Raw genomic sequence first — 144027 nt, forward strand, 5'->3', positions numbered from 1 at the left:
AGAAGATGACATCATAATGTCTTCGGACGACTGAGAATTTGAACCTGTTGTGGACTTGTTCTTACCTTTCAAAGGAGATTGTTTTTCCCAGACTGATAGCAGGACAAAGAAATGGGAACTTATTGGAGGGGCTTGTTTGATCATAGCTGGAAAAAATGATTAATAATTATTCTGCCTCTTATTCTGGCTGTGTCTGAGACCATTTTCTTTTTTTTAAATATATAAAATATGAATGAAGAGGAAAGTTTTAGTTTTCAAAGAAATAAGAAAGTGAAGTAAATGTTCAGATGTGATCAAACGACACACAGATTTGTAAGATACATAAAAGTGTCAAATTTCACCAATGAACTGTCTGCAGATACCCATACTATTAAAATAATGTTTTATTATGCTGTAAATGATAATTCACTGCATTCATTTTATGAGCTGTAAAAAATCTAGTTAGTACCACAATGTCCTCTAAAAAATCCTGGGTTGACCCTTGTTTCTCCTTTCGACCCATGAAGGGAACTAGTTTGCGCTGCAGAATTATTTTTGAGTGGTTATAAGAAAATCAATACCAATTTAGCAGGGAAAATGTTTTAATTGATGAAGTGGAGGTATTTTCTATCCTTCTTACTTTGTGGAATATTTAGTGTAATGAAGACCTCTGAATGCTGCCGCTACTTGATGAACAATTATATTGCCCATGGCTGGAGGAGCTAATTAGAATCTATTTATAATCATAGGGGAATGTATCCAAAGAGCCGGAAGGGTAGAGGATGAAAAAGTGAGGAGGAGGAAGGGGTTGAAGGAGGTCGGCTGTTGTAAAATCGGTCAGCATGCCATGTGATATCTGAAACCAAGGAGCCAGACAAAACCACATTAACAGGTCTGCACACGCAAGGCAGATTATCCTTCTTTTCTCAAAAGTGAAGAAGAAGAAGAGGAGCAGTTTCTGATGCAGGTTTCAGAAACTTCTGAGAAGAGCTTTAAATGAGAAGCTCTCAGGCATCTAAACATAGAGGTGTCACATCGGGAAAATCAGATGGCAGAGGAAGTGAAGCAGCAAAAAGTGTCGACCCTGTAATCAAACCAGCACATACAATCTGTATCAAGATTGAAATCGTATTCTCTGGCAAATCTTTGACTGACATCAATGGTCCCATCGTCAGTGATTCCAGCAGCTGGCTCTTCGTCACTATACTTTGTGGCAAAAACACAACAATTTTTGTTAGCTGTGTACAGAAAGCCACTCATGTTTCTAAAAGGATGCGACCCAGAGGAGAGGCAACACTGTCAGTTCAACGTGGACACCCCCCCCCCCTCGCCCCCATCATCCTCTCAAAGGGAAGCATTATTGATCTGTCTGACTCTGCCTGCCTGGACCTGTGCTTCAGTAGAGCACTCAGTCACATGTACGCTGACGAAAGACTGAGCAGGCCGGTCGATGACCTTAGTTTCTGTTGGTTCGATATGAGTGTTCCATGTCTCATTATCTCAGATTAAAAAAAACAACCAAAAAACCACAGCGATCCTTTTGTTTTACAGGAAATTAATACAAACTGAAATAGACTCTATTCTGTTTGGAGAAAAAAACATCTTATCTTTTCCATAAGCAATCTTTTTGATGCGATAGGATGAAAACATCAAACCGGCATTCGTCACATACGCACCCGTCACTATCATCTCCGCCTTATCATCTTTTTCCTCCCGGACACAATCCCTCCTTTTCTCCCATCATTATGCTCTGCCTAGGCAAGGCTCAGCCCTTCCTCACCTTCTGTAAAAAAAAAAGAAGCAAATAGGTGCCCAACAGTGGGCTCCCTTACAGGCACACCCAAGAGGCCTTATTAAAGCCAAGGTTAAATCCTACTCTGCTCCGTCTTGCGCTTCATGCTGGTATCCACACTGAGAGTTCTCTAATATCCTGGATTCTGTGCTGCACTCAAACTCCTCGGAGACAGCCAGAGGACTGTACAGAATGGTACAGTAATCCTGACAGCGTTACAGCAAGTCAAGGCGAGATGGTTCTCTGTTTCTGCTCTGAATACTCGATGGGAAGAAGAGAACAATAGGCCATCTAAGGCTTGTCTGGCTCGGGCCAGAGATGATTTCTACTCATTATATTATTTGAAGCAGTTATTTTTATTTTATTTTACACATTCTACACAAGCGTATCTGTTATAAGGGGGCAAGTAATTCCATTTGCAACCTCAACATTGCCGTATTCCCTGCAGTGCTCCTGCTCATTCTTGAAAAGCTGCAATGAAAACCTGACAGGCTTTTGTTGTGGCGTTATCTCCTGGACGTCAAAAATTGAATTTGGTTATACGGCACCATAAAGCAGCCTCTTTGCTCCGTAAATCAGCTGTCTGACTTAGACAATGTCTTACGGTATATCCCAAGCTCGGTGCAGCAATAGAGGAGATGAATTCATGAGCTCAAGATCCCATATAAACCCGGGAGAAAGGGTAGTGGGCTGTGACACACCAGAACTGATGCTCTGTCCTTAAGCCATCAGGGAATGAAGTGAACGTGACAGAGGAGATTAAGGTGGGCTTTTGTCACAGATCCCAGGCCTGTTGGCATTCGGGGCCTTCAGTCACTGTTGTTAGGTGAGGGTAGGTAGGGGGTAAAGCACAGGCAACAAGGGGCGCAAGAGCATATTATTCACCAAGAATTTGCTTTAAAGTCCAACTTAGGCTGGAGATTTGTGAATCAGCCTCTGATGTGATGTGTCATAAATACATTAACATCCTTTATGGAGTGGCGTTGGTGGCGGCTGATGACTCTGCTGAGACTGATGATGCTCAGAAGAATGGGGAAGACTGGGTTCCAGTAGGTGAGATTGAGGGCAACGTAAGAGAAGTATGAATTTATTTGAGGCACATAGAGATATATTTCCTTCATCATTTAACCTTTATGTGATATTAATTTTATTTTTGCACTTTCCATAATATCAACAGCAGCAGCCACGTTCAAAACTGCAGCTGGACTTGATAAACGTTGTCATCTGTCAACTAAAAGCCTCCCTGCCTCTGGGAATTAGAAATGGTTCCACCCAATATATCACATTACAGGATGACTGCCACCTGAGAAATTTTACGAACACGACTGACAAGGCATCAAATGAAAATAGGGCATATTTGTGTTTACAGTGTCTGTTTCATTACGGTGACAGCCCTTTGCATTTTCACCATAGGGATGATTGCCACAGCTGGTGGAATAAGGCTACCGCATTACAGCAGAGGTCACATTTACTCTGATATCAGTGGGGGGGGGGGGGGGGGGGGCACAATAACAGAATTATGTCTGTTATCGTGTGCTATTTTTACTTTCTTGCCACAAAAACACAAATCTTGGTAACAAGGGAGAAATCTATGACAGGTTGATGTAAGTGTGATAATGAATGCAAGACAGGAAACACAGCCACTCGTGTTTTGTGATATCGAGCTGTCATGCTGCTCCTGCCGTGTTTCTTGTTGTTGCCTCTCGACACTGGACATGTTGTCAGGAATATCCAAACAAATACAAACCGTATTTAAAATAAATGAGCTACCACTGACACCTAATTCAGTAAAGATCATTTTTCATGCTGTTCGGATGCAACTACCAAATCAACAAGGTTTTGATGGAAGAACTTTCCTTTTAGTAGAGCTGCGTAAAAATGTAAGGTAAAACCTTTTCTGTTTTGTAATTTAGATAACGTGTGGAGAATATGGAAACGCTGGTGGTTGGCGTTCCGTCCAAACAGGGCGATCTCATTCATCTGCGTGTGCAAGCTATCCCAGCACACACTGGGCAGGCGATTGGATGCATCCCGGGCAGGTTGCCAGTCCACAGGGCTTGCACAGACCTCAGTAGAGCTAATTAGATTCTGTGTGTTTCAGTGGCTTACCAAGCCTCTGCTGAGAGCTGTAGCTTCAGAAGATAGCCTTTTTTTTTTTTGCATTTGAATAATCAGCTAGAATCCACCCAGCTTTGATTTCATTTGGTTATTTGATGAAGTGGTTTTCATTTTGTGGCTGCAAGAGAACATTTAGATTTAAGATTGTAATGAAACTCTGAGAACATTGCAAGTAATAAAATGTCAGATATGCCCCTCAGCCAGATAAATAAAGCCATTAATAAGACTGTTATAAATGCAACATCATGTACGTTACTGTTGATGTTCACTAGTAGCAACACCAAAGGGGTTGAGCTTCGGGAGCAGTATCCTGTGGCAAATAGGGGCATCTTGGATTGATGTTTTTTCTAGAAATTGTCCGCATGGCTTATGGGATGGCAGCGTCTGTCTCTATGTCTGACTGTGTTTCTGCCAGTTACATGTTAGCTTCAAACCAAAATAGCATCAAAACTATTGGAGGGATTACTTTTAAATATAGGTATTGTCCTCAGAGGATGATCAGTGCTGTATTTTCTGATCTCTGAATTTGCACCAGGGTGTTTTTGGTTTCAAATGACCACTCTGTGATGATGTGGGTCATTGCGCTCGCGTCCCTTCCCACCGCTGCCACCTGTCCCGTGGCAGAGGCTTCATATTCGTTGTTGCGGACGTGCCAAGGCCAAGCGCCACGGTTCAAGGCCTGGCCACCAGACGCTTGACGGAGAGGTTTTCTCCATCGTCTGGCAGCAGATGGGGTTCTGGTTTCCCTATTCATTCCAATGCTTATCTCAAATCACCACTGCAACCTTAGTTAAAGTATTGCAGAGTCAGCAGATGCATCTTTCCGAATTTTTTAGTGGGCCAAGATAGAAGTCCATCTGTCAATAATTTAGGGTATCCTCATAGGAAATTAAATTTGCAAGCAACAATTAGTTTATTTGCGTGAATAGTCCATTCTATGTTTGTGTAATCTAAAGTCGCATCTCATTAAATTTATACTTGGTGGGAAAAAAATGCATTTGCTGGTTGAACGCATTTCCTGCCAACTCTCCTGCAACCTTCATGTGTCACTCTTGCTTTAGTGTTGTTTGTGCTGCACAAATATACTTTTCAAAGTTAGTCAGAGTGAGGTTGCTGAGGTCAGAAGTCTTCGTGAAAAGGAAGAGGTTGTAGGTTGACCATAAATCAGTTTCTGTATATTTGCTTAGAATAAAGAGCTAGACACGTCCTCGAAGGAAACTGGAGTCATCATAGAATTATAGGGGTAATTTTTAGGCAGTCCCAATAAGGACATTGTAGGTATTTGGACAATTCTTCAACAACAACAACAAAAAAAAAAACATGAGCACATAGCAGACCTTCATTCTGTATTTTACAACAGGATATCTGACAGTCCAGGGAAAGATGCAGTGATCCAACATCAAAATGGGTGAAAACTATCCAGAATTCAGGTGCTGTGCTGAATTTGAGGCTGCTGAATAAATCATGATGTCCAAGTCCATTAGGGAATTGAGAGAATTCTCTTTGCTGGCAACAAAGGGATCACTTCAAATTTTGATGAGGCAGGGGATGAGACTGCATGCTTCACACACCTGACGAAGGTTTTTCTGTGTCTTGAACTACATTAACTTGGAATGTGAGTGAAAAAGCAGAATTAGACAGATGTTTTTCTGTGCTGTTAACCTACGGTACTATTTTTTTTATTTTTTTTAACCTTTTTATGCTGAATGATTCAGTTATCACAGATATTGTCAACAGTTCGGATAGTCATTATACAGAAGAAACAGATTATTCTCCTTCTAAGGTTTACTGTGGTATTTTAAGGTAGCCAGGTAAGAAGAAAAATAAAATATGTGGGCTCCTTGAAAATAATACCAAGCGATGAAGGCGTTATCCTGTAATCCTCTGTCAAACATCAGGCCCAAAGAAAAGACAAGAAAACAGTGCATGGAGCTGTGTGGGTTGTAAACAGTCTCTCGCTCAGGCATAAACAAACCCCCAGTCATTTGATTCAAGAAAACCATCTTTAATCACCCTGCCAAGTTTTAACATCAGGACAGGGGTTCTGCACCTTTTCGATCCTGGAAATTGAATTTTCAAATCGTTATTTGAACCCTAGGAAGGTCTTTTTTTTTGGAAGATCGGGAGCAGAATATATAACTTCAATAAGAGCAGTTTAATATAGCAATAGTATCAACAGCAATATTAATTCCTAAAAATGTCATTTCAAACATCACGGGGCTGCTGATATATGATATGAATACAATCGGTCTTGTTACGCACCAACATTTCAATGTGAAATATGTACACATGAAGGACAGATATTTATTTTCCCCCCAACCCCAAACAAACATTAATCATAAAGCACAAATAACAACAATCTGAAAGCCAAAGATCCGGCAGTGCTGACTGTGAATGCTGAATATGCTGAAATACAGAGCAGTGGAAATTCACTGTGTATCCTTCCATTCATGGTGATAAATGAAGCCTCTCTGTTTGTCAAAACAACAAAGCACGCCAAGACAAAAGGCCATGATGATGAGTAATTGTTTCTGAGCTGGAAGGTGTGGACCTCTGCATGTGCAGAGTCCTTCCATCAACATGAGACATTTGGCTTTATAATCCATCTTCATAAAGAACGTGTACAGTTTAATGTGCTGCCAGTCTGATGCATGGAGTCAGTCCTCGGAATAACGCGATGAAGTAACAGAGATCGCTTCCTTTCTGCCTCAATCTTATTTGAGTCTGGAGAGAACAATTTGACCCCTTGTTTTCTATAATTGAGAGGCTCTCTGAGGTATTTTCGTGTGGGAAAATTACTATGAATGCGTCTCAGAGTAGAAAACAGATTTATTTGTGCTGCGTGTTCCTCACACGACTGCCGTGTATTCAGAGCCGACGCTCATAATATTGTTTGCGGAGCTCTTCGGAACAAAAGACAACGTGAGGCTACATAAACATGTCCTTGCCAAGTCTCTTGCAGACTTACTTTTTGTGTTGCCTTCTATCATCGTTTTGAGGCTAATTTTGTAAAAAAAATAAAAATACAAATAAATAAATGACAGTTTACATAGATTTGTAGAGGTTTGATGGCTCATTTTGAAAATTAATCCATAGGCCGACATTTTCCTTCTAGCATTTGCTAATATAAGATCTATTAAGTGTAAAAATATTGAATATGAACAGCCTCATCATTTATAGTAATTGTTTTATGTGCATGGTGTAGTGGTTTGGACAGTTTCAAACCCACGTGAGGGACTTTTCTGTGTGTAGTTTTGCATGTTCTCCCCACATCTGTGTGGGTTCCATCCGGGATTCCCTACTTCTTCCCACCAACAAAAAACATGCAGTGTAGGTGAATTGGGAACTCAAATTGCTTGCGAGTGTGAACGGTTGTTTTTCTTTCTGTGTGGTCCTGTGATGAGCTGAGGACCTAGCGGGACAGAGTCCATCTCGATAGCCCCTACATGGCTACAGAGATGGATGAATGATGCATATCCTCTTCTTTCTAATCTAGTGAGTAAAGCAGATTAAACTTTAACAGTTCTAAAAGATCATTTGGTTTTGTTCGTTGATAAAAGATTTTTGGAAAGTGATTTATTTAAGGGCATCATATCCCACAGGCTACTGTGTCAAGTAATTATGGGCAAACGGTTGGAAATGAACCTCAAGGGATGGGTTTCTGCTGCCTCTGTCTGTGTGCGGTCTCACGTCAAGCCTGTCTCACGTCAGTCCTTCAGAAGCCCACACATCATTAAGTGCAGCTGCTTCCTTTGGTCATTCGGCTCATTATTCCATTATCGCAGCAGGGCTTTGATTTCCACATCCAAACTCGACATCCGAGTTTCCACAAACACTCACTTCTGACTCCTGCCATCCTCAGGGCCATTAAATCAACGGCGTTCCGATCAGAGAGTTGTTTAGCGCCCCCACAGCTCATTTGGACAGCTTTGTGGTATTCTAACGGGGAAAGGGGAAGGCCAACTGGGGGGGGGGAATTAGGATTTCCAGCGAGAAGTATATGATTTATTCTGTATCGAGGTGGCTGTTTCAGATCTGGCAATGGAATAAATAAGTCATAGGCAAATCTTTGATGCCCATTGTAAAGGAAAAGTCCCTTTAGCAGACAACTGTAGGAACTCTCTTCTCCAAAAGCAGAAATCGCAGCATTTTGTTCTTTTAAGCAGACAAATAAAAAATTCCTGAATATTACAAGAAAGAACAGAACACTGACCTCTGTCCTGCCTTGTATGTCTGTTTTTTTTTACTGCAAGTTCCATATTTACTCCGTTACACAAGCATATTTAGCTTGATCTAAATAAAGTGCCTATAGACCGCAGTGACTGAAACATGATCTGAAAATGCAGAGCGGCGTTCACAGCCTTCTCATGTGCCATCTGACAGGAAATGATACCGGAATCTCTGGAACACTGATGCTTTGTATAGGTCAGCTAATTTCTTGCTATGGAGGTGTAATTCAGCACAGACAATCATTCCGATAACACGATGGGCCGGGAACAGAGGGCACAGTTATATCTTTACTAGTATTGTTACCACGGTTAATTGTTTTACCATTTGTTCTTGGAAAAACAAGCACAGAAATTAATGAACAATGAAATAATATAGAAAGGTTTAATTGTTAAGAATTGTAACAATTTCACTGTTAATTGAAAAGAAGAGGCAGAAGCATTCAGAATTTGATTAACTATTTTAAACTTTGAATATACGTCTCGTTTTTGCACATTTTATGTTAGCAAATCAGAAGGACAGCCATTAGACATCCACCCATCCCTTTCTAAAATATTACTTTTTTTCAGATCTATTCCAAAACTCCCCCCCCCCCCCCACAGTCATAGTAATCCATTCTGATTTTATACATAAATAACAAAAACAGTTCAAAAGTCCCTTCCTTGGAAATAAGTGCCGAAGAATTCTTAAATCTGAAAATGTTGTCTAAATCCAATCCAATGAATAATCATTCCCCCTTTCTACCAAATTTCATCTAAATATGTTGTTGTTTTTGTGTGGTCCTTCTAAAAGTCAGATAAAAATGTTACATTCTTGGTGGAGATCATTCTACATGTGGCTCAAGTGAAACTTCAGATTTTTTTTAGGCTCCTTTAAGGCACACTCGTTCCTTCATATTGTCACGGTGAATTTACAAATACTGTCAGGGAACATGAGACAAAAACAGAGAGGGGAAGACAGTGGCGCTTCAAGGTTGCTTGATAGGAAGCTTCCCTTCACTCATCCTGAATCACTATTTCATCTAGCCAAATTCCAATTTATTTGGGCTCCATACCTCTGCTCCACTTGAACATTTGTGGAGTAACAACTGTAATTGGTCTCCTGTGGCTGCAGAGTCCCTTGTCGGTTCTTCAATTATCTGGCTGTCTGGCTGCTGTCCATGGTGCTGATCAGCAAATGATGGCAGGCCCTCGCACACACACACGCACACACACACGCACACACACATGCACACACACGCACGCACTCCACAGGACCAAGTTACATAAAAACCTTTATGAAATGATTTTTTTGGAAGCTCTAAAGAGTGATGTCAATGTACAGAATTCAACTTTGGAATGCATGTATTACATTAATGAAATTTTGAAACTTACTACATTCTGCACATAAATACATAAATTGGCAACAACAAGTACGAATTGTACCTGACGTTATTGTTTCTGCTTCATTATCAGCCTCAAAGGGAAGGAGATATGAGTGCGTTTTGTGTAACTATTATTCCGCCAACGCAGCCCAATGGGGAATTGCTATATCTTAACTGCGTTTCTTTGTATGCTACGTTCCTACTGTTCAATTATTTATGGTCCCAAACCAGTGCAATGCGGCAAAAAAAAAAAAAAAGATAAAAAGAAAAAAAAAACAAACAAGGAAAAAGTTAGGGTTACGGCAGAGACTTTGTTTTTCTCTCAATACCTCCGCAGAGAATAGCAGAGTGTCAAGGTTGTTCTTAAAGTGTGTTTTATGTGTACTGTATGTGCATCAGTGTCATTTGTAGTAACATCATCGCAACATCACACAAGTCTGCAGCAGAAAAAAGGATCGGGTAGAGATGAAAACACAGTCCTTCTGTTAGGACTTACTCAAATACCCCAACTAAATGTTCATAATATACTTTGTTCCCACTAATTAGCCGTAGCTGAGGTATTCGTCTTATAGAGCCTGTCGCCTCTTTGCCCCTTGTGGTTTCATTAAATTCAGGCTTTTCTATAATGAACGTTTTTGCGGCCCTACCTCATTAGACCGAATGAAAACTATTAACGCTGAGGGGCCAGCGTCAGACCAAGGGGGTGACATAGATTCATCCACCGGTGGCATCTAATTGCTGGTGGTTCGATATGGAAGTGCCATGCAGGAAATGACAAAGTGCTTATATGTCCTGTTCACACTGGAATCTACTACTACTACTATACTTTCATCTTGTCCCTGTGAGGGGTCGCCACAGTAAATCAACCTTCTCCACTTCACCCTGTCCTTTGCGTTGGTCTTCACTCCCTTTCCACATTCTCTCCATCACTCTGCGCTGTTGACCCAAGGTACTTGAAGTCCTCTACCATCTTTACATCTCTTCCTTGTAACCAAGCTGCCCCCCCCCCCTCCCCCCCCCCGGGACCTTCCACACATATTTTACTCCTGCTCACCTTCCTTTCTCTCTTTTCTAGCTGGGGCGTGCACACGTCGAAAGGGGCGCGGATGAAGCAGCCGGTGGACCTTAAGACTTTTTCTAAGTGGATTTAAACGGCACAGGACACTTGAAGGATTGCAGCGTCTCCCCCACATGCCCGGGAGAGGAGACGCGCACGCTGATAAAGCGGCAGCTTGGCTTCTCGTTCTTCCACCCTTCACTCTTTTTTAAAGACGCACATTCTAGTACCAAACTGTCTCGCTGACGGGAGATCGCTTTGATCAGAAACTTTCCCTTCTATCATCGGTGGCCATCGGTGCGCATTCGCGGAGCGCGCACTGCGCTGTCCGCTGACTGCGCCTTTCGGCTCCCGGCTTTTCCCTGGGGTTGCACGTTGAAGCAGCATTTCTACAGGTGTGTTACTTCGCTCTTCGCTTGTATGGATGGAGATGAAGTTAACAGCGCGCTTTATTTGGGCTTTTAAAGTCTCGGGTGTCGAGACAGGAAGCGCGCACGTTCTCGTGGTTATTTTTATTTGTTTGCGTCGTGAGAGCGTGCTTACGTGCACGCGCGAATGTTTGCGTATGTACGTGTGAGAGCGATCAAAGTTGATTGTTCTATCGGCAGGTGATCTTTTTTTTTCAGGACCTTTTCTGAGACCATGAACTCATCTGCAGGTGCTGGAAACTACCGCAGGGGATCCTGTAAGGGAGATCAGGTAATGTTTTAACTTTCACCTTCTTGCTCACAGTCGGTGTTCACCAAGTTTCAAAGTCCATCTTCTCCAACATCTTTGTGGGAGCATGGGCTACCTCTGGAGGGCGAGGATGGTGATGGCGCATCCTGAAAAGGAAGACGAGTTAATGTTGTTCAGATGTTCAGATGATGCAGTCTTCCTTTGGCTTGATGCCAAACTATGGATATTTCTTAATCTCCGTTTCGTACAGTGCACAAGTGTTTTTACGTAACGTGACCTCACATCACATATATCAGACAGATTTTTTTGCTTGTTGCAGATATGCAACTATTTTGGAGAATTGCTTTGCTCTTGTCGAGGCAAAGAGAATATGAAATATTTTCTAGCTGGCAGTTTTCCCACACGCTTTTTTGTGAGTTTTTAGGTCTCCTTGGATCAACCGCTCCATCGAATTGTTTGCAAAGTTCATCATCTACCGTAGGCAGTGTTAGGACCAGACCGTTTCTCTTATTCTGATACATAAAACATTACTCATTTCATCAAAGTCTTCATTTGGGCAGCACTGTATCAGTTACAGAAAGCTAGAACCAATCGTACCAGCGAGTATAATTAAATAGACAAGGGAAAGAGCACAGGCAGATGGATGAAATGAACTGTTGGTGTGTTGAATGGAACGAGGCTGGAAGTAGACACAGATAAAGCAACACAATATGACAGAAACACTTAATAAATCTGCTGACATTGGGGTTGGCTCAATCCTATCTAATGCAATTTATATTAAACATATTTATTATATTGTAGGATATTCTGTTCTCTTGTTTTAATTAACTAAGGTTCTAAAGTATTTCCCCCTATTAGGCCTAGTAAGTTTGTCTACTATCTCTTTTATTTTGGAGGGCTTAAGCAGTCATCAAAGGTACTGCAGTAATGCACCATTATCATTACTAAATGTACACAGATTGGTGTACAAACAGACCGGTGCAGGTGGGCCACTTGGATTGACCTGATTAAATTGTTATTCTTTTCTCTTACAGCTGTGTTTTTACAAACTTGCACTCTTGCACACACAAATTAAACCCATAAAAGTAAAGTAACACCTTGTTTCCAAAGTAATGGGCTCACAATTGCACTCCTCTGATACCGTTTCCAGGCAACACTCACATAAAGCTCCAGAAGTTAACCTGGGTTATTCAGGCAGATGCATCGATTGTGGTTTCAAAGCATAAGGGACAAAAATATGTTGATGCATGAATCGACAAATCTGCCTCTAGATGGCATGTCATCCTTAAAAATCTTTCTTGGATCACGGTGCGTTGAAGGCAATGAGGTGTTTGTGTGATAATTACAGTCGCATGCAGGGTTCACTTTTCAAAGATATGTGTGTAATTTTTGTTTTAGATCGAAAACAAATGTCACTAAGAACACATTAATGGGATGCGGAAAGCTCAGCGTTGCTCCACTACTGATTTAAATCTCACAGTTCTGCGATGGCGCTTCCTTTGTAGTGCATTCATTTGTGGGAGCAGCCAAATTGTCACACATAAAACTTTGACTGACTCTTGTTCGTTCCATGCTGGAGTTAGTTTGCCCTCTGCTGGAGGCACTGACTTAAGATCAAACCTCCCCTGCAAGCTTTTCCTGTTCTGTCGACATCTTGACAGATTTTCTTTTGATTACTCAGGCTTTATGAGCCTCCAGTCTGATTCTTTCAAACAAATTTCACGCCTGCACAAGAAGCTAAACCTCTGTAGGTTTCACATTTCTGCTGATGCCACTTGCAGCTTGATGCGATGAAAGCCCTAAACTCCTCAAGACTAATGTTCTTTTGATCAAACTTTCACTCATTAAGGACTCACAGGCACCGTCTATTAAATTCTGCCATGATATGTGGACAATTTGAATAGAAATGATATCATTAAGTCTGGCTGTGAAGTTTTTTTTCCCAGAATGGAGGTTATTTGAATGAAATGCAGACTAAGAAGGTTATGCTTTTAATGCGAAAACCTCAGACATCTGTCTGTTATCAGGATAATCTAAAACTGCTTAATGGATCTTGATGAAAAGAAATCTGAAAATGGGTCTTTGTCTAATTTAGATCCATTTAAGTTTTGAGAGTGATCCAGATATCCATCTGGATCCCAGAAAAATCTGGATTTTCCCCATTTACTTATAATGGAAATGTTTCAAAAACTCATATCTTGTAAAATATGCATTCAATTCACTCACAAAGAATTACAGTAATAAAGTGGCCCGATATGCACTATCACGCAAAAAGCTAAAGAGCTGGTGGACATGATGATGAGGAGAAAGGTCGATGTGTTGTGTGTCCAGGAGACCAGGTGGAAAGGAAGCAAGGCCAGACGCTTAGGAGCAGGATCCAAGGTGTTTTATAATGGAGGGGTTATCTTGTGCAGAGTGTTCTAGAGGTGAATCGAGTGTCGGATAAGTTTGAAGCTGGAGACTGAGGGTGTCATGTTGAATATTATTAGTGGATGTGAGTTAGAGGAGAAGGAGAAGTTCTGGAGTGACTTAAAGAAAGTGGTTCAGAGCATCCCTAGCAGTAGCAGACCTACATGGGCATGTTGGTGAAGGAAACAGACGAGATGAAGAAGCAATGGGCAAGTTTGTTATTCAGGATAGGAATGTTGAAGTAAGTGCTTCAAAATGGTACAGCTTATTCGTATGAGGAAAAACCCTAAGCCTCTTTAGTGGAGGAACACATTGAAACGTCAAGGCGAGCACCAGAGTAGTTCTCCCTCTCCCAGGACATAGAGAACAGATAGAGATTGTAAATTTACATGATGGACAGTCAGTCAGACAAAATACTAAAATATACGAGTGAGTAGGATCTGGAAGGACTTCAAGCAGTTTCAGGTGTTGCCGACCAGATAATCGCTCAGCCATATGGTCGCCTCTCTGCGCTGGGACCCGGGGAGAGAACAGACTGCACAAACATGCAGGGGATTAGACAGCAACTAAAGAAGTAATTCACACAGTGAGAGACAGACGCAAAGACAACACACACTCAAAGAGAGAGAAAGATAAACGTCCGAATCTCCTTGAGAATGGAGATTCTGATCCAAACATCTGGAATAAAAAGCGCAGACAGCTGGGAGAGAGAGAGAGAGCGAGAGACAGAATGATATCCCATGGTGACTGATGGAGTCCTGCGTGGGACTAGAGAGACAGATTTCAACTTTACAACCCATCAAACACACAATTGCAGTGTTCCAAGCTCAATATTGAATTCAGCCACCACCCATTACTTATAATCACACCTTTCAAAGCGCTCTTCTTTGGCGTTTTTACCGGTTTATAATAAGCAGGATGAGGCAGCTTTTGTTGGGAGCTGCACTACAATCGCACAAACACAATCACTGTGGCTCAGTTGCTGCCGTCACACAATAATAACACGCACATTGCACCGCGAAATGTATGTTGCACATTCAAAACACCAAGTCTCCACATCAAGCTATGCGGACTGTTGGCCAGTGTTATAAAGCATTGGGATGTTTGCAGCGCTGCCCGGTTGCACGCCGCTGTGTTGTTGAGTTTGTGAACGAATGTGACATTTATGACTGTTTTCATGAAGGAAGGTCACCCAAGAGGCTATCCAAAAAGCCACACATCCAAAAAGCTGCTACACAGACTTGTATGTTTGCTATTCTTTTTGTTATTTTACAATATTGTTGCGCTCACAGTCCCATTAGGAAAATGTCTTTCATCACTGTCATTTAGAAATCAAAGTCTTCCATTCAGAACTTGAAGTGCATTTAATTCACAATGCACAGCCTAATTATCTCATATTCTGAAATTATTGCTCAGATTGAACATCTGCTCACCGTACGTCCCGTTCACACCACAGATCAGAGAACTCACTCCATATTCACTTCATCTGATGTGACGGCTGCCTCAGGTGTTGCCTGTTGCCTGACATTTTCCAGACCAGTTTCCTTCTGAGGCTCGACTTCATTCATCATGTGCATTTACTGGGAGACAGGGAGGCAGCTGACAACGCTCTCTGCTTCTGAAATTGTGCTACTCTGTCAGTCTTTGCAAAAACATTCATGTTGCAGTTGCTGTCTGAGATGTTCAGGCACGCCGCTGCTGGAACGTTTCCACGGATGTGTCTGAGGCCTTTTGCATGTGCTGTGTGGCGTTCAAGTGCATCCCGTCTTATCCGGTATGATATTGTTTGACCATATTAATTAGGAGTGAATCTTTGCCAGGATTTCAGAGCATATGAGCTGAATGTTAAGGTTCCCTGGAGCACAATGATACAGATAGAAACAATTTGTGTGCAGCAGGAATATGTATGGATGAAATGCTTTTCCGTATTCATCTTGCGCTTTCAGCATTGAACCATTGCACTTTAAATCCTCTGCTTAAAATATTTGCACTGCTGCCCACAACTGCTATCAGCTGTTGGAAAATGACTTTCATTTTCCTGATGTGCGTGCACACACACCCACACACACACACACACACGCTCACACACAGACAAGTCACGCCGCCATCTCGATACCATCTTTTATTTCGTCCAATGGCCGTATTGAGAGTGATAATGCGGTGGCAAACAATAGCACTTTGTTCAATGAAATGAAATTCTGAGACAGGAACCAGCCGGGGACGTGCAGCAACAAGGGACAACATTGAGCAGCAGACATTTTTCACTTCTAACCGCCGTGCTGTGCATTTGGCTCTCTGGGAGAGGTTTGCTGTGGTATGAGGACCACGTTTATGAGAGCTTTCCGGGTTTTTTGGCAGCTTTCGGCCACCCTGGAGCACCTCGGGTTCTTCATCCTGGACAACGATCATGCTCTTGCATTGCTCACTGAGGAGCAGGCCTCGCATGCGACTGTCACCTTGAACCGATGGCCTGATAGAGCTTTGTGTGGAGTCAAGCAGCTTGCATCATGCTGATAAAGACACACATTCCCATTCTGACAAACAGCATTGTCTTCTCTATTTATATGTGCACCGCTGCCCTTCCCTAAGCTCGAGGAGGGGCCGGTCTGAGAGGCATACCAAGTATAACAGTGTGACGTTTGGGACCCAGAGGGAGGAGCCTTGGTAGACATTGCTTGGGGCCTTTGAGTTGATTAGCTTGGGATAGGCGCTGTGATCGAGCTGAAGGTCAAAGACAGAGCTCGGAAATCACTGCATTCAGGAATCTAAAGTTGTGAACAGAATTTGACTATACTCTTGTGCTGCGCTGTAGCACACAGAAACAACAACAACACATTTTTACACATAAATCATTTAAATGAAAGCACTTAAATTCGCCTAATCTTTACAGCAGTTTTAAAAACATTGTTGCTCATAGAAAAAGGCAATATAGGAGCAAGATATCAGGGATAATGTGCTTCTTGCAATCCAAAGTGTTTGCTATTTGCCGGCTTTATTTATTGATCAGTTTATGATTTAACAATTTAATTCAGCTTTTTGCAGACACCGGTTAGGCAGACACTCTTAAATAAGCCAAACCTAAACAGATGATTTCATTACTCCGGTGGCATCTGGTAATAAATCTAATGTTCTCTTTGCATCCCAAGAGCCATATCTGCTTTAGGCATTTCCATTATACATGTGGGTGTGGGTGTGAGTTACAGTAAAAGAGCAAAAAGCACAGTGATGTTGGAATAAACTCATGAACTAGTACATCTATCAAGCTATTTGAATATATAAATGTCAGTTTGTCGAGCCCTTGATCACACTCTTCTTTTTTTCCCCATCAGCTCTTAAGATGATTTAATGACAGCTTACATTCTGCAGAATCAGCACAAAGTGACAGATGGGAGAAATTAGTAACAGAGCGTACGCGCCGCCATGCAATATAAGTAAGCAAATAAAGAAATTCCAACCGTGTATTGTTAATCCACTGTCAGCATGATAAAACACCACATCATCCCGGCAATAACAGCACTGACCTTTTGCATAAATTGCAATTATAGTGATTTACAGTGAGCTAGCAATGTTCTTAATCATAAGATTGTATGTCATGGCTGTGAATGTGACAAAAATAAAAGTGGAAGCTGACCAATCAGGGACTTGTTTGAAGGGCTGTGAGAAAATGCCATGGCACAAAAAGTCAGCTTGTTAACAGCCATCGCCTTTAACTACAACCACCATGTCTTGCATCAACTCAAAGGGCTTCATTAATTCCTGGTACAGTCACCAGATGAATTGCTGTCTCCTGTGGTGTGCATGGAAATATGAACTTTAGCTCGTCTTTGTTCTTTGTGCAGAGTCTGGCTTTGACACGTTGGCCTGACGAACACGGAATGAGCTCTAAATGTGCAGCTTTTGTTCTCCCGGTTTTTAATTTGAATTTATACTGCCTTGTGTCGTGTTATTATATCGCCTAATTTTGACTAAGCACGGCTCTTAATCAAACGACACTGTCATCACAAATCAGTCGTGTAAAATATAAGCAGAAGCCTGGTAGTCATTAGTGATAAACCTCTGCCACTGCAGGGAGAGGACTCTTCCTCTAAACGGGTCCGTGAGTCACAGTCGACAAGAAATTGTGCCGACTTTAAATATAAGTATGTATGAGGCGAATCCTCAAAACAGCCCCTGCCACAGGCTATGAAATGCTGTCTGTGAAATAAGACAGCTTTGGTTTATATATAATTCTGAGGAATAATTGGTAAGGTCATACAAAGATTTTGCCTGTGAATCTTAAATTAAATCCAACCATGGAAAGTGTCAGACTTTGAGCCCTGTGATTGTTCTTTAATTACCTTTGCTCCACAAACGCCTTTAGTGTTCACACTACTCTTCACACACACGCAAAATGCTGGTAAGCAGCCAAGATTCAACCGGAGTCCACATCTGCACAGGGATTTAATGTCTGTAGCCATTGAGTTATGAAGGCTTTTCTGTGCTCGTCTTCTCAAGGTTCTGGTGTAGCTCGCCCCCGGCTTTCATTCTATTCACTCCAGCAGATGAAATTTAGAAAAGACAGGATGGCACGAATCTTCATTTGGAAACATGATTTTTTTCTAATTTTACTAAATGCATTTTATTCCCTTTTTTCCTGTGACTCATGCCGTAGTTTGTTGTGTTAACAGGTTCTTCAGTTGCATCTCTGGGATTGAAAACACAGCAGTACATAAATAAAGCAGCGGTGTGACACTTGTCAAGGTGTGTGTGTGTGTGTGTGTGTGTTACAGTGGTGGGGGGTTGTAGTTTATGATCTGGAGTACAAGTAGCATAAATATTATGTGCACTTAATTACAACCAAGCTGCAAATATGACTGGATTAATCACACACACACAAACACACACACATGCACACACAGTGTCAGTATTGTAACTTTTGTGTTTATGAATTGGATGTACTGCAGTACTGCATGTAGATGGCTGCGTAATATTCGTATACACGATTGAACGCTCCACCTCAGCTGAGGCAAGTCTTTTTGAAAGATTTTAGGTGTGGGTGAGAGAGGCAGCGAGCGAGTGAGGAGAGCGATCCGGGGAGGGAAGAATTCCGGACAGGGGAGAGATAAGTTCCATTTGAACCGCCTGAGCGGAGGAGATGCGCCCCTCCCTCCCCATGGCGGAGACGCTAAGCGTCCGGGTGATTGATTCCCCTCGCATGGAGAGAGGGAGGCTCTCCGATCAGGCTCCTGGACCCCCGGGTCATCCCGTCCCTCTCCCTTAGCTGCAGGGGAGGGAGGGAGAGGAGGAGGAGGAGGAGGAGGAGTGTGTGTTTATGTGTGTGCAGTGTTGGTGAGGGGACTTCTCAGACACCTCCAGCAGATCCAACTTCCCAGCACAAAGGTGTACTTTCCACCATGTCTGTTCTCATAGCCACCCAGCTGAAGATAGACACCGGCACTGACTCTAGGAGGGTAAGAGGCCTTTTTAGCATGCGTGGCGCGCTGTGGAGGAATGTCTGTGTTTATGGGTGAGTCCGCCGCTCCTGACAGAAAGGCTGCTAGTTGTTTCTGATATCAATTAGACTGGCAGGAAGGGAACGGTGGGTCCTGATGACCAACATTTCCCATAATAATTGTAATGCTTTGTTACATGCGCTGCACAGAACGCTTAGTGTCTCGTTTCTTTTTTTCTCGGTGCGGTGAGATGCAAGGGGAAAGTTAGATTGAAGTACGTGTGTGCCGTTGTGTGAGACGTTTTGGATTTTCGGATGATCGGTTTGTAGTCCCTGTTGATCCGTACAGAAAGTAAACACCTTATTTTTACCCGACTTTGAGGTCAGCTCACGCATACAGACTCACGCTGTTCTCTTATACATGCATGAAAATGTGCAGCGTGGTGAATTGATGAGGAGTTAGACCTCTCGGATGACTTTTGTTGTTCATGAGCATTTAACGTGTCGTAAAAATACATTATAAACATGTGTAATATAGAACATTGAGTGACCAAAGGGATGTGTTTTGTAGCACCATGAAATGAACCAATAGCTATAGATGAGTAGTCGGGTGCGTTTAGATGATGTGTCACACTTCTGCTTAATTTCTTCCACCACAAGCCATTTAAATCCTGTTTTGCTTCACACAATGTCTGTCCACACACAGACACACATGAGCAGGCACTCTGTCCTCTTCCTCCTTCGCCGTCTCACCATCTGCTGCCACAATCCACATCTGTACTCTGCTGCTCCCCCCTCAAGCGTTGCCGCAGTTTATTCTATCATATCAGCCGACATTAGCCTCCATTTCCACTTAATTCTACCATTTCAGTTTGGGTTCAGTACATAGATCCCCCTCATCCATTATGCACGGGACAATTCAGATGGTACTATATGCAGGAGGGGGGGGGGGGGCAATCATGGGCCAGATCCAACAGGCAACAAGCTCAGCAGCTGTTCACAATGTTGAATTCCACACACGATTCAGTGGAGAATTGAGTTTACAGCAAGCTCGAAAAGAGTACTTGTGGAATATTTACCGTAATGTGAAAGTATGGTGTGGTTTTCATCCAAATTATGCATGAGATGAGATGTATAATTTACTCATACTCGGACTCAGTATGTGTTTATGCTGGATGTGTAAACTTATTACCATCTAAATCATCTCAATTAACGACCGCCTCGGTGACTTCTGGAACCGCTCTGGGTTTGTGCAATTGAATGAAAGTGTAATGAAGTGCCTTGACTTGCAAAACATAGTCAATTTAAATCTCTCTCTCTCTGTCTGTCTGTCTGACTGTCTATTTATCTATCATCAAGTTCTAATGTCATTCTGTTATGGGTCTATAAGGACAGAGGCTTCAGCGATCAGACATTGAGGGTTTCCATTTCCACCGGTGTCACGGCTGCTGCTTCTGTTAGCACCGTGACAGAAAGTGGGCCGCATTGAATTCGTTGACTTCCACACCTAATGCCGTATCTTTTACCTTACTCCTCCGCTCTCCATTCAGAGTTACTCATACGCCCCGCTTGGAGTCTGGCTCTGATCATTTGAAAAACGTGATGCATACAATTGGGAGTGAATTTATAATGATTTCTATACTCAGTGTGTGAGCATCCCATTTACAGCCTGATGATGAAGTCGTGAAATGTGTATGTGTGCTTATCAGAGACGAGGCACGTAATCTGACACCAGCAGCAGGGAGAGAGGAAACAAACAACTTGTTGCCACAGTCCAACTTAGCTTCTACAAAAAAAACAGTAGCAATGGCGATTATGGTGGATGGTGGCCTCTAGCCAAATCCATTCTGTCGCATGCATATAGAAAGCGTGGTAATTTCCGTTTGCAGCTCAGTGATGTTCACAGGAAATTAGATATTGCTGCACTTCCAGCAGACATTGATTGATTGATTGTTTGCTCTTCCATCCAGTTAATTTGTGCGCTGTTTTGTTGTGGTGTGCAGCACACTGATGGAATTAATTTAGCCTGTGGTGACATTCCAGTTAATTCAAAGCATTAATATATGCATCAGAATGTGTATTCAATTATAGATTCTGGATTATAACTCGCATCACACTGAGTTATAATCACACCCACTTTACATATTTCTAGATGAACATTTACCCTCACTTCCTTCATGTAATTTTCCTACTTTGCGTCTTTAAGCCAAAAGAGGAAATAAAAATACATTATAAAGGCATTATTTACCACCACTTTTGTTTCTCACACTTCCACTTTGATCTTTCTTGCTGGCTAAGCCTATAAGTGACTGTATCATCCACACAGAGGTTGGATTTGACCTGAAGTCTGCCTTAGAGAAATCTAGCATGTGAGCACCCGTATTTTAGGAACATTCCTATTCAGCAATGAAAGGGGAAAAATAAATTGCTTCCCTGAGGCCAGTGAAACACCTGTCCATTTCCAGTTAGATTCTTTGAAAACAGTTGCGTATGAACCTCTCACTAAAGTCATCCAGACTAGCTCACTGCAGCCATCGGTTATGGGACCATGCGACCTAAAATGCATCTGCTCCAAGCTTGAAATCTAATTAGAATGTCACATATTAAATGTTTCAGTTTCTACAGGCTTCAACTGCACCATTATAACAACACCATTACCTACCCGTAAAAGTGACACCTATGCCGCAGCTACAATATCATTTTTATAGCTGTTATTACATGTCATTCCAATTATTTGCATTTTATAAGACATTGCCTGACTGCTGTGATGTTTGTGGGAGGGGAGATGCGTAGCTTTAGTCAGCTTCTGTATCTGTGAGGAGGTGATAGTGGAGCCAGGCTGAGCCAAGGCTCCCTGGCATCAGTCCTGAGGGGAGTGTTAAAGCAGCCAGGCGGTTGACAATAGCTCCCCAACAAGGTGAGGGAGATTGGAAGACATCCATCAGAGAGGCTGGGATGGATGTCAAGTGACTTGGACCTATTTCCCTGGGGGGGGGGGGGGGGGGGTGAGGCGGTGCACAGACCCAGGAGAGGCATTTAAGAACCGGAGAAACAAATGATGACAAAGACCGAGGCGACTGACTGTGTAAGTGGAGGCCGCTGAACGCCAAGGTGCTTAGCCCACATTAAAAAGCATGCAAAAGCACTAAGCAACATTGTAGCTGAATTGATTAGTGAACCGCAAAATTGAAAGTCAGAGGAAAATGGATTCAAACTGAAGCGAGAGGGATGGATTGGGACTAACTTGAATTAGGCAATGGCAGTAATGTCCTTTTTATGAATGAAAGTTAAAACGTTGTAATCCATAGAATGCATTCCTGATACATATGCTGATGTGGAGGTTACCTTCACAATTCAAGCCTTGAATCAATGAGCCTCCTTCAAAGCTAAAGATTATTCAACCTCTGTGAAAGAAATTAAATGAACCGCACTCTTTCTGTTCAAGTTTGAATATAGAATTTCTCTGTTCTGCCATTGCAGCCAGTCAACCTTGAGTCCTTTTTGCAAATGATGACAAAATAGACTCAATTTGACTCAGATGCCAAACAGAATTCCACAGAATTTGTGCAGGGCGGCCGCTTCGGTGTTGCTTTTGAAGTTGTAACCCCATGAAGATGACCCATTTCCCAGAATTACAGCTGGACCCCAGCGGAGTGATAGTTCATGCTGTCAGAACGAGAGTCACAAGAGGCGTTTGCTTGTGGCCTCATGCCACAGGGCGTGGCAGAGATAGTAACGCTTTAACCTAAGCGTCTCCTCCCTCCCCTCTGCCATGCAAATTCTACATTTACCAGAGAGCTGCACTGCTTTGGTTTCCATAAGTATTTCAAGCATGAAATCACTTGCAAATGAGAGAGAGCTAATACTTGTGAAGTGGACTGAATGAAAAGGCATGAAAGAAGGAGGGGAAAGTGAATACATGGCAGGATGAAGAAACACTTTGATGGTTTGAGTTATTGCTGTAAAATGAGATATTCTGGACATAAACAGATGTATGAGACTCAAAGATATTGCAGGTCAAATGTTTATAAATAATGTTTGCTTTTTTTAATCTATATGCGCGTGATTGTGATTTTGCCACGTGACTGCACGTGTTTCTTAAAAGTATTTAAAATGTATATATATATATATATATTTACATTTCATAATCTTTAGTTTTAGGCTTTGTGGGATTCACAGATTTCTTTTCAAGCAGCGTAAGCTCTTTGAGCTGCGTCTTCAGCCTGTCCTAATCCCGTGCGCCACAGAGAGGCACCCGCGCTCCGTCCTGAGACCGCATGCGTGACCCCGTTCGTAAAATCGTAAATGAATGCGACCTATCCCCCCCCCCCCCCCCCCCCCCCCGTGGATTAACATTTGAGATGGACACAGCTGCCTGGTGAAGGTGCAAAGCTTGTGCGTAAAAGCAAGATCCAGAAAAGTGCCGAGACAATCGTCGCTTCCTCCGCTCAGGTCACTTCTCATGCAGAGCGCGTCTCCGGAGCGCGCCGTCGCGCCCGCTGCGTCCTTCACACTGATCGTGCGCGAGGACAGTCCGCCAAAAAAAAAAAAAAAAAAAAACCCCACACACATCCGAAAGTGTCGAAACAATATCTTTCGCCGGTTTATTTTTTTTTATGGACAATCGCCCGGAGTGTGGTGAGAGACGAGTATCAGAACAGCAACTCGGCATGTGTGCGTGTTATCGTGCAGGAGGCGCCGGAGCATTTGGAGAGGGGAAGGCGGCGTGTTGTGAATACAGATGAGAACAACTATTGACACCTTCAGCCCAGCAGTCCGCTCCGCTTTGCGCCTGGACAAAGCTAGAAGGACGCCGCTGCTCCGGACTCGGTTTTACGTCGGGCTACCAGTGAGTCATCCACTATCCCTATAGATGCTCATTTACCGGGCTCAGCCGCCTCAGTTTGTCTTTTGTGCTCCATTCCGGAGCTGAAACCTGGCTGTCTGCCATCCTCGAAGCGCAAAGGAAACCACTAGACCCCCCCCCCCCCCCCAAAAAAAAACCCCAAATCAGGCGAGACCGGCGTGCGCCTCTCTGACATGCTGTAAGTTGTTTTGTTCCGGACCGGACCTGTATTATGGCTTCACTGTATCAGAGATTCGCCGGGAAGATCAATACGACCAATTCCTTCCCGCACCCGCCCGAGGCCAGCCGCCTTCTCGGCGGGCACGTTGCAGACGAGGAGAACGCGGCGAAGAACCCGCAACAGCTGGACGGCAGACTCCACGGCCAGCACCGCCAAAAACGCACGCAGGAGGATGAGGATGTAAGAACTTTGCGCTTTATTTATACCAACGCTGTTCATGGAAAATGCGCACGTGTTTAGCTGCGATCATTCCCATCTGTTAGTCATACAAATGTACACGGTTGTGTATAATAATGAACGACGGGCCTCCCGGAGGCTCCTATTGGTTCACTTTAACACGAGAAAGTTTTAAGGCGCTGCGTTTCACACGCACTGTTCTGCTGCTGCCCTCTGTCGCTGTCTGTGGTGCTGAAATTACAAAACTGGTCCCGAAAGGTTCCAGGCCAGAACTCGGAAGTCTTTTTCAGTGCTATTACATTTAATCCACAGAGAGGGGGGGGGGGGGGGTCATGGGAATGCAAGGCCTCCTGGATGAGGATCCTTTACCCCACAGCTGCTGGTTAGGCTTAGGGTTAGGGTTAGTTGTTGTTTGTTTGTTTTTTGAAAGATAATAATTTAGCTCATCGAGCGACAATGAGACGTGTCTGGCTTCACATAAGGTTTTCACCCCTCAGATTTTCAGTTGTGAAACAGCATTGGTTTAGGTGCCCTGCCAGACTTATGGTCAAATGCATCCTCACAGCGATTAAAAGCACGTCTAGAGGAAGTGTTTGTAGAACCGTGAATATCATGGACTGTTCCTGATCTCTTCCTGGAGTTGTTTTTTCCAGCCAAACGCCCGAGAAGCAGATAATCGCTAATTGGCCCTGCATTAGTTTACCTATCAACATGTGGTTTCCTCTACGAATGACCGGTGATGGTACTTCTTAGTTCTGTGCTGCGTGTCTGCAATTGAACCTGCACCCGATAGGTAAGGTAACCCTGACTTGGCGTTTTGTCTTTCAAAAGCTGATAATGCTGTGATGCTCCTCTGAATTATTGATGCCTGTCACATCAACAATCAAGTGGTAATCTTGGCAACAGGCTGAACTCCGACACCGCCGGCGCTGTCAACAAAAAAATAAAAAACTGTGGCCTAACTCAGCGATCGCCATATTTGAGAATCTCTTTGCTCAATTTCAAATTGTTATTCTCCAACGAGATGACTCTTTCGTCGTGTAACCACGGGGTCCTGCTTCTACTGCCGGATTTCAAACATATTTATTAGATTTGCACTGTTAACCTTGAGGTCACCTTTAGCCTTGATGTCCCTTCGCATCGTGCTGGAGCATGAAATTGCCTTTAGCCTCGGGAGATGGGGACAGCATTTCCAGGAGTGCAATTTCCAACCCCTCCTGCCCTCGGTAAAAGTTTGAATGCTCTTGTTTCCACATTTTGCAGAGGGAAACAGAAAATGATTTGGAAATTGGTCATTTCATTCAGTTTTTGTCAGTGAAGTGACTTTTTAACCATTCCCCGTGAAGTAATTAGCGTATTTGTGCAAAACTCGTTCATGTGTTTCCCGCACGGTTCTTCGTTGCTCTTGAACTCCCAACGTGCTGCACCTCTGTTCAATGGGGAGGTTTGTGTGTGCTGTGAGACTGGTTAGTTGTGCTATCTGTGCAAGGGTCAGCATGTTCTGGTTGAGTCTGAGTCACCATGGGAGACGTCAGCACCGTTTACTGCAATCAGAAACTGATGAGTGTCCTGATTGCTGTTGGGTGAGGAGAAACGGCTGCGGTTTCACCTCCAGACTGGAGCACAGTGACATTAAGGTCCGACCTGGTTTGTGTGACTTTTACTTCATGCACAGCAGAGAAAACGAGCTCCAATGTGTGAAAATAAAAGTCTACAAATATTTACACTTAACAATTAAGTAACTGTTCATGCAGGTTTTTGCAGAAATCTACATCACTTAATTTACGATTCACTTAATATCTTAATTCCTCAAATATTCTTTGCACTGCTGAAATATCCCTCAATAAGTTTGCACTCATGTTACTATTAAACTACCAGACATGTGGAACTTGTATCGGTTTAATGCAATAATGCATGACATTCCAGCCAGCTGCATTCATCCATCATCCATGAAATGCTAGCTAACACTTGCTGTGGAATCCTTTGATCAAAGCATGTACAATAATCACCAACATTATCAAACGGGAAACAATAGAGTCTATGACAAAGCAATTCATCCAACAGTTCATAAAAACAATTAAGGAAGGGAGGAATTTAATTTGCTTTCACCGAAATTGTTGCCTAAATTACTGTTCTGTAAAAGACAATTGTACAAAAAGCAAGCAATAGATCCTTATATCTGCACAAAAGTAGCTAATATCAACAAAAACAGAGCCATTAACATTAAAAACAGCAATTATAAAGGCAAAATAGTGAAGAAAAAAACAAGATATGGGATGTTTTCCCTAAAAGTAACGATAATGATTTGATTTGTCTTTGTTTCTTTTTTATATAATCGAAATTAGAACATTATTAGCTTTAAAATCTCTGGATCAATGCAAAGAAATAATGTACTTATGACGGGAGCAAAAAGATGTGCCAGTAAAACTGGCTGTTAGAGTTTCACTGCTCAGCGTTATGACATATAAGCGGTCCGTGCCTTCTGCTAAATCTTACAGCTTTTAACATTATTCACTTTTTTCTGTTTTACTTTAATCACTGATTCCAGCTTTTGTTTTGTGTCATAACTACTCTGATACGTTTATGTACAATCACATTTTTATTGGGGTTTGAACTGTTAATCATCACAATAATGTTATATGTAGGAGCAAAATGGCAATTTGTACGAAAATTCCACATCTCTCATCTTGCTTTTTGTGATTTTGTAACAAAAACCTTGATTTAGTTTTTATCTTTATACTATTTTTTTTTGCACCATATAGTAAAAAATCATTTCCCTCGAAGGTGCCTTCATCTGAGGATTGTTTTGCAGCTCTATGATGAATCAGTGTTTTATTCCTCTATAGATTTTGTGCATAAACTAGACTGGAAACGTGATTTGTTATACTCCCACTGGGTTACTTCTTTTTAATCTTACCTACCCTACAATGGGATTTCTCTATAGATATTACACAAGCATCAGGCTTTATTTTAGGCTGGATGGTGGATGCCTTTATTCTGTAGGGCATTGTTACATCTGCATCAACATCGTCTTTAAATTAAGTTTCCTGTTGGTACCATTGTTATTTATCAAAGATAAATTCCCGCTCCACATAATTGTGTTATCTTATATTGGATTTTGAAGTTCAAAATCATTCATAAATCTGAGACTGGATGATTGAATTAATGCTGGATGCTACCAAAACACAGGCACACACATCCAGCCTGTCCTCACATGCACTTCACTGTGCCTTCTACTTACAGATACTCCAGATTTGACTAAGACAGACTGGCCCAGTTCCCAAGTCTAAGCTTAGCTCTGTGCCTCCATTGAGGTCCAGAGCTCAAGAGGAGCCAGAGAAATGAAAGAGAGCGAGCGAGCAGTGAGATGTGATTTGCTGTCCTCATTATCTCTACCGCCGGGTTAACTGTCTACCTCAGGTGATGACTAATTATCGACTGCCGCCTTGGGCTTCATTAAGGGGCTGTAGTCGCCCACAATGATGGTGTGTCCTGTGATGACCCTTTTCTTGCAGCATAGTTCAGTGCAAAAGGTCAGATTTGCAGCCAATCCACTTCTTTGTCACTGTGTTGTGGTTTTATCAGTCAAACAGCGAGCAGATGGCAGGAAATTAGGCTGGAGGTGGGGTGCAGCTTGATTATTAGATATTTCACACAAATGTACAAATGTAGATGTTAAAATAACAAAAAGAAACCATGATTAAAACCACACTAATTTAATTTTTACTGGCTTCCATCCCTTATGGAGAAACACGAGCGTTCATTAGGAGACGTATTTGTGTCCCTCTGCAAAATATAGTCCAATATTAACAGTCACATGAATCTGTTTTCCTCTGGAGGCAACTCGAAAGGGAAATATCTGCTTCTCCAGCTGCTCCTTTTCCACCGGCAGACTAACTGAATGAAATGAAAATTCATTCAGCAAGACAAAATGAAAGCCAAAAAAACCAAAAGCAAAGGCCGATCGAACCTGCATATAGGAAGAGGATGCTGTCGCCCAGCCCAGCTCCTCCCCTCAGGACAGCGCAGCATCCCCAGCAGGACCTTGTGCCGGCGTTGCCATGGCTGCAGAGGTGGAAAGGGTGAGGCTGTAGCAACACACGCGCATGCTGCTGATCATTGGTGGTTCTAACTGCCACCTGGAGATGACGGAGCTCTCATATTACATGCTGAGCCTTCTGTGCTCACCCCATGACGATGATGATGATGATGATGACATGTTTTCCTCTCCATTTTGACTGCAGTCTTTCCTCCTCGCCTGCTAATGAATATTTTCCTCTTCACTTTTGCTGAAGAACTTAGCCGCTATCGACCGGCTCCTCTTCTCGCTAACGGCATCTCAACAGGTCATTCACCCCCCCCCCCACCCCACCCATGCCATCGATCGCGCTGACCCTCTCCCCCATTCCCCACCACCCCCGTGGACTGTCCCTCTTTGCTGCACTGTTATACAAGCTGACAGTTTGGCATTAGTCAGTGTTTAAACACAAAGAAGTCGTCTTGCTCCCCGGCGGGATGAGGATCCGGTAGAGCGGCTGATTCCGAGCAGGCTGTCGCTGAAGGCGGTGTCAAATAACATACAGCGGCTGCGGTGAAGACCCCACGCGGGCGTTTTCATTTAAGTTTAATTCATATCCCATTTTAAGTCCCCTGCATTTCACACTGATATTTCTATTTTGACGGTAACTGTGCAGTTGGAATTTAACTGAATCATATTAAATATTCATACATTAAAAAAACTAAAACAAAACCCTGCTTTTGTCAGCTTTCACTTTTTTGATCTTCAGATTTTGACGGCAGTCGTATCCCCCTCTTTGCTTTTCACAGGAGATTAGCTCCCTGCACAGATGCGACTTCACTGCAGCTTTCTTGAACTCGGTTTCGAACACGCAGCTAAATATATCTGTCTTTTAAACTGTCTCGTCCCAATTTCCCATTCTCCATGTGTTTGTGTCACTGTTTTTTTTAATTAATATTATTTATTTTTCAGCTATTGAAACTCTTCCAGGCATCTCTTAACCTTGTCTTTTGAAGTTTAGCTTCATTAGCTCCATGGTTGATAATCATCAGGCAGCAGAGGGGAGGAAAGAACAGGCGTTGTATGTAGATCAACCATTTATCCCTTTGTGTACAATTTGTCATGGTAATGGTTGTAATCTGATAAACATCCATTGAATGACAGGCAGGGGAAACATTTTGTTAACTTGTGCTGTGTCTGTTTAGCCACTAGAGAGAGTCTGTCTTGTTCCTATCCACCCTACATGTTGAACACACTGACATACAATACAGGGAGCTCAAGCTCTGCTCCTGATCAACACAGACAGAGTATTTGTCCCTGCCGCACCATCGGCACCAATTAAAAGCCTGTGAAAATCCTACCTACAATATTCAGGCTGCTGTTATTTCACCCGCAGCTTCTCAAACCAAACAGCAGCTGCCGCAGATAAAAGTGGAGGAGCGTCAAGTCGCCTCCAATTAGGACTGGAAAGGTTAGCCAGGTGGTGGCATCATCATCATCATCATCATCATCACTAGAAAATGTCTCTTCGCTATACAAAACACTGGGATTATCATTATTTTATATGAAACGGTTAATTAATAAAGAAAAGCCAACGCAGGACATTTCTCTCTGCTTGAATTTGAGCAGTGGAGCAGAAATGAGCTGAGATCAGGCACACGGGCAGATTCCTTTATCGACCACGCCTTGATACAGCAGCGACATGCCCCTGGGACACACACACAATGTGCAATGGCAGCATGGCAGGAAGAGGGAGATATTATAGTTACCGGGCAGTAAAACCTTCAGATGGACAACCAGAGAAGCATCATGTAGCTGCAGCTTGTGTCGGCGTCCAGATCACCGCCCTGACATTTACATACCAAATCATTTTGGAAGCTCAGAATGAGCTTGTTTGCTCCCTGATGGTTGTTTGCGTGTGTGTGTGTGTGATTTGGTGACATCACTGGGCCCACGGGCTCGGATAGATGCTGCAGAAGGAAGAGAGCTTTTTATTGCTGTGTGTATGTGTTGAGAAACAGGATTGTTTGTGTGTCTATCCATCAGAAATTAAACCACAACTTAGCTTGGTCCATAGATTGGAAATGCCCGTCCAAGTTTAAGCAAATCTAATCACTAGATCTCACCCGCTAACGTGAAATGGCACATTTCAGATTGTGTTTTGCATGGCTTAAACTACATTACTGGGCTTAATAGCAGCCGAGAGGCTCTTTTATTTACCTTTGAGAGTGAATCCGCCTATTTCCTGTCTTTATTCCTGGAAGCCAAACTCATTATCGAGTTGTCAGCTACCAGTTGTGGTTCATCTTCTTATCCAACGCTTGGCGAGAAAGGATACGTGAATTTCTCAAATCAGACTTTTTCCTTCACGCATAGATCTCTGAATGCTAAATCCCGTCTGCGGCTCTGTATATCAACGATCATACCCGGTTGGAAAATTGTGTCGACACCCCCCAGAAGATACTGGCAGAGGTGGAGGAAGTGTTCAGAGCCTTTACAGAAGAGAAAATGCTCACACTTAGCACTCATGCTGAGGAAAACGCTCCTTTGTTATCGCCTTTACAAATTGCTGGGTGATTAAATCTACATCGATGCATCATTTTCTGCAGCTTCACAGTCCTGTGAGAATCTTTATGAGGAAAAACAGCCCTAATTCCAGCTTTGTGTTGATGGATTTTACAGCTGCTGGAGCATTTACAAAATAGTTTAAACAATTAGATCTCACAGAGGAATGTTTATTCCTTCCATTTACCAGAAAAATAAAATAAAATAAAAACAACATTTTGAAACAAATGGATTTCACTTTGCAGAATGCAAATTGTAACCCGAGCAGTAACTTGTGACTAAAACTGTTGGAACTATGGCTGAGTTAAAAAAAAAAAAAAAAAAGTACATCCTGTTTCTCTGAGATGTACTGGAATAGAGATATAAAGTTGTATAAAATGGAAATTCACTGTTTTATTCATTCAAAACGCGAGTACCGTGAATAAATGTTCTGTTTTTATTACGTTGCACCAATGTCGTTTGGTGACATCTTTGTATATGTTGTGTTTTTTTTCCACCAAAGGAAAGGCACAGGAGTATCTGTTCACCTACTACCTGGAATCAAAGCAGACAGGATGGACCTACTGGTAGTTAGTTGCCATGTTTGACAGGTCAGAATGACACCTTTTGACGCGAGGCTGCTGGTGTGGGTTCAGTCAGAAACGACGCCACTGCCGACCCCGTCCGGCCTCCGGGCTCTTGGTTTAGTCTTCTGTTGAATAGCGCACGATGGGTTTTCAAGTTCCATCCGCTCCACACCTTTCTGTTCATTTCTGCTCTACCTCGGAGCAACAGGAGAGAAAAGTTTTATTGCTTCCAGCCATAAATGTGAGTTTTATTTCTTACTTCTGTCAGAAAGCGCAGCATGAAGGGAGCTAGTCAGCGCCGGCACGGAGTAGCACGTTGCTTCGCAGCGTCTTAGCTGTCAGTCGGAAGTGTGTTGTGTGTATATCTGCTAACTCATCTCTTGTGTGCCGGCACAAGACGCTGTCATTATGGAGCACTCGTTTCTGCATTGTGGCGTTTTTTTTTATCCAGTATGTGCATGTATTTTTATAGTACCTCTTTTAACGCTGGTTACGATAAATATAAGAAAAAGAAGCACACCATTATACACGGAGAACAGACACCAAAGTAAAAGCCATAAATCTACATAAAGTGCACAGTGCTGTGCATCAATTCAGGGTCTAAAGACTGTATAGAATACAGAATAATATTTTGACTCATATTTGTATTTATTATTCGTGTTTAAGTAAACTAATGCACTGTGAGAAAAGTCTGCAGTGCAAACAACATTAAAATATAAACTTTTACACGGCTTCTAGGACGTCTGTCTGTCTGTCTGTCTGTCTAGTCACGGATGGATCAACATCAGCTTCATATCACCCTCTCCGGTTTAGCTCTTTGCCGGTGGTGCAAACATCGGGTTCTAATCCCTTCACTATGTTCCCTTTGCAATAGAACTGATATCGCCGTCACTTGGCGCTGAGCGGATCGCTCCGGTGGCTTTCAGAGGGTGATGATGCTGCAACCATTAAACGTGTGGTCTGGGGAAGCACGTTAACAAGCTTAAAGAAGTGGAAGTGCTTCTTGGAGCTGATGGGAAGTTGGGGAAACTTCTTTCGTAGTACAAATCATACTTTTCTTGTTTTTGTTTGCCATAAAAATATTAATTAGCTCTGCTATAAAATTTAGGAATGTCTGTGTTCCAAGTTTCTGGTACCGTAATATTGTTATTTTCCAAGACACCAGCATTTTTCAAATATTTATGAGCAAAATAACCTCAACAGGGAGCGAATACCGCGGCCGTCATATTTAACACTGGGTTTGTGCGAAGCCCCGAGGGAAAAGACAGCATGTGCACTTTAGTGTCACCTCTCAAGTATTGGCTTCACAAGGTCTCGGTGTCTGTGACCTCTCACGACTTCGTGAAATTGTAGCCCGCATCGGCCTGCAGCAGTATGAGCAGCACTTTTATCAATTCTGAGAGGCGCTGTGTTGTGAGTAAATTGCTCCTGGGAAAAAGTGGAGGGAGAGACAGGATAAACAACCCTGGGTAAAAAGCACCATAAAGTGGTCCGGCCCTGCATGTGGTGTGTAATGCTGATCTGTGCTGAATGGCAAGATGCCGCTAATGGCTCAGGTAAGTGGTTCAGTGCTGATTGTTGTGAAGGGGCACAGTGCTTTGGCTTCATCCTCCTCTTCGCTCTCCTGTAGGATGGCATTTAAAAGATTAGCGTGTCCATCAGCGGCGGCTGGAGACCCCGTGTTTTGACGGATTCTCCCTCCGGACTGTGGTGTGACCTGCTCCAAGCGTGGCGGCAGCGGTGTCGAGTTCCCGCCGGTGCGTCTTTCATGATGTAGTCTTCACTTGAGCGAGCAGGGAAGCCACACAAGCACCCATGTGGGCTTCGAGTTGATGTGTGGAACTTAGTGCTGTGGTGCTGACTAAGGGATTATCCTCAGTGAGAGCTGATGTGCCTCCCGTTTATGACCAGGCCATTATTCACCTTCCCTTCCTGCTTCCACATAGCTTCACACTCACCCTTTCCTCCTGCTGATATTCCAGATACAACCCCTCCGTCACAATGAAAACACGCAAGCTGTCCCGGGTGGAGAGACTGTGGAAGGTGAGTGTGTTCAATCTTTTCAGGGACACACGCAACCCGTGTTCACAAGAAGCTTCTCTGTGTCTTTCGTTGTTCCAATCATGCTTTTGATAATTTAATTATTGAGAACCTGAAAGACATTTTCAAAAGAAAATGCAAGCTGTTTCCACGCTTGAGGAAGTGTCGGGGCTGTTTACTTATTTATATGGCTTTCAAACGGATGATATAATGAGCTCTTCAGATGACAGTCCGCAATTTGAGCTGCTGCTGTCGAAATTATTGTCATTATTTTTTGTCAGCTGTGATTTTTAACACCAGGCTGTCTCGATTTATCAAATGTCACCGCAGAGCAGTTTATCTAAATGATTATAGTGTTCAATATATCATCAGTCAATTCAAAACCTCTGTTATTAAACCCCTACTTGTTATTAAAAATGACATTTATTTCTGAATATGCATCGGTGAGATGTAAAGACTGAATCAGTCATGCAGGATACAGCTAAAAATCACCTCAATGTAGTTTTCCTATAGGCATTAATTGTGGTTAAGCAAATGCTGCGCTGCAGAGTGCTTTCCCAGCACCATCGTGCATTATCGGCTTTTTTGTGAAAGAAACAACAGTTGAAGTGATGAGGTTACGGAAGTGACAATTTAACGTTTGCTTAAACTGCTGTAATTGAAAATATTCTGCATCTAGTTTCTTAATGCTGTTTACCATCAGGAAGAAAAGTTCAATCGTTTCTCCTGGTTTTGATTGGTTGACACACGTCAGGCTGTTCTGGTTGGGTTTCAAGAGCAAACTCATCTCTATATTCTGTTTTGTCTCTAATAGTGGAGAATTTTGTGTTACAATAAATACTTCCAGACATTCAAATGAAAAATGTTTCCATTTTCCATTCAGTGTCTGTGTTAGTGTCTCATTCATTTCTTGCTGCATTTTAAATGTGTTGAAACACTTTCTTATTTATATTTTTAACAATATTTTCATGCATTTTTAATCTAACTTAAAGATAATGCCTTTTTTTTTACATTTCAGGTAAGATCAGGGAGAATGTCTCTGCTCACATTCGCATATCATATTGGCTCATTGTCTTTTTTTTATTGACATAAATTTGTCTCCCCCGCCTCCTTCCGTGCCGATAGGTGATGCAGGTCTAAGCAGAGGTGGATCAATCTGTCACAGAAGACAAAGATGCTCTAGACTAGCTATTATAAATCATGTAAAATATCATTACACTTAATCGAAGGTCTTTGTAGACACCTTGGTGCAGCAGAGGCAGAGATGACAGTTTTTCTCGCTCTCCTGTGAGACAGCTCCTGGCTGCATCTTAGCAGCTGATATGAGCCTGACTTTGCATCATGGGGTTTCGCCCTTGTCCTTTGACGCCTGATGCATTTTGTTCTGACATGACACAAGTCTGTTTCAAAACTGCATTAAAATCCCCCGAGAGGCCGAGATCTGTCGGCGAGAACATGTAGGAGCTGTCGCAATATTTTCAGGTCTCCTGCTACGATGACTCATATTCTCGTTTTACTGGTACTAAAACAACGACTGCTGCGGCTAAGAAAGGGAGGTGTGTGTGATTTAGGCCTGTGGGATAATGCCCAAACATTATCTCAGGTTGTTCTGGGATTCTGTCGATGACGATAGACAATATTTTGCATGTTGGTGGCATCTTTGTTTAGTTTTTTCCCCTGGTAGTCCTTATTCACTCGTTTTCCTGTCACACAGTATAGTTTTCTAACATGAAGCCCAGCTATTGTGAAACCCCGTGGCTTTCTGCTTGCACCTTACTGCATCTCCATTTTTTTTTTTTTGCTCTTTTTGTTTGCTTCTGATTTATTTGGTTGGATTCCTCTGAGGCACGGAGCAGCATGACGATGAAAACCTTTTCAAACCAGTAGTGAAGTTCTAATGTAGTAATGACGAAGCACATCTCATTCAGATGCCTCTAATTTGCTTTTAATCTCTCCCCTCGGTATCTCTACCACTCCATTCGCAAGACGTATTGAACAACACTGATATATTAATCACCATATCCTGTTTGCGATTCATTATCAATTTCTTTTAACTTTCTAAATATATATTTTTTTTACTCTGATCTTTGTTTATTTAAGGGCTTTCAACACGCGGGTGTGAATATAACGCTCAAGGCTTCTGCTAATTCCTCGTTTGTCTCCTTTAGCTCCTGTGCTTTTGCTCCGGACTAATTTCATTACTACTGGTCAAATTGCGGTTTTATCTTGCGTTATTCATTTTACTGTCCTCTTGTAAGCTGTCGATGAGCGCACATGAATTTCATGAGCCTCATAAGTCTGTTTTACAAGAACTACACCAGCAGATGCGTTGATGCTCTATGAATGCGTGCCGACCCACTCTGCTCTCCTCTTTTTAGAATTATCCCAGCTGCCCACGAACAATACTTGATGAGCAACTGAATGCTTTATTGTTTATGTCTGATCAGCTGCTTAATTTCTTTTTGACTGCAAAGTTTCCTTCTGGTGCTTTTTTTATTATTATTATTACTGCTGTCTTTAAAAGATGCTTTGCTGAGATGAATATATCCGAGATACTGCGATGCTGTATCAGGATTGCTTTCAGAGAATTACTCGTGGCGATCATTCTTCCTGCTTGCTGGGATGAATTCGGTTCTTGCATGTTCGACAATTGACCATGAGGTTCTTGACTGATGAAGCTAATCTTGACACAGCATGCATGTGTTTATACATGTGTGTTTTGGACACATGAGACATCTTCATGTTAATATTTGCATCTTCTACAGCAGGAGAAGTAGAGTAGAGTAGATGACATTTTAAGAGTAATTAACAAGCTTATTTACATTTTGGTTCAAATTAGAACACGTTAGAGTATGTGATTCAAATAAATGTTTGTTTGTTTTATACATGTTTTAATGGGGAATTCGGAATAAGTTGCTGTAGGATGTTTATCTCACCACCGGCATTTTCAAAAAATGATATCTTGTAAAATATGCATTCAATTCACTCATCAAAAACCCCATTTATTGATTCAAAAATCAGTAAAAAATTCACATCATCTCTGATTCACTTTTACTTTTCATGGCACCAGTTACCAGTGTTATTATCAATTTCACTCTGCCCACAGTATGAATGGTTGTGGAACTGTCTGGAGAGAGAGGCGGAGGCGTAGACCTCCACCTCTGAAGACGGATGGATGAGATGTGAAACGTTTTCAAAGCCTCAGCAGAAGTCCGGTTGATTCAGATTCACCCTTAGAGTATTATCATGACCTGGATGAGTGATATCCCGACACCAACCCGGTTAATAACCTACAATAGATTCATCTTTGTCTGTAGGAAACAGGCTGGCATCATCAACATACAGAATGAAGCACATTGATATATATTTACATGGAACACAACTTTGGAACGTGATTGCTTCATCGCTAATCACATGGAAATGATTCATTCAAATTACCAAAGCATTTATTTCAATAATAATATTGTCAGTGACTTACAATGCAAAGCTCTGAGCATAGAGACTCACACATATCTAATTTGAACTGATTGCATCTTGGAAAACGTCTCATCTGCAATGCATCAGTGTTTGGGCGTTGTCTCATTTGAGTCCTAAATTTAAATTAATTTTAGTCACAGAAGCCTTGAGGTGATAATATTGATGAAGGGTTTGGGCGTCCTGTAAATGGGCTATTGAGATGAACTGCAGAGGTATAGTACTGTTTGCCTCCATTATTGCCAACCTGTTATACTGTTTCCCGCACGGTTATTTTCTCCAGCCGTGCAGTTTCCCTTGTGAGAGTTCCCTTTTGGCCCCCCGAAGGCATCACATATCTTCTGTGTGGCTCCTTTTATTGCTGGGGAAGTTTGGAGCTGGTGGGATGTCGTCTTTTCGGGACGACAGAAGAGAACATTTTGGGTTTCCGCACATAAAATGACTTTTATGGGGTGCACAGCAACAAAGCTTCTATCTGTAGAAATGCTCAGATCTTTAGAAGAATCTAGACTTTTATCTCTTTTATATCATATTAGATTTAGAGTACATTTTAGAAGCGAATAGGAGAAAAAGAACATGGATATAGAAAAGAAGGCACTTTAATAGTTGGAGGCATTAAAAATAAATATTAATGCAACCACTACACTTTATAAAAGGAATATATCATATCAGCCTCAAATGCTCTGCAACAAGTTATAAAGTAAGAATATAAAACAGCACAGCTGTGATGCTTGCCAACTGAAAAAATTAAAATGTGCAGAAAGTAATTCAAAAAGCCTTAGAGGCATGGAGTCATTGAAGTATGTTCGCCGACTGTTTCTGTTGTTAAGTTGTCCTGCAGAGCAGCTTCTGCCTGCAAAAACAGTTTAATATTAATAAGGACCAAGATGTGAGGCTAAAGCCAGAAAATAATATAAGGTTAATAAAACTTTGTGTGTGCGTGTTTGCACACGTGAACCCAACCAACTCCAGACAGCACAATTAATTGTTTTCCTCTAAAAGTCCTCTCAAGGTAGAAAACCAATAATGAATCTGATTAAATTCCAGCAAACCTGTTAATTACTCCTCTCTAACATCCAGACAGTGAAAAACGGCCTCTGCCTGTCGTCTGAAAACCTCCCCGCCTTTCATCCCACCACAGCTTACATCAGCGTTTCTTTCAAAGAGGGATTGGCGACCTAAAAGTGCAGCAATGATCAGTGTGACGGCTCCAACTTCTACTTGTGATTTGAGACCTGCGGTGCAGTGAGCGGGAGTGGAAAAGCAAACATCGGTATTTACACTCGGTGAATCAAGTGTGCTGATAAACCGGACAGCTGAAGGAGGGATGGCAAGCCGGAGGGTGAAGGGAGGGGGGGGGCAAATGATGACTGAGGTGGCCAGGCTGGCAGATGGCAATGCAGCTGCATGGAAAACCTTAAATCAGCTGCTATTGCTAACTGTGTGAGGTCAGGTTTTAACCGCTATTTGACTGCCTGAGAGTCTGCAGAATGACCGAAAATGTTCTGATCAGATTTTCATGGCATTTTTTTGAGGGGGAGTTTGCAATGCTATTAATTCATTTAAGAGACTCTTTGTCACTTTGGGATAGAGAACATTTGCAAAGCTTATAAAATAAAAATAAAAATGCTATTACGTCCCATGTCTATGTCCACATCGAATCTAGATCCAAGAATTCCAGATTATTTAAAGCGGACAAATAATGGAAACGTTAATCTGAAACTCTGCAAATTCATTCATTCATTCATTCATCTTCCTACCCGTGCACCATGTTGGCAGGGTGAGTAGCGCTTGATTCAAACCTGTGGCCTTCTTGCTGCGAGGCAACAGCGCTTACCACTGCGCCACCATGCCACCCAACTTAGCTAATTAGCTCTTTAAAAGTTGCTGATCTAGATCCTGAAAAAACATTCAATATGGAAATTTTCTTTTCTAATCAAAACGCCTGTTTATCTGATTGATAGCATTTTCCTGCATTGCTTTAATTGTGTGTCTTTCCTGGATTATTTGGCAGCACTCAGTGCCACAGACAAAGCAATTAAATGCCACAGCGAGCACACTGTGTTCACTGCTTTGTGTTCTATCACTCAAAAAGAAAGAAATAATCTCATAAACTGAGGCTTCTCCGCATCACCAGTAATAACATTCTGAGGGGAGCACACTCAGTCCTTCATTTATTTATGATTTTATGTGAAATTAGTCAAAATGCTTTGTTGAACATACTGAGATTAGTCTATAATATACTGGAACATGTTTAAAAAAAATAAAAATAAAACATTCCCCGAATAATTACTGAAGTTACAGCTTAATTGGCATCACTGATACCTAAATCTCTGCCGTGAGGTCTTTACGGCTGAATATATATGCATGGGAAATTTTGGATTTTAAACTGTTTACAGAAATTAAATCTAAAAGCATGGTTCCCTGATTAAAAATGGATGAAACATTAACAACCCCAATTGAAAAGCAAAAAACAACACGCACACTCAATCCATCTGCATACAGTGATGGTAATATTGTGTGTGTTCCGCGCCCTACAATAAACTGTTGACTTATCCAGGGGGTACCCCGGACAGCGCCCGTAGTCAGCTGGGATAAGCTCCAATTTAAACCTGCCAACCGGATCCGGATAAGCGGCGTAAGACGGAATACAGTTACTGATTGTGCGTCCTTCCTCTGTTGTGACATTTATTTATTGTGCTGCTGTCTCTGGATGCTGGAGGAAGCCATCAGGAAAGCATTAAGACGTGAACCCGGCAGATGATGGTGTGTCTCCCGTCGTTGGTGGCTGTTGATGTGTGAGGCTTTCTGAAAGAGAGCGACTCATAATGATTAGTTATCAAACGACTCCGGCCCGGGCCCTTCTCAGACATCCTCTCTCTTTATTCCCTTTAAGACTGAGGACCTTAACTGGTGGAAGAGCGATAGAGACTTTTATATTCTCTACACAAAAGTGTCCGCCAACATTTATTGACTTGAAAAAACATAAGAGTTTAATTATTTTTGTTAGACAACCAGTGGTCACCAGGGGGAGCTATCTTTCAGTCCAAGACTTTTAACCGAATGACAGTTAAATTAATTAAGAGAGAGAGAGAGACAGAGAGGAAGCACTTCAACCTCTAAGTGAAGAAAGAGAATATGAATCACCATAATGTCAATTAGCCGATAGAAAAGTGTTGTGAACCACTCATGGCTGTGTTTTCTTTTGCCCGTCTCTCCTGTGTCAGAGAGGAGCTGTCCAGAGAGGTGGTGCTGACATGAATCTTGGCAGTGAGCTGGTGGTGCAGCTCCCTCAGGCCATGCGTGGAGCTGCACGGTGCCAAATGCTGAGCTCGGTGCAGCGTGTGGAAATTTAGAGTTGACTCATTTCATGCAATATTATAAACTGTTTTCATCTGGCACAACTCCTTCTGTCATAATACAGTATTTTAAAATGTGCTAAAAAATTTTTTTATGGCTTTTATTATTCTTTCATTTTCTTTCTTCCATTTCCTGTTCCCATGCTGCTTAAAAGCAGCAATAATGGCAGGCTCATTATTTTACACGTTTTTGATTCTCTTCATCATGAAGGTTGTGCTTTTACTGGTGTCTGTTTGTCTCTCTGTTTATTTGTTTGTCTGTTGGCAGGATCACAGAAAAAGCTACTTGACAGATTTTTAGTGAAATTGGAACTGGTTGAAACGGGCTGTTCCAGGACAGCGTATTCCCCCCCCCCCCCCCCCCCCACAGTCCTTCCTATTACACTTTAACTACTTGATGGATTTGACCAAAGAGGAATCTAGAGATTTTTGGACTGGATCCAGATAAAGATGCTGATTCAGCTTGGAACATTTACAGACCGGTTTCTTTTTGGCCATTATAAATAATGCTCGAGGGTTCATCATAACATTTGGTGCAAGACTGACGAGTGTTCCACGCAGGAAATAATGACATTTTAGAGTAGAAAAGGTCATGGATCAATGTCTTTTATACTTAGTCCTTTTGATGGTGCACATCTTTTGTTGGAATTTTGATTGGATTATATTCAAAATAAATGTGTGAAAATGTAACGTATATGGCAGAGGATTTTTTGTGAGGATGTAGTGACTTTTTCTCCCTTGTGCCATTTTTGTATTTCTTTGTTTATTTCTAAATTTGTATATTCACTACAAGGGAGATATTAATAAGTTATCCCTAGAGGAATTGTTCTTCAGAAGTATCATTGTAGGTAAGAAAATGATAAATATAGATTACGGTACACAATCCCAGATATTTATAATCTGAGGGTGCACTGCTCCAGACTGGGATTAGATTGTAACAGTAACTGATAATGGGAATGCTTGGTGTTTAATGGCATTTAATGCACATTAATTATTTGCATTAAATGCCATTAAACATCAAACATTACCATTATCAGTTACTGTTGCAATAGTGATGCAAGGTTTGCTAAATAAGGTCTGGCATTGTTGCTGAACACTGAGGTCGAAGTCTCTGTATGCCACCATCTTTTAAGCAGACTTTAAAATATTCCTTACATATACGAATCTCAAAGCCTTAAGGGACCCAGCAACAGACTGTTCGTGTAATTTCATTGTTAATGCTAAACAAATAGACCCTTGAAGATTTGGCCTCAATAACCCAGGGGAATAACTTCCCATAATGGACCTTCTTTATGCCTCTTTTATCTGATGCTGCTCACTTCCTTTCTCTCCAACAGATGACTGGTTCAATAGGCCATCATCTCTGCAGAGATTGCATGATGCCGTCTCCAGAGTCGTGCGTGTGTGTGCAAATAGGCAGACAAGCTGTGCTAACAAGAGTGTGTGCACAGAGATGTGACACATGGTGTGAGAGTACCGCGCAAATAGTGTTTTGCTGGGAATTGGAACTATTTCTGCTCTGTGTGGGAGGACAGTAGCGCTGCTCCTCCAGCGCCATGCCAGCAGCTACCCTTTGTTTTATTGGTAGGCAAAACACAGCAGCACCAACATATACAATATGGTGGAGTAAATATGGATTTTATGGGTAGACCCACTGTGAAAATCCTTTCTCCACTCTTCCCTAACTATACGGAGCACTGTTCAACCTGAATGCCCTCTTACTTAAGATATGCCTGAAAATCCCCCCCCCCGAAAAAGCACCCCACTGACACCTGAAAGTATTTTGTTCTCCTTGCATTGATTCCTCTTTCCATTTCCTGTGTAATGGGCTTGCCAGTAATGACTGGCCCCAGTGATCTGATCCAAACTGACAGGCCTCCGGACTATACCATTTGCTGCAAGCTCCAGCTGAGCTGTGAGAAGAGGAGCCTGGTACTAAATATAGGTCCAGGTGGATGGACTAAACCATGGCTTCTCCATTGGGGTATTCGTGTTATGACGTTAACTTGACGTTTTTAGTCAAGTTAGTCTGTTTGTCAGCAGTTTATTGTTAAAGTAATGACTTATTTTAATAATACTCTGTAATACGGTAGAGAGAGAGAGAGAGAGAGAGCGAGAGAGAGAAAGTCAAAGGAATGAAAGGCTATTTTCAATATAAATCTTTGAATTCAGTCCAGCTGGCTGCAGATTTATCGAGTGAACGCTGGTGCGTGAAGCTGGTGCGTAAAAACGTTCCCAACACGGCAAATTAACACGATAACAAAACGAAGCTGCAGCTCGAGGCAGGTTATCTGCAGAGGCTTTAGCTCTAGAGGTCCATAATGAAGGACAAACTATATTCTAAATAGAAAAGTGGACATTTGTCCTTTGGGGAGGTTTGCGCGCTCAGAAAGCCTTCTCGGTTCGTGCGCTTTTTTTGGGGAGGGCTGCTTCCCGCTGTGCTGTTTGACCATTTCACGGTAAAAGTGCGCGCGTCATGATTCTCAATCTCTCCATCGGAGCGATCGGAGCGGTGCGTGATGACACTGACACTCTGATCCTCCCACATCAGCGGAACCGCTGTCTGCTGCCCACGGACGCATCGACATGCAGCGAATCAGCGGGTATCCTTGAGCGTCTCGTCCGCCTCCCTCTCCTCTCTCTCTCTCCCGGGTCTCTCTCCGCGCGTCATTAGTCAGCTCCGGTCAGCAGCGCACGCCGGCGCTCCTCTCTATTCCCCGTCATGACTTCTGCTAAGGACGGGAACGGTCCGGCGAAGGCGGCGCAGCAGCAGGATCAGGTAGGACTTCAGACCAGCAGCCTCGTATCCCTGAAACAAACCCAAACAAAGGCGCAGACGGGAAATGAAGGAATTTCAAGAACATATCGGTTTCCTGCTCAACTTTTCATGTCTTATCTTCTGCTGCGACAATCTAAATGTGTGTGGCAACAACTTCCAAACTTCTTCCTGAATATTTAAAGAGTTCCGATGCGTAATGCGTAACCTTAGCCCACATAGGAGGGGTGTCCTATTATAGTGAGCTACTCTGTGAAAGCAGCTTCTCTCCTGATACACGCGTGAATCAGGATCCAAATCTCTAAACCGAATATAAAAGGTTGACAAAAAGGCAGAAAGTTATTTATTTATTTATTATTATTATTATTATTCTGTATTAATTTAAAACTAAACTCAATGAGGCCACCGGGACAGTGTGAAGCAATGCAATCCGAGCTCCCGGAGGTAATATCATTAGTTTAGTTTAAATAATGCGTCACAGAAATAAACTCCTTTCGTTCAAATGAGGTGAAAACGTCTTCACAATGAGCCCAGTCGTGCAGGAACTCGATTGTAGAGTGTGTGCCATGTTTTTACATTTCTGAATATTTGACATTTAAAGCTCTCTGCCATTAGTTGGGCTGAGGGCTCTTTCATTTTACATGTTTGTTTGCATGCAGGCAGGATGAAATGAAATTTGTCACTTTTAGAATCCCACCTTGTTTTCTTCACTTCTCAAATGCCAGGCAATCTCTCTCTCTCTCTCTCTCTTTCTTGCCTCAAATGCATTTCGGCGCTTTTGAATATTTTAAGTGTAAAGTGTTTATTTTTTTGGCACTCTGTTCATAAATTTATGAAAGGGAGAGTTGACAGCAGTGCAGCAGCTCCTTCACCATGTTCAAACCAGGAAAGAAATGTGGGGCGAGCTCGAGGGGGAATTATCTTTTTCTTGAAGATTTCAAGGAAATCAGATGTGAGACATAAAAACAGAAGCTCTGGGAGAGCGAAGCGCTCATATCATCTGCTCACGGTGGTGCAACACGACATAACGCTCGGTTTACCATGCATAGATGCAGAACAAGTCTCACCCGCATCAGGGAAAAGCAAGATAGCATCTTTCATTCTGGTGATTTTCATCCATTCTGAACTTCTTTTGCTTTATACCTAATTTGTATACAAACACCATTTGCTGTAGGAGGGGCAGCATGGGACATACACACCCCCCTCAGCATTGACCTTGCTCATTGGTTCGGTTTCAAATGAGAATGCCAGCCGGTGTGTCTCCTTTAACGACGTTGAGACAGAGAGACACCGATATTATAGCACAGGAAGCATCATGACAGAGGAGGACTGAACACAGTCGGGCAATGTGTTGCCCTCTGCTCCCTTTCCAAGCTTTGCTCTGAGCAGTTCAGAGGATCGAAACTCACCCTCTTCTTCATCAGAACAGCCACTGCAGACTGAGGAAATGCACCAAATTCTGTGCCTGATCCCTCGTCACAGTCAATCCATCCTGCTGATTGCAAACAGTGCTCACATTGTTGTAGAGTGGGACACTTTGAAAGCGTTCAGAATCCGCCATCACACCGTATAAGCCATGGACACATCTCAGATCTCCTCTATAACTGGACTTGTCAACTTTAGGTCATCGTATTGCTCAAGCTGGCAGCAATGTAAGAGGAGAGGAGAGGCATCTTCATTTAAAACCGAAATACCAGCTCAAAACAGGAATCCAATGCGGTTCATGTTGGATTAAAATCCCAGGATGAATATTCTCGATGAATATGCTGCTATTTAAACTATAGAAAAGCACTCAGAGAGCGCAGACCGCCGCCAAGCAGCCCACTCCAGTCGTAACTGGATTTACACCATCCACATGTTGATCTGGATCATCATCAAAATGTTTGAAATAGTTTTTCGTATTTTATACACACTAGCCAAGAAGAGTAAATCCGAGTTTATGTGTATGTTTAACTGATCTTAGAATCCATAGATGGGATTTCCAATGTTAAAATTGAAACATTTCTCCTGACCTCATTCTGGATCAGATCCAGATGTAATTCGGTGGTGAAATAGCGGTCCACACCTTACACGACTGTGTCAAATTCAATAAACATCGGTCACAAATCAACCAAGATATTTAGGTACAAACTCTGACGCTCCATTAACTGCAATGTTAACACAAATATCAAAGTGATCCAGAATCCAGGATCTCTTCTGGATCATCACCAAAATGTAATTATCTGTTCCTGGTAACATTCCCAACATTTCCTTAAGATCTCATCAAGATCCATCTGTAATCCAGAGAGAACATGCAACATCCTCATAGAAAAGCTCAGAAATCTGTATTGTTTGTGGATTTCATTTTAATTTAGGAAAATAAATAAAAAACATTGAGTTACTTCTGATAATCCATCCCTGAGTGATTCGAGCTTTGAGTCACGTTGTCGGGCCCTGCAGTCGTCTGATGATTAATAAATAGCATTCGGTCCTGAAGAAGGCAGGAGTTCGTTTCCTCTGAGAAAACAATTGGTCGAACCGCACAAAGCCCAGATAAAGCTCCCGTTGAGTCTTTTTTTTTTTGCAGGAATACTCAAGCGGCCCACTTTATATGGATCTCTTCCCGACGATTTTCAGTCCCGACCTCTGTGGCAATGTTCAAAAACACATTTATTCCTGGAATGACTGGGATAGATTTCTTCCCACATCTGTTTTGTGGATTATTTTGATTTTCGGAACGGATAACAATCTGACTGAAACACTTTGATAGCAAAACACAACAAAGCCACTCAATGGTCTTCAATGCTGGTATAACATGAAGCTCTAGTGCTGCTGAGTCATATGCTTATAAATATACACCGGTATGTGTGTGTGTGTGTGTGTGTGTGTGAAAGTGTAAAGACAGGCCCAAAATATACAAAATGAAGTTTTATTAAATGATTTGTGATGATTTATTTGATCCTAATGGATTAAATAGAAGATGTCAAGACTTCTTTCTTTAGTTTGACCTGTATGAAGGAGAATCTGCACAGATTTATCACCCAACTAGTTGTTTTCACTCTCCCTACCCTCTAATTGCTAAGTTCTTCTTATCTAGTCTGAAAAAAGTGAATACTTCCGAGTTTTATTTCCACGAAAGAGGTAATATTTATTTTGCCGCCGTTGGCTTGTTTGTTTGTTTGTTACCATGACTACTCCAAAAGGGTGAAAGCCATTTTGCTGAATAATTTTCAAGAGGTTAAGTGAGCAGTCCATTACATTTTGGTTGCGATCCATTCGCTCGTGATGAACGGCCGTGAGAAATGTTGCGTGCATTCGCCGTTTAAGTTGGAATTATAATTTTTTCCGTATCACATGACTCATTTATTAAAATGCTTATCTTCACAGCTGCAGAATGTCTCTTGAGTTTGACGTCTATGCTACGACCTCGCCGCTCCACACAGACATGTGTGAGGAGACGACGTGGTTGAACCCTGCAGGTGCATGCTGGGAGTGACGGTGGAGCATGTGAAGATAGAGGCGCCGTTGGCCGAGGAGAGCTGGCGAGTTCTTGCAGTTTAAATCAGATGAACACAGCACTTATAGTATTTTAGGCTTTAGTTAGGTTTCAGGCGGCTGCAGCCGACTGCAGTAATTTACGGAAAAGAACAATTTATTGACATGTGAATTCACTTAATGTCATAAAAGCATTTCCTCTAAATCATTTAATATTTTGGAGGATTTCTTGTCTACAATGGGTGTCTTCTTACTTTGAAATCAATAAATCAGTTCTTTATCCAAAGAAGTGTATCCGTGCAGCGGATGTTTAAAGCTCTAGCAGCTATATATACATATATATATTATTTTTTTCTAGCATTTAGAAGATTCCAAACCAGCCTTGGGCGTTGAAGACAGAAACAGAGTCGATGTTTGACTAGAATTTATGACTCAGGTTGATATTTTTCTCGTGACAGTTGAGTTGAAGCGCATGTCCAGAAACTCAAATCAATGCAATGAATTAAAATCTGACAGGAGCAACGCTGTCATTTAGAATTAGGACGGGTTATTGCGTGATGCCTCTCTGTAACGCAGGGCGTACACCCAATCAGATGTCTGTCGAGCGCCGCCAGCTTGCTGCTGAGAGATTAATTGATTAATGATTATTGTTGTAAGACTTCATTCTTTGTGGCATTTCATGAAGATAATCACATTAATAATGAACGACGATGGAGCCCAGACTCCACTGGAGTCCGACGTGAGCTTTAACATTCTTAATGTGACGGTATTCTCAACTTACTCATCGCATGGGCAGCAGCAGCAGCTACACCCGCCATGTCTCCTCCTGCTCCTGGTACAGAACATACATCCTTTAGTATGACGTCCAATTCACCGTCGCGCCGCAAGCCAGGCGTGTTTGGTTTGTTGATCATAGCCGTCACATTTCACGGACCCCAAAGCAGATATAGCCTGAATAAGACCAGGCTCATGCACTGCTGTCCATCAAGCACAAGCCACCGGGCAGCAATGTTTCATCTCGCTCATGTATGGCCATAATTTATGTATGTTTTTCCAAAGAAAAAGTCCCCCCCCCATTGTCCAAAGGCTGCAGCTTGTCTAGTTTGACTGGCTGTTACCATTCAGCGACATATCGCGTGTCGAGTGTCCGATGACTTTAGACGGCTGATGCCGGCTTTCCTTTCAGACGTCTGTATTCTCTCACGTCATATTTGAGAGCGCCTCGCATTTTGACACCTGAGTTCATTTCTAGACCCCCCCCCCACACCCCCTGGGTGCATTTACAACATGACACTCGGCAGAAATGCATCAGTCCACGCTGCACTCTGCAGCAGCCAGTAATATGTTCGCTGCAAAGCTGACTCAAATGACTCACTTGGTTCCCTTGGAAACCAGGTGCTCGGAGATCGGGAAAGATCCATTTCACACTTCAGCAGTGAGACAAAGAGATGGGTAGACAAAGGGAAAGTGGGAGGGAGTGAGGATTTAAAAAGAGAGAGTAGGGGATGAAGGAATCTTGACCTTTTAAAAAACATTTCATTCGCATTGCCCGGTTGTTTTGAAGTAGAATGAAAATAGACGCAGATGGATTGAAAAACGTGCGTCGGTTCGTCTCGTGGGATTTTCTACCCTTTATATTTACCAATACCAACATGCACAGGGTTGGTTTGGAGAAGAGGGTGGAAATGGCTCCAGTCAATTACTGATGGGGGGGGTTCCTATTGTTGTCCGCCATGCACGGCTTCACGCAGACATGCGGCTCGGTTTATCCATGTCTGAATATGCTGCTAAAGGTCACAAGATATCCCTCATTAAGAGGCTCTTCAGAAAAGTAAGCATCCGGGGAAAGGCTTAAGTTTGCAGCTGCAACAGTTGCTATAAAAATTAAAGATGCTGAACATCAGGGAAATCAAATGGTCCGTCTGATGCCGTCTTCACGTCTCTTTAGGTGTTTAATTTGCTGGAAACAATGCTGCTGTTGATGATTTTCATATAATGTGATGTGAGTGAATTCAGCCCCGGTTTGGAGCTCCGCATTCATTTGTGTTTGAGTAGGTGGGTGAAATGTTCCACAAGCATTCTGCAGGGATGAAGCAAAAAACAAAAAACAAAAAAGAGCCGTGACACCAATAACAGCAGAATGCCAGCGCTATTTTGAAATGTGTGTTGCTACTTTGGAGTGTAGGTGTTTAAAAAAAAGAAAAGTGGATTGGGGAGAGAAGCACGATCACTTAATTTATTTAAAAAGAAAAAAAAAAACCTCCTTGGAGCTCGTACAAGAGGCATTAGAATGTTTAAATGGTGGAGCCTCATAAAGAATTCACTGACGGGAAGAAATGCCAGCTACATTTTCAAACTCAATATTTCATGCTTTTGCAGAGAATTAGACACGATAGCTGCTTCAATGGATGTTATTTTTAGATAACACGATCCTTACTACTTTTAATTTAGACATGGCTGCACAGTACAGATCTGTACAGATTAGATCTGACCTGAAACTGACTCTCAGGCATTTCCCTCTGTGCTCAAGGCAAGAAAGCCGTAAAGGAGAATGTGCAGCCTCTAAACTGGTGTGACGTCTTTGCCCCATTAATGTGGTTTGTTGTGATCGCTCTGATCACTCATTAATTCATCACTTGGTCAATGTTGAGCACATTTGTCAGTGGAATGTTTCTGGTAATATTGACAGCAAAAGTTAATAGTTGCATCCAATTCAACTGCATAATGTTTTCTCAAGCGTTTGAAAGGGAGAAGGTATAAATAGCTAAATGATAAGGCTTGAAAAAGTCCTTGACAAATGAATAATAATGAAATTAATTAGATGTCAATCACCGGAGTAAAGTGAGGGTCATCTGCAGCTGCATTTTCATGATGTGTTTAAGATTTTAAAATGATCCGACCCACCTTCTTCCTCTCGTCCAATACGCAAGATGAATTTGTCAAGGATGGGAAAAAATGATTCAAACCAAATATTTAATTGCATGCCTCCCAGGCTGGTATCAAAGTGTCTGGAAATGTTCTCGTGGGAGATGTTTCCTCTGTCTTATGACTGCTGCATGTTATAGATCTGTCAGGTACAAGCTGCAATGAACTGGGCACCAGACCACGGTGCATTTAAATCCCCAGCCGCCTCAAGCCATTCGGCATTTTCACTGCAGATATACAGAAAAAAAACGGTAAGCAGATGCAGAAACATGGCTGCCATCCTCACGCCTATTGAAGCGACTCATTGTTTTATCTCTGCTTGGGTCAGAGGTCGGCAGTGATTCCTGATATTAACGGCGACTTGAACAAGCGCGTCTGTCCTATTAGAATCCGATAACACAGGGACATTAATGTGTTATGAAGCCAGTATACAAGTCCATACGACTTATCATGAAAATCCTCTGCAGCAATAAATCTCCTTATTGATGTGCGTGCTCTTTTTCTCTGTATACTCGCTGCCTTCGGTATTGATCTCACTATGCTGTGAGGCAATCTGTGGAGAGACAGTATGCAGGCAGTGGAAACGCATACACAGGTACAGACAAACACTCAAAGCGCACTTAAACATGTATGGGTAAAGAAATTTGCTGCATAAAGATAAATATCATGTCTGCCCAAAAGAGTTTAGGGGCCTAAATGTGGTCATTCAGAGTCCTAAATCTTATCAATCCATCCATCCAATCATTTTCTTGGATCACGGGAGTTGCTGGAGCCTATCCCAGCTTGCTATGGGCGAGAGGCGGGGCACACCTGGGACGCGTCACCGGCGCATCGCAGGGCCACACAGAGACAGACCACCATTCGTGCACACACTCGCACACTACGGACTATTTGGGAGTAATTAATTCACCTATAAGCTGCTTGTTTTTGGAGGTGGGAGGAAACCAGAGAACCCGGAGAAAACCTACGCAGACACGGGGGGAACATACAAACTCCACACAGACAGGATTCTGTACCTTCCTGCATGCTGTCGCCTCACAGCTTCCACCACTAAAACATGCAAATTAGGTGAATTGGTGACACTAAATTGTCCTTAGGTATGACTGTGAGAGTGAATGTTTGTGAATGAATGAATATATTTATTAGATAGAATGTTAGAGTACAAGTACAGTCACACAGTAGCATGTATTACAGTACAAATAAAGTCAAACATCCTGTCTAAGAGGAGCTTTTCAAAAAAGCCCTTGCGGTCTTGTTTCCGTTGAAAGTCCTTCGTACATAAATCATCCACAATTAACAATACAAATTTAACGGTCTGTTGTCTGTCTATGTCGCCCTGTGACGAGTGCAGCGTGTACCTCGTCTCCCGCTAGAGGTCAGCTGGGACAGGCTGCAGCATAAACCCAGTCCCGGATAAGTGGCTGAAGACGATGCGAGTTCTGATCGTTCTGTCTTCAAGACGATGAAGGAATGCAACCTAATTGCTCCTTCCTGCCCATCTGCACTATTACAAGTTGTGCATTTTGTACGTTTTGTAATGTTTTTTTAGAGCACCCACCAAAGCCAAGGACAACTTGTCACCGAGACACAAATGAAGGCAAGATAAAATAATTCAATAGAGAGTTGTCTGTCGTGCATGAGCACACGCACGTTAACTCGGGGAAGGTTCACTGAGGTGCTGCATCCTGTAAAACACCTCGCCGTTGGCTGACAGACCCGGACTAATTGGTTACAAGGATGTCAGCAGATGGAGGGATACGGGTGGGTGGAGCTGTTCACTGGCCTCCCTCGCTGACCCAAGAAATGAATGTGTACATGTACAGAATGCATACCTGCACGCAGATATAGCAAAGAGGTTAGACCAGACAGAAACCCTGATTTCAAACCTCTGGATGCTAATTCCGTTTCTTAGTTCATGGGCGAATCGCAGGGGGTGGGGTCAGAGAGGCAGTGAAATCCGATTGGCCCCTGAAGTACCTGTGGTCTGTCACTTTTTTTTGTGGCTTGTAGCCACAGTGATTCTGCATATGACTGTTTCTACGGCTTGGATGTTAACGAGATATTTACGAGTGGCAGAAACATTTTGTTTACTTCCATCCGATTTGGAACTTGGGTTGGCTGTGTCACTCTTCATCTAAAGTCTTCCTCAGGGTACAATATCCGACCTCAGAGGTCATGTGTAGATCAAGTGAAATCTATCCAATTTGCTCTTTCTCTGCAGCACGTCCTCATTTTTGTAGCTTCCTATTGGATATTGTATCTTCTGCTGCTTATTTTATTGGCTGGCGACCAATCAATATTTAATTCAACAACTTCAAATGTCAAATGTATCAGTTTTAGACCTTTTTACTTTTGCCATCTATACTGTTGCCAATAGTGTGCATCACCTGTTTTAAAGTTTTCATATTACACATCTGATTTTCTTTTAAATTGTTGTGTTATTTATTAATATCTTAATTAATAGCACCAGCGTTTAAAATTCAGTAAATTTGAGAAACAAGAATTCTTATTTGCCACAGATTTTGACATTTACAATGTTTGAAAAAGGCATAAATTACCAAATATTTTTTTAAAGCACAAAGCCACACAGCCAGTGGTAAACGCATGCATAGTTTAGTGAGTATTGAATTTGCATGAATGCCGGTCCCTTTAATTATTATGGCCCCTGATTTATAAAAACAAACGGCCACTGTGAATTAAAACTTTTGGCATTCCAGGGCAGATTCAAGTGGCCTGCAAACAAGGACATATGAGAAGTTTAGCAGAGATGTAAAAAAAAAAAAGAGGCTATTCAGGCTGAGAATTAAAGGGAGTGGAGACATCCTGGGGTTCAAGAGGTTAACCTGCAGCTACAATTCTTCCCAGAAACTGCCTGCTCCTGTTCCTTTGTAACAAAGACAGCCTGTCAAGGACTCTGGATAATAGCCTGTGCTGGCCCACCAGTTTAACCACACAGTAACAACCAACCACCCGCCCCCACACCCCACAGAGAGCATGTATGTACATCAAAAAAGTTTTAATCTATGTGTCGGAGTCTCCTGGGGCAACCTGACTGCTGCCTCTTGCACTTCTGTTGTTATAATGTTTGGGAATTTCTGCATTATGTGTTTGGAATAGTGCTGATGAGCTATCTCCCATCTGCCCGGCCGAGTGTGGAGAGCAGCTCATTATTCTGCGGTTGTGCGTCTGTTGCGAGGCCGCAGCTCCACTTCAGCTATCGGGCGGAGCTGCATGGGGCTCTTCAAACTGCGTGCGAGCAGCTGCAGGATGCAGCGTTACTGCACACAAGTGGCTGAGTTTTCAGCAGAGAATGAGATTTCCTCTGGCCCATATCCAGCTGGAGTAGACAGGGCAAAATACTCCTGTCTATGCATGATGGGAGCAAATGCCTTACTACGTGAAGGTCATCGTTTTTCGATAGCATCTTGAGATTCTGCCTGTCGAGTCAGAAATAAATAAAATAAAATATAAATATATATACTGTATACATCTATGTGTGTGCATTCATGTGGTGTGTAATGTTGTTTTTCAGGACCTGGTGGGCAGTGCTCCACCACAGAGGAACTGGAAGGGAATAGCCATTGCTCTGCTGGTCATCCTCATCATCTGTTCGCTGATCGTCACCTCCGTCGTCCTGCTGACCCCCCGTATGTGCATTACACACACAAGCACACACCATAAATATTATCATTCAGATGCTAGATGTGCATTCTGCAAGGATGCACATTCCTTTTAAAGGATTTAGAGCGCGGTATCCTAGACGTTCTGTTCCACCAGATGATTTTGCACCCTGTCAAATGTGCAGCCAGTGTCTGCGCATTTTGACAAAGCATGGCCAGGAAGTAATGTTTGCGTGAGACATGCGGGCATGGCGCATCATTCCCAGACCCGGGTTGAACATTTTGTCGTTTTATTTTCCCCTAATCTGAACCAAACATTTTCCAAATCATAATTTTCTTAAACCCGAGTATAGTTTCCACAAGCATAATTTTTTCTTCATGAATTACATTTGAAAAAATATTAGCCTGCAATATAAACATTGTTCCATAGAACTAAATGTGGCGTTGGGAATATGGGGCCAAACGATCCGACCTTTGCCAACAACGCCACTGTAGGACTTCCAACCTAAAGATCTATTTTTTTGCTCCTTTGGTCCCCAGCTCGTTTTAGCAGGTTTCCCACCCACATGGCCGCTCACAGTGACGACCAGCGCGGCATTTAATAATTCAAAATATTTATTCAACACTCTAAAAAAACTTCTTCCTTAAAAACGAATTAATCAAACAAAACTAACAAAAGAAAAGGAGCAACAAGGCAGTGACAGTCTACGGCCAACCTGCCTTCGAGACAGGGAAACCACAAATGAGGACGAGTGAACGAGGGAGGGGAAGCACCTATATACCCCCCCCCAATCAGTGGCAAATGGGCCACAGGTGCTCCCTCCCACACCTGCCTGCCCAATTAACGCCAATCATCCGGTTACATTAAGATGATTTTTTGTGAAATCATCTCAGGGGACTGAGCTGCTTGGGGGAGGTCTGCACTCTGAGTGCTTTTCTAGTTCTCCAGGTAATAGGTTTGCACAATACACACAGATTAATACACTTCAGAATTTAAATACCGGTACATGGAAAATTGTGAAAATACGCCTCGTCCTGTTTTTTGCAGTCTTTCAAAGAAAATAGATCAACAAACAAGAACAAAATGCTAAACAGTTCAAAGACATGATATTTGTGACGCTGAATATCAAGAGAAGGAATTCTCCAGAATCTCTCATTTAACACTTGATAAATTCTTGTCTATTTTCCCCCAAACATTTGTTAATTGTTTGAGAACACGACGGCAAGCAGCATCCAATCCGGGCATTTTTGAACCATGAGATTCTGATTGTTAGATTTTCATTGGCATTTTGCATATTGTCCCAAATTGTTTCGCTGCCTCCGTTTATCAGCCCTCTCAACCGTTTCTTTCTTTCTTTTCTTTTCTAAGCCTGTCTGGCTTGTGATGTGCATCCAAACACCCTGTTCTGTGAAATCATTGGCTGCTGCAGATATTTTGCTCGAGACTATTTATTTACAACACTCTCCTTTTATACAAATCCTTGCAGAGAAACACTTGAACTACACAACGATTGTGTCCCTCATTCACCAACATACCTGCCGCAGTTGCATTCAAATGCATCTCTCAGTGTATGTTGAGAGGGTCAATGTTTTGCATGCCGTGTTTTTTTTTCCCATTTGCTGATTGAGTTCAGGTTTTACACGGAGGCGGGTCATTGCCTCCCTTGGTAATGGGGTTTTTTATGCTTAAATGCCATTCAGGCCTGTATAATGGGGCTGATTATGCAATAATAACTCCAGCTATTTGTCAGACTGGCCCAGCATCAGAGAAGCCATTTGCCTCACACGGAAATCCTCTTCTCCCCTTAACTCCACATATTTTTAACTGGATGAGATCTAGCTGATGCGAATAAACACTAATTCGCAACACCGTGTTTCCATGCCCAGATCTCGCCGCTCAGTCACATTGTGCATCCTGCTGCAGAATCTGTCAATGCGCTACTTTCTCCAGTAACGGCAGGCTGTCAGCCACCCTGGCAGCCTGTGTCTAACACTTGCTTCCAGAGTAAATGTGCAGTAGAAGTTGCCCCTGTTGTCTGCTCCACCTGCAGTTCAGCTGTCAGCTTCAGATGTCGTTTGTTTTGTTTTTTGGGGGGGGCGTGGGATGAAAGACATTGTCCCCCTTTCCACACCCAACCCTACCCCTCAGCTGCTGCAGACAAGGCAGACAGATGTGAACTGATGCTCTCAGATCAATAGTGCACACCAGCAGCCTCTTTCTTGCTCTAAATTGCTATACCTGCAATGGTGAATAATAGTTAGAGGTGCTATATCCAGAGGGAATCGAAGACTGAGTTGGAGGCACCGTCTGTTATGAGGCTGCAGCCCACAGAGGAAGTAACATGAGTGAAGAAGTCAAAATATTTCTTTCAGTTTTTTGTTCTGAAACTGGCAAAGCTTCGCTTGGATTGACTTTGCCCTCTGACAACACTGAGGAACAACCTCTTCGGGTTTTCTTCAAGCATCACCTGCAGATACGCGTGAACTGCTGTGCTCGTATTTAATCCGTGCATGTCTGGCGTGTTCATCTTCCGCTGATGCATCTGACAGGTGAAGATGACAGCCTTGCCCTGAAGAAGAAAGTGACCATAGAGGATGTTTTCGGTCCAGATCTTCAAATCCATGACCCCGATGCCAAATGGCTCAGTGGTGAGTGAACGGTGTGACACTTTGCTGCTCACATAAAGACACAGACCAATCCAATCACACACAGCCTATTCAGTATATACCACCAGCATTAGAATCTGACCCACTGTTGTTGCTGTTATTACCTCCGCCAAGGAGGTAATGAGTTGATGGCGTTTGTCTGTCTTTTTGTCTGTTAGCAGGATTAAAACTGCTGGAGGGATCTTGATGAAAAGAAATCTGAAGATGGGTCTTTGTCTAAATTATAGTCCATTAAATTTTGAGATACCGTCTGGACATTTAAAAAAAAAGAAAATCTGGAGTTTCCCATTTACTTATAATGGAGGATTTAAAAAAAGAAAAATAATAATATCTTGTAAAATATGCATTCAATTGCCTCAGTGCGGTTGTCTGACCACATTGCAGCTGTGCTTCTGTCGCACTTTTGCACCAAGTTCTTGTAATTTCTGAAGCTTATTAACACATAATTAGCGAAGCCGTGATGTTTTGGTGCCCTTCATTCACAACCCCGACGAGAACGTCCTCGGCACCTGACGAAACCCCCGGCGATCGATCGCGTGACATTGCGTCATGTCAGTTAAGTTAATGCAATCAACTCCCATTTGGTGCTAATGACCTTCTGGTAAGAAGCCCAATGGGACAACCTCACACTTCACTAGTCCTCATCAATATTGTATGGGCTTCATTCACGGCAGTGCGTAATTGATCCCAGTTGCTCTTTGATCACCGCTTGCCTCAGTAGTCTTTGCATTCATGTGTCTCACATCCATAGGCAAACGATTCATCCTTCAGACTCCGAAACAAAGATTCGCTGCTAAATGTCCGACACATTCAGAGTTTTGAGTTTCAAATCAGGCACAAACAAGAAGCAGGCTATCTTCACTTCTATTCATGATTCCCAACAAACACACAAGGGAAGGATTTTGGAATTAGGGAATTATATTTGATCCTTAAGAGCGTTTCTGTAATGCCTTAGCAAAATAAAACCAAGGAGCCACATGCTGGCCAAAGCCAAAGACACGGGAAATGTAGTTCAGTGGATTTAATGACAAAACTCATCAAACTCACAGCGGTGAACTAACGTGATGAGAATCCCAAACGACTACCAACGAGTCCAAATAAATAGACAATCCAACAACTGCGAAAGGTAATCGAAGCCAAAAAACTCCAGGGGCAAGACAAAACTTCAAATAACAGACAAGGTGGTAAACAAAGGACAGACAAGCTTATTATGTCCCTTTTAAGACAAGCTTACAAGGGATATAATAGAATCACAAGCGAGACGGCTGGAAACCGTGTGGAGAAACATCCATAAGAGACAAGACGAGCTGACGACAAAGAGGAAAACAATCGCTTTAAATCTAGAGGAGGGAAGAAAGACAGGAAATGTGTTGTATAAAATCCATCCAAAGTTCTAAATGATGATCAAACACAACAACAGTGCCAAATCTGTTATTGGTTTTTGTTTGTTTGGTTTTTTTTGCTAAGGAAACTGGAAAAAAGCAGTTTCATTTCATGCGAGCTCATCAAAAGATGCGACTGTCTCATAGTCCACGCAGCAGGATTCCAAGCAAGGACAGAGGTGGTGTCGCAGTCCAAATGGGAGACGCCGTGTTCCCAGTGCTCTGGTCCAAAGTGACCATAGATTGGGCGATGCTATTTCTACCATCTTCTCCTCATGGTTGTTTTTTTTATTTATCACAGATCACGAGTTGCTCTTTCGCACGAGAGATGGAGGCGTTGTCAGGCGCAACGTCGACACTCGGGAGACGACGTTTATTGTCCCGAGCCAGCTGTTTGTGAGTATCCTCCCCCCCCAGCACTCTGTGGGCATTGTGTGGTTATGCGTGTAGGCAGAAGTCATCGTGGTTCTGTGACGGCGCCGCTATTCAGCTGAAACGCCATTAAAATCCACAAAAGGAAAGAGCCATTGTTCCCTCTATTGAACAAAAAAAAAAGAAATTCTAAAAAAGATTGGGACATGATTTGAAAAATCAATTGATACAGAAAACAAAGAAAATATTCATACCAAAAAGAAAATATCCCCCCCCCCCCCCTGAATGTACACTTGATCTAAATTAGACGACTGATACTCAGACTCCTGTACTCTGATCAGATTTGTCGTGAAGCTCACTGAAGGTTAAACCAACATCTTCAGCTTCATTACGCTGTCCTAATGGTGTAGGGTGTGGCAATGATGTGTGTCATTGCTCCCCACTATTGCAATCACATACTATATATGTTAATGTCCGTGGAATGGACCACTGGCTCTCTGGTAAGTTAGGCCCGACTGTCGAGTCCAACTGGCTTTAATTTAAAAAAGATAATAGCTTCTTCTAACCCCCGGGTTTGTGCCTTCCCCTCCTAATGATGGCCGTGTTGCAGGATGCTTTGAATCCACACCCTCTAAATTGTCTACACCCCGCTGCGCTGATTGTGTTGCGACTGCACAATCCCAACCTGGACGCTGTGTTTGATTCCCTCCAGGACAGATCCAGAGCCGCCAAGTACCAAGTGTCTCCGGACATGCAGCATGTATTGTTTGCATTTGAAGTGAAACCGGTGAGTGCCATGTCTGACACCAAATAAGAATTTAGAAGTTGTCCCTTTCTAAATTCTGATGCTTTTTTTTTTGTCCCTGCAGATCTACCAACACTCTTATGTGGCCAAGTACATTATCTACAGCCTGGTGACACAGTAAGGCCCCTCCTCTGCAGTGTGTTATTTTCTATGTCTGTCTGTTGTACACCTCTCAGAGAGCTGTCACCGGACGCCGCGCCCTCTGCATGAGATCACGAAGACGATGTGCTTTCTCTGCCACTTTCAAGTTGGTTTTGTATGCTGCGTTCAGCCTGCTCTGTGTTTCACCTTCCATCCATCTGCATCTCCTTATTTTCCCCAAGCAAAGTCAGCTTGTGCTAAAAAAATAAAAAAAAAGGCAAGTGGATGAGTTATGACAGTGATGCAACAAGCTCAAACACGCATGGCTTCTCTGCCCCGACTTTGCGTTTATATTCAGCTTGCACGTTGCGTACATGCAACCAAATACGCCGTTGATGCTTTCACGCGGCGTCTCTCTCTGCAGGGAAACGTGGTCTCTGAATCCTCCTGAAGTGCACGAGGCCGTCCTGCAGTTTGCCGGATGGGGCCCTCGAGGCCAGCAGCTGGTAAGCAGCCTGTGCTCTCGAGATTACGCTCACCGAATCTGTCAGGATCAACCGTGGCGTCAAAGACGAAGCCAGGACAGGCAGATGAATGTGACGATGTTTGTCTGACCGCTTTAAGGATTCCGGAGGGGCAAGCTCTCCTTTGATTTGACCTCCAGCTGGGCCTTAAAGATTTTATGAAACTTTATGACAACACATGAGCTGGTGAGAGACACAACGGGGCAGATGGCATCTCAGTGGCACGACTCGGGGCATGGACAGTATGGGAGAGAAAGCACATGGCACGGACTCAGCTGTGTGTGTGGGAGTGTGTGTTTGTGTGTATCTGCAGCGTATGAGGGGTGACGCGGCGGTTTTCTGAAGACAATTCTCCCGGTTTGACAGTTTTGGTTTTGATGTAATCCTGTTTTGGATAATCACTAAAAAAAAAGGCAATGAAAAATATTAGTCTTAGAACAAATTAAAACATTTTTTTAATCTGTGGCTTTAGACAAGGGCCATTATAAACACATGGTTGTATTTGTGTAACCGAAATCCTCGTGACATTCATCATGGAGCAAAGGAGTGTGTTAACCTGGTTTAAGAGTCACTGCTGTTCATGGTGAGACAAATAGGTGGTTCTGAACTCCCACCAAGTTTGTGCCAAGATTTAATAAAACTATAATCAACAACAGGCTTCGTTTTAGTTTCTGTAACACTTTTGGAAGGCTTACATTTTCTGCTCATTTGATGCACGCTGATGGGCGCATAAGGAAAAGCATGACCCGCGTCTGATCCAAAATCTTAATTGCTTGGTGTTCATTATTACTAATAAAGGCTTTCAATTTTCTTGTCACCCCAAACAAATAGCGATCAAAATGTTCTCTGTAATCAAAGGTTGGCGTTGGCTTATTCTTCTGGTGCCGACAAAATTAAAAACACATCAGAGCAAGCTTGCACTGCCTCCATAATTGCTCTCATCGTGTCGTTTTCTTAAATTACAGATGCAGTGCTGTGAGGAAATATTAACATTTCAAGTGTGCAATGAGACGGCGCCTGCCGGGGGAAGCAGGCAGATTAGTTTTCATATGGTACCTGATCATTTAGCAACATTGCTGCAGTAGCTCCATGTCTGATTTAATGAACAGCGGCACTCATGCTTGAAAAAAAAAAGCTCCTGCATTTTGTCTCCGTCTGACTCAGAGCTGTCAGACTTTTTTTTTCCCCTTCAAATATTGCAAATATTATTTTGCAAGTTGATCAGAATTAGAGTAAATTATCATGAAGTGCTTCATCGGCACGTAAAGATGAGAGGTGTGTGTGTGTGTGTGTGTTTGCGGCTGCGTGCGGTGAAGCATCAGATGCATGGTGGAGGAGCAGGGTGATGAATCCTGCACTGCTCCCCTCATTGAACTGCAGGTAATTACTCTTGCATGACAAAGCAATCAGTAAGGCCGGGTCAACACACACACACACTCACACACACACACACACAGGAAGAAAAAAATAAAAATAAAATGGAAAAATAGTTTGCCAAAATAAAGCAATATTTCACACACACACACAAGCATGATGTTGCATTCACAAAACACAATCTGACCGATGAGGACCGATAACACGTCTAGGTCCGCTGAGGAGACGTTTCCACTCCAGTGAAAACCTATTCCCTCGGCACGACCTGCCAGGAGAACAGCTGGGTATTTAACTACAGTCGGTTCTGAGATCATCTGAGTGTAGAGAATGTCTTTGGCATACGAAGCTGTGTCGCACGGCTGCAGACGTCCACGTGCAGCTATCACAACCGTGTCCTCCAGTTCTGCCTCAGGTCAGAACCCTTGTGAGACAATATCATGCAAATGTCTTCCCAACTGTGCAATATTTGTTCTTGAAATTCAGTTTGCAAATGATGCGAATATCTACTTGCACCTTTGCATTGACTTTATACATCATCGCATCTTACAATAAATTGGTTTTGCAATAAAATCAGACAAAAAAAGTGACTCATCCTCCTCGTTTTTGGCCCTGGGGGCGTGAATTTATCCACGGAGGCTTCAGCTGACACGCTAGTCACACCAACAAAGCCTTTAGCTTCAGTTACCGATCAATCACTGGTTTGTGTCCCACATACTGGCATCGGGCGAAAACACTGCAGTGGATTGAAAGAAGGTTCTAAGTGTCACACACCCATCTGAGATCTGTGTGTCTTTAAGCCATGAGCCGACACCATCTGAGGCCCCCAGCGCCTCAGATGGTGCAACCTGTCGTTCGGCTCAGCCGGCGCACATCCCAGGACAGACGGCGTAATGTCTCTGCAAATAAAAGAGGTGTGCTTGTGCACGACCTTAAGGATACGTGTGTTTGTATGTGTCTGCTGGGCCTCCATCAGCAGCAGGGAGGGCTCCACGCTGCTTTGAAAGAGTGGAGCTTGAGCCGAATATGCATTAATGCAGGTGCTGACTTTAAACTGAAGGCTGGGATCGCTTCTGTTTAAATGCCACTGAGCCGTTTCACCAGCTGGATTAAGAGGAAGTGATACCGTGATGAGAAGCCAGGAGGTCAGTTTGGAGGCATTCTAGGAATAAAGAGACCGTTGTCCTTCTCTGTCCAGATCTTCGTATTTGAAAACAACATCTACTACAGAGCGACAGTAGAGAGCCGAGCGATCCGTCTGGTGTCCACCGGGAAAGAGGGCGTCGTCTTCAACGGCCTCGCCGACTGGCTCTACGAAGGTAAGGCATTGACGACCACCAACTGTAGCTGTAGAGAGAATAGAATGCATATTTTACTAGATATGATTTTTTTTTTTAAAGCCGCCATTATTATAAAAGCCTCTAAGCCTCTGAATGGGAAAGTCTGGATTTTTTTTGTATCCAGACAGGTATCCGGATCTCTTTCAAAATTTGGTGAGATCTCAGTTCGACAAAAAAACCCATCTTCATATTTTTTCCCCCCCCCATCAAGATCCACCCAGCAGTTTTTCCATAGACAGACAGACTGAAAAATAATGTCAATAACATAACCTCCTTGGTGGAGGCAACAAATCCGTTGACATGATCCAGTGTGGAATCGACTCAGCTATAAGACAACGCTTGTTAGAAATCTCTATCTCTAATATTAAATGCATTAAAAAAAAAGATTGATAATATCCGCAATCCGGATCCAATCCAGATTAAATCCGGTGGTAAGATAGAGGCCCCCACCCTACATGACTGTGTCAAATGATCCATAATCCAGGATCTCTTCTGGATCATCACCAGTTATCTTGACAGACAGACAGATAAACGCCGGAATAAACAGGACCTCCTTGGCGGAGATAACAGATCACAGTTATAACTGTTGTATCTGTTTAATGTCGGGCACCAACCCCCAAAAAAAGCAAACAACCTGAAAGATGCTAAAATGCTCAGAAGGTCTGATGCTGAAATGACACGGGCAATAATTCTCCACGATCTGTGTGAGAAACTTACATGCAAGAAGTCATGTTGGTAAAATTAGACTCCTGATTTCATCCGCTTTAACTGGGTCTGGGTACAAAGTCTCAGACATCAGAGTCAGTCGGCCCTTGATTCAGGTTCTACCTGCGCCCGCCTGGAGCCACATTTGTTTGTTCTCTATTTCAAAGGGCTCCACAGGTTCTGGTTCTTCTCCTCCCTCAGATTCCTCTAAACTCGTCTTGGTGTTGAGTCAATCCTAGTCACACTGCAGACATTCAGAAGTTGGCATACTTGTAATTGAATTTGAGACAGTCCCTCATTACTGCTCTTGTGAGGAATACGTTCCAATTACACGCCACTTTGATATGGCTTCGTCTGCCTCGTTCAAGACTCGCATCTCCGCCGTGCGTTTGTTCCGAACACATTCGGTTTATTTGTGCAACATCAAGATTGTCAAAGGTGCTCTTTGTGCCTTTTTTTGTGCCTCGGTTTGAGAAAACTCTTTCCATTTTTAAACCGGTTCTACTCGAAAGGTGGGTTTTTAAAACGTGAAAATAACCTTCTGACACTTTTTGTGCAACAAGTTTCCTGAAGGCTGCAGCTCTGTAAAAGAAACATTGTACAGTCCACATTTTTAAACTCCTGTTCCTGTTTGATGTATTATATTGTCAGGATGTTCTGGATGGTGTTTCACCTCGCTTATTCGGGATCTTTGTCCTGGTTTATAATTTTTTACAATAGAGAAGCTGTTTGATGCTTGTGTGCTGCATTAAAGCTCCTCACTCTCTCTCCTCTCTCTCTTTTCATGTTTTTGCTAATAGTTGTTATGTGATCATCTAATGGAACTGTGTGAGAATAATGCTGCTAAAACGCATGAATTGCTTCAGTGTCAGCTCTAATTGTTTTTTTGTTAGTTTTTTTCATAATGCAATTAATATTTTTGGTCTCGTCTCAGAACATGAAGGAAGAAAGATTTGCCTTGCTGTGCTTTTCGGCAGAGTCTCATGGATTTATCTGTGAATAAATCAGAAAATGCACAAAAACAAAGATCATCAATTATAAATTATACTAAACATGCATTTTTTTTACAGTTGAAAAATTTGTATCTAATAAAAAGCAATTCTCGATGATAAAGTGAAAACTCTCTCTTAATAAACTGAAATGGGAAATACAATCCTGTAGGTTTCGACAGTATTTATAACTACTTGTGGAATTCTGTCAGTTGTTTGATCTTCCTGGCTACAATGCAACAAGACAGGAACTCGATCACATGTTGAATCCAGCTCTGCACTGTGTCAGCGTCTTCTCTATAATGCGAATGTAATAATTAAAGCTGGACAAATTACAAAGACCACGTCAAGGTTGAGCTGCTGACTTCCATCAGGACGTGGATGTTTACATCGACAATGTGTTTTTTTATTTTATAGATCTCTTCTGGCCCCTGCTGGAGAGAAAAAGTCACTTTTTTTTCAAAAAGAAATCTTTCAGAAGGGGAATTTATTGATTGATTTTTGGTGACATTGCACACGGAGCATTTTGGAATTCTAACATTTTTCCCATGAAGACATATTTCTGCAGTTTTATTTAAAATTTCGAACAAAATGTCAGCCCATGCCGGCTAGCAATGCATTTCAAGGCTGTTGTATTTCATCAACAACAGCTCAAGCAAGTGGAAGTGTGCAGGGAATCTGTGAATACAGCTCCAAACGCAACATAATTCAGGAGCAAAGAAACCAAATGGAAGACAAAAGTCTTACCCGAACTCACCCGTGCGTGAGCAATGAGGATGACAATGGTGCTGAATTTAATAATGGCCCGATAATAATTCATATTATTTGTTCTGTGATTCATCAAAACATTGAAACTGCGTCAACATGCTGAATCTACTGCAATGCAAAACAGCTTGTTTGACTTTTTTAAAAACTTTATTTAAATGGTCTAAATTGAAGGTGAATAATACATTATTCCCCCAGTGAAAGCACAGGGAATGGACCCCATAAATAATACATTCCATCTTTAAATGGCGACACCTAAATCAACTCCAGAATGTTAAGTATGTAAACACTAAGAGGAAAGCTGCAGATATACTTTCCTATATAAATGCTTATACTTTGATACAAAGCATTTTAGAGAAGCCAGGTTCTTTAAATGTTATTGGTCAAACATTCTGTTTTATTATCCAGCTTCTGTTTTCTTCTCTTCAATTTCATGCATGTTTTCCTCCATCTGGCTGCTTTGTTTCTCAGAGGAGATCCTGCAGACCCACGTGGCCCACTGGTGGTCTCCAGATGGGCTGCGCCTCGCCTACATGACAATCAATGACACCCTGGTGCCAAAGATGGAGGTTCCCTTTTTCACTGGAGCACCATACCCCGCCAGCCTGGAGTATCACTACCCAAAGGTGGGTAGTGATCCACGGCCTCATTTCCATCCACCCGTAGGCTAAGATTAACAAAAGACATTAAATCCTACTGTGTCGTTTTTGCTTCGAGTGTCGTTACAAGCATAAAGAGTCGCCATTTTTCTGAAATATAACTACATGGTGATGTTTGAACCCCCCCCCCCGAAGGATTTTCAAAAATGTTGGTCTTATGATAGTTCCAGAATTCCTGAAGAAAACATTTTTCTACTCGCTCCAAAAATATATATATATAATTCTTACCGGGGGAGCTGGCCGCTGTCATCTTTCATTTTATTCACAAACAGACTTACAACTTGGTGAACAACTTAGAAATCTGTTTGTTATTATACAGCAGACAGATGTATTTTTTTTTATCTGTACGGTTCCAGCAGCCCTTGAGGATTTTGAAAACACCATCAGAACAGGGTTCCCCCCCCCCCCCCCCCCCCCCCCCCCACCAAGTGGCTGCATTCTTCAAATGTTCCCTGTTAATTAACTTTTATAGAGAAACTGTTTGCTTTATTTTTTTTATTTATCTGAATATACGATTGCAAGAGAACCGCAGATGGATGTGTGGTTCAGAAATCCATCTGCCGTTTCCTGATGAAGATCCATCTTCCCGGGCAGATGCCGGCATTTTTTTGGTGGGGGGGGCTTATGGGACAGCAGCTAGTCGATGTTTGGATAACAGATGACAGATAAACCAGCCGGGACTTCCCCTTCCATGTACCGGTATCTGATATTGTTATCAATCCAATGAGCAGCTTTATGTGCAGGAAAACCAGGGTCCTGATCTGATGTTCCCATCAGTGGTATCGCTGGGAATGCACTGGAAGTGTCAGTACCGCTGGTTACGCCATGATCGCATCCATTTCCTTATTTCATCTGAACACAACATCCTACAGAATAGTTCTAGATTTGCTGAGGCTAAAATCAAATGTTACTTTAAACGCTGAAACAGATGATCTTGCATTTTGATTCTCTTCTTTTCGTGTTCGGCTGCATCTGTGAAGCGAGCTGAATGAGTTATCTGATAAGCCTTAGTAGATCGTTCAGACGCTGCAGAACAAAATGACTTTCTCTACAGGTCGGCATTAACATAAACTCTGTGCGGTGTGTCGAATAAGGAGAAACCTTTGTGACGTGTCGTTTCCGTCGGGGTCGCTGCATGAGCTGACCAAAAAAAAACAATGCAACGAGTCACCTCAGTCGTCGTCATGACGACTGCCTCGCGGGAGGTTTGGGAGCAGCGGTCACTGTCCGATCCGACTAACTCCAGAGACGTCGGAATGACAATCGCTCCGTGTCTCATACTGGATTCCGGTCCCATCTCTCTGACTACCTGTTGCAGGCTGGGGAGGAGAACCCGGTGGCGCACCTGTCAGTGGTGAGCCTCAACGGTCCCCTGCACACCGTGGTGATGAAGAAGCCTGACGACCCCCGGATCGGGTGAGTGACAGCCCAGCGGTGGCCCTTTGTAGGCTGATGCTCTCTGACCGGCTGCTCTTTCAGGCGGGAGTATTACATCACGATGGTGAAATGGGCCACCAGCACCAAACTGGCTGTCAACTGGCTGAACAGAGCCCAGAACAACTCCATCCTGACTCTGTGTGAAGCCACGACCGGCGTCTGTATAAAGGTGAAACACTTGTTGCTGCTTGTTTACATTTTTTATTATAATTTTCTTTACAGTCCTGTGAAAATAGCAAAAATCAACAACAGCTTTCAACTTGCTAACAAGCATCGCCCTTGTGGCTAAAGCCTGAAATAGTTTATTGATTCCCGTCTCAGACATGAATTTACAATCGATTAAAAGAGCATCGTTGAGCAACATTGTTGCGCCGAGTTGATCCCTTGCGCGACGTTACATTTCTCTAAATATTAAGAATCCGCAGCTGAAAATAGTCCCTTGAAATCGCTGTTTGATTCCTCCTGCTTTAAACCACGGAACCCGGCTGTTTTTAGGAAATATATTGCTTTAATTTAAATCAAAGTATGTTTTTCTCGTTGTTCCCAGAAACACGAGGATGAGAGTGAGAGCTGGCTGCACAGACAGGTACAGGATGAAAACGCTGCCCTTTTTGTTTCTTGTGTCTTAGCTTAAACCAGTGAATGAAAAGAATGTTAAAATTCCTGCCGGCACAGTTTGGGCCATCTGGCATCCAGATGTTTTTTTTTTCTTCCTCTCCTCTCTGTAGAACGAAGCTCCACTCTTCTCCAAGGATGGACACAAGTTCTTCTTCACCAGAGCGATCCCCCAGGGTGGGAGAGGAAAGTTTTTCCACATCTCAATGTCTACCTCTATGGTACGGAATGATCCAGAGAGAATCTGCGGGGAAGCTTTTGCTGCAGCATTTCTAAGCTCCGATTCTTTTCCAGCCCAACACGAGTACGGACATCCTCCAGTCCCTGACCTCTGGAGACTGGGATGTCACCAGGATTCTGGCCTACAACCACGAGAGGAACCTCATGTGAGACGTCCTGTCGCTTTTTCATCCATCGTTTTATCTTTGCTGTTTGATGCTAACGATGGATCATTCTCAGATACTTCCTGAGCACAGAGGACGACCCCAAACGGCGGCACTTATACAGGTAGGATCTTGTCCAGTCGTGTGTGCTTCTACGTGTTTAGCATAAAGCCGACGGTGATGCTTAACCCTAACCCCCTCTCACAGCGCTGACACCATCCCTCCGTTCAACCGCTGCTGCCTGTCCTGCGAGTTCAACTGCGGCTACGTGGACGTTTCGTTCAGCCACAGCATGCGCTACTTCCTGCTCTCCTGTAAAGGTGAGCATCCACCTTTGCTCTCTCACGGCAATGTGGTTTTTTGCCCCCAAAACAAAGCTGCCTTCCGCTGGATATTCTTTTTTGCTCCTTTTTTCATCTTTCTCTTCACCTTGCGGTTTCACCACAAAGACATGGCATGGCACTTTGAGTGGAGGTCGTTCAATTGGCTCCGGAAATTACCAGCAGCTTTTCTTTGCAGAGTTTCTAGAACGTGTCATTTCAGCCATTTCTTCAGGACTGTTTTAAGTTTAAATTGCTTGTTTTTTTTCCAACGTGCACTCTGATGTGTTAGGTCCACATGTCCCCAGTGTGGCCGTCTACAGCACCGAGGACAAGCAGAGTGAGTGTCATAAATAGAGCTTGTCGCGTAGAGCTCGCGGCCCGGCACGCGCTTTATGTTTGCTCTGCTTGCCTGCAGAGATGTTCGATGTGGAGACGAATGAAAGGGTGAACGACATGTACAACAACATGCAGATGCCCAAAGTGGAGAACAAGACCCTCATTATAGACGACTACAGTACGTGTTCAGGCTCGCGTTGCAGATAACGAACAAGGTGTTATAAGAGTCGCCTGACCTCTTCTGCTCCGTTTCAGCTCTGACGATGCAAATCCTGAAGCCGGCTGCCTTCGTAGAAACGTCCCACTACCCCCTGCTGCTGCTGGTGTGAGTGCCACTGCATCAAGTGCGAAGGTCCACCTGCCCGGACCTTTAGTCCCCACCCAGTTTGGGTCAAAATGAGCCCTTGCTGCGTCTCTGCTCTCCACAGGGACGGTACCCCCGGTGGACAGATGGTGTCAGAACAGTTCCGAGTGGACTGGGCCACAGTTCTGGTCAGCAGCTTCAGCACCATCGTCATCCGCTTCGACGGCCACGGCAGCGGCTTCCAGGGCACCAACTTCCTCCACAAAGTCCGGAGGAAACTGGGAAAACTGGAGGAGCGGGACCAGCTGGAGGCGCTCCGGTGAGCCTCCTGCTTTCGCCGTGAGTCTCAAAGTAGCCAAGACCCCCAAAAAAACGCTGCAAATTTGATTTGTTTTCTCCCATTTTCAGGTTCATATCTAAAGAGCCTTACATCGACAGGACTCGAATGGGAGTTTACGGGAAGGTGAGAACAGCGGATGCTCCAGCAGCCTGCTGAGATGAGCTGTACCCTTTGACGTCTCCTTGTCTCTCCCAACTCTACCAGGGCTATGGAGGATATTTAGCCACGATGCTCCTGAGCTCTGAGTTCACCCAGCTTAAATGTGGGACAGCCGTCTCCCCCATCACAGATTTTGAGCTATATGGTACAACTCACCAGATAGTATTCATATGCATGTTTTAAACATGTTTTTTTTTTCTAACTTTTGTCTTTCTTGTTTTCCGTTGCAGCGTCTGCATTTTCAGAGCGATACCTCGGCTCAAAGACAGACTCCCGGGCGTACACAGTAAGGTTTCATTCCTGTTGTTAAGCCACAGTGGAGAGGAAGGGAGCTGATAGTCATTATTAAGAGCTTTTCCCTTTCTGGTTTTCCTTCAGATGGCAAATTTAGCCCACAGAGCGGGTCAACTCCTGCAGAAGCAGTACTTGATCATTCACCCCACCGCTGACGGTGTGTTTTATTTTTCAACGCTGCAGTGAATGAAACGCTACTTTGTCGCCAGACTCTAATGTGTCTCTTCAATCCGTCACAGAAAAGGTTCACTTCCAGCACACAGCCAAATTCATCAATCATTTAATCAGCGAGAAGGCGAATTATACTCTACAGGTGAGTTAAGGCTTCTGACACGTCTCTGTTTTTAGGGCAAAGGAATCAATTATATTCTGAATGGCAATTTCCTTAATCACATTCATGTTTTGACATTTGGTTTTTTTTGGTCTGTCTTAGGACAGCACTCCTCCATGTGAATGTTGAAACAGGTTGCTGTAATCATTCTTTCTCTTCTGGAGCTTTTTGATCGCATTTCACGATGTTCCTCCGTGGATTCTGATTTTTCATTCGTTACAGAACTATAGCTCTTAATTTTTTTTTTTTTTTTGTGGAGACCCTTGAAGGATTTCTTTGGCTGCTGCAGAGGAAAATCGTGATTCAGTCAACAGCTCCGGCGCAACTACTCAGAGACTTTGTTGCAGGGTTGTCAATTTTAATTATGGCTAACAAATATTTTCATTAAAGATGGATCTAATGTATTTTTAAAGTTAAAGTTAAATGTCCATTCCAGGATGCCATAGTCCTAGTTCAAATATTTGGTCTAACAGTCCCCCCTACCCACTATGTTGTAAAATAAATCGTTAATGTGTGGCTCCACATAATCCCAATCTGGGGTATTTATCCGCAGATCTACCCGGATGAAGGACATTTCCTGCACAGCGAAGGGACCCAGCAGCACCTGAGCCAATCCCTCATCAACTTCTTTGAGGAGTGTTTCCGAGTGCCGGAGATGCTGACGGACGACCAGCAGGAGGAGGATGAGGATGACAGCTAAAGCCCCCCCCCCCCCCCCTACAGCACAATATGCAACGGATATTTCTAACCCAATCAATCCACAACTCCCCGCCTGGTCAGACTGAAGCTCCACTCTGAAGTGATGCATCCGCATGTACAAAGCCCCCCCCACCACCCCCGGCCCGGCCTGCATCCCATCTCATCACCTCATGCTGGCTGCTGTCGAGGAAACCAGCCTGAAAGACAAAAGTAATTCCGATGTGAACAGCCCATAATCTCCCTCTACTGTTGGAATACATGGACTTGCACTTCCTCTAGTGGACAAATAGGATCCATCAAGCAATGCGTCTCTGTCCCAAACATGGCACATTAATGGAGCGCTTTGCAGCACAAAACAAGTTACTCTAGTTCATTACCCTGACATCAACATTTTCCAGTTTATGATAATCTTGCCTACCAAGTTACAGATTCCTGTGTTCATGATTATTACTGCTACTCGTTTCTCAGACTCGCTCTGTTTCGTGTTGTCTATGGTCTACTCTATGACGCCCGGCTGCACCAGTCCCTTAGTTGTTTTACAAAAAGACGGCACAACTGTTTATCTTGTTTACTTCAAATAGCAAATGTTTTCCTTTCATATATCCGAGTTAAACATTTGTTCTTTTGGTCACTGTGCCTTACTGCGAGTGAAATGCTCAAACGTGGATAAGGCCTTGTCTGAACTGTGTTCACTGATCACTCCATGACCGGATCATTTTCCTCCAATAGCAGGATGTCAGTGGGACAAGTTTAAATCAAAAAGGTATGGCACATAATTTTACCTAAAACATTTAAGAACTGAAATACAAAATACCTAAACATCTGCTTGAAAGATTGTATTACAACAACAAATGTAAAGTATTTCATTTGAAAATATATTTCTGGATATTACCTTTGAAACCGGAGTTAACTATTCTGAATTGTCATTATTTTGTGAATTACTTTGCGTGTTGAACGGGTTCGAGTCTCTTGCCTGTCACTTCTGTTAATTTTGTCAGTGGTTTCCAGTCAGCAGATGTATAAAGTGTATAAATCTTATATTGTTTAAGTCTTTATGTTGTATGTGCAACTTGTATATAAAGGATTTTGAAATGTAGTTGCCTTTCACTTTGACAGCATGTGACCGCCCTCTAGTGTGCAGGACTAGTATTTGCAGCTCCACTAAGTATGAGATGCGACTGAGAACCAAGAAGAACATGCTGCCTGTGTTCTATTCAGGTGTGATTAGCCAGTGCAAAAAATGAGAAATATATTTTTCTACACAGTTGATTTAAAGGGATGCTGAAATGCAAGTAAGTTTGTCCAGCATGGCAACACAGTGGGTAGTGAGAAGCCCCTGGGTTCAAATGAATATGTTCTGCTGAAATATCAGGCTGCCATTGTAAAACCCAGATATCAAAGGTCAAGATGAAAAATTCAACCTATTAAAGGTCATTATGTTCACCACAATCACAAAACACAGCAATCGACTGTTCAATAGTGATTCAATTTAGTTCCAACTGTAATCATGGCCCTCGTAGTCCTATAATACTTTAAGAAATCCATAAAAACAACAAACCATATTTTACCATTGACAAAAATTTATTTCCAGTGTTTCAGGAGTCTGTTTCCATTCCTCTCAGAATCAGAGGAACACAGCATCGGTACAGACGGTCCAGCTCGATCAAAGTGTTTCCTCATACAGGAACATCTCTCCCAGGGAGACGTACCAAACTGCCCACAAACCACCAACACAGGCCACATGAGCATCAACAGCATCTCACAACACTGTAGTGAATCCTGCTAATCTGATGGAAATGACAAGTAAAGCAGCTAAAACATGGCATTGGTATGTACATTTAAGTTGCTTATTTTTTTACAAGGAATATTTAAAATTCAAGTTCTGTGAAAAAAAAAAAAAAAGGGATAAAAGATGTATAAAACATGTTAAGACCAGAGTGGAATGCCTCAGGGAATGGAAGCTCGGCATTGTGTTACATAACCTGTAGAACGACAGCGCAGACGTAAAAATGTCATTCACAGTAACATCTCTGTCTCAACGAAGACAATATGGCACCCTTAACATTTCATTGTGAGGCACTTCCTATTATGACGAAACACGTCCCCCCCCCCCCCCCCTTCTAAACCACTTGACTGGGATGAATGAGGACCATTTCCATGTTGCATAAGTCCAGTGTCTCCTCTTCACCTTCGTACCTTAGTGAAGTAAAGCGCCCCTGTGACGGCAGAGAGCTTTAAAGGCAGTCCCGCAAACAGCTTGTACAATATTCACAATTCAAGTACACAGAAAAATAGGGATGTACACACTTCAGAATGAAACACGAGCAATCTAAAACTTTTAGTAAGTATTACAGCAAGCTATGTCTGTACATTCTTCATTTGGTTATTGAGACGCACCGACTTAGAACATCCGTCGCTTCCTTTAAACAAAATAATTTCTCTGCGATACTAAAAATCAGATTTAATTTTTTTACAACTACATCCTATTCATTCTAAAAGTCAGTTCATCCTTAAAGCCACTTTGCTAAGCCTTTAAATTCACACTTCCCTTCACAGGCTCATTAATTCAGGTCCTCGGTCTTCAGCATAACAGGGATCATGTGTTTTTTTTTTCTATTAGGAAGGAGGTTAAATCCTCCCGTTCAGCCATTCCAAAGTCATCTGTCATTTAAAAAATAAAAAAAAGATATACTGTACCTGACAATTTGTTTCATGCCTCCTATACGAGCGAGATCAAAGATCCACGTGTGCAGTAATTCCCACAGACACACACTCCAGACAATATTTGCACAACATGCTCATTCACAAACATTGACCACACAACACTCATCAGTACAAATACGCCTCATAGATGGGGGGGGGGGGGGGGCAATACACAGTCGCGCACATCCAGAACGTCTCACAGGTACTGATAGAAGCGCGAATGGACCACCTGGGAACTTGTGAGTTTATGCGGGTGGGCGGTGGCCGACAGGCTCAGATCTTTAATCTGGGGCACGTCCCCATTCAACACCTCAGCCGGGCGAAATGGGAGCTCAGAGGAGGACGAGGCTCCGAGGTTCGTGCTGCACAGCGCCCCCTGCTGTTCAGAGAAGTCCAGGCTGACCTCGGGGTTGCTGGTGCGGTGACGCTCGCGGGCAATCCAGTCCCCGATGGAGAAGTCTTGAGAGCTGCACTTGGGCTTCAGCTGATCCACAGCCGACAGCTCGGAGCGGGAGCCTGAACCCATGCTGGCCTGCCAGTCTCCCAAAACCGACAGCTCGGGAAAGTCCCTCTGACCGCCCATGGTGTGTCGCCGTCTGATGTTCTTCTTCTTGCTGCGGCCCTCCGGAGACCGGCTCCGCTGGCTGCCCACGCCAAACATGTCGTCCACGGACGTTCTCAGGCGCACTTTTAGCCTGTCGGTAATCTTCAGCTTCCACGTGGGCTCCGCCTTGTCCAGTTCGGTGCGAGACGAGGAGCTCAGGCTCCCCGTGGAGCGGCCTTTGACCGACCCAAACACACGCGACAGCCTATTGGAATCTTTATCGCCCGCAGCGCCATCAAGTGAAGACTCGCTGTTGGTTTTGTGTTGGGTCGCTTTCTTCCTGGAAAGTGTGTCACACTCGATGAGCCTGTGGGTCGGGAGAGGCCGAGGAGCGTCCGGCTGCGCCGGCGGATCGGTTTTTGTAACCGTGAACACGGACAGATCGCTCTCGCTGTCCGTCTCCATCGGCCGTCCCTCGCTGATGAGCTCACTCCTCTCGTCGTCGGCGTCGTCGCCGCCTCTGCTCTCTGCCACAGACTGCACTTCAGGATTGAGGGTGCCGACCTCAGCCCCCGTCAGGAATGTCATGGAGGAGGTGGTGGAGTAGTCGGAAGTGATGGAGCAAACCTCCGCTCCCAGTCCGCTGGGGCCAGCCTCTGGACCTTGTGTCGCCGCCGTCCTGCCTCGCCTCATTCTGGGCGCCGACGCCTGAGAACTCGTGCTGTTCATCGTACCGAGGTCAGACACCGTGTCCTCGTAGATGGAGGGCGGGTCTGACAGGGAGGACTGGTGAGTCACTGGCATACGGTAGCTGAGGTTTGGGGAATGGGCGGGTGAGGCATCGGGGGAGCCAGATGGAAGGGTGGAGGGCATGTGCTCTGGAGGAAGGGGCGGAGTCGGCTGTGATATCAGGCTGCCAGAGAGAGACTCTTTCCTGTTGGGTTTCTCAAGCTGTTCCTCCGAGCTGCTCCTGCGCTTCTCTTTCTCACTCGTTTCACCAGCCTCCACCTCCTCCTCACCCCGGCTACCTGGAGACCACAGAGGCCGCTGCTGCTGGCTCTCCTCTGGGGGCTCCATCTGGGGGTACGCAGAGTCCAAGTCGTCATCTGAACTGCTGGGATGAACTTTGTCCTTGGGCTTCTTGCGCTTACGGCTGACGAAAAAGGAGGAGCGCAACATCTCTTTGCTACACTGATCCTTCCCCGATCCCCACAAACCCTACGGAACCAAAACATCCATGACTTAGTGCAACAGGGACAACAGAAAAACAAAGTAAAAGGAACGAAGGATTTATGTGGAACAGGAGGAAGTGAGAACCGGGACATTACCTTTGTTTTGGAGGAGTCACTACCGGCTGAATCTGCATTAAAGAGATGCAAGGGATTAGTAAAATGTCTGCTGACTGGGCGCCTCACTAAAAACAGCCAGCGATGAGGATAGTTCAGGGTGAAACTGGCACGTGGGATGAGCATAATGAGGAGCGGCTGAATAAAAGCAGATAAGACGATTTCAGCTCAGAGAGAGAGGAAGAAGACGATATATGGGCGCAAAGTGTCAGAGGAAGCCTGAGATGAAGGATGAGAGGAAAGATGGCGACAACCCAGCAGCAAAACCGAGACACAAAAAAGCAGCTCATGCATCGATGGGACTACGGCACGCCACGGACAGTTCAGTCACAGGGAGGGCACCGCATGTAGCCGCCGAGCAGCTGAAGGCATTCCTTTCCAACGCAAAGACATCACAGAGGAGACTGACACGAAAGCGGACTGAGCTGAACAGATCAGGGACTGTGTGTCGCGGCTGATGCAGCTGGCGCAGGCAAGCCTTAGCATAAAAAGAGCGCCCTTACTCTGGACTAGATTAACTCCTGCAGGGCCTTTTAATGTGCGGCCTGTTCTTCTGAACAACATAAAAAGCAAAACAAAAGAGTCCACAAAACTGTCTCACACTGCGAAAGGAGAAAACACGCAGATAACGTAAGGAGAACAGCCCGTTTCAACCAAGCAGCTGCTAACGGAACCTCAAGAGTTAAACTCAGGAAGTGACTGTATCTGCAATGCATTTCCATCTTATTGGGAAAAACGCCCAAAATTCTCTCAATTATTGGATAAAAAAAGAAAAAAAGATTTGCTGTTTATATTTCCTATGACTGGTGAGAAAAGGAAATGCAGACCTAACCCTGCAGGTCAATGGAGAGACTGCAGAGCACCAAGCACTTGTTCTGAACGCTGCTAACAGTTTAATACGTTACAACATAACAGCTAAATTTAGACTAGTCAGGAAGATGCCACAAGATGCCTTTGGTTGCTTTAATCAAGAAATGTTCAAGCCTGATGCTAATATTATCGGTGGTGGGATCCGGTGCTTCTTTATGGTTTGAATGACGCTGTAAGGAAGGAAAGAGATGCAACGATGACAACCCCGTTACATTCTGTGCTGCTAACGACCCGCTAATTCCAGAGCTATCAGAGAGTGCTAGTCCAGGAGCAGCAATCTGTGAAATACAGCAAAGACGTTGAATTTAGCCACCGGATCCTCTGGTCAAATCACAGGTGCATTTCCTGAGTTCTTGAAATGGTTCCCGGGGGCGGCCCCCAGTGGTGGAAACGGGCTATTCATGATATAATCTCCGTCCCACGCTGCAAGGTTGTGTAGGGTTATGATGTGAGAGACAATTTATGGACCAATGCGATCAAGGTTTTATACATTATATTTAGGTGTGGAATCATGTTGGGATGTTCTCAAAGATTTTTTTAAATAATGCAATCACAGACGACAAAAAAAAAAGACTAGAAGAGGTAGCAAAAACAAAACAACTACTTGTTATTCAAATAACGCTGCATCTTTGCAAACGCATGGGGTTCCATCCGCTGCTATTTGACCCTACGTATAGGCCTCTGCACCCAGTCCTTTAATGGTCTGCAATGCAGTCGTGTGTGTGTTTTGTGTATTCACGCATGTGCGCTGGACGACCATCCAGCTCAGTGCCACCACTCTGTCCCCACCCCTCAGACATCATGACAGATTTATGCCACATGACCGGGAGAGAACCTGCGGTTGACCGTACCATGCTACTTGTCCTTGCGATCAGCTTTAGGGACAACAAGAGACAGCAGAAGGGCTTTCAGAGAAAGAAAGACAGCATCTCCCTGTATCCTCTCAGTTCAGGGTATTGGTTTAAATATGAGACGTGCACACCACAGGAAAAATGACAAACATCGACTTCTCTTTCTTTCTTTTTTATCTTTTTCCTCCTTTTCCCCCAATTTTAAGAGAGCTGCGGGTTTCTGCAGACTAGGCAGCTACACTGGGCACAACACTCGTCCTTCTTCCTACAGTCCCAGCTGTCCATCACTGACAAAACAGAGTCCATCAGTGACATCATCGAGTGATGGACGCCACCCACTTGGCCTGTGTCAAGATTGGGTGATGTGAATGCTGAACAGGGATAAGGGAGAAAAACAACACACTACACACAGAAGGGCAGAGGTCAAAAGAGTTACAACTTCAAGTTTCTTTTTGCCTTTTGGATTTTCTTGAGGAAAGAACATGCCGGGATTGTGCAAGAGAAAAGGAGGAGGGGAAGAAAAGAACTGAAAGAAAAGGAGTCGTCATCTCAACACAGGTAAAGCACGGGGAGTAAAAAAATAACTCGAGCAAGAGGAATTAAAGAGTAACGCAAACAAATGAAGAAAATGAATATGAAAACTCCGGGCAAGGAAAAAGTCAACAGAACAAAACACTGTGGTGCAAAAACAAAATAACAACAAAGGATAAATATACTGCAAGCTGTTCAAAAATTCTTCAATGGTTAAATCTCAAAATGCACACATTCAAGAATTACTGTAAAAGCTTGCTGTAACAGAAAGAAATAAAATTTGATAAATTGGCTTAAACTATATTAAATTATCAACAAAATAAAAACAGGCATGACGTTCGTTGTCATTAAAAATGGACAAAATGCTTTGACATTGTTAAACCCTAAAATAAATCTACATCTCACATATTTATCACAATAAATCTATGCTACTAATATTAATATGACATCATTGCTGTCCTAACTGAAAAATCCCAACATTTACCTGAGACCTCGCCCGGCGACGCTGCGGTCCAGCCAATGTTTGAGAGCAGGTGGTCGATGTTGGGCACAGGTTGAGACTGCACGGTGCTTTCCTGCCCACTAGTGGTCTGGAGCGGCACATGGAGGGACAAGCGAAAGAGATGAGTAACTGAACATGACAAAAAAATGTGAGGGGGGGGGGATAATCAATAATAACTTAGGAATTGTTATTGTTTCTTATTGTTTAAACCTGCAGTAACTGGTTAACTGAAGTGATTGACGTAGTTCCTTTCTGGTTTTCATCAACTCCTCCTCCAACATGACATTTTTACATGTTTGAACCATTCCATATACAAAAATACAGATTTGTTCAACACAAAAAAAGAATCGCCACGTACAAGAGGGTCCTCATCGCTGTCATCTGTGAAGAACCAGTCGTACTGCTGGATAAGATTCTCGACTATCTTGCACTGGTCTGGCATGTGGTTGACCATGTCGGCCATGTTGTCCTCAGACGTTCTGACAAGCGTAGGGCCAAACATGAGGGCCAGGTTGCGAGGCTTCATCTAAACAGATTGGTTGGAAGAAATCGGGTTAATTGAATCGATCCTCAAAGAGAGGCTGGAATCACAGAGGATTGTTTTTTTTTTTTTATCTCATGGCATTAGCACAAACGCATCCAGCTTAACAGTCCTACCTTGTTGTTCTCACAGTTGTCAGAAACTTTCTTAAGGTGAGCACAAAGGAACTTCAGAGTTTCAAAATGATGGTCAGGCAGTTCAGAGATCTGCCAGGATTGACAAATTGGGACAGAGGCTCAGGATTAATGGCATTCCGGAATGTAAGGCTAGCCGATTAAACACTGTTCATATTCGGGGGGGGTTCCACTCACCAGCCTCTTGAGCTCCTTCAGTCGCTCCACGGAGTCTTCTATTCTGCTGGCTTCGATGAAATCACCGTACTTTTCTGCGAACAGAGCATTGGAGTCTATGCTTGAAAAGTCAAAGGGAAAAGGAATATCCAATATTACTTTGGCCTTTTAATCTTAGCCGTCTCTGCGTTAACAGAATCTCCTTCACCATTCGTGAAGAGCGGTTCTGGAAGTTTTCGGAAAAATAACTTCAGCAGACTACTGATGACGTTAAGGTCTTGCCATTTCTGCAAAGCATTGAAACATGAAGACAACATTAAGTTAAAGCTATCCTCACAGCACCAACGGTCTCTGCTAAACATCATCAGCAAAGTGAGGCAAAGCACGGAGCAAGCAAACTGTGAGTCACTCACATCTTCTTGGATGTCGATGTCGCCCATTCCTTTGCTGTTGAGCTCCTCCTGCATGTTGGAGATGGCAGCGTTTTTACCGGGGACCCTGTAGATTCCTGTGGACTCCAGACCTCTTTCTTCCACCACTTTGCAGCACAGCTCCACGATGAGAGGAACAAACTACACAACCGAAATAGTGCCAATTATGCAAAATATTAACAACCTGATTTGATGAGAAAATGAGACGTAGAATTTTCACTTCAAAACCTTAAGGGGGGACGGAGACTCACTCTGTTAGTCTGCGCTGGTGGACAGTCATCAAGCCGCACCCCGAAGGTGACGCCAGCCGGGGTCTTTTTTTCAAATGGCTTCCTCATGATCCCCGCAATGCCGAGTTTCCAAGCCGCTCTGTCGCGTGGCGGACTAGAATCATCTGAGAGTAAACACGCGTGAGCAGGCCGTCTGAATTTAGAAAGGTCACCTGTTCCCATTAAATGGAGCTGCAGCATTACCTTTCACTGCCCTCTGCTCCTCTCCCGTTTTCCCATCGCCTTTACCTCCCAGGAAGGTTTGTTTGATGCTGAGGGACTGCCGGGAGGTTTTAGGAGAGGGTTCGGACCTGGTGCTGGGCGAACTGATCCAAACACATGAACACAATTGTTAACATTAAGCTGGCAAAGCGTCAACATGCCGAGATATTTGGCGGGGCACTATAGGTGAACTCTGGGGGGGGGGGCAATGGGACGCATCTCATACCTGATCATGTTGTATTCTTTGATCTTTCGACTGATCAGGTCTTCACTTGTTACGGCAACATTCTGTGATGACAGCGGGACGTCAAGGATAGTCATTACATACACACCATGTTATTAAACAACATGCAGTCTTCTCTGAAACAATTTGTTTTCTGAAGAAATATTGAGCAACAACAGGAAGAATAAATGTGTCCTGAAATCAAAAGCATTAAAAACATGGCAAATAGATCCTCAGACGCCCTGAGAACAGCACTCGAGGTGGCAACGCGCACAGATGCAGTGTCTTCCCCCAGCTTGTGATAAAGTGCTAGTTTCTGATTTATATTGTTACTGTTCTGTGACCCATCAAGCGTCAGAATCATTCCCATCTAGCAGCAGCACTGATGAGTGAGGGTTTCCTCGCCACGGATTATTCTGTGGTCCGACAACTAGGAATGTTCTGATCGTAGACAGCAGGTGCCAGTTTCTGTTCCCTGGGAAACAAAAATGGCTCATCTAGGACTCCAGCTGCCCCCCCCAGTCTGTCACAAGGGGGGTGCTGCTTGTGTGTTTACACAGAAATGTGTCTGCATGACACAACAGTCCAGCTACATGGGCTAACACCAAACCTCAGGTTACACACGTCAGTCTTAAAACTCATACACTGGCTCAGCCGATTTAAGATTCTTTCGTGACCTCATGTGATCCACAGAATACACTTTTCCCTGATGGCCTTCCACCGTGTGGAACAATGGTCAAAATGTCTCCAGTCGTTTAGTATTGCAGCTGGAGACGAGGCGTCAACAGATCAGCACATGTACTAATTGGAACACTTGGCTTGACCCACCTCTTCATTTGGGTTACTGTTATCCTGAATGACTCGAATCCATGTCAGCATTTCGTCCCTCCCTTCAGCTTGAAACAAATACTCGCAGGCGGAGGTGGTGAGACGCAGCACGTTCTTGCGTCTTGTGTCGCTGTAGGAAATGTCAATCAGACAGGCCTTGATGCCGATTCTTATCGGGTCCTCGTCAGACTGAATGGAAGCATGCGACTGCGCTTCTTTCTTGTCTTTGTAGAGAGTGAGGGTGTGACCTTGTAAAACAGCATACATCTGCTTCCAGGACTTCATTCCTGCACCAACACGCTATAAAGAGGGCGATGAGAGAAATACATCAACATCGAATAACAGATACAGGGAAATGACTGCATGTGTGGCACAACCATACCTTGTTTTTTTCTGTATTATGCTGCCTAAAATTCAGTAGCCCTTCCTTGGAAGAATCGGCAAATACGTCTGAAGAAGAATCCCTCCGAGACTGAGCATCTCCAGGTTTATGCCCATCCAGAGCCTACAAGGTGTAAAACGTGACATTTCAATCTGTCGCTGTAAGAGGAAGATGACATGCAACAAAGCTGGCTGAATATAATCAAACCATGAATCTCACACACCCTACAATGAAGCAGTCTTATATACAAGAATAAGTGGAAAAACAACTGTGAAAAGATACACCACCAATGTGTACTCTGAATAGTAACACGGATTGTGTATTATAGTTTAAGTTCATCTGGTCATTCCAGGTTTGTTCATTGCGGTCTGAAATACGACCACTGTCAGAAAAGGGAGTGCAGCAACAAAGGAAAATAGTAAATGACAGCGGGTTAATGATAATGTGCATAATGTCTCCCAGGATGCGAGTGTTTGTAGTTCCTCACCTTTCTCAGGCCCCACAGGCCGTGCATGTGTCTACTGGAAGATCGACTGAAAAAGTGGGAGAAACACGGCGAAAATCAGAGACAAGGTTCCACAAATCCACAACTAGAGTGATGACCTAAAGGACCCGGCAGATTTAAACTCACCCTCTAGCCTCCTCCTGGTAGTTATCCAGACCCTCGTCGTAGGATTTGGATCGCTCCGTTTTGCTGGTCGATTCAGATTCAAGCAAAGCACTTCTAAGGGACTCTGTGAAGTGATTTAAAAAAAATACTCAATGTTATACCGTGAAAAACAAAACCATTTCCCGGGATATGATGATTGCATTTACAATGCATGTGATGGAAGGAATGGCTAAAACTATTACTTTATCAGTCACCAGAAAGAAAAACGACCAATAAATGAAGTTCTATTGAAAAATAAAAAAAAAACAACCAAACATAAAATATTCGTTCGTTGATGTTTTCCTTAAGGAACGACCCGGCCTGACCATATGATCAAACCAGTAGTAATTACCTTGGTCATGTGACAGCTGACGACGAATGGGAGGGCATGGTGAACCTGGGCTGGAGGGACCCGTAGTTATGGACTGTCCAACGGACACCACAGCCGATGGTGGGATAGGAGCAGCCGTCCGGTCGACACTGGGGCTGATTGGCTCATCTGTGGCAACAATACAACACTCTATTAGAATAATGAATATTGAACTCGGACCAAGCAAATCCCCTCAAACAGTTCAGAGAACAATGTTGCTTTCTGCAGCCACTGGGCATTTGGAGCTAAATTTAAAAGAAACTGTCCTACTTCCTTCCTGCACTCACCTTAGAAGTGGGGCAAAAGAAACAGGTCATTAGTGTTACATTTCTTTTTGCCTACCCCAGATAAAAAAAAGATTTCAACTTTTTAAACTCAAAATTCTTTGTCCAAAATAGAAAAGTCTAACGTGCTGAACGTCTGCATATGATGCCAAAAAGGATCAAAAACAACTTTTACTTCGGTCTTACTATCCCAACAGGTCACATTTACCCTGTGCCCTGGGTATTTCAATGCCCATGGAGGTTTGCCCAAGGCATGCTCCCTATGAAAATCAGCTGTGATTAGTCTCAATATAAACAATATAAAGGTTTAATAAATAAACAACAGCCAAATTCAAAGAGACAAAGCCAGAAAAAGATACAAGATAAAATATCGGTGGTCTGCCTGTAAATTAGCTGAATTAAATGATGGCTTCAACTCAAGCACGGAGCAGTGGAGCTTTCAAACAGGCCACTGATGGAGGGTAAGCAGCTAGCACAATGAGGGCACTGTTCTCCTGGACCGGGGCACCAGTCCCAGAACGGTGGTGTTGCGGCATCATCAGTGCCACTGCCTACTTTGTCTGCACCTGGTCTGTCAGGCTTCCTGAATGACCAAAATTACACCAATCACTGAAGGAACAACATAAACACTGTGTAAAGAGTGACCTCAGTCATGACCTGTACACCAAACTAGAAATGACCACGTTCCTTAAATTTAGCACCGCCTCGAGATGTGAAATCATAAAAGATTATTGAAAAGTTCAAAAAGTTCTCCAAAAACTATCTACACTGGTTTAACTGATTTATCAACATTAATGTAACAAAAAGCACCCTGATTCAAGAGCTGGGAATTCAGAGATGTTATAAGTGGGCCTATTAATTGGTTGTCTTTTTATATACATACTTGTGCCATGGCACATGCTACTGTTTGACTGTACTTGTACTCCAACATTCTATCTAATAAATATATTCATCATCATCATCACGGATTTGCAAATACAGATGGTGATTTGCATTTGTGGACACTGTATCCTGCTCTTCATCGTACATACAACTAGTTAGCTTTAGCACTTTATGGACATGGCTGGTGGATATCTGAATTACAGCATCTGAATTTTCCCTCCATTTGATTTAATAATTTTTACCTTCTTCCAACCTCCATTATTGAATCTTCCCGGAAGAAGTACTTGTATATAATAAATACTATCTACTAAATTCAGGTTGCCTGCAAAGTACATCATGTTACCTTTATAAAAAAAATGGTTTGGAGGAAGGAAAACAATTACAGAAAATTAAAACTACCAACATTATTCTGTCTTGGAGATTTCAATATAATGAAGAAGATAAAAAATAATATAACAAAGTTTTCACTCAAGGATATTAAGAGGATTTTATTTTGGATTGATTCCACGTTTAAGCCATTTTTCAATCCGCCCTAGTTTAGCCGAACACTCTGCAAAACCACAGAATTGCACAGAACCTGATTAATAGCCTCTCCTCCTCAGAAGATTAATTTATTTCTGAACATCACCCCAGTACTGTTTGCACACGAGTGACATAAGAAGTCAGATTAACAAAGGATCCACAGTGTCAGCACTGCCTGGTTGCGTTACTGGTCGGCTTTTGTTCCCATGCGATGCGGGGTGGGGAGGCTAAGAACTAAATATTCCCTTACCGATGAACGGAATGGCGTCCAGGGACTCGTCCAGGTTGCTTGAGCAAGAGGTGTGACACTGTTCCCCAAGGCGGCGCATGTGCATCTCTCGACGTGCGTCATTGGGAAGCCAGCACGCCGCCACGTCTGCTGCGGAATCGCCTCGGTCATCTGTTACAGCCAGAATGTAGGAAGGGTGCCGCAGAGGGCTGGGGTTCTTTCCAGATAGGGGCTTCTCCCTTAGGACCACCCCAGTCTCTGTCGAACTGCACCCATTGACCTGATTCTGCGTGGGTGGATGAGCTGCTTTGAGGATGCTAGGCCTCTGATGGATCTGTTTGGGAGTTGAATATGAGGATGACCTGCGTCCTACCAATACCGACTCTTTACCCGTCTCAACAGGTTGTATGGTTTCAGCCCGGATCTTGCTTAGGCCTTGTTGAGTAGCATGGTTTCCTTTCATCGCAACTCTATTTTCAGGAAGAGAATATTCGGTACTTGTACTCCTTCCGAAATGTGAAGGTCTGTCTGAGAGCATGGGCGACGATCGGGCCTGAAGCGAATCTGGTCCTTTTGAGCGTAGAGCGGTGTTAGGCGTCCCTCTGATGCCGCCGGCGTATCCAACAGGAGGCCTGTAAAGCATGGCCTGTCGAGGGGCGGACTGTCTGCCGATTCTCGTACCTTGATCTGCCCGTCCGTAGCCTCCTCTCCTCTCACTGGGCCGAACCAGCTCTGTAGGGTCAACGTAGTCGACAGAGCGAGCACGGGCTTTATGCATCAGGCCATCCTGTGACGTGCTTCGAGGAGGCCAGTTCCTGGTTTGGCTTATTCTCTCTGCACCACCCACGCGGTCCTGTGATGCACTGCGCAGGGCAACCTGAAAGCGGGGTGGAGGTCCTTGATATGCCCGTTCATGAGAAGTACTCCTCCGTCGTATCCCCTGAGGGGGCCAGTCTCCTCGTGGAATGTGATGAGTGTGTCCAAAGCCTGTCTGATTAGTACCTCGAAAACTATCCAACCTCTCCTGGATGGTTCGACTACCATGGGAATGGATTCCTTTGTTGTCAATATACTCCCTGTATGTTTGGTATGTGCGCCAATCAATGTTCTGATGGTTCGCTGGGTATTGAGGTGCCTGAACTCCATATGGAATTATTCCAGGGCCGCAAGGATAGCCATCAGACTTGCGAGGGTGAGGATACTGGGCCAGTGACCCAGGCCTTCCCCGGACAAAGACTGGGTCCATATACTCCATCCTATGCACTGGGCCCTTGTGCCCCATATGTATCATATCAGGAGGAACCACCACAGTCCTCACACTTTCGTTGCGCATGCATACTGCCATCTGGCTTTTTGGATACGATTTCAGCGGAGGAGATGGCGGCACGGTGATTTCCTTGCGGTACCCATGGTCAGGGGGTGCAGTTGGCGCTCGGCAGACCTGATCCGCTGAGTCTGTTGCCTGGGCCATGCCCGAAGGCTTACAGTCTACTCTGGGGTAGCATACTGGGGGAGGGTCAGGAATGTGACGGGCATTTCCACTGTAGCTGCTGCGGCCACGGATGTAGGCATCTTGCGAGTAGGCCTAGACACAGAGCAACAGAGTGGTGTTACAATAGATATCGGGCAAGCTGCATTTCCAAGTGCGTGCAATATTCAACAATGTGCTGCGAGACGCCTGCAGAGAAGCCAAGCATGACATTACAAATGCTATCAGGTGCATGTGGGTAGGCAGTGAATGATGCAGCATGAGTGAGTGGAGGCGGTGGACGTTTAGGGTATCAGTCATTTTCTGTTCTTAATACTTAGCATGGTCATGTTCACTGTTCCACGACTGGTGATCGTTATCTACACTGCCACAACCGAAAAGCTTTTTCACCAACAGATCATTATGATAGCAATGCAGGTTATTCCTGCCTGTGCTATTCGTAACTTGTTATTCAATACTTGTTCCATGATTGATTATCAATATGAAGGAAAGTAAATGTTTATGTCTGCAGGGAGGGGGGAAAAAATATGATAATTTAAACCAATGGCCAAACACCTTAAAATAGATGTGGAATGACATTTAATGATATTAAATTCAATATATAAATTGTGTTCTGACACTCCCTGCAAATATATTGTAAATATGATCAGACATGTAGCAGATCCAAATCATCATTAAAATGTTATACATTGTTTTTATACACCAACCGTGTTTAGTTTAATATTTGTTTCTGGCCTCACTGCATCAGATCCAGAAGACGTTTTGCATGATGGTGCGTATCGGACCCCTTTATGACTGATTTTTGATGAGTGAATTGAATGCATATTTTACAAGCTGTAATGGAGGCTTTCTTTAAAAAAAAAAAAGTAAATGGGAAAATCAAGATTTGTTTTGTCGGGTACAGACAGGCAGACGCAGTCATAAACATAACCTCCTCAGTGGAGGTAATAACTGTGGCAAAAAAATACATAAAAGTTGATACGGATGATTGGAGAGGAATCAGCATCTTGATTTTTCTCACCTGGGACTGACAGACTAATCTCAGGCAGACAGGAGATTGCCCATCCCTCATAGAAGCGCTATATTTAGCCTGCTTGATCATCGTTCACAGTTTGACAGCCTTAACTGTTTCACTGCAGAAGCTCGTAAAATCATTTTACAACAAACGAAAGCTAGCGGTCGTTACAGAATGATAAGCCTTCCTGGATTCATCTGCCTCACTTCGGTCATGCTGTACATACAACGAGCAAAATGATTTGTAGTGCTATGAGGACTTTGACTTGGCTTCCCTGTGTCAAATTAAGATCATACATAAAGCTGCATGTGTCCCACAGTAATTAGCGCCGGCCTATGTTTCTCTTTTTGTAAGCACGAGTGTACTGGGAGTTCAGGGGTCACTGGTCTTTGTCACACTAATGACATCTGGCACTGATGATAAAGAAGGGGCGAGGCTGTGCCGAGATGCCAGCTGGACGCCACTTCGAGTTCTCAATCTAACAGGTACTGCAGGCATAAGTCCATCGGCCATTTCTACAGTCTACACATTTGAATCACCAGCACAGAGTTGAATGCCGAACAGACGCAACGTCTAAATGCCAACGCTGACAAGCAATTTTCTATATTGGCAATGCTACCATGCATGACACATCAATGGCGATGAAAAACACAGCACGTCAACAGCAAGTGGCTATCCAGTCTGATTCCTGCTTACCAGATTAGCAGCATCCAGGGAAAGAGGCCGTCATTACGGCATTTCAAAATGATAAAACAATAGAGAGAATGAAAAGATGCCAGCAGAGCACGAGCCACACATTTTGAGAAAAAGAGAAGAGAAAAAAAGCAGCCACAGCTTGATATGCTAAAAATATAGTAGAGCTGCAGCAACCGTACACAGGCTGAAGAAGCAAAGATGTAGCAGCGCTTGCCACATCACAACCTGCGGGTGACAATCAGTTCTGGGGGGAGACGGCAGGAGCAGACGCTTGCCTCTTTTGCTGCTGCTATGTTTCCATGGTTCTATCCATCTTCAACCAGTATATTACGCTGACTGAACAAGGTGCCGCCAACCTCCCTCTCTCTCTCTCTCTCTCTCTCTCTCCCTCCCTCTGCTATTGCTCACATGACAGAGGCAGCAGCAGCTGATTATACATTCAGTTCTGTTGGTAAGAACCACCCTTCCCACTCCTTCCTATTCTTTTTTCTGAACCTGGTCAAAACACAGAGCAGTCAGCTGATGCTTTTATCTTCTGGCTTCAGCTCATCATTCGGGCAGTTCCCGCTTTTTTTTTTCTCTCCCCCCCCCCCCCCCCCCCTGCTCCGTATTTCCCCTGCTTCCCTGGTGTACAGACCCTCCCCTTTTCACAGTACACTCTCAACATCTCTTTGCTAAGCAACTGCAGCCCGTCTCCTAGCAGTCGGTGTGCACCGCCTCTTACAGTCCGACGTTTATCCTGCTAACATTTTTGAAAATTTGTCTCGTTCTCACGGACAAGCCTTCATCACTTCTCCTGCCCACGCTGATGGATATTTCTGTGTAGCAGGTGGCTGTTTGTGGCACAATTCCGACGCCAGTGCAACACAAGTGTAATTGTGTGTGTGACTGAGAAGAGAGAGAAAATTGCAAGACAAGGGGAGGACCTAACTGGAAGGCGGGCGGAACACATTATGAGAAAGGAGAAAATTAAATGTAGGGTTATGTGAAAGAGAACAAAATATAATCCACAGTGAAAAGCTAAACTGACTCATAATAGAATGGCGTAAGAATTAATAAACTGTAATGTCGATAAAGTTTTCGAGATGTTGTCGGGAGGATCATGGCGCTCAAAGAGACATTACTTACTACTAATGAATACTACTACAATATGTATTGATATATCGCAATGCCAGAAGGTACACTCAAACATTATTTATTGCTCGTCTTTCAAATTAATTGTAACGATTGACTCTGGACATAAAAAATGCACCAGGGAATGTTTCAGGTAAAGCAAAGAGCCAAACTGACATTACACTATTCATAAACACACTGCCATGTAAAAAATAAGCTCATGAGTGCCTCCCAACAAAGCACTTAATGTTACTTGATATAGATATGGAACAAATATGAACACACTTGCTTTGTCCTGCTTATGCAGAATGCATTGCAGTTGCAAACAGCCGTCAGCAGAATTCATAAAAGGTTAATGAGATCTCAACGGTCGCAGATAAAAGGCGGCTTATTATTGCAATGGAAATAGCACTTGGAGACAAGCCGACATCATTTGAAATGACCATTATTCATAATATTTTGGCAGATAAAGGTTAGGATGAAAAAAAAGCATTATATGATGCTTAATTGGATTATAGATGGAATAAAACATTTCAATATTCATTGTCAAGGGTGAATATTCTCCTTTTATTAGGAGAATTAATTAAAATGCTATGAAATCCCTATTTTTTTTAAATCCAAAAATTGAAATTATTGTGGGATTGGAGAAATGGCCAGGAATGTTTCTCTTCCAAACAGAAGATCACGGTTTACTATCATGTGACCTTCATTTATAAAACGTAGTTAAAATACTTACCAGTTGCAATATATCCTCATCTTTTGGCATAACACACAGTTCAAGAAAGTCGCCACTGTTGGGTGAAAAAAGAAGTTTGAAACAGGAAAGATAGAGCAAGTTATCAAATCCACAGGTTTATATTAAACCCCACCTGTCTTGGATCAAGGATATAACCTCACAATAGGCTTTCCCGATGATGCTTGCTCCGTTCACCTTCACTAGTCGGTCGCCTAATAGGTAAAAAAAAAAATAATACAGTAGTAATGATGTCAGCAAGGGTCAATGTCAATTAAGGACAAACACATTAAAACACACAAACAAATGTAACCATTTCCCCATAGCCACAATCGATTGCTCGTACATTTGGTTATGGAAGGAGATTGGTTGTTTAAACTGATTGATATTACCAGTGCAAAGTCCAGCTCCGTGAGCAGGGCCGCCTTCCTTCACTTGCTTCACAAAAATGGTGTCCATCGGTTCTAGCTTATTCCGTGGTTTCCCTGAGACAAAGGAGCGTAGCATCATTCAAAACGTGAACATGAAAGCAGGTACAGTGTAAAATAAAAGTACTGGATTTATTCGCTTTTGAAAAGTGATCATGACCCACCAAAGACTAGATTTTTCTTTTAGGAAGCAAGGAATTTAACAAGTTATCCTCGAGTACAAGAAACACTCGGCTATACCTTCTGTTCATTTATAAAAATAAAAATAGAAAGTCTTTATGGGTAATGATGTTTTTGGAGAGTTGGGTGAAAAGAGAGTGAAACCTAAAAAAGCGTGAAAACCTGTTTGTCCATGCTGCTCCTGTTTCTTAGCAGCCGCATGGTTGCAGAAAAAAAGGACAAAAAGGAAATAAAAAGTGAGGGGGGTGAAAGAAAAGAGAGAAGGTAGAGTCAGTGTGCTCAGCCACACAACTCCTACTCTTTATAAACTGAGAAATAGCTCTGGGCACACACAAAGATTGGCTAAAATCCTTCCCCACTAGTTAAGATTCCGGCAGTGAGTCGGTGCACGATGGCTCACAAGGCACAGTGGGTGCAATGCCAAGACTCACTCAGGCAAAAAGTGTGAAAGAAATATCAAAAAGTCACAAGACATTTCCAAAAATGATCACTAAAACAGTTCAAATACTTTGAGCTTCAGCTTAGAAATACATTAATGAGAAACACGTCTTCTGACCAGATGGACTCACCGTTTTATCCTTTAAAAAAAAAAACTGACACACAAAAAAGCAGGTTGTTTGACATTAGCCTACATAATGGTTGAATAATTAATAATGAGGAATCTGTGAGTCTAGGACAAACTCAGAAATGCACAGAATTGTGCCACACTGTTTCCACGCATAAATTGTTCATGCAGGATTACATCCTGGGATCTTATTATGTAATAACTGCAACAGGACACCCATCCAACCACATGCTCCCTCTGGTGGTAGATTCTAGAACCACACTACTATATCCGTGTTCATAAATCTATGTATTTCTTATATTGAATATTTAAATGTAAAGTGGAAGCAACGCACTGCTTTTGACTTTATCACCTTGACATTAAAGATATGGAAACCAAAACACTGGTGCATTGATGTTGTTAAACACGAGAACTTATTCAGAGAGTTCTCTAAATCAGACCGGCTAGATTAATCCTTGATCTCCAAAGACCGGTATGGGCAATTAAAATGCCTTCATTATCAGTCGAATCCAACCCCAACCACAGACATACTAGAGCTGTCCGCACCTATAATTTTAAAGGAACACTTCCATAGCCCCCCAAAACAATTGTTTGATGCTCTAGGTTAAAAAAAAGTTCCGAAACCACAAATCTGAAAGGAAAGAAAAGCTCCTTTCAAACAAACTCTTCACAAGCAAATTTAAACACAGCCAGGTTTGCACGATCTTAATCACCCTGTGATTACAGGGAGCTTAAACTCGGAGAACTAAAAAACATGCCTCGGGTTGCCTGCAGCCATGCTCTTTCACTGAAGATAATGAACACTATTCAAAGAAGAAGTGAAAAAAATCTAGTTCGACCCGAGAGATGTGACAAAAGCGCTTTGTCTTAGGAAGCGGCAGAGTAATATAATAAGACGATTGATGGTGGTGTTCTACCGTGGCGTGATAAGAAAGCGAGACAATAACAAGTCAAGATTAATGTTCCACCAATGTTAGGCTCAAATACAGACATCGTGTCAGAACGACAAACTAAAGAATAAACAAGATGAGCAGAGAAAATAAATAAGAGCAAGTAGATTGAGATAAATTTGGGAAGAGGAAAAATAGCTCACGGAATGACGTCTGGTCTTTAATAATGGCACAAAGGAGTCGAGGAGCCGGCATGTCAACGGTCAGTGCAGATCGCAATATGTGTCATCTTTATGTTTTTAATGTCTGAAAGGAATGTTCATGTGAAGAGAGGGAATAATCAGTCAGTGCTGGCAGTGAAAAACTCTTAAATCTTGTTCTTACAGCTCGAAGCGGGTACTTAAATCTAAATAAAGCCGTTTGGTGAGCGCTAACATTTTCTTCAGACAAAAGGAAAACAAATTCCTACAGATTCTTGTTTTCCACACTACGAGTTACCTGTCACGCAAGTAGAATAAAAATACAATCAACAAAGCTAAGTTCACATTCAAAGTCAATGCCAGAGGAATGATTGAGCAGGAAATCGCTCAAGCTGCAAACCTCTTGGGCACTGAGCGACAGCAACAAAGCTGCGGAGGGAAATTTGACTCATCAAACGAGACGGAAAGCCCTAAACATGCAATAGTCTGCCGGCTGCGTTCGTGTGCTCCTCAGGGCTGACTGGCTGCTCCAACCTCAGAAGTGGCTGCTGTTGTGGGTGGGGAAGCTGGAATGAAAGACAAGTAGCCACGCTCTCCATAAGGATGCCTGTACTTGATCCGCAACTGGGAGATCCTGCCTTCGGTCCTGGCCAACAGCTCATTAAACTGGGCCCTCGACCACCGCGCATACCAATGCAAGCAGTTGCCAGCCCAAAGCGGCTCCTGGAACAGCTGGTGATATTCACTGATGCTGTGTACAAAAAAAGAAAACTATAATACCTGGCCATATGGCACCTGAGAGATTTACACAAGTACAACAGGAACAGTTAAAAAGTCGACCACAGTGGCATTATCAGACACGATGGAACAATACTAGCTGAAGAACTAGATTCTTTCCTGAATAACACCAACCCCCCCCCCCCCCATGGAGAAAACGGTTTTCAAGGATACCGATATTTCGCACAAAGTTTGATCCAACGTCATTGGTTTTCAATTTAAAGAAGGGAATAAACCGTACAGCGCCTTCCAGTCAATCGGGGTGCCGGTCGATGGCGTTACAAAAGCCGTGACTACAACATTTCACCATGTCATTTGTATGACACGCTAATCAAAGCGGCAACAGGTCCGTTTGTCTGTCAGTGTTTTCCCACAAAATGTACAAGCGCGTGTGTCGACCAGACATGACGTGCAGCACCACGATTTGTCTACCAAGTCATGCGGGTGTGTTGCAGCGAAAAACAACAAGCCGGGGTATGAACGCAGCTTAAATCAATCCATTAATAAACTGCAGAAGAGATACAGTAATAGATTTGTGGCTTCCTCCGCCCGATCCATTCTGGATTTATTTCATTCATTCTGCAGCTCTGGCTTGCCGCCTGTGGGCAAGCGGCCAGGATTCTTTAATATTCTCAAGCCCACTCAAATTGATGAAGGCCTGCTCTCAAACACAAGTTTAGGAGCAGCTGGCTCTCCTGTACTATTGCATGACGTTTGAATGCTGTATCGAGTCTTTCTTTCTAGAATCTAGAACAACTCAATTACCATTTAGAGCAGTCTATCAAGAAGTAAAGCTATACAGTCTGGTGTGCCTCACTGAACGCGTCTGTGGAAATCAGTACAATTCCACGAGCACATACAGTTCATACATTCCACTCAGGATTTAAATTAGATGAGGGCAACAACTATCATTTGCACCAGAATGAATATGAGCCGATTAGCTGTTAAGTCTGACATCTGCTTTCTGGTGAGCAGCGTCTCCGCGTCACTCTGCACAAGCTCTGTTGCAACATGTAGCTAATGACCCACAATCTACATCTGCAGCGTTCTGACATCATCACTGCAATGACACAGATTCTTTATCCATTCTGGTTTCCATCCTACTGCTTATTATTCGACTTTAAGGGCTGCCTCACAGTCATGAGACACAAACGTCTGACCTTTGCTGCCTGCTGTGCATCATTACTTATCAATGTCTAAACCTGTTAGTCACCATATTACATGACAGATTACCCCTACTGTACATTCGGCTTGACCCGGGAGGGGTCGCCACAGCAAATCAACTTTCTCCACTTCACCCTGTCCTTTGTATCGGCCCTCAACACCAGAATCCAATTTCCAGCAGCGTCCCTTGGGTTAACAACGCTGCTGGCGGTCGTTGTTAACCCGGACCTCGAACCGAATGTTTACGCCGGATGCCTTTCCCAACGCAACTCTCTGCATTTATCCAGGCTTGAGACCGGCACAAGGGAGAAACTGGCAATACTACGTTAGCTCCTGCTAACCGCACTACCCATGAGGCTGCATTCACCATATTACATGACAGACATTTCCATTTATTAATGTAAAAAAGGACTCAAACGCATCGATAATCAGACATTACAATTATGTACAACACTCTGTTTCAGCTTTTGAAAGTTGCGTCGAGTATGTCAGTACATGTTACCGTACTGTATTAAATATGCTGCGTCACTTTTCACGCCCACAACCAGTATTTATGAGTTTGAGAAGAAGCTGAAGGGATTTCCCACCTGTAAATAAAACAAAGACTCACTTGTGCATATAATAATTTACTTCCTTGATATGTGCAAGATGAGTTAGTGTTGCGTTCCAATACAGCATTTTTAAATGTCTAATTGAGATACCAATGGTCCAAAATGCTTACATTTTAGTCAAAGCTAATTTTCTAACAAATGTTGACGTGTTAATAATACCAATAAATAATTTTAAAAACTTAAATATAAATCCCCTTATGATCACTCACACTGGTGGGAATTCATGAAACTAAAACATGACATATATTCCTGAAAGTAACCTGCTTAAGAAACATTAAAGCAGAGTTATGATAAACGTGGTTCTAATTTCTAACCATGTGAAACATGACTGCTGGCTAACACCTTTGCTTGTTTTTGGTAAACAACAGCAAGTCAAAAGAACCAACAACAAAAGCACTTGCTTTATAATGATGACAATGGTAAATGTCCTTGTTACATCATGCAGCTTTGTCTAATATACAGACATTAATTCCTCTCTGGAATTTCTGCAAGGTTTGTCTCTTCGGGAGACACGACGCCGGTGAAATTGAGGCCATCTTTTACTGACAGCCTTTATTATAGTCGTGGAAAAGAGCGTGAAACAATATGAAGAGGCCGGTTGGTGTAGGACAGAAACAGGCGGTGCCTCCACAAAGGTCAGCGACACACGGGAGCAACATTGTATCATCGTGCGAGGATGCAAAAAGAGGCAAAGAGCGGATGGATTAAAAGTCATTCGAAGTAAGAGGCACTGCTCTGACTCAGCAGCGACGAAGTTCATGCATCAAGAGGAACGGTTGGGTTTTCTGCTTACCTCTGTGGCCATGCTCATCCTCCTATGAAAACAGAAAAGAAAACACTCCAGTTAATGCGTTGCTCTCAGCTGCAGGACTTTAAGACTTGCGCTCTTTGTTGGCTCATTGAAATCATATGTGATGCGCAAATTACACTAAAGTGTATGAAAATGCAGCAAAGGCTTAGTAACGGTTACAACGGCGGAATTCACCAGAAAGCCGTGCGTGGTCGACTCTGGCGGGTACACAATGAAGTGGCGCAGAGTGAAGCCGAAGCCCTGGGAAGTCCGACGCAGAAGCACAGTCTTAGGTCGGGGCCACGAGAACTCCTCTTCTGTCGAGTATTGTGCTGCGGGAGAGTCGGCCATGCCTCGCCACTCCGGGGAATCGTTCTATACCAAGAAAAATTAGGAGAAAGCAATTAAAACCAGCTCGATACTGAGGTGATGGATAGCCATGAAAAATTATGCAGTGCGAGGGCTGGAAGAGAAAATGTATTAAAACTATGCCCCAAATAAAGCTGCATGAGTAGAGTGGAGTCATTACCTCCGCCGAGGGGAGGCGGGGGTTACGTAATCAAGATAACTCAAAAGGTTCTGGGCAGACCTGAATTACATTTTCCGGGAATTGTTGGGAATGTTACCAGGAACAGGAGACTAAATTAAAAAACACAAATTCAGCTCTGCGCTCTGAGAGCTTTTCTAGTTCTAAATGAACACCGTCTGTTGCTTGATGCCGCTAGATATGGCGAAGGGGCATTTAAAGCCACTGCTAGCTGTATAGGATATATAAATCATGTCATGGCATCCTATTCTCACAGCTGGAGAGAAAAGCATGCGAGACTTCAGGACTTTAGATGCCCACTCTTAAACCCTCGTTGGTATTATGTCTGCAGCAAAAGCCCTTCACTCAGATCTCCTCGTATCACATTTCTTGCTCCAATAAGACTTCCATGAACACCTTTGTTCAAACGGTCTCATATTTCCACACTGAAAAAAAAAAAAAGCATTTATCCTCAACCTGTCTCAAATAACCCCCCCCCCCCCCCCCTTTGGCTCATGTTGACGTGAGGAATTTGATGAGCTTGCATTCATACTATCTCGGCCTGTGCAGATATGTTGCGTAAATAATTCCAGGTGAAGATAAGTGCAATTTCGGTCTATTTGTGAAGAAGAGACGGAAAAAACTGAACGTTTCCCCATTTTATCCGGCTATTGCAGGGAGAAGAGTCCTACGACGTTATTAAATGAGCATAAGCAGCATTGTTTACTTTACGGCAACTTAATAGCACCAAAATATTTCACACACACAAATCATTTAACCCCTCGCAGAATGTTACACCGCTTTCCAGCAACCAGCGACCTGCATTTCACCCCTTCATGAAAAAGGCAGCTAAATGACATCCTCGGAGCGTTAAGCACGACATTATGAGGCATCAGGACAGCACTATGCTACAGGCATAGCTGACACCCATGCAGTTTAATGAAACTAGTAAAACAGGTTATCTTGTGTAGAACCAAAGCTTTGGATGTTACGTGATACTGCCTGCTCTACGTCGTCCGTGCTGGGTGCTTTAAACCCACTGCAGAACATTCAGATTCGTACCCACAGAACCCCTTTTGGTGATACGACAATAGATCAACTGGATATCTGAAATGCCCGACGAGCTCCCTCCAAGTCTAGATAATCTCTGTCTCCTGGAACCAATTTAGGACCGAGTGCGTGGGGCAATTTACAGCCCTCTGATCTTTAGATATGGATGACAGAAGGGGGCGTAGGCCTCCTGACAGATGCATGCCTAGCAGTGCCATCATAGCATACTTAATACCGCTGTGGCATTCCAAGCCAATAAATTCCAGGCCGATGTGATTTCCCCTTTCCTATCCTTTTAATAAAAAAGGCATTATCATGGACAGACGACACAGAAGAACTCAAGGCTCGGACATTAATGCTTTCAAATAAGTGCAGCAAAAAAGCTCAAATAGAGTCAACATTGAATACAATTAAGATATTTTTTCTAAAAAGGGGCTACAAAGAAGAGCAATCACCTGAAAATACACGTCCCTTCGCTCAGCAAAAAACAAATGAACAGGACTTTGAAATTCTAACAAAGCGGCTCTGATTACATTTGATCCCCTTTGTTGCCTGTCTTCTCTTAAATATTTTTAAGATCTTATTTTAGCATACGGTTAAGCCGTTTTAAGAGAACAGTTTTAACCAGCCAACTGCTTTTCCTCATTTCGAAACAGAAAAGCAGAAACCAAGTACCAGAGTACATCATGGCCTGGTTTCAGGAGACAACCTCTCTAGCAGTAAGATATTTCCTTTAACTGGGTTTGTAGACTCTTTAATCAGATACTCTAACAGAGTTATGATTCAACTTTATAACAAATTGAGACTTTGGCACCAGTGGAAGACTGTCTGGGGCTAATATTTTATTCGATTTAACATAGCATCTAGAGGATGGGTGCGCACTGAAAAAGAAACTGGAATTTCTACATTGTTCTTCCGTCAATAAATATGAAACGGCTGAAACGGACTGTGTACTCAGCACATGACACGTTACAAGCATCACGTGGCATCAGCTCGAAAACACAAGTACAAAGCCTTAAAATGTGACTCGACCTCATTCTCTGTGGAATGTTACATTCTACACCACATCCCATCCAAACCAAGCACTTAACTGTGAAAAGCCCGAGATGATGATACAGGGGGGGGGCCGATGGCGAGTCCTGAGCTTTCCAGCCTTGGGAGCGCTAGACAAGGTAATGGGCATCATTATTAAAGCTCTGTTGACCGACGGTGTGTCTCATGCATGCAACTCTTCAAGTTGTACACAGATGTGACAGACTCCTGTAGTTACTGTTCCTGCCTTTCTAAAATGCTCCTGGCAGGACGTGCTTTAACACTCCATAGGCTGAATTACTGCGCCCGTTACTTTCGTGGGAAAAACCAAAATGCAGAAGCTGTTTTGCTTAATTCTCTCAAGGATTTACCGAAGCTGTGACTTTAACCTTTACATTGGAAGACAGAACATGGGAGTAATTTATATACAGAAACTGAAACTAATGTTTTCCACTGAGACACTGCAGAGCCAATCATAACGCCGCAGGAAGTAACTGTCATTTTCTATCCAATTGAAGGATAATTTTGCCTTCCGATTACCATCAGTTAGACAAATAATGCCTGTGCGCAGGGATTCTGTAAAAAGGCAGCCAGCCCAAATTAGCTTTAAATGACCTTTGACGAGCCCAAGATTGTGGTGACAGGGTGGTCTGTTTGTCAATATCCCGTACAAGGCTTAATAATCATCATCCAAAACAGTCATTTATTTCAGCATCTCCACCGCTACAGTACATCATGAGATGAAAACCAGGTATTATGAGATAGCTGACAAAACATATAGGCCAGAAATGAATATGTTATTATCAGATAGAATAAAAAATCATCTCTGTCATGAAAAACCCAAAAGGAAGAGTCAATGTCGGCCTCTTGGATTCAGCTGCTTTGAATGCCACGCCGTGTTCAGCACACAGCGCGTGTTGATTTCTGATGCAGTCTCACGACTCTGATGGGATTCATCCATTCAGGCCTTATCGTCCTTATAAAAATAAATCTGTCCTCATTAACTTCTGTGAACAGTTAACATGGGTGTAAGTAATATAACGTATGCAACTAAATAACCACATAGACAACACCAGTCATGCAGTCGCCACCAATTTACCAGTGGAACACTAAACTAAAGTCAACCTCTCGTGTTGATCTCATTCACCATTACCACATTCCTGAAAATGACACAGGGGGGGGGACCCAGCAGAATGTCACATGGCTGTCTTAAAGCTTACTGTGAACGGCTAACGGTCTTTTGCCCAGTTGAGTCCACGTCGTTCTGAACTATTCTTACAAAATTCTGCATCATGTTTAAAATCACACAACTCAACAACGCCCAACTAAAACTAGCAGACCTGCTGTCAATACGCTGAGGTAACATGGGAAACGTTATTCTTTTCGTTCAGTGTCTTCATCAGTGGAGCGCAAAAGTCCCTGAACAGCAGTCATTCCTTTTAGGTGGTGTTATTTACCAAAAAAAAAAAACCAGGAACAGACAAGACGATGATTCGGACTAAAATTGTCCAGTAGTGTAATTAGATGTCAATAATGTATTTCCTGTTGTAGAAGTAATTTCACTTTTGAGGCCAAGCCCAGTTATGAATCAATAATTATGTAATAAGGTCTGAGAGGTTCAGATCACAGGAAGTCATTTCTGAGTAACCGCAACACCACCTCTGAATTATGATTTATGAATGGCTTCTACCAGTGTTTAAATGCCAAAAACTTATTTTCAAGACTACGGACATAAATCTAAAAAGACTGAATCATTTAATCGTTACACAGGTACTAGTTTGTTATAAATGGAATCCCCCGATAACAGACGACCAAATATAAGGAAGGAGGCTGAAGTGAAGAACTGAGAATTAGATTAAAGGAAAGAGACAGAAAACTCCAGATTCTATAAATAGATGCCGTTTCCTTTCAGCGCAGGGTTGCCATCGAGCTTACCATCGAGATATTTATTAAGACAACAAGATTTCAGAGGAGCAGATGGTGTCCTGTCTGGTATTACCAGGGTCACAGCTTAAAAATCTGAAAGACCAGTCTTAAATAAACAGCTCCAGTTCTAATGCCTCCTCAGATTCCTCCAGTGAGGATTCTAAATGAAAAAATTAGAATCTAATTAAATGTTGTTCTATGAATGAGCCCTGTCTTTTGATCTCCTCAAATGGTAACCAACTAAAGAAAAAAGAAACACTGATAAATTCAAATTCTTTGACTAAATATGAAGGTCTGTGAAGAGGCAAAAATACAACGAGTCAAATGTTTAAACTGGGAACCAGTGGTCAATAAAAGTTCATTTCAAAAAACGTCAGTCGTCATTTCACCAGTCATGTAAAGAGTGTGGGGTTTGCATCGTTTCTGTTCTCACCTCACAGAAAGATGACCTCGTTTGCTGTTTCTCCTCCTCAGAAGAACGAACCCAACTCGACGCCATTGTTAGACGAAACTCTAAATCCTGTTATCCATCAAGGCCGACGCGAAAAAGGGATCCGCAGCGAGACGAAGGGGGCAATATTCACCCAGACCGGTTAACACCGACGTTCTTGCTTGACATCGTAGGCAAAGCACCTGTTAAAATAGAGGGAACAATCAAGTATTTGCATATTATTTATCGATACAGTACAAGAACAGACCCGTCAGTGATCAACACCATCGTAGCGTCTCTCTTTTCTACCTACTGTCCGATCACTTCTATAACTTTCCAAAGTTACAGAAGATGGAGAAATTATGTGAAATCCATTGAATTGGAGAACAAGCGTGTTCACGCACACACGCGCGCGCGCACACACACACACAGTTCCAAAAGAACAACGAATAAAATGTTGAACTAATCGATGCTCGCTTTCACCTTCGTGGTCAGGCTAAAGCCAGCGACGTGACAAAACACCGAATCGCCTTGTCATTATCCTCGAGCGCAGCGCCGTGGATGGAGTCAACAATGAATGGCCCACAACAAGTGGACTACGGAGGGGCGGCGGGGGACACGCAAAGGTCCGTCACATGTTAGAACCATGTCACAAGCCACTATTAAAACCAAGAACCAAAAGCCCAAGTCCATTTAACTCGCTTTGGTCTTCGAAATTCGATAAGAAAACCCACAGATGGGGAGTTCGTAATTTCCCGACCGATGCGTGCCGAGCCCCGCTTTTAGTTCCATTTGTTTGGCGTTATTTTAATAAAAAAATACGAATATACAACACTCAAAACGGCGAAGGGTTTATTTGCTTTACACCTCACGGAATTGTAAATAGTACTTCGAGTTGGTAAAAACAACAACAAAACCCAACGCGGCAACAGGCTGCTCCGCGCTGTTAGCATCCATGCTAAAGGCTAAAGTTAAAACAAAGTTACCTGCGTCGCTGCTCGGGCTCACTAAAAACAGCGACGGTGCTCGTCCGTAAACGCGAGCGCGCACCGTAAACTCATAGCGTGAGCTTCCAAAGATGATCCGACGTTTTCATAATTTAATATAATTTGAAGACAAACAGCTTCCCGGTGATTATCCCTGACCCGTTGAAGGGAGGCGCATGGTGCAGCTCTCCGGAGCTGGAATTCTTTTTGCTTCCAGCGTTCCTGGCTCTGTGGGAGTCCACCTTCGGTCAACAGGACACTTTGAGCCAATCACAGGCGGCTTTGTATTCACACAAACCAATCAGGCGCGATTTTACAAAAAAGTCGCCGCTGCACTGTGAAAAAGTTTTTTTTTTTGTTTTTTTTTTTTTAATGTTTCAATGGCGTTAAACGCGAGTGGAAGCTCCGAAATGCAGGAGGGCAAAGCACGGAGACGGAGCGATACGATCACATTTCACATGCCAGAATCCTGCTCGCATTCGTTCTATTCGAACAAGTCTGAACTGGGGGTGCAAATGTGGGTGAAGCAAGGCTGGCAGTGCGGGTGGAATGTGAGGTCTCTGACGTCTCAGTATATAATGTTTTACTTTCATAGTATGACACTATCATTGTAAATCACTCAGAGCAGATGATGAATTTACACACACACACACCCACATTTGCAGTTAATTGCAACAAACAGATTGTAGTAGTAGACTAAAATAAATACGGATATTCTCAGGCCCCTTGACAAATGACCCTTTATTCTTCTCAACATAAGGGACCAGCTGTTGTTAGGATCATCTTTTTTAGAGGTGACTTTGGGGAGAAGACTTGCACAGATCTGCCCTGGAACACTCACTTCTGTGGAAATGAGCCTTGGAAAATGACCTGAATTTTATTGACACAATGAGCTCTGTGAATTATTTTCTAAAATGAAGTAAATAACCCACATTTAACAATCTATATTAGAAATGCTTGTACTTAGATCGTTTTAAATTAATGCATGGATGTGAAAACTTGTTAAAATGTAATTGGCAGGAACCATCTATTTCTATTTAGTACTTGTTGTGAGGTCCAATTGTCTGCACACCCTATGTTTTTGAGAGTTTAAATCTTACTTTGCTGGTATTTTGTTTAAAAGTTAGTTCCTTTTTAAGAATTGTTGCTACATTTTCTTAATTTGTTTTTAATGGTTGGGTCATAGCTCCATTAAAAATATTAATCCACGTTTGTCTTTGTGTTTAATGCTTTTAGACTGTCTTGGTGGCATACAATTAGCCAAAGAGTATGCATGTTTTTTCTACTTCAAGTAACATAGCACTTAAAGCAAATATTAGTATCTGAAAATGTATTTTAGACATCAACAGGGAACGACACAGAACACAGAAGTGGTTCTAATATTTTTTCCAATTTATTGTTAAATTTTACAATTAAATACAGAAATGACAAGAGTTTCCCACTACCCTTAAAATGTAAAATGTAGTTTGCACATTTAGTCTTTGCAGAGCTACTTTGTTAAGTCCTGAACATTAACAGTAACAGTACAAAAGACAATCGACGAGAATGTTTATATATAAAAAAAAAAAGCTTTCCTTTGCTCAATCATTAAACTGAAAAAAGTCACATTCATACAGGACATCATTATCATTGCATGACAAGTAAAACTGTTAGTCTTAAACAGTGGACGTCTCAATTTAGCATAAGTTCTGTTTACACAAAAAATATGGCTTTAACTTTAACACAGGATTATACATTTGCTACTGCAGCTCTGCTAGAAAAATACCATATCAGTTTCTGTTGTTATAGGGATATACGTTTCCCAAAAAATAAACAGGGGCACTTCAGATCAAATGTCACATCATCAGCTGTGAGTGAATGGCATCGTGAGGAAAATGTTCCAGCTTGCTGTAAACATCTGTGTGACAGTCCCCGCTTTCATAATCCTCGTTTGTTAAATCTTGTATTTCATCTTTGCGCTTTCGTTGATTACACAGATATGCTAAAAAGAAAAGGAGACATAAAACACCAAACAAGAGGCAGTCAACGATACTCAATACACAAATGGCTTCATTTGAGGCCACTATGATGACCTGTAAGTTCCTTGTTTTCTAAAATGAAGATGCAAACTTACATTTAGGTCTCTGAAATACTCGTTGTAGTCTAAGGCATATCCAACCACAAACCAATCGGGTATCTCAAAGCCGACATCTGAAATCAAATACAAACAGTAATCACAAGTCTTTCCAGAGTCCACTGACTAAATGACCGGTAAACTGCCACAGCCGATTTATCTGTGACGGAATAGCTGACTCATAAACATATTAAAGGGTTGGTCAGGTACCTACAGTCAGGGAGACATCCAGAGTTATCTGGGACTCTCTTGACCAGCAATCTGGGGAAGTCAATAAAATACATTATGACACAATATTTCTTTTGCTTGGTTACGCAAGACATCAAGGGGCGGTATTCATTTTTAAGAGTCACCTAATCTCTCTTTGTCTCCCCCTCTCAGTCTCGACTGGAAGACGGAAACTTAGTGATTCACAAAGCAACATGACTGGGCTGCTTTTGGGTTTAAAGTCTTCCCAGCCACAAACTTACCCAGCTACTTTAATCATTTTGGGCCTGAAGGCTTCGACGTGCTTCAGGAGAGTGCTCATCGTCTTTCCGGTGCCAACAATAGCCTATAAAAAGGGAAACAGATCAACTGGAGTGAGGGGAAAAAAAGAGATGAAAATAGAGACCAAAACGAGAAAAAATGAAGAAGTTGGTCACACTGTGCTAGTATTATGTAATAGTTTACAAGAAATTGCCCCCCCAAAAAAGGAATTTAAAAGCAACATGTGATGTTTTACGCAAAAATGTCCTCACATTCAGAAGAGGTACAGTATAGTGGTAGAACAGAACCACAGGGGTGTGGTGCTTTGTCATCTTCGCCATATAGATAGAGGTCAACCTACTTGGATTTCATGTGTGCACATACAGTGAGTAAGCATCATGTTTGAGTACATGTGTTTATTTCCTCTACATATAATTACTTCTTTTGTAGCTACTTCCAATAAAAGACTCAACTATCGTGCAGCTAATAGCAAGTACTGTAAATGATCATGCTGGCAAGAAACTGCTTTCTTATTCCCCCCAAATATAGGTCAGCCTATCGAAGACGCGCAAAAATGTTTAAATGGCTCTTGTTGACTTCGACAGCCGACTGGAGCGAGAAATGCAATTGACCCAATTGGCAGAGCGAGAGGGAAGAGAAGTAAAATGGTTGTTGACTCACCTCCACAATCAGAACATTCTTACGGGAGCATGTTGGAGAGAAAGAAGAGGGGGAGGGAAGTATACACATATTCTTGGTTAGCAAGTTCCTGGTAATAAACACTTGTATCTTCTGATCAACCGCATACGCATTCCAAGATAAAAGTCACCCAGGCAAACAATGCGGCTGGTGAGGTGAGAAGCAGAAGTGACAAAAGAATTGCAAGTTAACCTGTACTGCAAGTTTTTTTGTTTGGGTTTTTTTGGAAAGTAAATCACAGACAAATTAGAATAGCGTTTCTGATTGAAAGGAGAAGAATGCCAGCCTCACTCAGATTGGAAATCTAATCCCAGCCTTCCTTAACTGTCCCCACTAAAATAACTACAATTTTGCAAATGGTTACCGGATGCTATTTGGAGTCACAATCTAAACTTCATTTCACTTGGGTTGATATAAAAAAAAAACTTTTAACTGCCATGTTACCTTACTGTACTTTTCAAACAAAGGGTTCAGGCATGCTTTGTTTATTATTCACACAGATGTATTAAGGAATGAGCTATACATGAAAGTCCATGCAAAAAAAAAAAAAAAAAAAGGGCAGACACCATCTGTTGGATGCGCTGCGGGGAGACGAGGATGTAACATGAACTAAGTAATGCATTCCGTGTGATACAATTAGTTCACTTCTTCCAGCGAAAACATGGAAACATTCTTTAACAGGTGACTAAATTTAGTTCCACACTGCAGGGAGATCAGGGAATTCACAAGCACACTTAAAATACTGCGAGCAAAAAAAAAACAGCCGGCCACGTCTCACGCTTTACAATCTCGTAAGCTATTCAGGTTTCAGGCATTTGTGCCACGCCTGGCTGCGAGCGAGCGTGTGTGTGTGAGCCGTCTGATCAGCTGACCTATATTAGCAGCAAATACCCCCCCCCCCCCTCCCACCCAGTGCCTTATGCTGGCCATAGCAGTGATGGAGAGAGTCCTTTTGTAAACACACGCTTCTAGACAAATATGCTTGGAGAGACAACAAGGAGTGTGCAAGCAGACGTGCACGCTCTGCAAATAGCCTGGAGACATGCACTCACACATACGTTTACGGCTTCTTAGTGTCTACAGCAGCTGGAGGGGAAAAAAAACACCTGGACAGAAATAAGAGAAAGTCGTGCACATAACACGAAAGAAATAATCGTTCAGGAGTGCCGTTTTAAAAGCTGCTGCACGAGTTAAAAGCAAATACGACGCTAATGATTTATGTGATGCTGGACTAATTAGTCTAATGATAAAAAAAAAAGTTTATTCAATACACCTTTTGAAATAAAAGCACTCCTGTATTTATCCCCGATTCACAAAACAAATGTATGAATGCTGCATATAATTGTCTACAGCAGTAGTTTTAGATGCTGGCTTGTCACTATTGTGATAAAAACAAAGTCCACCCTGTGGTGCTTGTCACGGGGCACAAGTCAATACGTGTGCTCTTCTACTCTAACAACGCTTTATTTCATTAATCTTTTCAGCATTTTGAGCTAGAAGCACCTTAAACATGCTCTCAAAAAGGCAACTATCAATGCGAAGCAAAGAAATTAGGATTTTTATTTCCTTTTCTTTTTTAACATATCACATTATCTTCTGTTCACAATCACTCCCTGATTGGAAATCCATTTGAAAACGTCTACTTTGGTAAAGATTCTCTCAGATGAGGTAATACTCTGTGCAGACGCACCCACACACACGTTCCAGTCCGGTGGTTGTGCTGACTTTCATCACATTGTAACAAGATAAGAATAACAACTAGGCCGCTGTCATCTTCCTGGTCTCCTGTCATAGCCAGTATATCCTCCCATTTACAGATTTCCCCTGCTGGGATAAATTGAAAGATGCCTTTGGATAAAGACTTTATAACAGTTGGCATCTGATCACTGCTGGGATTGTCAGGCGCCGCCATCTTTGATCTCCCTTACGGAACCACTGAACCAAAAACACAGGATCAAGGGAGCTGAAAAAAATAAAAGGGAAGGCTGCCCTCTAGAGGCTGACATCTAGCAGTATCACCCATCTCCCCAAATGACTTTAAAAAAGTGTTTATTTTACAGCAACAGAGTCTATAGTCATGAAATTATGTCATTTATTAATGTTTGTTTTGATTAAATGGTGTAGATAAAAAAAAAAAAAAAGAATAGTACCTTTCCAGCTAAAAAAGACAACTCTTCTGCCCCGATGATGTGAAGATCCTTTGTCGACTGGTCGTTCTGGGGAAAACAAAATAAAGAAAAGGGAATAGTTTTTGAGCTGACGTCCCAAAACCAGTGAAAACTACTACAATGTCTGCAAGCTCAGAATAATTCTGTTGGCACTAGTGGAGTATTTTATAGACTGACAGAATGTACAGGAACCATCTTACTTGGTGCATCCTACTGCACTCATTTCAAACATATGGCACAATGCTGACAATGTGAGTGTGAAGAGTCCTCATTGTAACACATGCCATAAGTCCAGCTGTCTGCTTCTGAGACGCACCAGATAGCTCTTCAGCCGGATGAAGTGGACCCTCATGGGGATTGTGCGGTCGGAGTTGCAGCTTAGAGCTTTGATGCTGTCCACCAAGTCGACACAAAACTGGTAGCCTCCCTTCAGCACACACAGCACCACGATGTCATGGTCTCCCAGGTCATCCATGATGTCCCGAGCCAGACGTTCTGTCCTGGAAACGACACGGAAAAAATGAATTTAATCTAAAGAAAACTTGTGTCTTTTCTTGTGGGGAATTACGCTCACAGCCGTAGGCGAATGGTTTTGTAAGATGTAGAGATTTTTAAACGGTCAACAAAGGCCGAAGAGCTCCTTTTCATTTAAATTAAACTGCCATCAAAATGACACTTAATGAACTTATAAACTGGCTGTATGGTAAGAAGATGACCATCGCCACCGGGTGCTGGGCCCGCAACATAAATGTGACGCTAAATAAAATAATTTTTGTGAAGAAATCCAGTTATATAAAAAACTGTATATTTCTTAAAAATGACTTGTCATGGATCCACTTAATCTCCATCATTACAATAATATAATAATACATTTGGTGGTTTCTTCCATGGCACGATTTCTCTGATCCGTAAGCGAGAAAAATTTAAATTTACAATCTGAAAATTATTTTTGAAAATTAAAACCAAACACAACTTTACCTGAATACACTCCAGGATTCAATGAGTTCTGTTGGAATTCTTTAGCTGATAATAAACATCCAACTCTTGGCTCCACCCATCTATTTGGATGCAGACCATTATTTGATTTCCCATGTCCAACCAACCAGATTAAAATGTATGTTTTGTCAGTGTTTCACAATATATTTAATCTAATGAAAAACAAGAAAGAAAGAAAAATCGACATCCCTTTTGATTATTTGTGTCAGCCCTAAATTCTGAGCATTGCTAACCAACGTATTTATTTATTTATGCATTGAGACAGGATCTATCCTTGGCTGGTTCTAACCCTGCCACCATGTTGTTTGAAGGACTTCCTCATACATGGCTAAAGCAGGTTTATCAAGTTAAGATCTTTTCTAATGTGGTTAAGCAGAACTTCAAAATGAGGTTATAATTAAGTAAAATGAACTTTTCTTAAGATAGTATTCATATGATTATGTTACAACTAATATACATAATTATTGTGTTGCTATGGTGATATTCCAAGGGTGCTATTGTAGCATACAACGAAAACTAATCCCACAAGAGGACAATTCACAGAATGCTCGTCTGTTCAAAATTAAATGTGCTGCTATTTTTATTTTATGAACCAATAAAGCTTCAGATCTGGCATATTTCCACTTTTCTTTTAACAATTCTGAATGTGAATATCTTAGATAGTAGTATTTATTTCGTGTTCTGACTGGTGTGCCGTCCTATAATAATCTTTTTTTTGTGTTCATGTAAGTTTGTACAGAGTATTTACCAAACCTGTTGGAAAAGCCGTCCTTTTCCAGAATAATTTGTCGCTCCCGTTTCTACAATTGGAGACTTTTGTCTAGCTTTTATTTAAAAAACACAAAACTCACAGCTTTGTCAGTAAATGATTGCATATTTACAGCATTATATCTGTATTTGAATCCATAACAAGTATCCTGTATTTAATAAAAAATGAAAGGGTGTTACTGTTGTACTGTTTTTACAATGAACTACTATAGTACTTCTACAGTAACTTGCTTGTCTCACCCCTCAAAAGTACTTTACACAGCACAAGCCAACAATTCACCAGTTCACATACTGGGATGACTGGACACAGCTGGAGCAAAACAAATCACTCACATGATGGAAGATCCAGACACAAAACAAAACCATAAAAGATAAATACCAATTAGTTATGATATGCTTTGACAACAATGCTGGGATTATGTTTGCGAGACAGGATAAAAGCGGTGACTAATATGACGCGTCTTAATCATTACAGCTCGGGAAAAATGGCAAAACATGTTGCAGCAGGTCTCTTTCATGTTACAATTCTAGTTCCCACAACGTTCGTTGTAAACCATTCAACAGAACACGGATCTGATTTCACTCCTTATATTTTACTCCAAAGTTTTCCAGTGCGAGGTTTCTGTGCGACTGAAAAGCAATATAAAGACGAGGAACGCGCAGGATTTGCGCTGCAGAAGTTTTAGTTTGAGAGTTGGTGTCGTACCTGTCCATTATCACCCCGTGCGGAATGATGACGGAGTCTAAATCGCCGGCGTAATGCGCCGGGTAGCTGAAGAGATCCAAACTGTATCCGGACCAGTCATCGCTTATCTGGGAGGAAAAATAAAGACAAATGTGAGATCAAAGTCAACGCATCGTTTTCAATCGGCGAGTCCGAATCTGAATCAATCTGATCGGCCCAGAAGGAACTACATTTACGAAGTAACGCTGGCCGACGACGCAGCAGCAGCGCATGTGCGTCCAGGAATAAGTTCTCCTTTTTCCTGCGCTCGATCTATCCTTGTTTTTCTCATTTATTTTACCACAATGCCGCCGGTCCTCGCGTCGGGCTGGACGGCAGCGTCTGCCATGTTGTTTTTCGCACTACGCGTAAAAGCCTCGATTTTACGCAAGGTGGGAGACGAGTCCAAGTTTTCAGAGGAATCTGGCGAGAGGAGGAGGAGGAGGAGGAGGAGCGTCAGAGTGAAGAAATGTTCGAGGCTCCCGAGAAACGTTCTGTTCCTGTTTGTAATTGGTTCATCCTGCTTACAATGTCATGGCGATGAAAGAACAAGTAACCTCAAAGTCCTGCGTTCAGCTTTTTCTGTTTAAAATGTTTTACTATGACACCTTCATTTTTCTGCAGATTATGTTTTTTTTTATATAATCGGTAGAGTAACTAGTAACTAAAATCTAATTATATTTATTAAAAGTACAAATACTAATAATGAATAGTAAAAATATCAGAGTTATTGTTGAGTTGATGTATAATGGAATGGAAGTAGGAATGGAAAAAAACTTCAGAAAGTACTTCAGAATTATAACAGTACATTAAATATAGTGAAACCTTAATATACAGCTGCTGTGAAACAAATGGAGCTGAGGAAACCGTAAAAACAATTCCCTTAAAGTACCGGTAGTAGAAATATAAAGCAAAAATGAAATGTTCAACATGGACTTCAGCCAAAACCCTAATTCAGTTATAATATTATTTTAAAAGCCAGGAAGAAATAGCATATTTTGTGTAACAGAATTTGCATTACTTTATTATTCAGTAGAAAAAGCAAGAACAAGACATGTCATCACCCTGGGAACAACACATATTTATTTTATGTAAATGAAAACAGAAAATCACAAAACTCACTTTAGCAGCAATTAAACTTCCTCTTTAGCCTGAATGCCACCACTACGGTGTGGATGATGTAAAAATGCATTAACACTGTCATCTTGTGGTGGAAGACAGACAACCAAGCAATTCTTTTCTGCACTTCTCTTCCTTTTATTTTAAAACGTTATGCTCACAAAGCTTTGATTCCCAAAACATAAAAAAACCCAACATCTGAACATCTGTGATATGAGGGATACAGAATCTGAGCTGCTGTGTCACTATTCATCAGCCTTAAATGTAGTGCTCCTTTGAGAAGGAGGTGAAAAGGTGTCCGGGCCACCCACAGCTCCTCTTCCTCGGCAGCTGTAATTATAAACCTTGGTTCAATGACAGCTGGGGAGGCAGATGTCAACAGCAAAGTTGGATTTCACTCAGCCTCCTGAGGAAGTAGGAGGTGCTAAAAACTACGCTGCATGACAAAACCCCTCGACAATGTCAGAAAACAATTATTAGTGTGTAGCTCAAACGTCTTTCACAGGATGCTTTTGTTTCAAATGATGCTTTGATGTTGTGATCATCTGCAGCATCCAGCAGAAGCCAGAAGATGTTTATGGATGAAGTCTTCTTGTCAGATTTTTGTCAGTCGGTTTTTTGATCCCCTCTCTGCTGGCTCCTTCGCTGCCCTCCAGGCGCCGGCGAGCAGTCCGGCTTTGGCATTTCACACTCGCTCAGCAGTCAAGCCCTGTCTGACCGTGTGCAGACTCCTCAGCCAACTGCTCCCTCATACCCTTGCTTCTGTTGTTTGGCCAATTATAAATATTCAGCTGCTATGAAAGTAATTCTGTCAGACATGCAACTGTCCAGACAGATAGTGTCAGCTGTGCTGTTTGTAGATTAGGCCCCAAAGGAGGGAATATATGGAAGTTTTACAATACAAATTTCTGAAAGCTTAAAATATTATAAATTTAAAAAAAAATCAAATCTTTACTTATATGATAATTATTATATGACTACATAATTTCTAATAGTGTAATAGGTTGATATTTATTGTTAATGTAATGGAGATCAGACAATTTTACGGGACTTTGAACATGTGTATTCCGCATATAATCATATTATATACTTCATAGACAGCTTTCAGTGTCTTACATAGCTCCGGGTCAATAAAGCTTTTTTTCTATTTATTTTCAATTGTTAACAATAATAATAATAATAAAAATCTGATTGACAGATTAAAAGCATTGCGTTTTTATCCATATGTGACACAAGGGCAATTTCACAAGGATGTGAACACTGTTTTTCCACTTTACCATCAGATTTAATCACCAAAAAATGACTATGATTTGATCTATTGGATATAACAAAGCTCTGTGGTTTATTTTAAATCAGTTCTACATACGCCTTCCTGGTAGAAGTATTATCCACGCACAACTAAAACAATTATCAACTGATATTTATAGGCTTCCTCAACGTGTGTGCTAAAAACTACAAAAACCAGCTGTTTCAAGTCTTAAGAACTACAAACACATATTTGAAAGCAGGTTTTACACGTAGGAACAAATAATAATTATAGTTATATAGATCTAACATCATCAGCCATTACTGTTTCATTAAAATGAATGGCATAGTCATGCATTGCTGCATGAAGTGCTCTTTGGCATTAAGAATGAATGGATGGGTTTGTTCTCTCCCAAATTGATTCAGTTACGTATCTAAAACCAAGTGTTACTGCGTCCCACAGTCAAGACATACAAGATGGTCTTTCTTCATGTTGAGACGCCGTTTTCTAAACTTTATCCTGCTTTCCTTCATGCTTCTCTCTGTTTGTCTGTCTGTGTGCTGCAGAGGAGTCATAATTAAAGGCCTTGGCCTGCAGAGGCTGTAAAACTGTCAATGTCTGTCGCTGCAGTAACTCTGAGGAGTGACGCCTTTCATGTGACGCGACTCTTTCATAAACTCCACAATAAAAAAAAAAGATACTGATGTGTGATCTTGCTGTATTACATATCATTTTTAATGTGTTGAAAACCCTTTCCAACAAAGCAAGTCAAGCACAATGGTGCACATAAACACATGTTTGAAACTTCATAAGCTAATTCACCAGAGTAAGGAAAGCAAAAAGAGTAATAGCCTACATTAAGCATATACCATTAAGAAAATACAAAAACAAACAGAACACACAACATAAAGTGTCTATAAACAAGGTTAGGCTGCTCAGAAAAACACATTATTTGACATAATGACTTGTCCCTTCTTTAGTGCTTAATGGCTAACATTTACAATGTTCATAAATGTTTAATACTGAAAAAAAATCAGCTTTATAGTACTGAGACAAGCATGAATTCTAAACTCTTGCAAGTGTTTTGGTGTCACTTTCTAGGCTTACTAAAGCAGTAATAATATATTGACTTTAATGATTCACATGTAAATAAAAGCCCAGATGAAGACACAACTCATCAAAACGTGGAATGTAACATCATCTCAGAGCTCGCCAGCAGTTCAGGTACGTCCACATCCTTCCGTCATGGGGAGGATTTGTGGCTCCATGCTAAAGCATCTCTGGACCCCGCGTTATAGATCCAGGAGCAAGGATCCACTGGTGAGCACGAAAAACCATATTAACATAACGACTTCCCGTTTAAGTGAATTGCGGTTCATGTATTGAAAAACAAACTCAGTTACAGGCGTTCTTGATCAACTTTCTTCTCTGTAGAAAGTCATATTTCTTCTTGGGGGGGGGGCTCTGTTAACTCAATTGTAGCACCAGAGCTAAATGACAGATGGCAATGATATAAATGGGAAGAAAAAGGCATAATGTTGTTTATAATTGATGGAAGAATATACTTTAACAGACTTCATGATGGCACATCTCTTGTTCTTGGCAGTTTTGGTTACATCAGCATTTTGGCTTTATAAAAAAAACACACACCATATTTTTTCCCGATGTGGTGGCGGCGGTGGACAACACTAACAAAACAAAAGTGTCTCCTTTTCTAGCATAGATCAACAGAAAAAAGACCATATTCTGATGTCAGCCAACCCTGCGACTGCCACTCCACCAATATGCTGGAGAACCAAAACCAACAGAGTAAAATAAATACATTTGTGTTTAAGATGATCCTCCTTAATCAATGATGTCAAACTTTCCTGATTTGATTATACGTAAGCATTTATTTATCATTTTACAGATAACACATGTCACAGGATTACCTTAGAGGTCAAATGTCCTGACAGAAGGGGAAGATGAACATACTTTTATCAAGCACACATTGTAAACAACTGAGCAATATTTAAGTCTAGCTGGCGTACCATAGAATAGGTGAGAGACAAAATGTGGATAAGAAGATGCGCCTCTTGCTTGCACAGACAAAAAATTCATTTTTTTTTTTTACAAAAGAAATCATGTTTACTGTTGCATTTCTTCTTACGTTTTATTGGCTGAGAGGTAGAATGGAAGTGATTTCAGTTAAAACCAATCATTTAATTTATCTACTTTATCGCGTTTATTACTTTTTATGAGTGGAAAAAAAAATTAGAATTGGATAAGTAAATCCCAAACCTCTGAATATAATGTGAAATCTGTACAAATGTCCACTGACTGTTCGTTTGGATTTTCAATGTGAAATATTTTTGCTTCTATTCCAATTAGCAGGGGGAATTATCGCTTTCCTTTTTTTCTGGTTAGGATATCACAGTACCTCTCCAAACTGTGTAGCAGAGAATTACTAATATACTGTGAATATCAAGGTCAGTCCGTGTTGTTGTTGTTGTTTTGTAGATGAGGTGTAGAGATGGATATATTCAGTTGGAAGTATCTGAATGAACGCTCCCGGGTCCTTCTGTGGGCGATGTCACTGACGAAGGAGTCGGAGCATCTTGCCAGCCACCATTTGTCTGTGTAGATAAAACAAGAATAATTAGCGTCATGCTAACGTTATGCCGCATCGTACAATAATGGTCCGAGCTGACGTTCGAGTAAATCCAGTAGAAAAATTAAAACAGACACGTGACCTGATCCCAGTCGCTAAAATCTGATATGTCTGATTTAAAGAAGAATAAGCAGACCTTTCATTCATTTCAGAATATAATATACCTCTGAGAAAGTTTCAAAAATAATGAATTATCACAATTAAAATACAGGTTTTTAAAATGGGGGCCTTCTAAAATTATGATAAAAGGTTGACTAACGACCATTAAGAACTTTAATTGCAATTTCCAAGCTATTAGTGTGCGCTGGGGATGTACTTTGGCACCCTCTCATTTCCTCAACCTGTTATTTGGCGTAAGGGCTGTCTAACAGCAAAAGGGAAAAGAGACAGAACCCCCCCCCAGCCACACACACACATTTCCAGCCTCGCACCGAGGAAACACCCATCAGCAATTTGATGGGTGTAATTGCTGTTCGGGGATAAATAAGGAGAGGAGAACCACATGAGTTCAGTCAGTACAGCTGAGGAAAAAAAAAAGATAAACTACGTACACCAACCGTTCATGCTCAAGCTTTACTGGAACACCGATATTCCGGCTGAAAGTGTATTTGTTATATGTAAAAAAAAACAGAGGAGACTCATCACCAACAAAACGCTGTTTCGTGACTTGAACATTTGATCATGTATTGTATGATATTTGCAGCTTATTGATTTTGATTGATTAGTAATGGTTATTTGCAGACCTTCACTGAAATATCAACTTTAGTTTACTGTAAGGACAAGCTACAGATGCATTATTTGGAGGTTAGTTTTTGTAAAAACGTTTTTTTTCTTTTGGCGTGTATTGAATACTTATTATACAATATTTCTTCCAACTAGTTCCATGCATCCACATTCTTTTTTTTATCATGAGGGGTGTTGCAGGCTTGGCTGTCAGTGTTGCTGTTCCTGTGGATGAATGATCTGACCAATGTGCTTGGACTCTTCGCCCACAGCTCCACTCCTCCTGTGCCCCCCCCGTGACTGTCGTATTGATTCTGTTCAACCCGGCGCAGGCTGTCGCTGTGGATCTACATGCTAACGTACCGCCTCCAGTGTCGGCTGTCCTGTGCTGCCCGGCCCAGAGATCAGGCTGGGGGAAACTGGACCAACCTTAGACATGCGTTATGTTAAGAACAGGACACTGGGAACTTTCTTGGAAAAAGGGTGAAATGTGTCCTACGGTGCCACCATGAGAGCAGCGATGACACCTGTGTCCTTGCTCCTGCCGTCTGCAGGTGTCACGCTAACACTAATGTCCTCTGACAGACTCGGAGCGTGTCCAGATACTCAGCCTGGTAAGCTGCCTCATTGCCTGCCACCTAGGGCCACGACTGGAACAGGGGGGTGAGGGGGCAACTAGCTGGATAACAGCCCAACCCTTAACAAACTCTGCGAAGTAGCATTCCGGTGCTCACAGAGAATAAAACTCGATTACATACATTCTGCAACTGGGGAATCAGCGAACAGTATAAACAGCACAGGAAATGTTGAGAAGGACAGAAGGAGGTTGTTTACAGGTCTTACGTTGATGCCCTGTGGACTGTACATCTGGCTGGCTGCGAGGCTGTCACTGTATCCTCCTGTCTGGCTGATAACATGGCGAAGGGTATCCACCTGAAACAGGACACACACACACACACACACACACACAAAAGGCCCGGTCAGACAAAAGCGCCGAACAACAAAAGACAAGCCACATGCACAAGGAAAGGTCAGCCTGATAGTAAAAGGGTACCATAAACAGGAAAAGGTTACAAACAGCGCACCAGAAGGACTTTACAGTTATTAGAGGCTTGATAGCAGCAACGCAAAAGGACAAAAACAGCAGGCAGATGACAACAAGTTAATAATTATGGACCTATTTGTAGTTTTGGGTTGAATAATACATCAAAGTCATGTATTATAAAGAGGAATTGAGAGCTTTGAGACACAGCAGCATGCTCCTGACACTGCTGATTACCAAATCTGAAGACACAAAATAGAAAGCTCTAATGAATCTGAATGGCCTCCAATAAAAATACAGTTATTATTCATAGGATGGCAATTTCCACATTCTTCACCGGAAGTCAATTTGTAGAGTTTACCACATCACGCATGAAGACACACCTGATTTCATGACAAATACCCCTATCTACCCAAAAGGCCAATTTAGTCTAAGTTGTACTTCCCCTTTTCCTTTTTAACGTAGCTACAACCCTGACAGCGAGGCTAATCTGGAAAAATAACCCTTTCAGTTTCACTAATTAGTGGCCGACCCTGACCGCCTCGTTGCCTCCTATAAGGGCCAGCGCTTTTGCATATTCATGAACAACCTACAGCAATTGGCGAGCTGATCGGAACAGAAAAGGACGAAGGGAGTGAAACATTACGCCAAAAAAAGCACTGACACCAAACGAAACTGAGAATCACCTCGGGTGGAGCTTCCTTAATCTACGGTGAGAGCGTCAACACTCAGAAACACCGCGCTGGCCATCGCCATCCACTGGGGGCAAGGTCAGGGAGCTACAGCACACCAGTGGCTATGTGAACTCTTGTCAGGAGTGCTGACGAGTGTTGCACCATTTCCAAAAGTGTCTGCAGTCGTCTACTCAACTGTGGGTTGACAATTGCTTCTATATTAATGTGGAGCCCCAAGCAAAGCATAACCTCTGCTCTGCTGTGTAGGTCAAGTCGTTGTGGGCCTCCGCACTAAGAATGCCCGAGATTGGACAAGGAATCAAACGTTTTCCACGCCCCGTTCATGAATGGAGGACTAAATGGAAGACCTACCTGGGATTGTATGTTGGCCCCAACCTGCCCCCCTTGGTATGAGTCCCCATTGAGGGACTGCACACTCATGAACAAGTCTCCGGTGTTTGACATGCTAAATGAGCCAGCAGAACCTGAGAACGCACAGAGGCGGGAGAGAAGAAAGAGAAAGAAAGAAAGAAAAGAAACGAGAGGAGAAAGAAAAAAGGGAAGCAGAAGAGAGGACAGGAGTTAAAATGATCATGCGTGAGCAAAAGTGCACTGAGTGGGTTAGTTTGGGAGGCTGACATCGTGAAACGTTCTCGAAATGTTGATGCCTGCAGAGGCAGTAAAATATCATGGAGCATAATTCAAAAGGTAGAATTAAGCAACAAGAAGCACGACAGATAATCACCATAAAACAAAACAGGCATTATGGATTATATTATAGTTAAATGTCCTTGCTCCTAGTGTTTCATTAAGGAAGTAATAATTGATCCGCAGGAAGACCCAAAGAATCGTCTTCGTCCTTTAATGGAGCTCCAGCTCCCCAGACGTAAAGAGACCATCGCGTAACTTGATTTCAACACCCGGTCCTAATCCAATACAGTCGCGAAGTCTCTATATGACAAAAGACTCCGCTTGCCCTCGCAGCAGCTTAATGGCATGCACAAGGTCAACCGGACAAGAGGCAGGAAAAATTAGCATCCGAGAGACCAAGAGGTCAATAACAGAGACAGACGGAAGGAGAAAGGACGTAAGTGAGTATACAGAGAAGAAAGATGAGATATTGAAAGAAAAGACCAGTGAAGAAGAACAGGAGCCTCCTGTTAGGCTAAATTAAATGGCTCCAGGGACTAGATTCTATATTTGGGGTTCAGGAACGACAGTGTTATTGAACCATATTTGTATCTGCCATCGAGCCAACAGCCTGAACTCAGTCCGGGTTCGGCTCACCTGCCGAATTGGGAGTCGATGGAGAGTTTGCCTGGCTGCCCTGAGCAGACACATTGGTTGCACTGACTGCGGTCTTTGCTGCATACATGTTGGCCTCTTCCTGGAACTTGCCGATGTTTTTCTTGTATCGGATTCTCTTGTTCCCAAACCAGTTTGATACCTGTGAAAACAGTGATATCTTAAGTATTTGTTGAGGGTGATTTTCGCTCAGCAGATATGGCTTCATTATTCTGGCTACCTGTGACACTGTGATGCTGCATTTCTTGGCCAGCTCTTCTTTGGCCTCCTCGCTGGGGTAAGGATTGCTGAGATGTGAGTAAAAGTACTCGTTTAGGATCTCTGTCGCCTGTTTGTTGAAGTTCCTCCTCTTTCGCCTGGACAGAGAGCAAAAAGACCAATAAATTAAAAAAGTCCTACTGAGTAAAACAATTCCATTCACTCCAGGATTTTTGGGGTCTTTTCTGTCTCCCTCTTTTTATTTTACAAGTCAGTATTTGGTCTCCCTCCCATCACTCAGTGAACTCGCTCTCCTGCACCCTGATCTTTGATTTTATTAACTGCGCCGAGGCGGTTTTCACCGGCGTCTGTTTGTCTGACTTTTAGCAAGATAACTCAAAAGGTTATGGGCGGATCTTGAATTTTGGCGATGATCAAGAGGAGATCCTGGATTTTGGATAATTTTGAAATTTTCATTAACTTGCAGTCAATGGAGCTTCAAAATTTGTTCCTCAATATCTCAGTTGATTATTGGCAGCTGATTATGGAATTTGACACAGTCATGTAGGGTGGGGGCCTCTATCTCACCACCGAATTTCATCTGGATTTGATTCGGAATGAGGCCAGGAAAGAATATTACATTCTTGCATTGAAAACCCCATTTGCACAATCTTTAGAATAGAATAGAATAGAATAGAAAGCCTTTATTGTCTTTGCATAGTGGATATACAAAAAGATTAGGAGCACTGCTCCGTCCGGTGCGTAGTACAACCTAATAATAATAAGTATAAAGTATAAATATATAAAGTATATAATATATACTGGGAAAGAAAAAAAGAAGTGAGATGGTGGCGTAGAAGTATGGAAGTATGTGTGCAAAATTAGAAGACTGCAAGGATGTGCAAAATTTAATGAGTTTAATATGCATTGATTGTTATGATTGTGACATTGGAGGAAATCCAGGAGGGGCCTTAAATAATGCACCAATAGTGAAAAGAAATATACTTAAAGTAAAAAGAACACGCACCTGGCATCGAGGAAGCGTGAGCGCAGGATCATGACGGCCTCGCAGGTGCTCTGTTTCAGCTGCATCTGGATGGAGCTGAACTTGCGGTGGATGATGCCCACCATGCGCTCGATCTCTTTGGGAGAGATGGGTCGTGTTCGAGACTGCTCCCTCAGCAGGTTCATCACATGGGTGGTGAACTCGTTGCATGCCTGGGTGCACAGAGAAGGATTCATGAAAAGATTCACAGAGGCCCGACAGACAAGAACAAAAAAAAAAGAAAGATGAAATTGGATCGTGGAGAGGCCGCGCTTTCGCCGGCAGGCCTTGGCCTCGGCGCTGACGCTGTATCGCTGACGGCAGCGTTACAGGTAATAAGAACATCCTAAATTAAAGCAGCAGACACAGTGAGATGATTCACGGCAAACAAATGTGCCGTCGGAGTCGTACCGTGGAGGCAGCGAGACTCACGGCGCGCTGAATATTAAAAAGCCTTCTCTTCAATGGGAGAGAAAATGTGACAAGTGAAGAGAAATCTAAAACGACAGCAGGCTTTCAGTCCCGTTAACGTTCAAGAGGTTTAAACTGTCTCCCTCTCTTGCTACTCCATCTTTCAGTCTACCTCGTTCTCCCTCTGTCTGAATCAGTCACTGGATATGACTGCATTCAGAGTCAAGGTGTCTGTTGCTTGTCAACACCAGGGTTACGTCAGTCAAAGCGACGCGCCGAGCAGACGTTCTGCTCGCGCGCGCGCGCACGCACGCGCGCACACACACACACACGGCAGACACCACTCACTCATTCACGCACAAGGTGTACGTAGCGGTGTGACACACACAAAAAAATGCTCAGGTGTGTATTGACAGTGACAGTTAGCGATGACTAGCCTTCCTGGGAGAAGATGACAAACCCAGAGCGCTTTGACTTTCTGAGGGGATGACAAGCCGCTCCAGTCTTTGGAAAGGAACTGGTGTGTGACTGATATCATGGCTGCCTGCCGGTTGGAGAGATCGCCCGTGAGAGCCGATTTCAACACTGATGTAGTTAGTTAAAAATGTATTTATTTTTATTCCACATGTGCCGAGTTTGGCTCAAGCATTGAGATATTTCCACCATGTGCTGTAAAAAAAAACCCTGATAAAATAAAAGCCCTGGATATCAAGTTTTAAGGGAACTGATGAATGAAAGAGTCCATCTTATTTATCTCAGTAGAGGAAATTATTCTTCCTCTTTGCAGGGAGAGGTCAGAGGTCAGGGTCAGCTAATGAGCACTGCATCAAGAAGGGGCATAAACAAAACGTTAAAAGAGGAATCCCTTCATGAGGGATTAGAATCTGCTGCGGGAAGAGAAACGAGCTCATATTAAAAGCAGTCGGTAATATTTCTCCTCCCCACCTGTTCATACTTCTCCAGCTCCGTGTGGTAAATTTGTCGGATCTGAGTCAGCTTGGCCCGGTAGTCGGATTGTTCTGCCGAGTTGTCGGCACCGATGGCACCAGTGGCTGCTGCAGCGGCCGCCGCGGCCGCTGATCCGCCGCCTTTCTCCGGCCCGGCCACGCCCTCTGCCAGCAGCATGTTGTCCAATCGCATCAGCTGAGGGTCCGGAGGCTCCTCCTCCTGGGCGCCACGGATACTGAGCACTGAGGAAGACAAGGGAGGAAGATGAGAACAATGACACTAAACAGTGTAATTGTACCCAGCTGTTAGAAATGACTGACTATCAACGGTTTTGCCATTAAAAAGCATGAATTTTGATTAATCCGCCCTATCCTGCCAACCAAGTGAACTTCCTAAAATATGACCGTCGTTTTAATAGTTCAAGTCTGAACCATAAAAATCTGCAGCCTCGCAGTGGCTGGCAGCTCGGCAGCATCATAAAACTATAATTTTATTGATTCTGGCTATCATTTCATGAAAAAAAAAATACACAGCCTCCCAGTAGAGTTCATCTTTCATTGCTTTCCTTATGCTCAGACTATGTTCGGTTTCTGGCGGATGGCTTTATTATCTTGTCAGGAGCTGTCTAAACAGAAGGGAACAAACTAATAGTACAAGTTAGACATGACATATCAATGCAAGGACACCTGTCAGTCTCTTCAGGAGGTTTCAAAGTCAGAATTAAATCTAAAATAAATATGCGCAAGTAGGAAAGCATGAGGATGACTTTAATAATAAAGTATAGTAAAGGAAAAAAACTTTGAATTTATTCAGCAGCAGGGAGCAAACAACAGTTGTGCTCATGCACTAAACAACCATCTCAACACACACAATGTTGAATTAGCTAGACTAATAACGCTTTTACTACCGAGTGTGAGGTATGTTTACAACTTTACACACACGCATGCTCACACCTACTAGTGTTAATTCTCAACTGAGGCTTGGCTCTCAATGTGTGGAGAGTGAAGTGCTAGACAGGACGCGCACAAACAACAGGCACAGAAACAAACGCACCATTGCACACGTCCATGTTTTGTGCAATCTCGTACAAAAATTCCGGTGCAGAATGTCTTTTTTTTTGTTTTTTTACTATTCTAGCTTTATCCTGGAGCGTGTACCCACACAGGTGTTCTGCCATGATTGGCTGCACTGTCCTGCCTCTTCCTGCCACCAGAAGGCTCCCTCGGTAAGGCAGCGGAGCAGCCTGCTTTTTCCGAGCGATGCTCAAAACAGTCGGCCAGGTGCAGCCCTCCGTTCCATCCGCGGTCGTCAAGGACAAAGACAAAGCTCGTGCCGTCAACACATTCTTCACACGCACTCTAATCCACACATCCGTCAAAGTGTTTCAGGGGGATGATCTAATACTACATCCTGCGTGCCTCTTCCATGATGACTGTGGACAGTGAGGGTAAATGACAGGCAGGGTGACGGCGCAGTAAAGCCACACTGGAGCCCACAGTCTCCGGTCACATTGACGACTCCTTCGTAATGAGGCTGTAAGGCTGAGTCCGCCCTGTGACCTTTGCTGGTGAGCAGAGGAGGGCCAGATGGATTCCTTCCTTCCTGCATGGGGAGTGCATCTACCCTCATCCTCTTCTTTTTAACTCCCCCCCCCCTCATCCTCTGTCTCTCCCATTTCCCTCCCTCTCTTTTCCTCCTCCAGCAATAGCATCATCCATTCCCATCAGCTCCAACACGTGAGTAAGCTCAGCTCAAGAGGCAAATGTCAATGGCTATCAGACGGCTGGAAAAGGTCAGGAGTTCAGATTGGGAGCAGACACATACGTGTTTGTGTGTGTGTGTGTGTGTGTGTGTGATGAATATGTGGATATTTGTCATGCGGCTCACACCAGCGGGAAATTATAACACTCGCCAATTTTATTCTGACAAAATACTGGCACCTCCCAACCATAGGGAGAATCTAATGAGCCTCAGAGTGATTTATTTATTCCCTCCAAGTCCCCGAGTGCACAACTAAAAGCATGAAATGGATTAAATAAATACAATTAATAAGGAAAATCAAACAATTCACTGCGCTGCGGTATAATTACCCGAACCACGGCCATCAGCTTTATTTATTTCTGTTCAGTAATAGCAACGAAATCGATTCTGCCTCAATGCCAGTCGGAGTGCTCGTTGTGAACTCTGCAGCCACGGACTATGCATTGACGTAATCACCTGACCAAGGAAAGCACCCTCTATTAGAATACATCACAGCAAAAGCCTTTCATACCCACTGCGTCGACTATATAGGAACAAAGGCAAAGAGTCTTATACCATGGGCAGTCACAGATTAGTGTCTATAAAAGGAAGATGGCCATCATCTAATCTTGATCATTACCGACAGACTTAATTGAACAATGAGAGCACACAATTCCCTTCTCTGTTGCTTCCTCCCTCCCTCCTTCTCCCCACCCTTTCTTTTTTCTTTTTTGCATTCTCTTGTATCATTCCCCTGAAAACCAAAGAAGAGCAAGCGAATACTCATGGAGTCCTAAACAATTCCCAATATGTCTCCTGATTAATGAATGGAATCATAGAAATGATTCATTGTCTTGTTCTATAATTCATTTCTGCTGCTTTACTCCTTTAAGTGCTGGCTCATGCCCATGGCCTCACTGTTTGCCTGCTGTTTGCAGACAACAGGAGTGTAAATAAACATGACTATTAAGCCACCCACTCATAGAGGGAGAATCAAGGTGCACACACACGCAGGAAAAAACACACAGCTTTGCACATTGGCAGACTACCCTGAGCGCCCAGCCTGGCGCCCTGCGAGTGCCTTTAAATGAAAACATGTTTAATTAATGATGTTGGAGTGGTCTGTCACAATTAGGGAGATTTACGGTCAAACAAGGCAGCAGTGATGTTCCTGACAGCCGTGATGAAAAGTTCAGCCTTCCTGCCTCTGACGAGCAGATAGCAGCCAACACTGGACTGGATCCACTTCCCATAATACCGTAATACAATACGCTCCACATATATATATATATATACAGTATATATATAAACTGTGTGTGTGTGTGTGTATGCCGTCTTGCTTAGCGCATCTACATCACATGACCCCAGACAGTGGCTGTGCTTCTTGTATTGATTGTGTGGGCACACGTCATCTAAGGTTTCAGCAGTTAATAAATCAGACCTGCTTCTGACACAAACCTGTGTGTTTGTGCGTGCGTGTGTGTGCACGTGCCTGTGCCTGTCACAGAGCAGTCAGCAAGAGTGAAAGCGACAGCCACATGATAATGTAACATCACCACCATTCATCCCTGCCACATACAGCATTCTGAGACAAAAGAACAACAACTTAGGAACCTGAGAAAGCTGCATGATTTACAGTAGACATGACAAGTATCACTAATGCAAATCTTTCCCTCCCTGCTGCGCTCAGGGGTTCAGCTCATCTGCATTTGATGCAAGCCCAATAAAGCGGTTTTAATAAGATGCAGCACGTTACATATTTCATACTGACCCACACATTAGGCATAAACTACAGTGCTAAGCAATGCTATCACCATAACTGAGAACACTAAATGAATATTATGCTACATTATAGCCAATTTACTGCATATGTGGTCATTTCCACTGAACTGAATACGGGTTTTTAATAAAGAACGGATTATAACATTAGTAATCACACATTGCAAAGTGCAATAAAAACAATTGCTGCATTCCGAATAATGTGTTATTTAAATTGTACTGTATTTGTGCTTAATCTGCTTAAAAATCTGATTTTTTTGCATATCCACAAAGTAGGAGCACTTTTTCAAGCCTACATAATATGAGATTTATGTAACAGAACCAAGACAGGTTAGCATTTAATGTAGCCACTCTGATTGTACATAGCTGCTGGAAAAGCATGCACTGATTTTTAACACGACACTACACCTCACATACACACACACACACCCACACACATTTATTATAGTTTACTCAAACCGAAGGTTAAAAATGAAGTTAATGTGCATTAATTTGGCATAAACAGACAATGATATTTTAGCCTAAAATTAAAATTTAGATTATTGGTTAATAAACTTAGAATTTATTTGAACAATAAAACATTTACTTGGTATGTAAAAATACAATGAGTGGAAAATGTCCGTTACATTTCCCCAACGATGATGTCTTAAACTGTTTTTATCCAAAACACATAAATGTTGTCGCATTTGACAAGTTGGAAAGAAGCAATGTTTTGCAATTATCAAAAACACATATTTGTCCAATTATCTATTATATTTCTAAAAAACCCGAATATGACCCTGATCAAGCGTCTGATGACAGCTGGCGTTGAATGCTGTGTGCTGCAGACACAGTCGACACTCCTGAAAGGTTGAGGCTCAGAATTCAGAGCAACCAATGAAGCAATAATCGTAATGCTCAGTACCATACTTCATATTCTGCCACACAATATAGAGGCAAACAACAATGCTAAGCAATGCCATTATCATTACTGAGAACACAAAATGAATATTATGCTGCATTACATCCAGTCTATGCTGTGCTGCATGTGGTGGTTCCTATTGAACGGAATGAACATCATCACCATGAAACTACTAATTGTATCTGTACAGTGTACACCATGCAAACTATTCTTATATTCTACGCATTGCATTCTTTTAAGCACGCCTAAAATATTTTTTGCTATGTAAGCAGGAAGTTAGATTTGTGGTCTCTTCGTGAAACTCGTGGGAAACTTTCTCAGGCCTAAAATGTTCTCTCCATCACCAGGTAATGGGAAGCTGTACAGCCTCAGTACACAAGGGCATAGTCATAAAATACCTCTAAAACAGCTTTATGTGTTATCCGCTATCTTGAGTATCATGTGCAGAAAGGGGAAGAACAGGGTGTTGTATGTGACACTGGGTTGGGGGGAGGGGAGGGGGGGGGGGAACCAAGGACGAAGAAAAACACCAAAGAAATACTGCAGGGACAGGCAGATACAAGATTCAGCCAAGGAGGGAAGAGACTGATGGAGGGAAAATGAAAGGAGAAAAATAGAATTGGAATAGGAAAGCGAGGTGTCAATTAAAAAAATGAACCCTAGTGCATTTGGGAGGTGACAGCTGGTGGGAGATGAGCTGACAGGCATCACATTAGGCGGATTTGGTGGCCGGTCCCCTCTTTTTCCCCCCTCTCCTCTCCTCTCCTCTCCTCTCCTCTCTCCCTCTTTCTCTCCCTCTGTCTCTCTCCCTCTTTGGCTTCCTCCACTGGTGTTCAGTAGTTTCTCATGCGGCAGTCGTGGCGGTGGCGAGCAAGACAAGAACTCAGCTTGGTGTTTTTTAGAACAAGTTCCCCCTGCAGCTAGTCCTAATAACGGTAATTATCGTCATCATCAGAAGCTGAAGCAGGCCAGTTTGAGGCCTGAGGCGCTGGACTGATAATGAGGCAGCCAGCGCCAGAGGAGAGGACCATTCCGAACACCACAATGCCACCAACATGGCGCACCATCATTTAAAAACCCTTCATTAAAATAATTCATTATTCAAAAATGGGCAATACAATAGCCCCCCTGGCTGTCAGTCTTTTTTTTTTTTTTTTTTTTTTAAAGGTATGTTAAAATATATATATATTGCCTTTATTGAGTCAAACTCATGTGAGGTCTGTGCCGTTTGAACAGCTCCAGGCTGCACTGGAGCTCAGAGCGGGCTGAATAGCCGAGGTCACAAGCTTGTGGAGCAGCGAGCTGCGGCGTCAGCTCGCTAGCCGAGAGACAAAGACATCTCTATGGAGAGAGAGCACTGAAAACGCAAAGTACACAAGCAACCAGTCACAATAAGTTTTTGATCAAGCCTAGACAGAGCTGTGTGTTGTTTCACATTTTCAGATCTCCTTTTCTGTTGATCTTAAACCAGACAGCTGACAGAAAGAGAAGGGAGGATGAAGAGGCGTGACATTCAATAAAAGGTCTCCTGAATTCAAATCCAGGATCCTGCAGCATAGGACTGTCCTCTGTAGACAGTTGACATCATCACTTATCCCAGACATGTTAGGATTTACATTTATTCTTTCAATTATCTTAATATTAGTGCTAAACCAAAAAAAAACACATTTTAATATGTTCCAAATCAATGCTCAGAATGTATTATGGTTCAGTATAGGCAAACGCTAAGCTAAGCTGAGCATTAGTACGAAAAAAAAAAAAAGAAAAGACAGCCAGCATAGGGATGCTGTCCCAGGCAACAGTTGCTGAGGAGGTGACACGTGAAGGAGGAGATGGTGCATGACAGTTAGCATCCTGCCCTAACAGTTGCCCTACAAGCCCTCCCAGCACACCAGGACAAGTCATGAAACAAGAAGGTCCAGCAACACAATCCTCTTCAAGTCCCCGCGGTGTGTGTGTGTTCCTGCTTGTGGCACATTTCATAAGGCTCCGCTCTTTGACTGGTGATGAGTTTATGTGAAGGTAATTAACAGTAATTAATCCTTAATTACAGCAATTAGCAGAGTCGCAGTAAATTAAGCTACATCTGGAGGCATGGAGCAGGGCGAGACAAGAGGGAGACGCAGAGACCATCTGAAGGATTGCGTGGGTCCCACCTGGGAAGCCCGGGGTCGCCATTCTGCTCCAGGCTGAGTGATGGGACTGGTGGTGATCTCGGAGGCGGGCGATGGGGCAAGATCTGAAGAACTGGGAGGACTTGGTTTCTGAATAAAATAGTTTCATCTCAGGAAGGAAAGCTTCCCTTCAGCTGCCACACAAGGACACCCACCAGATGGCCGCTCAAAGACAATAATGCTGCTGGTTCTGCTCGGCTTCGCTTGACAACATGTGAACATGCCTTTTACACCACGTCACTGGCTGGCAAACCCGGTCCGACATTTGTCTTCCTGGAAGAACAAAATCACACCCACTGCATACAGGATAGACCAGAGGATGCTGCCGGGTGATTGTTCATTCTATACTATACTTTAAAATATTATTCTGAGTGGTTATTATCCCATGATGCATTGCATCTCCACTTGGAGCAATACCTTCCATGATGACAATGCTCCTCTCCATAAAGCGCAAGTGGTCACTGAGTGCTTTGAATGGCATGATAATAATGTTAGCCATATGCCAACATCTCTTCTGTAAATAGAGATGATCCCATCGTCTTTTCTATAAATAAACGGGGTCCAAAATGAGCATCCGTGCGCAAGTAGATGGAAGTAAATATCCCTCCGGATGAACAATATGAATTGGCAGGTAACGTCAGCCGTGATGAATGTTAATCTTGTTCTTCAGCTGCTCAGGAGTCGCTAGGTCGATGGGTGATACTCCTGCGCTGTGATGCTTTCAGCTCTGCCTCCTTTGCTTTGGAGAGTGGTTTATGCTCAGATAAAAATAACTGTAAACCTAAAATACAGTGAGAGCAGCGGGTCGCACAAAAATCCAGGATAAGGAGCACAGTTCCAAATCTTCACTGCTTTTAATATTGATTAATTAAAAAAAAAATGTAATCATATTTATTTATCAGGCTAATAAGTCACCAACAATGTGCAGTTTTACTCTGGAGTCCTATGACTAATTCATATGCTACAGAGGTGTGTCTTAGTCAGAACATTTACATAAACAAAACAGAGCACTTAAAGGACAAATACAGGTAGTTTTTTTATGTATGACACCCCACTCGACAGAGTCTGTCCTAATGCAGAAACGATGCAAGTAATGTTTTGCCGCCATTTAAGAGAAGCTAAATCGGCAAAATAGGAAAAAGAAAAATGTGCGGTTGATGCTGTACGAAATCGGCGCCAGTTGCTGTGTCTGTGCAAAATGGCAACGGGCTCAGGACAAAGCTGAGGTGGATGCCAAATGTTGTTCTCTACAACTAAAAACAAACACAAACACCTGTAAACTGTCCAGGATGGCTGGCCTGCAACACCACGAGCGGATAAAGCCTCTTCATTAACCACCGGCCCGTGGGATCATCCCATTGTAGCAGGATACTGGGTCAACTGGAAATCCTGCTGTCAATCATGGCTGAAATGTGTGTCTGCGTGGAGTGGAGCTGTAGTGGGGGGGGGTTGATGAGAGTGTCTTATTTTGCCTTGAGCTAAGTAGAAGCATATAGCACAGAGGAATTAATGCATTAATGAAAACACCGGCGTGCAAGCGCTAGACGTCATTTACATGAAAAGCATATCGACTCATCCGTTGGGAATGAAAGCAACATTTTCTGCCCTAAAAGCTGAAGCTTGATTCTAAGAAATCAAGACAGCACTGCTCTGTGTAAAGAAGAATGCTGCTATATGCAAACAGCCCTGTGGCATCAGCAGCACACGCCAGGAACACTAATATCCTGCTCAAATAAGAGAACCGTGTACGACTACTAAAAGCATGATCAACCAATCAATCAAGTGACGTTTGACCCATTTATTTCTGGGTTTCTTCCCGACGACTCGGATTTCACGTCACACAAGCACAAGTTGATCTATTAACATGAAAAATAAATGCAAGTTTAAGCCAGGTTCACTGCAATCGATCTGGAAGGTTGATAATCACCATGCGACATCCTGCTTCGCCCTCCAGCATCAGTTTCGCGTGCGATATAAACAAACATGGGCCGGATTGGCCTTTCCAAATAAAGCTTGCTGAGAGATGTATTTTAGACTCCTCCACCACCAGGACACCCCAACTGTAGCTGTGTTAGCTTTCATAACACGGCTACACTGAAGGGTAACTCCAGATATCATAAGAGAAGGGCAAATAAACTATCATAGTCTGAAGCATAGGGACTGGGCTGCCCTATTTGATGCCTTATGAGCGACGTGGTCAAAATACAACTTCCTGTAAACCTACAAACATTGTATTTCCTGTTTTATTTTGAAAGACTAACATCTAGTGCCGCTTCCCCTCCAGCATCCACACCTGCTTATATAATATAATATAATACTCCAAAAATACCTCTGCTTGAATATCAATATCACTTTGATGCATTTCTTTTTTCTCCATCGTGTCACAGAGAAGCATGATGCACATTTAATTTTTGATCAGTCATGTGGGAAGGCTTGTTGCTTGTCAAAAAGCCATTCTCGTGTGGTAACACGTGACAGTATATAACTAGTTTTCAGTGTTCTTTCAGTAGTATCATATATTTTATATTGTGTTAAAGTTGTCCACCTTCCAAACTGGATGGTGCTGCAGCCGTGCAGCATCTCCTCCCTGCAGCCCCCTGGGTGAGGCTGTAGCTGCGTTCTGCCGGTCAGCCTCCACACACCTGCATCCCCAGCTGGACTTCTAATACTCCCCCTAACCCACCAACCCCCTCCAACACACACACACACTCTAGAGTGCTCTACTCCCAGCTGTCTTGGCTATTTATAGGCCCTGTTTCATTTCCACACCTGCAGGGAGGCAGAGTTGTCACAGTGGGCCTACAGAGCCTCTCTGGGATACTGTATGGGAATGCAAATGCACCTTGCTGATGTAGGAACTTATTCTTGTCACTCTCCCGGCGGACTTGCATGGTGCTATTTTGTGGTGGATGTGCAGTGCAGCTTGCAGTTTCACAGATAAAATGTAAGAAGGAATCTGTGCAAAATATGATTCACACTTAAACTGAATAATCACGTGTGCAGTCGCACACCCTCATGAACACCTGCAGGATGTGATATCAGTGCACTTCCTCACAATAAACTACACGTATATTACTCCTTTATGTGCTTGATGAACCGCAGCCAGTGAGGTAATGCTAAGGAATGCAACAACACATTCAATTTCCTATTTCTCCGATATTTCTTTTTGCTTTTTTTTTTTTTCCTGTCATGCTTTTCTCTGTGGATGTAGTGGGCTGTAGGATCCAGTCAGTGGATTACATTATCAGTCTGACCTAGTTGCCAGCTATCTCCTGAGACCTGAGGAGCCAGGCTTTCTGCACAGCCTTCCGCTGCTACAACACGCACACTGTGTAACTTTAATTTATCAGGGGGGGAGGAGGAGGGAGAAATGTGACAGGTTGACAGTTCTCTTTTCCTGCCACTCCGAGCGCACCCTCTCCCTACAGCGAGCGGGTCCTCACTCTGGAGCGGCACATTACTGAGAGCGACTCTTATTCAGTTTGCTGGAAACTCATCAAAGAGGTTGGAACCTTCTTATTAATGGGGTCATTTAAAGAGCGGCCTGTAGAGAATTATGTGACTCGGGGAACATGAAAGCTGCTGAGTTTCAGGATTTTTTTTTCTTCTTCTCTTGATTCTAAGATGAAAAAGATAATTGATTGTTCGTATTCATTTCCAATCATCTGCGATGATGGAAGAAGCATTCTGACAAATTTGTCCAAAAAATTATAATACTCTGCTCTGATTTATGTAACTTTTGCAAAATCTGGAATTTCTTTCATGGAAAATGCAAATGCATGTGTTGGCTTGTATCTATCAGATTTTTCGGGGGGGAAAATACAACTTCTGAAGTAGAAGTCTCAAAATCCTGAAAGGTCATGTGTGTCACATATGATACGTTAAAGCATTAAAAATACTTAATTACCGGTAAAATTACAGCGCAAAAACAAAATCTACTAATTGCAAAGACTGGGACCTGTCGATATTGATCAGTTATTGGATCAATATCCTGGGCTGCTGAAGGTCAGGTCATTTAATCCATTTCTTTTTTTGTACATAGCAAATATCTCCTCATAATCCACAGCTGGCTGTACTGGGAAAAAAGACAAAGCTGGTGTTTGTTCACAGCTCTGACTTTGTAAATATGAGACAAACAAAGAGGCTTAACCGACAGAGGCTTAATCCAGTCAATCAGCAACAGGTGACATTGGTGTTCGGAACAAAAGGATGGAAGGTCAGGAACTAAAATGAAAACAGAATTTTTCAGAGCCGGTGTGGGAGAGGAGGAGGCTCTGTTTCTGCTCACAGATTGCTAACAATAGCATTTCTATGCTTTGCTTTGTGCTGTTTGTAATTTGTGTGTCTAGTAACTCTGAAGTACTTGAACACAATGCGGTCAGTTTACTGACTCGTTTGCTGTAATAGTTGTAAATGAAAATAAAAATATTTAAGTTCAAGTACCTCAAAGTTGCCCCGATGTGAGGTACTTGAGTAAATATATATAGTTACTTTCTACTATGTCAGGTATTTGACAATACAACATATACCAGCAGGATTTCTTCCCATTTTGTTGAGAATACGGCCCCACACTGGGCAACAAGTGTTACAATTAATTTCATGAAATCAATCATGCAGCAATTAGCCGAAGGAAGGCAGAATTCAGGTGTTCAAAAGAAATCATTTGGAGCTGTTATTCAAAAAGAACAAAGGACTTAAATTCACAAAGCAGTTTGCGGTGGCAGAATTCCAATCATGACACACTAAGTCGTGTGAAAAGCGGCGGCACAATGGCAATATCCTGCGAGAATAAAAGACTGAACTAATCAGACAGTAAATTAAAAAAAATGAAAGGAGAGTTTCGCAACAAAGGGAACACTGACGTCCATAAAAAGTAAGAAAAGGTGAGCGAAACGGCGATTCAGAACAGCTCGATGAAATGAAACCTTGAAAGTGGAACGAACATGTTCAGCAGAGGAAACATCGGAGTATTTATGATTATACTGCGAGGACCTTTATCCAAAATAGCAAACAAGCTGAACTCATTTATATTCCCAGTATGAATTATTCTGATGCTGTTCTGTCGTGTCCAATTGGATTTTTAGCATCACCAGTTCAGGCAACATTTAGGCAGAGCAGCGTCGAATGGAAACGAGAGATATAGGTGTAATACTTGAGTCTTTTTTTGGTCATGACTGTTTACCCATGTCAGAGGAAAAAAATAGTCAATGTGGTTTTTCTATGAAAATTTCTGGGGGTGGGATGTGGGGGGCGGGGGGGGGGGGGGTGTGCTGCTGCCAGATTAGACTCCAGCCTGCGCCAAGGTTATAAACAGACTGTTATCAGGCCTCCAAACAGAATAATCCTCCCTGTATCAGCGCCCAAACATATGGGGCTGCACAAAGCAGCAGCAGCCCCTGACAGACACCCCCCCCCCCCCTTTTAATTACATAGAGGAGGGGGGCAGGACCTTTCTCCTTCGCTCTGGTTTAGTCTCTCTCCGGCTGGCTGTCGAGGAAATACACGAGTGCATCCGATGTTTAAGGAGGAAGCTCACACGCAAGCGGTAAACAGAGCTAGAAGCTCAACTGATGTGGCCTCAGATCACATAAGCGGCTGAGGTATTGTAGATTAGAGCTGAGGTGATTCGACATTCACTCTGCGAGACAGTCAAGGAAAAAAAACTAACCCAGCCATTAGTTAGATAGTCAGATTACTGTTTTATATTTTTAATAACTAATGCAAGCTTATGAAAAAAATGTGAATAGCATCCTATTCTGATGTGATAGTAAACTGAATATATTGGAAGATGTTTATATTTTTGGACAGAACATGACATTTAAATCAGAATCAGAATCGATTTATTCTCCCTTGTCAGTGAAAGGTTTCACAAACCAGGAATTTTCCGCGGTGCAACCGAGCAACACTGAACATAAATAAAGATGTTCACTGTGGCGTTTGCATTGATAATTCTTACACAACATGGATATAAGCAGCAGACAAATCAATAATGACTATAATAAAAGTCATACATGTGTGTCAGACTGTCAGTGTGATAAACATTCTAATTTGTAGCACAAATAATTAATTTGTAAATTGCAAGCTTATAAAAATGGTAATAATGATCTGAAATCTAATCCTGCTGTCACAACACTTATTGACAAATTCTAAAATATCAGTGTGAAAATGAATGGCAGAATAATCCATTTTAAAGATTTTATTTATCATGACTGAATTTTTCAAAAATAATTCAATATTTCCATTCATAAACAATTAACAGAAACATGTCACCCTGTTCCACCCAACTGTCGGGCGACTCGCCTCCAATCTGAAATAAATAAATTTCAAAATGTTTTATATACCGCCTACAGATTTTAAAGTCGTGTTCAATAAAGTTTAAATGTCACAGAGGTGTAATAACGAGGATCATATAAACGCTTGGCTTGGAAAAGATATGCATAAATGACGGTGTCTCTTTCTGCTCGTGCAATAAAGTTTTATTTGGCTGAATCGGCCAATAAAAGTGGGCTTTGAGGGTTGTCAATGGGGAGTAATTGGTCCATTTTAGAAGAGGGATCATTTTACAGAGGCTTTTTTCATACTGTGAGAATGATTCTTGACAGCGACACACAGAGTACCTTCTTGTTAGAGATGCGACTTCCTCGCCAACCTTCAGCTGTAACAGAAGGGCACATAAAAACTGAAAAACAAAACCATCTGGAAATCCAGAGCTGTGCAGGTAAATGACATCGCAAGATGAATATGCAGGTCTGGTTGTCAGTGCACCGAGCCCTTCTTTGAGACTTCACTTGCACAATGGAGATACACAATAACAGTCCATGCTTTTGTCAGCAGCAGAGCCCATTTCACACACTCCCAGACAGCAGAAAGAATGTAAGCCTTAATGACGGCCAATCTTCTCTGACACGCTGGGATGAAGGCTCACCAGGGCAAAAATCGCCCGACAGCTCAAAGTGCTGTTAACCTGTTTTGAGGACTCTGATGCTGATACACAAAGCATACCTTTATAGCTAACCTGGCTCGCAAAAAAAAAAAAAAAAGAAATTCCACATTTAAACCGTCTTTCCCCACAAGTGAAATGTAGACACCCATATAGGGAAACAGACCCGTTTGTGGTGCAGCATTTAAAATAAGATCCGATTAGTGAGTCAAACACAGACCAAAGGCAATAATAAAAACAGGTGTATTTATTTTGCCATATTTTGCCTTAGAGATCTGAAGGCTTTTTATGCGCCTTTCAAACCAGCTCTGACTGAAGTCAACAGCTCTTCTGATCAAGGCTTGAGTTTTGAACTATAACGTCTGCACCGTGTGTAATATGTGGGTGGTTGCACCTTGTAAATCCTATTATGCGACTACAGCTATGATCTTCTTCATTAATCAGAGTAAAAAAAATTTTATAATAATAATAATTAAAAAAAAGAAAAGAAAGAAATCAGTTACAGCTTCACACCTTAATTCTGTGACTGTTTTTAATTAGCATTTTAAAAACAATTCTAAGCCAGAAATCTGAATTCATATGCAAAACAAATCCAAACGAATAATGAAGGGAGAGGAAATCTGGGATTGTGTATTTGCTTTGCTCCTCGATTTGACGTTGCAGCAGCTGGAGAAGCATTTGGTAAGGAAATATCTGAGGGCAGCTGTAAGCCAAAGTGTCAGCGTCTATCCATCTCCGTAAGAATGGCCGAAAACAATAACCAAACACCGCTGCCTCTTTGGAGCAACGCTGCCAGTGCCACAGACAAACGGACAAACACAATGAGTGTCTCCACAGCCCCACGCAGACAGGATACTGGCAGAGTCTGGGTAAACGGGCGGTGCGTTGCGATGCAGCGCGGCACGGCACGGCGGCCCCTAATGATCTCTCCTCTGTTTCGGAGGACTGAGAAAAGCCATTACCCCCCGCCACATTACCCTGCCATCCCTCACATGGTGGATGGCTCCTCTCTCCCATGAGCACCTTGCTCCAGTTATGGCTGGCGGTGCTCACCTCCTCTCTCTGCCTCCTCCTCAACCCCATCCACCATCCTCCCCGTGAAACCCCCCCAGCTCTATACATCACATTTAACACTTTGACACTAACAGTCTATAATGTTTCTATTCTACAAAATCACTCTGCCAACTCCAGGATAGCAGAGCAGAGTCTGAGGAAAATAAATACCGCTCTCAGATGCTGGCATTAAATTCTAAAGGGGAAAAAAAATAAAAAATACAAGTAACAAAAAGCCTCTTATACACTCTCGCCAGATCGCCTGGCACCTGAGGGGTCCCTGTGGCTGCAGGAGAAGTGAGGAATACAGTACTTCCAATCAAGGTGCATTACAGGTCCTACTGACAGCAGCAGCTCACACTTCACACAGAGGATTGTCTGTGCTGCGTTAAAAAAAAAGTCATATAACCATATTTTCAGAAACATCAACACTCTTTGGTGAGCACTTTAAAGCCGTATGAAAGGAACACTTCACTGCATTAAATTATTAAAATCAAAAAGTGGCATGAATAAATAAAACCGGGCTGAATACGTGATGTGACAAGACAGAGTCGAGGCATGACCTTTGAGTCGAGTCGGCGAACGAAAGGGAAAGAACTTTAAAAAAAAGAGAGAGAAAACAATCAAAAGGTTGGATTTAAAAAAAAGAAAGCTTATGAACAGAGAATTAAAACGAATAAATAAAAATGTGTCTGTACACATGAGCTGGAACGAAGAAGGCACCCACACCTGATTGCGTTACAGCCGCTTTGTTTGTCTCTCTCTCTTTAATACGAGCATTTACTCAGGGAAAATCCAATCGTTTCATTCTCTCCGAGTGTATTTCATGTGTATAAACAAACATTTGCTCGACCTCACTAGAGTATTAGCTTTAATGTATCGTCAGCAAGCCTGGCTTTGAGAGGGCATTAATTTCAATTCACTGATTTAAACACTCCAGTTTGTCGCAATCCTTCATCGCAGTACGCCACCGAGGCAACACACACAATGGGCCTATTTTTCAATCTAATGGCGGAGCTTACATGCCACTGGTGAGAGGGGGGGGGGGGGGGGGGGCTTTTGTCGTTGAACAAGAAGCCACTCAAAACGCAAGTCTGTGTTTCAAAATGAATTTGAATAATTAATTGCGAGCCGAAGCAGAAATGAACCCCGAGAAACAGGCCGGCGAGGGGAGCTGGAAATGTCGTCTTTCGGCCCGAGGCCACAAGATTTCTCATCTCAGAAAGCCGGGAAATCCTGGTCTTTGAGGAGCGAGAGTGTAATCTCCAGTGAATCTAATGAAACAAAGTAAAAGATAACGCCACATTTCATCACGTCGTAGATGGAGTGCTTCCTCTGGTCTGCCCTAAAGGTGGCAGGAATCTATAATCTGAGGAAATCATTCTTTTTAACTTAGCTGAGGTACCACAAGCCCCTGTTTGACCCGACTCTTGGAGCAATTGATTTATGAGTATACTTAAAGCCAAAAGTCTGCATCTCTTCCTCAAATGAATTTCTTTTGTACAGCTTTCGAGAAAAAAACAACAACTGAAGGCCAACTCTTGCATAGACGCATTCTGGCTTCTTTATTTCCCGTGATTCCTTATTTAACGTGGTTTTTTTTTTTAAACCCTGATGAACAGATTTAGATTTAGACCCTCACGTACGTCTTCTTTCTGACTCGTCCTTGGTCCATTCCTTTGCAGTGTGCTTGTCTTTTATTATTTAATTAAGCCACTGTGGCCGTTACATTAATAATTGAGTGTGAGAGGAGACCCAGGGCAGCCGCAGGCTCTGGCGCATTGGGCTTCCTGGTGAGGAGTGTATTAAAAATGTGTGTGTTTATGTCCCCAGGGCGTCTGTCCTAGCTGCATAAAATTGAATTGGTTATATCTAATATATCATCCCCCTAAGGGTGGCTGGGTGGGAGGGGAGAGGGGGCAGGGGAAAGCTGAGATGGTCGCATCCTGCCAGCAGGGAATGAGTCGGGTCTTGGAAATTCAGAGAGACGCATGAGGCCGTGACGTTAATGTCCCTCGGAATCAAATCGATGGCTGTCCGAATCCTCGATGCACATGGCCTGAAGCTAGGAGCACACGACAAGCCCGGAACCAGATTAAACACACTCGTTACTGCGCTCTTTGTTCATTTCTGGTGTCTGGTGATGCATTCGGTCCATCAGTGAGGATGGGTGGAGGATTTCTTTTTATTTAAATGGTTTACAACCAGATACCAAATTCAGGCAAAGGAAAAAAAAGAAAAAAAAAAAAAAAAAAGCTTATGGCATTCATATGGATACTGGAAGGATGAATGTTGGGGACAATGTGAGTGCCTGAATGTAGAAGCAGAGAAAACATCACTCATGATCCCTCCTTTCTCACACAGAGGGGATGACTGCAAATGCACCCTCCCCTCTCCATCTTTCTCCACCTCTCTCTCTCTCTCTCTTATCTCCTTTTCGAACCATCCCCCACTCCCACCTCCACATCCAAAGCCGGCTTTATCCAACTCTGCACCTTTAAGGCCTCCAGACTCCAGAGGAATGAGCGTTTTAACACCACCATTAAGGTCAGGGCCTAAATTATTGATCTGCCACCTCTATCAGCATAACGGTCACGTAGCCAGTATCACAATCTAACCCTGCCGCCCTCGGCCAGCTCGCTGCAGCTCCCTCAATTAGGGAGAGATTCTCATTACAAAGAGAGACAGCGAGAGCGAGAGTGAAAGAGAGCAAGGTGGAAGAGAAGTGGGGGGAAAAAAAGAGAGAGCAGTCCATTTCAGGCAGGGAAAAATGGGGACAGCGAGCATTCTTTACACCCACCCTTTCCCCTCCCATCCACCTCCTCCTTCCCCTTGAAGTCTCCCATCATCTCCCGAGACAAGACCCAAAGATGACAGGTCTTATCCTCACCAAAATGCAGGCGATAAGGCAGCTGTAAAAGAATAATAAAAGAATAATGCATGGAGGATGAAAGAGGACGGCAAACAGGGAGCGAGGCAGAGCGAGAGAGAGAGAGAGAGAGGCAGGCCGGGGAGGGGGCAGCAACATAAATAAAGATGCAGCGCAGTTGTGCTGGATCTGCTAATGAATTCGGAAAGTCCTGGATCAATAACATCAGCACACTGACGACGCATCACAAATACCAAAGGAGCTCTCCTCCCGCGGTGTAAAAAAAAAAGAGGCATTTACTGAATCTCTTTGCTCCACGAAAAAAGACTGAAAAATGACCGAGAACTTAAAAAAAATAATAATGCTGATTGTGTAAAAAAAAAAAAAAAGCAGAGATGAGTGTGTTTGTGTGCGATGCTGCTGCGGGGTAGCATCAGGAAGCAGGAAGCGGTCTTGATGCTTGGTAATGGGGATGATTTCCACCTAGGAGATGCCGTGATAGCGGCTGTGCTATCAGTGCTATTAGTGACGCTGATGACAGATGGTTCCTTTGTCTCTATTTAGATTTATTTTCACAGCCGTCAGAGAAAAGGAGACACACAGAGTACATCATTACCCGGTGTAAATAGCCTGAATCGAAACAACGTGTGACACAACGGTCGCGCTGAAGAGCTATAAGTGAGAAAGCTTCATAATATTTTAGGAAATATGTTGGAAAGTCTCCTTACAGTGGGCCAGCCTCTGAAACCGTGTCCTCGCTCGCTCAGACGCAATCACGGACTGATGCTATTCCATTAACATGATTACAAACATAAGTAGTGCCCCTTGTCTGAAGTCACTCCCCAAATACATGGGGGGGGGAGGGGGGGAGATGAGAGCAGAAGACATTGCACCAAACCGGGAACATCCCCAAAAAACATATTGAGGGTGTTCAGGATGGATCCCCTTCTTCCTTCCCTCCTCCTCCTCCTCCTCCTCCTCCTCCTCCTCGCCTGCATATCAAAGCCACAGCGCTTTGTGAAGACCCACTGGGAGGGCTCTGGCATCTCAAGGAATGTGATGCCAGGGTGTGCGTGCACGGATGTGAGTGTGTGTGTGTGTTTGAGTGCACGCGTGTACATGTTTGTATGCTGCACGGATAGCAGGTGGAAGAGCAGCGCTTCCTTCACATGTCTGTAGCCGCCTCGCCGCTCAAAGATTGGGCCCCGGCGCACGCTTCACACCAAACGCAACCTGCCAGACAAAATGAAATTCCCATTAATTTTAATTAATCCCTAATTAAAATATATTACTCCACAGATTCCACAAATCTCTCTTAATATGCAAATGTGGCCAATTCAAGGATATTTACATACCATTAATTAAGGCAGGCACATTCTCTTAGTCTAATGAGCTGTGGCCTGGGTCTGCCAAGGAAAACTAAACGCCGGGCTCAGGAGTGAGTAAGCACTGCCACAGGGGGATGCTGGCTCGCCGTTGAGTCAGGGCTATCAACAGCCCAATGCCGGGGTGAGGCAGACGACGTCAACTTTGTGAGTTCATAGGAATACTAGCGGGCCGCGTGGCGTGTTTTATTCATTCCTGAGGATCACGGACAAAGAGGCTGTGACATCACACCGAGGCATTTGCTTACAGAGCTAACAAGAAGTCGGACATGTTATCGCTGTCAACACCGCCACAACCCTGCAGCCCTGGCAACAAGTCTCCTCTCCAGAGGCTGTTAAAGCTAGATCTGTGGACTGGAGGAAGACGGGAGCCAGCGAAGATGTGCGAAGGGGAGGTCAAATCCTCAGCATCGACTTTCCTCCTGTGATTTCCTCACAAGAATGGATAAACGTTTTGCCGAAAAACGATGAAATTATATCATGAAACACACTGAATATCACACGAACTGATAATCAATGTTTGCTTGGAGTGATTTCTACTATATTAAAATTCATTCCTGCAATGCTTCTCTTCAAATTTGCATTTTTTTATTCCATAGTCACCAGTCTCTGCAGATTAGGACTTTAAAAAACCAGCCATTCGAGACGGCTCTCTCTCCATATTTATTTATTTTTACATTTTTGGGTTAAAAAAAATCGAACAAAGTTAGATGTCACATGCTTTATTTTAAGGGCTCCGAGCCAAAAAGGGCCTTGGAGGAAATCGCGCCGCCTGCCAAGCATTTCATAAAATAGATGAAATTAGTTCCAACTCAACCACCTGCAACATTAAAATTCTGCTTACATATTAATCCTTCACCAACAATAATCTTCAAATGCATTATTATTAAAACACAAACGGGTTTATTTACATTTGATTCTAAATTCATTGCGCCAATGTTACTTTTGCTGTTTTACTTGTAATAAACTAATTAGCATAATTCATTCAGTTTGATGCAGAATAATTCCTCTAACTTTGCGAATAACAATTTGTTATAGCAGATCCTCAATCATTAAAGGTGAAGTGCATCCAACCATCCTTCTTTGCTACATGAATACTGTTCATGAATATCGTGTTATATTAGCTGCTTTTAAAGCGAGTTGGAAACGAGGTTGGCTGAGATGTACCTTGCCCGTCTCCTTGTTCTTCCCCTTTTCCAGCTGCTCTAATTTGACACCCTGAGTGCTGGACGGGGTTGGGGTTAACTAGGTGGGGGGGGGGGGGGGGGGGCACAGTGGAATTCATTAAGAATAGCAACCCCTTTCTGCCTTCAACCTCCCTCCAATGCTAATGACATCAGAGGTTGGCAGAGAGCACACTATCCAAGAGAAGGGAGGAAGAGGGGAGAAGGAGAAAGGCAGCGGGAGAAAGCAGGGACGGGTGTCGTAAAATGTGCAACATTTTCAAAGGAGGCACGGATTGTGGGAGACTTAAGAAAAAAAAAATAATCTGAAGGAGGCTCTGTTTGCCTGGTTTGATCCAAGCATATTTCTGCATCCTTTTAGGATTCGCAGGATTAAAAGGTTTCAAAAACAGCAATTTTTTGTCTCTGACAGTCCTAATGCACCATGATGACACACCAACAATTGACTGAAAACCTTTGAAACCCCCCATTTAAGATACACTTTGGTTGTTGGCTGGAGTGCAATCAGACTGTTTTTTTTTTTTTTTTCAACATTGTGATTACTACGTCCTGGCACACTAATCTGTGGCTGAGAAATTGGTTGGATAATGGCAGTTTAACATCAGCCCTCTATAGGGGCCCTGCAGACAGGTAAAGTGGTACTTCCAACATATTGAAATGGCCGGTGCCACCTGGGATGAAAGGCCTTTAAAAAGAACTTTTCCCCCCAGACGAAGCAGCACAGAGTGTGAGACGAGCAGCTTTATCTTCGCAGTCACTTAAAGTATAAAAATACCTCACTTCATAGCTATACTCAGAAGCTGCTGCTTAATTTTAAACCTTTGGGGGGAAACGATTGCAGGGCAAGATGTAAAAAAAATAAAAAATAAAAAACAATGTTTAAAGGCTGAGGTGAAATCCTTGCTGAAACAGCATCCCGAGACCTCTCAAGTCCTCATTTCCATATTTACCAGTGATATTTTCCATGACATACTCCCTGGCAAACTATCTGACTCGTAAATTCAATTCAAGCCTTATTAGCGGAGAACTTTTAAAGCTACTCTTCATTAATGTTAATGGTTTTTTTTAGTGGAAGCCAGTGCTGGTTAGGACTACATGGCTGCTTTCCCAAGCTTGTTTAACAAGCTCCAGACAGAGATGGATGCTTCCTGCAATCTGATAGGCTCCCTGAGCCATCCATCACGCGGAGGACCCACCCACAGAGCTGGCGTTCCATAACAAAGGGCAGCCAGTGCAGCTCCTGAGTGACAGCTTTATGTGTGTGGCGGTTCGTCAGAGAGCGAAGAAGAGACGTGGAATCTGTTTTTGACCTCGCCGCTACCACCCCCCCCCACACACCTCCCCTCCCCCTCCCTGAAAATGAGTTGAGAAGAACAGAACAAAATAATGAGTGAGCAGGGGAATCAATCAATACGCTGACACACCAGATAAATGACAGAATCAAACACACACACACACACACACAAAACATCCCTAATGCTGCTGAGTCGGTACAAAACTAATCAGGCAAATGAAGCTACCTGAGCAACATTAACTGTGAGTGGAGATAATAAACATAAACAGTTATTAACATAAAGATTATTACCCTCACGCCTCCAGACTCGCTAATTAGCGCAATAAACGGCCATAATCCAAAAAAAATGTATGGCTGGAGCACGCGATGGCACGTAAATAAGGGCACAGCGGCACAAAGAAGGGGATAACAACACGCTCCTCTGCAGAGACTAAATCCGAGCTTTGAAACGTTCGAATCAGCCCGAACACATGTAGGAAAACAAAGTGCTTTGCAGCCACAGCTGTAATCATTTTACGAGGGGCCACAGTTCCTCTCGGGGCTCTATATATTCTTGAAATGCAGACAAAATGGAAGAGATGGGGGGGGGGAGGGGAGGAAGGGGGTACTTCAGAAGAGACACACTAAATTTGGACAGTAAGTAGTATCACCCCGTCGGCGCGGTACACCGCACATTCGCAACGCCCCATTAAACCGCACACGGCGCTTCCCTCTGCTGCCTTCATTTGCATACTTCAGCGGGACCCTGACGGATGAAGACGGATGGGCCCAAATCAGCCTTAGTGAAACAACTGTTTTATCAAGGTTAAACTATCCAAGAAGCTCTTAACCCACGTGCCTTTATCCCACTACAGCTCACCCAATACCAATCTATCAATACAATCCTATCAGCAAGGGGGGGGGGGGGGGGGCTGAGGATGCTCTTCATAAACTCAAGTGATAGGAGCATAAAGGGATTTTATGCGTTTTAGGGAGGCGACTGCTAAACATGGTGCTGAAGGACATGTCCAATAAAAACAGGCTACAGACTGGTGTCCGCGAGACAAATAAAATGTAATGGAAGAAGAAGACGCGGAGGAAGAAGAAGAGGAAGAACCTCGCCTGGAGGCGCGAGAGGCATTTATGGAGTCACGGGGTCGCTGCGTCAAATCTCATGAGCGACTGGTGAAAGCACGAAGAAGAAAGTCTAATTTTAGGCTGACACACACACACTCACACACACTCACACACACACACTCACACACTGCTGCCTCCGGAAGACATTCTGTTTTCGTCTGTATTTTCAAAATAATGTTATTGTTATTATTAAACGTGTACTGTACATACAATTATTGCTAGATATTTAACATCCTTTATATTTGTCTGTAGACAATTTACATATTTATAAATGAGTTTAATTTCTTGTCCTCCCTGTCGTGGTGAGCTTATGTTGTTGTCTTCTCATGTCTTTGTCTTCTTGGTCTGAAACTGACACAAATATCTGTTTGTGGTCACTCTGGACTCTCACATGTTGAGATTCTGAAGAAATTCCTTTACGCTCACTTGATTTGCCACATTAAGGTTATTTTCACCCCTTTCTTGTCTTCTTCTTCAGTGAGTCAATAAGCATTAAAATATACATCAAAAAAACAACAACAACAATTGTATAAAAGAGCATAAAATAAAAGGTTAAAAAAAATACAATTAACCAAATGCTTCGATAGGCCTCCTGCATTTTACTTAACCCTCACGTGAAGTGTTTTTGTCTTATTCTTCGTGAAAGTATCGAGGAAAACGTTTGCAAAATTGTTTTTTTTAATGATAACAATGTCCTCTAAACAACTCACTGACACAAAGGCAACAACATTGTTTGGACTTTTTGGAATGGCTTTAGTTTGAATTCATTTCAAGTTTTAATATTACAATGTTAGAGCTTTTGTAGACTTTGTAAATATATATATATATGTATATCAAATAATAAAATACAATGAATATTCATAGGTATTAATAAAAACTCAAACAAACACAAATTACAATACTGAGTTGTAATTTGTCATGTTGTTGTGACGACACCAAAATGTATAGATCTACCCGTTCAGATTCTGGTAACCCTACAAAACTATGACTGTTACAGTAAAACTAGAAGTTCAATGGCCATCATTTGTGTGTAGAAACCCACACATGTACACAAATCGTGGGAGCATACTCCTTCCTAACTTCTGAACTTTGAAGGGTAAAAACTCTGTTAGAAGAGGCTTGGTAATAAATGAACAGAAGTATATAATTTGCTGATTATGCTCTGGTAGAAAAAAGAAAATGACAGCAATTAACATAATTTCAGTAGGAGTTAACTGTCCAGAACTAACACTGCCAAAGGCAAGCTGGCAGGCAGACGGCAGAGAGGAAACCACACAGCTTTCGCTCTTTGGGCTGGGATACGGATGTCTACAGTACAGGGAGGCAGTGAGGAGGGCATCGCTGCATTATCAATCCTCATCGCTGCTCCCGGTTGACTTCATTCACCTTGATGCGCAGAAGAGGAGGCTGAGAAAGTTTGGGTGTTTTTTCCAGACTTAAAAATATAAACGAAGTAATGAATGATATCGGTGTGGATTTTCCAAATAACAATTGTCTAATGAGTAAAAGAAACTGGTGGTTTAGAAAGTGTTTTTTAAGTTAACTTATAATATGCTATTACCACAATGTAAGCTGAAAAACATGCGGGTTTCCATTGAAAACAAAAATGACTATTATCTTGTTCAAACAGTTTGGACAGTGCATCATGCTGAGTCCCCCCCCTCCCCCCCTCCCCCCTTCAAGAGTCGACTTCGGAAGCACATTTAAGGGCCCATATCTGCCTCTCTGATCTCTATGCCAGGCGGCCAGGCCCGGTGCTGACCTCTGCTAACGCTCATGCTCTCACCCCACTGTGCTAAACGCTACCTGTGGTGTCACATCTGTCTGGGAAGTGATCCAAAACTTGCAGCACCACATAGAGATTCCCTAAGGAATAAGAGGAAATAATCCCGAGAGACTGCTTATTCCTGCCCCTCTAACACGCACGGCAGATACCGCAAACCCCAGTAAAGACTGCCAGCGTGAGGATGTTTGATTTCGCAGCCAAAAAAAACCCAAAAAACACCTCTTTGTGTGGCTAAATTTATCACCACTCTCCACGACGATATTTGTGTCTTTCTCTGGAGTTCGGCATGTCTTCGCTGTCATTTTCCTTCTCTCTCACCCTGTATGCGTGTGTGTGTGTGTGTGTGTGTGTGTGCATTGTTCTTTGTCTGTGCCTTTCCTTCCAACGAAGGTGCCGAGGTTACCAAGGCTCATCTGTGGCCCC

General features: G+C 42.9%; 4 protein-coding genes across 5 annotated transcripts; 1 reads left to right on the forward strand and 3 right to left on the reverse strand.

The window, feature by feature from the left end:
- Positions 1–24132: 24132 nt before the first annotated feature.
- On the forward strand, positions 24133–70017 carry LOC137904249 (A-type potassium channel modulatory protein DPP6-like). Its single transcript, XM_068748408.1, has 26 exons — positions 24133–24321; positions 53048–53162; positions 55686–55784; positions 57486–57580; positions 58269–58343; positions 58426–58478; positions 58867–58948; positions 61536–61656; positions 64608–64762; positions 66114–66211; positions 66275–66401; positions 66780–66818; positions 66961–67068; positions 67142–67233; positions 67307–67354; positions 67438–67550; positions 67843–67890; positions 67969–68067; positions 68145–68214; positions 68318–68512; positions 68602–68656; positions 68738–68837; positions 68923–68978; positions 69071–69143; positions 69226–69299; positions 69871–70017. Exons 1-26 carry the CDS (start codon positions 24133–24135, stop codon positions 70015–70017), a joined length of 2526 nt encoding a protein of 841 aa, XP_068604509.1.
- A 1887-nt stretch (positions 70018–71904) lies between these two features.
- arhgap21b (Rho GTPase activating protein 21b) lies at positions 71905–99193 on the reverse strand. Its single transcript, XM_068748441.1, has 24 exons — positions 99104–99193; positions 94332–94511; positions 94140–94161; positions 88924–89016; positions 88668–88746; positions 88535–88589; positions 83507–85070; positions 81551–81697; positions 81181–81283; positions 81037–81082; positions 80550–80672; positions 80168–80467; positions 79343–79404; positions 79099–79220; positions 78877–79019; positions 78608–78766; positions 78403–78481; positions 78216–78289; positions 78021–78110; positions 77722–77889; positions 77346–77451; positions 74592–74623; positions 74253–74481; positions 71905–74141 (listed from the first exon to the last, which is right to left on the reverse strand). Exons 1-24 carry the CDS (start codon positions 99167–99169, stop codon positions 72916–72918), a joined length of 5268 nt encoding a protein of 1755 aa, XP_068604542.1. The 5' UTR covers positions 99170–99193; the 3' UTR covers positions 71905–72915.
- Positions 99194–101457: 2264 nt separating this feature from the next.
- LOC137904930 (hypoxanthine-guanine phosphoribosyltransferase-like) lies at positions 101458–108433 on the reverse strand. 2 transcript variants are annotated; one of them, XR_011105819.1, is made up of 9 exons: positions 108324–108433; positions 108005–108111; positions 105851–106034; positions 105517–105582; positions 103349–103366; positions 102670–102752; positions 102410–102460; positions 102200–102276; positions 101458–102067 (listed from the first exon to the last, which is right to left on the reverse strand). XR_011105819.1 is itself a non-coding variant. In XM_068749147.1 (9 exons), the coding sequence occupies exons 1-9, from the start codon at positions 108369–108371 to the stop codon at positions 102020–102022; spliced, it is 678 nt and encodes a 225-aa protein (XP_068605248.1). In that variant the 5' UTR covers positions 108372–108433; the 3' UTR covers positions 101458–102019. The 2 variants fall into 2 exon arrangements, 1 of the variants encoding a protein (XP_068605248.1); XM_068749147.1 differs by having other exon boundaries at positions 102414–102460.
- A 3875-nt stretch (positions 108434–112308) lies between these two features.
- pbx1a (pre-B-cell leukemia homeobox 1a) lies at positions 112309–120991 on the reverse strand. The gene is made up of 8 exons (XM_068748890.1): positions 120880–120991; positions 119381–119625; positions 118007–118197; positions 117002–117137; positions 116764–116923; positions 115849–115961; positions 114604–114693; positions 112309–113002 (listed from the first exon to the last, which is right to left on the reverse strand). Exons 1-8 carry the CDS (start codon positions 120989–120991, stop codon positions 112910–112912), a joined length of 1140 nt encoding a protein of 379 aa, XP_068604991.1. The 3' UTR covers positions 112309–112909.
- Between the last annotated feature and the right edge of the window lie 23036 nt (positions 120992–144027).

Source organism: Brachionichthys hirsutus, chromosome 15, assembly GCF_040956055.1.
Source record: "Brachionichthys hirsutus isolate HB-005 chromosome 15, CSIRO-AGI_Bhir_v1, whole genome shotgun sequence".
NCBI lineage: Eukaryota > Metazoa > Chordata > Actinopteri > Lophiiformes > Brachionichthyidae > Brachionichthys > Brachionichthys hirsutus.

What these genes read in the sequence shown, in the direction of transcription:
- arhgap21b (XM_068748441.1), bottom strand. Translation starts at nt 99,169, where the DNA reads ATGGCGTCGAGTTGGGTTCGTTCTTCTGAGGAGGAGAAACAGCAAACG. An exon ending in GGACGCCATTCCGTTCATCG is followed by an intron (nt 81,698 to 83,506) that starts GTAAGGGAATAT and finishes TTGTTGCCACAG; the next exon opens with ATGAGCCAATCAGCCCCAGT. An exon ending in ACAGCGATGAGGACCCTCTT is followed by an intron (nt 77,452 to 77,721) that starts GTACGTGGCGAT and finishes GTGCCGCTCCAG; the next exon opens with ACCACTAGTGGGCAGGAAAG.
- pbx1a (XM_068748890.1), bottom strand. Translation starts at nt 120,991, where the DNA reads ATGCAGGAAGGAAGGAATCCATCTGGCCCTCCTCTGCTCACCAGCAAA. An exon ending in CGTCAATGTGACCGGAGACT is followed by an intron (nt 119,626 to 120,879) that starts GTGGGCTCCAGT and finishes TGTCTTCCTCAG; the next exon opens with TGCTCAGTATCCGTGGCGCC. An exon ending in ATCGACTCCCAATTCGGCAG is followed by an intron (nt 115,962 to 116,763) that starts GTGAGCCGAACC and finishes GTGCGTTCTCAG; the next exon opens with GTTCTGCTGGCTCATTTAGC.
- LOC137904249 (XM_068748408.1), top strand. Translation starts at nt 24,133, where the DNA reads ATGGCTTCACTGTATCAGAGATTCGCCGGGAAGATCAATACGACCAAT. An exon ending in AAACGGCGGCACTTATACAG is followed by an intron (nt 67,355 to 67,437) that starts GTAGGATCTTGT and finishes CCCCTCTCACAG; the next exon opens with CGCTGACACCATCCCTCCGT. An exon ending in CAGACTCCCGGGCGTACACA is followed by an intron (nt 68,979 to 69,070) that starts GTAAGGTTTCAT and finishes GTTTTCCTTCAG; the next exon opens with ATGGCAAATTTAGCCCACAG.
- LOC137904930 (XM_068749147.1), bottom strand. Translation starts at nt 108,371, where the DNA reads ATGGCAGACGCTGCCGTCCAGCCCGACGCGAGGACCGGCGGCATTGTG. An exon ending in TCCGGCTGAAGAGCTATCTG is followed by an intron (nt 105,583 to 105,850) that starts GTGCGTCTCAGA and finishes TGTTTTCCCCAG; the next exon opens with AACGACCAGTCGACAAAGGA. An exon ending in AAAATGATTAAAGTAGCTGG is followed by an intron (nt 102,461 to 102,669) that starts GTAAGTTTGTGG and finishes TGACTTCCCCAG; the next exon opens with ATTGCTGGTCAAGAGAGTCC.